This window comes from Clinocottus analis, unplaced genomic scaffold (assembly GCF_023055335.1).
Source record: "Clinocottus analis isolate CAN_PGR_092001 unplaced genomic scaffold, fCliAna1.0.p SCAF_8, whole genome shotgun sequence".
Classification (NCBI taxonomy): domain Eukaryota; kingdom Metazoa; phylum Chordata; class Actinopteri; order Perciformes; family Cottidae; genus Clinocottus; species Clinocottus analis.
The window spans coordinates 16668414-16799135 of NW_027176240.1; the positions used below are offsets into that span (position 1 = coordinate 16668414).

The 130722-nt window shown below is 42.1% G+C and overlaps 9 protein-coding genes across 17 annotated transcripts in view; 4 read left to right on the forward strand and 5 right to left on the reverse strand.

The window, feature by feature from the left end:
- The first annotated feature begins 1380 nt into the window (after positions 1-1380).
- Positions 1381-12907, forward strand: herc4 (HECT and RLD domain containing E3 ubiquitin protein ligase 4). The gene is made up of 24 exons (XM_068567406.1): positions 1381-1965; positions 2068-2338; positions 2456-2615; positions 2835-2911; positions 3002-3223; positions 3317-3412; positions 3785-3911; positions 4082-4227; positions 4787-4863; positions 5250-5365; positions 5528-5587; positions 7045-7156; positions 8219-8408; positions 8523-8695; positions 8819-8938; positions 9024-9122; positions 9200-9367; positions 9919-10062; positions 10276-10442; positions 10634-10700; positions 10784-10866; positions 11864-12047; positions 12262-12364; positions 12531-12907. The coding sequence occupies exons 2-24, from the start codon at positions 2113-2115 to the stop codon at positions 12737-12739; spliced, it is 3126 nt and encodes a 1041-aa protein (XP_068423507.1). The 5' UTR covers positions 1381-1965; positions 2068-2112; the 3' UTR covers positions 12740-12907.
- A 761-nt stretch (positions 12908-13668) lies between these two features.
- Positions 13669-14987, reverse strand: LOC137779534 (cytochrome c oxidase subunit 5B, mitochondrial-like). The gene is made up of 4 exons (XM_068567405.1): positions 14825-14987; positions 14311-14381; positions 14134-14233; positions 13669-14038 (listed from the first exon to the last, which is right to left on the reverse strand). Exons 1-4 carry the CDS (start codon positions 14922-14924, stop codon positions 13926-13928), a joined length of 384 nt encoding a protein of 127 aa, XP_068423506.1. The 5' UTR covers positions 14925-14987; the 3' UTR covers positions 13669-13925.
- Positions 14988-21072: 6085 nt separating this feature from the next.
- ttl (tubulin tyrosine ligase) lies at positions 21073-25599 on the reverse strand. The gene is made up of 7 exons (XM_068568658.1): positions 24847-25599; positions 24605-24683; positions 24262-24494; positions 23912-24047; positions 23552-23821; positions 22608-22751; positions 21073-22165 (listed from the first exon to the last, which is right to left on the reverse strand). Exons 1-7 carry the CDS (start codon positions 25013-25015, stop codon positions 21961-21963), a joined length of 1236 nt encoding a protein of 411 aa, XP_068424759.1. The 5' UTR covers positions 25016-25599; the 3' UTR covers positions 21073-21960.
- On the forward strand, positions 25187-29385 carry fignl1 (fidgetin-like 1). 4 transcript variants are annotated; one of them, XM_068568654.1, is made up of 2 exons: positions 25187-25376; positions 27099-29385. In XM_068568654.1, the coding sequence occupies exons 1-2, from the start codon at positions 25370-25372 to the stop codon at positions 29012-29014; spliced, it is 1923 nt and encodes a 640-aa protein (XP_068424755.1). In that variant the 5' UTR covers positions 25187-25369; the 3' UTR covers positions 29015-29385. The 4 variants fall into 4 exon arrangements, with proteins under 4 accessions (XP_068424755.1, XP_068424756.1, XP_068424754.1 ...); XM_068568655.1 differs by lacking the exon at positions 25187-25376 and adding an exon at positions 25905-26013; XM_068568653.1 differs by lacking the exon at positions 25187-25376 and adding an exon at positions 26193-26500.
- A 4553-nt stretch (positions 29386-33938) lies between these two features.
- ikzf1 (IKAROS family zinc finger 1 (Ikaros)) lies at positions 33939-50488 on the reverse strand. 4 transcript variants are annotated; one of them, XM_068567772.1, is made up of 8 exons: positions 50194-50342; positions 45565-45618; positions 45300-45413; positions 39544-39810; positions 37916-38083; positions 36682-36807; positions 36019-36150; positions 33939-35491 (listed from the first exon to the last, which is right to left on the reverse strand). In XM_068567772.1, the coding sequence occupies exons 1-8, from the start codon at positions 50336-50338 to the stop codon at positions 34785-34787; spliced, it is 1713 nt and encodes a 570-aa protein (XP_068423873.1). In that variant the 5' UTR covers positions 50339-50342; the 3' UTR covers positions 33939-34784. The 4 variants fall into 4 exon arrangements, with proteins under 4 accessions (XP_068423873.1, XP_068423872.1, XP_068423874.1 ...); XM_068567771.1 differs by having other exon boundaries at positions 36019-36153; XM_068567773.1 differs by lacking the exon at positions 39544-39810 and having other exon boundaries at positions 36019-36153.
- Positions 50489-76384: 25896 nt separating this feature from the next.
- On the reverse strand, positions 76385-100755 carry vwc2 (von Willebrand factor C domain containing 2). Its single transcript, XM_068568243.1, has 4 exons — positions 100685-100755; positions 91935-92649; positions 90397-90526; positions 76385-79013 (listed from the first exon to the last, which is right to left on the reverse strand). Exons 2-4 carry the CDS (start codon positions 92568-92570, stop codon positions 78862-78864), a joined length of 918 nt encoding a protein of 305 aa, XP_068424344.1. The 5' UTR covers positions 92571-92649; positions 100685-100755; the 3' UTR covers positions 76385-78861.
- A 3468-nt stretch (positions 100756-104223) lies between these two features.
- zgc:110045 (uncharacterized protein LOC664755 homolog) lies at positions 104224-114483 on the reverse strand. Its single transcript, XM_068567719.1, has 13 exons — positions 114396-114483; positions 110992-111098; positions 110794-110817; positions 110643-110675; positions 110409-110525; positions 110063-110194; positions 109478-109606; positions 108709-108798; positions 108004-108045; positions 107513-107588; positions 106501-106553; positions 105200-105369; positions 104224-104905 (listed from the first exon to the last, which is right to left on the reverse strand). The coding sequence occupies exons 2-13, from the start codon at positions 111067-111069 to the stop codon at positions 104572-104574; spliced, it is 1278 nt and encodes a 425-aa protein (XP_068423820.1). The 5' UTR covers positions 111070-111098; positions 114396-114483; the 3' UTR covers positions 104224-104571.
- A 2771-nt stretch (positions 114484-117254) lies between these two features.
- On the forward strand, positions 117255-125735 carry mocos (molybdenum cofactor sulfurase). 3 transcript variants are annotated; one of them, XM_068568290.1, is made up of 16 exons: positions 117297-117382; positions 117526-117598; positions 118408-118497; positions 118588-118654; positions 118767-119408; positions 119509-119585; positions 119742-119941; positions 120046-120162; positions 120252-120635; positions 120735-120897; positions 121042-121129; positions 121542-121666; positions 124253-124349; positions 124463-124604; positions 124702-124806; positions 124935-125735. In XM_068568290.1, the coding sequence occupies exons 1-16, from the start codon at positions 117380-117382 to the stop codon at positions 125040-125042; spliced, it is 2481 nt and encodes an 826-aa protein (XP_068424391.1). In that variant the 5' UTR covers positions 117297-117379; the 3' UTR covers positions 125043-125735. The 3 variants fall into 3 exon arrangements, with proteins under 3 accessions (XP_068424390.1, XP_068424392.1, XP_068424391.1); XM_068568289.1 differs by having other exon boundaries at positions 117255-117598; XM_068568291.1 differs by lacking the exon at positions 117526-117598 and having other exon boundaries at positions 117268-117382.
- A 437-nt stretch (positions 125736-126172) lies between these two features.
- Positions 126173-130722, forward strand: part of si:ch211-117n7.7 (Monoacylglycerol lipase ABHD12-like) — a 5632-nt gene continuing 1082 nt past the window's right edge. The window contains exons 1-12 of the mRNA XM_068568224.1: positions 126173-126336; positions 127872-127987; positions 128078-128183; positions 128314-128433; positions 128563-128593; positions 128700-128745; positions 129044-129173; positions 129584-129621; positions 129714-129793; positions 129900-129982; positions 130358-130436; positions 130555-130676. Of these exons, the coding sequence (XP_068424325.1) occupies positions 126245-126336; positions 127872-127987; positions 128078-128183; positions 128314-128433; positions 128563-128593; positions 128700-128745; positions 129044-129173; positions 129584-129621; positions 129714-129793; positions 129900-129982; positions 130358-130436; positions 130555-130676 (1043 nt within the window). The 5' untranslated portion in view covers positions 126173-126244. The remainder of the gene's footprint in view (positions 126337-127871; positions 127988-128077; positions 128184-128313; positions 128434-128562; positions 128594-128699; positions 128746-129043; positions 129174-129583; positions 129622-129713; positions 129794-129899; positions 129983-130357; positions 130437-130554; positions 130677-130722) is intronic.

Genomic DNA, 130722 nt, shown 5'->3' on the forward strand with positions numbered 1-130722 from the left:
TTCTTTACTCTGTATCCTGCTGTTTTACCAAAAATCTGGGGGGTTTCGAGCTAATTTATTCATCAAATACTGCAATCAAATAATCCTGATAACCCCTTTGTGTGGCGGTTGTCCACAAAGATTTTTTACACCAAGTCCTATAAGGAACATACATGTACAAGTACATATACTCATGTATGTAAAGTTGTTAATAAATATCTGTACTTTAAAGTACTTTTATTTCATTTCACTTTTGTACAATCATACTTATTTGCTTCAGTACATTTGTCTGAGTCCTGTAGTTTGTAAATTAGACTATAAAGTAAAATACATTCTTAGGAACCACCGAACAGTACCGAAGATATTTCAATTTAGCTCCCCTGGACTTGCTTCAACATGAACCTTAAGTGCAGTTTTGATGATATTTCTGCATATTTTCTATAATAGGATTATCAAGAATTGTACTTGTATTGGAATTGTTTTAATTAATTGTTGTATTGCTATACTATTAGTTAGTTTTATTTTTATTGTTTTTCTGTGGGACCACCAAAACTAATGAATTGTGCTTAAGACTAAATGATTTCTTTGTTCACAAAAACACGTGCACTGATGTAAAAAAGTCCAGCAGAGGAAGACAAATGAGGTCCAGATATATTCCTGATCCTAATAGACTCATGAGCATATGAAGTGAGCAAAGTTTGAACAGAATAAAAATAATTGGAATATTGTATACAGTACTACAATATATGTTTTTGATAAGTGTGATCTCATCTTTATTGAAATACAGATTGTTTTACTTTACTATTTTTCAGTTCTTTTATATAACACTCTTGGAATATATGTGTATGTTGCCTGTAGAATATTATTTTGTATAGAATGCTTTTATGGGCATTTATATCTTGTGTCTTTTAAAGACAGTTGATATGAAAATGAGCAGTAGAGTCTACACGTTCATTCACGTACGTGTGCAAGCGGCAAGAATACGCATGCGCAAGTGTGCCCTATCTCAAACACTGTGGATGAATCGTGACATTTCTTCCCCTTTAGAAAGTAAAGCGTATACTTCCGGTTACATGGGTTTGCCTTCAAATTAAAAGACAACACATTTACTGGAACACGCCTGTGCAGCTGTTACTTCAACAGGAGTTTACTTCTGAAAGAAGACACGAACATTCACAGTCGAGTGCAGATATGTTTGTGGGTTTATTTTCCAGCAGGGTAGAGCAGTTGTACAGGGACTGAAGACATTGGACAGGAATTACCACAACTCGCTCGCTGTCCTTTGACATCCAAGGTTGAAAGTGTGCTCATCGGTGTTTTTATCAGTCGAACCAGCTATCTTGCAAAACCCTGGACGACAACAATACTGTCCGATCTGGCGGGTTTGGTAATATGTGGTCTTTGACGTTGTAAAAAAATAGTATGTAACGTGAGACCTTGCGGTAACTTGTGTACTGCTTTCACAAGCCGTGAGGGATTCAGATTTCCGTTTACTTGCTAACATTACCGTTACAGTTATAGTGTGATGACAGCAATGATCTGCCTCGCGAGCTGTCTTTATTTAGCGGTCCTCCAGTCAGAACAATAATAATAACGTTACTTCCGCTTTTTGCAGTTGGTGTTTGTATCATTACTTAGACATTTTAGTTGTGGGTCACGTTATATTTCCCGATACAAGTAGCTACATTTTTCAAACACGTTTAAACTTTTAATTTGGAATTCCAGACGCCCAAACCGGAAGTTGTTCTTTGATAATTTAGCGAACCTAACGTAACCGTGAACGTACCCGTAGCTTTCTTGGCTAATCTGTTTACATGTTACCCGGCTAGCTCCGAGTTCGTTTGGACAGGGCGGGTTGTGTCGTTAAATCCTGAAGACAGCGAGCAGCTGGACAAAACGGCCAACTGCGCGCACGCGAGTATTTTACATGCGCTCGCGATAATGTCAGTTAGCCACAACGTTATTTGGCTAACGTTACTTCGCTAGGTGAGACCAGCTGAAGTGTATCTTGCAATCAAAATCATGGGCGTATCTGAACGCGCTCGGTGAGGTTGTTACTAACCGATGTGTCTGCCTCGCCCTCCGCAGAGACGGGGACCCTGCTGGCGCGCCTAGCCGAAGGGGAGAGCGACCATGCTGTGCTGGGGCAATGCCTCCTACGGACAGTTGGGCTTAGGTGGGATTGATGAGGAGATCGTGGTCGAGCCACGAAAATGTGAATTCTTTCACGGGAAGAAAGTGTGCGATTTGGGGTGTGGCCACAGACACACAGCCTTCCTGCTGGAGGATGGGACGGTGTACACCTGTGGGTGCAATGACCTGGGGCAGCTGGGGCATGAGAAGTCCAGAAAGAAGCCAGGTTGGTGGACTGTTTGTGTGTGTATATATATGTATATATAAATATTTATAGATGTGTGTGTGTGTGTATAAACACTCTATGAGATCACTAATCACGTTTCTCTTTGTCTTTAACTAGAACAAGTTGTGGCCTTGGATGCACAGATCATACTGGCGGTGTCATGTGGAGAGTCCCATACACTTGCCCTGAATGACAAAGGACAGGTGTTCTCATGGGGTCTGGGCTCAGATGGGCAGTTGGGCCTGCATAACTTTGAAGAATGTGTTCGTGTGCCTAGGTAAATTTAGACACGAATGTTTCATCATCTTTTTTGCTTGTTTTGAGTGACACACTATCTAGTCATGGTGTATTGTGCAATGACATATGTAATTAAATCATCCAAATGTATAAACATGTTTATCTAAATAGCAAAGTCATTTGCATTGTATGGTGAGATTTATTTAAACAAGTGAATTCATAAAAATTAAAAACACAAACAATGCATTTTTCTTTTTAGAAATATCAAGAGTTTGTCAGATGTACAAATTACTCAGGTAGCCTGTGGATATTGGCATTCCCATGCACTTTCAAAAGGTGAGGGTGGTTTGTCCTCACACAAATTTATCCATTCAGCTTATTATGTTTTCCATATTTAGACTGTGTTGTGTTTATTTCTTGTCATAGGGGGCCAAGTCTTCTCCTGGGGACAGAATCGATATGGACAACTTGGGCTGGGAATGAATGGACAGAGCATTTCCACGCCCCAAATAATTCAGTCTCTGCAGGGCATCCCTTTTGCTCAGATATCTGCAGGTGGTGCTCACAGCTTCGCTCTCACTCTCTCAGGAGCGTTGTTTGGTTGGGGGCGCAACAAGTTTGGTCAGCTGGGTCTCAATGACTGCAATGGTGATGACTGCAAATCCTAAACCACTACTATTACTACTACTTGTGAGCATTCAAGCCCTCAAGTCAGACTAACTGTCAGGAGGTCTTTTTCAGATCGTTTTTTCCCAGCCTTGCTGAAGTCCCTTAGATCCCAGAGAGTGATTTACATCTCCTGTGGAGAAGATCACACAGCAGCGCTGACTAAGTTAAGTTATAACATTTTTGGTTATTTAATAGACCAGTGCAGTGTTATGTATGGGAGACCTATTGGTAAACAAGATAGTTTACCAACTGAAACATTCTTCTTCTTTTAAATTCTCCATTGATGTTGGATGAACAGGTTAATGTCCTGTCTGGTTTCAGCAGGGGGCTGACTGCGTAACTTGCTGACCTTGTCTCCTGCCTTAAGACTGTTTCCTGATTAATAAACAACCAGCCACAAGTCACTGACACGATTGCATCCTACAAGCTTTCTCAGTCTCTCCAAACACTGTAATATTGTCCTGACTGAACATTTTGTCCTCGTCGTACTCCTGTTCTTGGGAGGAACCAAAACAACTTGTTTATTGATTTTACAGGAAGGAGGTGTGTTCACATTTGGAGCAGGAGGATACGGACAACTTGGACATAACTCTTTAAACCATGAGATCAACCCTAGGAAAGTGTTTGAGCTCATGGGAAATGTAGTCACCCAGATTTCATGTGGAAGGTACAATTTATGATTTAAACATGGAACTTGTATACTTGTGTGTCTCGCACATGCAATGCACATACTGTAATATTGAGTAATTAGTGAACAGAAGAAAGGGTATACATTTATTTTATTGAAACAGAACGTGAAAGAATAAACATTTTCCAAATCCCTGTGCCATTCAAAAGGCAGCACACACTGGCTTTCACACCCTCCTGTGGGAAGATGGACTCATTTGGGCTTGCTGGTAACGGGCAGCTTGGTACTCTCTCCACTTGCAACAGAAAAAGCCCCGCACCTGTCAAAGGCCCCTGGGCAGCCTCCAAAGATAAAGGTGAGACGCTGTGAACAATGCTGCAGAACCACACAGCAACTGTGACACAATTCAGCTTTAATTCAATTCATATACCACAAATATGACATTTTACTTGTACTTAACTGTATATACTAGCTAACTAGCTTATAAAGCTCTTATGACATTATTGTTTTTAAAGGTTATTCCTGATTTGATTCACAAGATCACTTTGTCATTCATTCATTTCGTGAAACGTTGTGTTGAGGCAGATCATGAATTGTATTATCAGCCCATGCCTGTAAAGGTTTTACCGAGTGAGACACACGGCACTGAGCCATATCGACTGGACAACTAAAACAATGATTCCAAGGCTGCTCAAGGCTTCAGGGTTGGTTGTTGATTCTTAGTAGAATCTGTAGCTGTAACAACACATTTTAAATCACGTTACTATCACAAGTATGAAGGATGAGACCTTGTACTTTTTATCTCTCTCTTTCATTTATTTTTGTGTGTGTGTGTGTGTGTATATACACATATTTGTCATGCCAGTCTACTCATCTATTCATACTTTTTTTGCTGCCATTACGTAACATTACAGACTCTGACCCGTGCTGTTATGTCAAGAGAATTTACGCCGGAGGAGACCAGAGCTTTGCTCATTATTGCACTACCAATGTAAGTTGTCATAAATAAAAGGGATTCTCAGAGATTCAGGTTTCTCAGAGATGCAAACAAATCTTTTGGATAAATTGCAGGAATTGTGTCTTAACATATGATAAAAGTACTTTTACTTTTTTTTTTTAAACAACCGTACTAGAAAATATTCAAATAAACATGTTGATCTTGTTTTTTAATCATGTAGCCTTAAAGTAGTGTAAAAAGGAGTTTCTCCATTTAATTTATTTAGAGTGGATAAAAGCACTTCTATTTTGTTATAAATATTAAAGACAAAATTGAATGCATACTACTTAACTTAACTTTGTTTCAGTTTATTTAAGTTCATACTTTTCATTGAATTCTTTTTTATTAACTTTTACCCTCTTTTTTTGTATAAACCCCAGAACATGGATGATGTGAGGAGACAAGATCCCCACGGAAAGATTTGCACCTTGACCGAGGATATCATACACAAGTGGTGTAACTACTTCCCAGGAAGACTCCCACTAGAGATCTCCAAGTAAAGTCCTCTCCTCACAACAACCATGTTTGCTCTTATTGTTACATTAAGTTCATTGTCGATGTATTTTTTTACAAGTTGTCACGATTCTGTAAGTTCTTTCTGGAGATTTTCTTGTGAAAAGTCGTCTCACTATTTACTTGTCTTTTATGATTCCTTTAGTGAGATTGACCTCGTGTTCTCCTCAGCAAGCTGCCTCAATGGATCTTTTCTGTCAACCAGGTAATCCTTTCCAAGACCAAGTGTGTTTTCTAGTCAGGTCTGAAAGTCTTAATTACTATCAAATCCAATGCTTTTTTTCTAAACTTGTTTGATTCTTCTTATTCAGATACTATTCATAACTGATGTACTGTATTCCAAAAATTAAAAAAATAAAACCTTTCCTTATGTTAGCAACTTGGAAGTATCAGACCTACTTCCAGGCTGGGCTGTGCTCATTTTATTGATTCTTTTTTTTTTTTTTTAACCCCCATTGTGGTTTATTGTTTTTTCACCAGTTTATATCCATATCATGTTTTATCTAAACTTGTCCGTTAAATCTTTTGAAGGTTGTATTAGCAACATGGATTTGGCCATTACGAAATAACAGCTAAATCATTTATCGGGCATAATTTTCCTGATAAGGCATTGTTGGAGAAATCTTGCTCGACACTGGGTTGTAAAATCATTCAATCAGGACGTGTATTCTTTAAAGAAAGAACAGAGTCAGGATTACAACATGATGGACAAAATACATGATAATAAACAATCAACAGAAGCCCTCATGGCGTCTTTGGCCTTATCGGGAACTTTCCTCCCTCTCACCCCGTAGATTGGCTTGCATCGGCCATGGTCAAAAGACAACAAGGTTTTGTATGTTCCTTCTCCAGAGGCATACAGATACTACCGGTCTCATGACTACCAAGATAGTTTGCAAACTATGTCAGCGTTCATATGCAAGTTAACAAGCCTTTACAACAGTATATATGATTAATAAACACAACATATGCTTCTGAATATAACAGTAAATCAATATAAAATAAAGCTCAAATATGTTTTTCCTCTAACATGAGTATTTTCTGATAATTCAATAAATACATCACATGAAATCTCCACGTTGTAGAGGTCATTTTTGTATACTCCTGTAGAAATTTAGTAACTTGAAAAGTATTTTCTCATTTTATAAAGAACTTGAGTGCAAAATATACATATGGGTCTCAAGTGAAATTATAAGAGGAAAAATAATTCCCAGTATAAATGGCTTGTTAATCGCATTGAGTGGTTAAAGCAAACTTCGAATTTTTTTTCCCCACAACATTAGTCGACATGTGCATGTCCATAATGATTTAGATGTCAAGATATATCGATAAGTAATATCATGATACGATTTTATTTAAACATGATAATGATAGTCAGCTGGTGTGTTTTGACTTTGTGCTTTCCAGTTTACTGAGTTACTAGGTATTAAGTACACAATCGAATGCAGTACAATCATTCTGCTATTAATTAATTTATATTTATAATATATATTTATATTATATATATTCTTAATTTGCATTGTTGATTCAGTTCTATGGATTGACGTCCTGTATGATGATATTATGTTTCTAATATTCAGTCTCTTGTAAGTAAGGAGGAGTATTTGACATTTAACTTTGGGTAATGATGCCGATACCAATGGGTCTGCTTCTCTTCCACAGTCATCCAGATCACTACAGTACCAGCAGCAAATGTTCTGGGGTGGATATGAACGCAGCTTGCCTCCTGTTGCACAAAGTGGTCCAACAAGATCACCACGAGCTCGCTCAGCAGGTCAGTGGTCTGAAAACCAAAAATATCCTGTTGCTGCTGCGACGACGTCGCTGTTTTTCAAGTTGTTCATTACATATAATTGTACTAATATTTGACAGTAATGATACTCGCTGTAGATGTACATAACCATTGCCCAAACCATTAAAAAAATGTATTGGATTTCTCGCACACTTTTCAACAGCTTGCATGATCTTTTCACTACTTCTATCATTTTGTTTGGGTGCTTGTATTTAGTTTACATAAGGTTTATATATATATATATATATATATATATATATATATATATATATATATATATATATATCTCAGTAGGGGTCCCTTTATTATTTATTTATTATTTGTAAGTGACAATTGCAGATGTAGAGTCCCATGTGCTGTAAATGAGTGTATATTTTTAGCCCTCTTTTCTCAACATTCTGTAATAACTCTGGAATGCTTTTACCATGAGGATTTACAACATCATTGAGCGTCATTCCCTTTATTACATCCTGGGCAGAGGTCAACAGTGAAGAGCTATATTACTCTGGCTCCCATACTTAGAAAGTGTTACTTTCATAATAAAAGACAACTGAATAAGACTTTATTGTCTTCTCACACAAGCGTTTGCCCAGTCTGTTGTAACATAATAGCATGATACAGTTTAAGAAACTTGGTTCCACTATTCTTCTCCCTACAGCCTCCCTGATATCCGTCTTCAATCAATCATTCTAACTGAGATTTAACCGACTCGTCCATTAGTACCCTTCGTCCCCCGAGTATGTCATCGTTGCACGCCTTAACAGTGTTTGATAAATAGTGTTTATGAATTGAGCTTAGAGTCAGGGCATTTTTCTTTTTATTGTTTTAAAATCAGCTTATTAACAGACTTCCTCATCTCCAAAACCAGTTTCTAATCGGACTCTGCACAAAAAGCAGCGCACAGAAAAAGAAGCCTTGGCCTGGATTTCTGACTACACTTGAACACCAGCAAATTAGCCCCTTGCCCCGAGAGGCAGATAGCTGATGGGTTCCAACACTGCATTAATCATAACATACCGATATACTTTCATCTGTCTCCCTCAGATTGCTGCCAGTCTAGAGAAGAACCTAATTCCCAGACTAAGCAACTCTCCTCCAGACATTGAAGCCCTGAGACTCTACCTCACTCTTCCAGAATGCGCTCTCTTCAGGGACCGAAATAATTACGTGACCATCGCGATCCCATTTGCCAAATCCCTCCTCAGTCTGAAAGAGACTCCACTGAAGGTGCTAGGTAGGATGAAGAATGTATTTTTTCTTTGTGTGCTTCATGCCACAGACGATCCAACAACTTCTGTTTGTCATTTACTTTTTCCTTACAACATGTTTGGTCTTGTATTTGCATCAGGAAACTGGTGGTCTACATTTGAGTCCCCAGTCTTCCAGCGGCTGGTTGAGTTGTACAAGGAAGTGGTGGTGTATCTGCTGCAGATGCACAAGATGGGTATTCCTTCAGTAGAGCAGAGGATTTTCACTTGTTTCCTCGACACGTCCCTCCGACTCCTGGAGCTCCTGCACACGGTGAGAAATGACCACAGAAAAAACACACACATAGATCAGTGTCACTACCGCAGTCGCGGTGACATCCGTCAGTACCCGGAGGAACTGATGATTACAAAAGTATTGTTTGGTCTGTGGTTTCAGGTGAGTGAGAGGGCAGGACACATCATTCAGTATGATAAGTTCTACATCCATGAGTTAGACAACCTGATAGACATCAGAAATGACTACGTCACATGGATTCAGAGGCAGATGTACCCATTGGTGAGCCTACTGCTGATGTCACTTAATTACATTAATATGTTCAGCCATTTGTATAAACCATTTGCTCCTGCCTCTGTATCCTCAGGGTCACGATGGTGTGGTGACTCTGTGCAGGTATCCCTTTGTGTTTGATGCACAAGCGAAGACCACACTGCTTCAGACTGATGCTGTCATACAGATGCAGGTAATACTTTCAAAGGATTTGACACATGCCAACTGCAATCATTTCAATCATGCATCATCCCCTTGTTATATTGACAGATGGCAGTGGACCAGGCACAGATGCAAAACTTCAGTTCCATGTTCCTGCCAGCGGTTGAATCCGTCAACCCGTGCCTCATTCTGATTGTGCGGAGAGAAAATATTGTTGGAGACACCATGGAAGCCCTCAGGAAGTCCAAAAATGTTGACTACAAGAAACCACTCAAGGTAAAAGCTGCTATATTTAAGATGTTCCATTGACCGTGGAGCAGAAGAGTGCGTGAAAGATGTTGCTCATAGTGATGGTTTTGGTGTTTTGGTTTGGTATGATGGCAACAGACTACTGTTTTCAGCAAAAGAATCCAGCTCAAAAAATCCACTGTACCCTGCCCAGCGCTAGCTAGCAAACAGAGACATTTAGCGACTAGCTGGTGAACAAAGTGGAGCATTTAGCCAGAAGAAGGTGCAGACCCAAGCTGAGCTAAACAAAGAGTAATTATCATTCTACCATTCTTCAGGTAGACACAAAGCTGACTCGTGCTGAAGGGGATTTCTTTTTTTGATTTTATGATTTTAAACAACTTGCCTAATTTAAGGCATTTTTAATAAAGTAATGCATTGTCTGACATCGATAGTTGGATGAGTTCTTAAAACATTAGCATACTGTAAAAGGGTTCCGCTTGTAAAATACATGCAGTGTATTTACAACACTGTGTTGCCATTTCCATCGAGGCATAAAAGGTGCTGCTGTTGCTCTAACGTTTGGTGAACTCATGCAGGTGATCTTCGTGGGTGAAGAGGCGGTCGATGCAGGAGGAGTGAGAAAGGAGTTCTTCCTCCTGATCATGAAAGAGCTGCTGGATCCAAAATACGGAATGTTTCGTTATTACGAGGAGTCCAGGCTCATCTGGTTTTCAAACAAGGTACTTCCTATTTAATTAACCTTTGTAGGCGCCGAATTATCCCAAGCTATATTCAAGTGCATCTAAGTGCAAAACAAATAGAGGGAGTATTGGCATACATGGGCATACACTTTTTTATAGGTACCTATTTAATTGTTTTACCTTTGTATATAAATGAATGTATAAGACACATTGAGTATGCCCTCTAATGAAAGGTCTGATGATCCTTTACAGACCTTTGAGGACATTGACTTGTTCAACCTCATCGGGGTAATCTGTGGTCTGGCCATCTACAATCTCACGATAGTGGAGCTCAACTTCCCTCTGGCTCTTTATAAGAAGCTTCTGAAAAAGAACCCGACACTAGATGACCTGAAAGAGATAATGCCAGATGTGGGAAGGTCAGATCAAGGAACAGTCATCTGAGGTTCCCATTTAACATGTTTATGAATGTCAGTTTACTATGGTAATTTATAAACTGCATCCAATGTTGCAATTGTATTACCACACAGAGTGTTGATTGAAAAAGTTCAATCTCTTCTCATACTTGAATACTGGAAAACATGTATACTTCTGTCTCCTCATAAACCAGGAGTCTGCAGCAGTTACTGGACTACACAGAAGACGACCTCGAGGAGGCCTTCTGCTTGAACTTCACAGTAAGAGGCTTGACAAATGGCAGTCTCTGTGGTGCACAGTGGAGTGGAAAATACATCGTTCCAAACACTGCCTCCATTTCCAGATCACGGAGGAGAACTATGGCGCCACAGAGGTCTTGGAGCTGGTGCGGAACGGCGAAGACATCAGTGTCAACAAATCAAACAGGTACAATTGTCTTGATTGTCAGAAATAGAATCACGAAGTTATAGCTATTTTTTTATTTCTTATAATTTAAAGAATTAATTAAGAAGTATTATATGGCCTGCATGACCATTAACATGCGCTGTGATTGGTCAGTGAAGCTAGCATCAAACCTAGAATCTCAGGACTTACTGATGACCCCTTTCCCACAGCGGGTTATGTGCATCTGGTGAGTGAAATGCTGATTATGTTACTGTTTTTAACATTTGCAGTCGTATTTAGTCATAAAGTGCTGCACTGGCTGCTGGTGGCTCTTCTTCTGAGAGGCACTGCGTAATTGTGCTCGGCGAGGCAAGGATGTCCGCTGGTGCCGCTTCCGTGGGTCGGTACACGCACCGGGCGCAACATTCAACATTACTAATTAACAACATTCCAGCATTTCATAACCTTCTTTTGAGTATAGTTGACACGTGTCTTTTTCTGTATGCATTACTTTTTACAGCCCTCTTTTTGTCCCCTATGTGCGGGGCGCGTGTACCAACCCACGGTTGCTCACAGCATCTCTTTTTATATTTTTCTCGTCATTTGGAGCGGCTCCGCAGGTGGTCCCCACGCCCCATCTGCCGTGTGGCGGAGTTGGTGGTGGACTGTATGAACGCGCCGTGTATTGAGTGGGTCGGTCTGTGACAGTAACTCCCGGGACACTTGTTTCCCCCAGTCCGCCCGTGATGTGGACTATACGGCATTCACAGAAGGCCTACGTCTGAAACACCACTGGAAAAAGGATAACGTGGCTCTCTCCAAACATAACAAAATCCACCAACTACCTTTACAGCCCACCAATTAAGATGTTGTTTGATTTAAAGACTGAAAACACACTTTTTTCCAGAATCAATCTTCTTCAGTGTTTTGCATTACATTTAGAAATGTGGTCGTATTGTTGTCACTCAACTGAACATGTAACATGTTCAAAATTACTTTATTTTTTATTTTTATGTGAATTTCTTTTTTCTTCCTGTAGGCAAGACTTTGTCTGTGCATACGTAGACTATGTTTTCAACACATCCGTGGCCCCGCTGTTTGAGTGCTTCTACGCAGGCTTCCACAAGGTGTGCGGTGGAAAAGTTCTCGAGCTGTTCCAGCCAAATGAACTGCAAGCCATGGTCATCGGCAACACCAACTACGACTGGACAGAGCTCGAAAAGGTCTCGCTTCTATTATCATGTCTCATTTTGTACGAAACCAGCATTACTGAAGATAATTACAAAATTAAGCCTTCTCTCTCACCTGTGTAAATGGTATTTTCTAATCTTTGAAAAACCCTGAATCTAGAAGTATAAACAGATGTTTAGTATCCCAAAACGTGTCATTTGCTGAGTAATTTTAAATAGTTGAAATATCTTGTTTCTTACCCTTCAGAGTACTGAGTACAAAGGAGAGTACTGGGCAGACCATCCCACCATCAGGCTCTTCTGGGAGGTGTTCCACCATCTTCCTTTAGAGAAGAAAAAGCAATTTCTCCGTAAGTGCTGACCCACCATGTGTAGAAAATATCACTGAAGCTGCCGTTTTGGCAACCTGAATGTACTTGTATGTTTTGTTGGAAACTAATCCGCCTGAATTCAGTAGTCTTGCACTTTGAAATACAGCTATGAATGTGAAACAATGTTGCAATCTTGCCTCAACAGTGTTCCTCACAGGAAGTGACCGCATACCCATTTTGGGCATGAAAAGCCTGAAGCTGGTGATCCAGCCCACCAGCGGAGGGGAGCAATACTTACCTGTGGCCCACACCTGCTTCAACCTGCTGGACCTACCCAAGTACAGGAGTTTGGAACCACTCCGTGAGAAGCTTCTACAAGCTATAGATTACAATCAAGGCTTTAATCTTGCCTGATAGTACACAGAAATGCCTAGAACTTCATGTCCAGACTGTTGACAGTATCCACATTCTCAAATAGTTTGTTTTTGCAGCCTGAATTCTGCTGTAAGAATTGGACACTGGGTGGAAAGAGGAGGCCACATGGCACTAAAACTGATTAAAAGTTGGATGTCTAGACTTTCACAGGTAATCTTGACTTTAATTTCCCAGCTTTTTGTCCCCATGCCATCACAGTATTTGATGCTACATTACAAATTGATTTGCATTTGATATTGCTCTTGTAGGTATGTTCTTGTTAGGATGTGACGAGTACGATGAAGCAAACTACTGGTCCATAGAGTACAGGGTATGCATACAGCAACATTAGCACCTGTAAAATATGATGCAATGCAGTAGCACTACCTTTCTGAAGCTTTTAATGTAACGTAATAGTGAGATGCTTCCGTGATGTCTACTCTGGTGTAAAAATACACCGTGGCCTAAAAATCAAAAGATTTTAAATCGACACCTCTGACCAGGTCTCAACAAAAATGTAACATTTTAAGCTCCCCTGTGGTGGTAGATGCTGCATGGCTACTGCAGTAAATCTTATGAAATTTTACAGGAGATTATGATGTTGTGTCCATCCCCGGTTTATTAAAATGGTTGAGTCCAGACAATGTACACCAACTTCCTTTATGTTTGACATAAGTTCTGTTGTGACGTTTGATTGAGAGCAGTGCAAAGCGCTTGCTTTTAGATCCTGAGAGGATTTTCTTGGCTGTCAGCCTTAACAATCCACAAATAAAAACAAAGTACAGCCACAGAAATAAATGTGAGTTACTTTGGGGATGAAATACTGTCTTCTTGTTTAATTTTCTTTTTTTAAGTGTAGTCTCCTGGATTACAGGGTTATTGCAACATTGTGCCTTTGGAAATTATGGTGAAATGTTAATGAACATGATCAATGGTATTCAAGTATTTCCAGTGTTTTATTAAATGACAGGTCAAGGACTAAAAGTAGTCCAGTTTAGTGCTGAAGGATATGTTCATTTATCAAAAACTTAACAGATTCATATCAAGACGATTCAGTTCAAGGTGACATTTTAATGAGAAATGATATGCACACATTTGCAGTATATGGCCAAGAAGTAGGCAGATATGGCTGTCTGCATTGTCCTGTTTGTACAGACAGAGCTTGTGTTAAATTAAGTTTTAAGTTTTAATGGGGCAACTCGTGGTGGACCAGTTTATAGTGGGAACCACAGGAAGGACAGCGCTGGGCATCTCCCTCGTGGAGCCAGAACCACACAATAGCTGTGTTGTCTTCCTCACCTGCAGAGAATTATATCACGGATCACCTGGTTTGTAATGTACCCATTGCAGTCACACAGATCACTGGACTTTGTCTGTAAATGTGCATCACTTACAAATACAGCCCACCAGTCTCTTGGTTCCAATGGATGGCACAATGTGAGGCTCCAGCTTTGTGCCAGCATACTGCCTGGGCTTTAGCATACTGTAGGGATCCTGTGTTGTGAATTTAAAAGACAATTAGCACATGTAAAATGAGAATTAAACACAGTATACTGCGTTAAGTGGCCCACCTTTCCCAGTTTAAGGGCCTGCAGAGCGCGTCGCTCTAATCCAGTCGCCTGTTCATCATCTGTTGGTATTCCTGACAAACACAAAATATATATGGGCCGGATTAGCTTTAAAATACATGATTTGGTCAGGTTGAGCTGTGTGCACATCACAGCTGGCCTGTACGTCTAACGTTACTTGAACTTGGTAAAAGTGCACGTCGGCACTCGCACGCCACCCACACCATCCTGCTGCTGTCCTCTATCGGGGGACTGGCATCGGACCAACAGGCGCGTGCCAGAAAGGGCGGGTCCATCAAAGGCCTTTCCTCGAGTCAAAAGTCCAAATGACCTTCATTGTTTGATTCAGACGTAGTAGTCACATTAAGGCGAAGGCGCAGCAGCACATGACCATAAAAAAAAAATTATTTCATGACGTGTCAAAGGTCAATGTTATTTTCTTTTCCATATAATAAAACACCAGCGAGCTTGAAGTCCCCATGCAGATATCCGTCTCCATGTCAGTAATAAGCACTACCTTTGCCTGTGGCCATGGCGCGGTGGAGCGGCCGAGCCACCGCATTGCTCCTCAGTTGTGTTGTTGTTGTCCAGACTCGAAGAAGTACACGTCCCGCCATTCTTGACGCGCAGCAGGTAGTCTGACCTGAAGCCACTCGGTTTGGACTGAAATGACCCCAGCGACAACTGTCTGAGTGACAGCTCGTCCAAACGAATAGGAGCAGCAGTATGGCTGTGCTATCCAATGAAATTTACCCTCAGATAAGCCCAGCTCCTCTAACTGGGACTGGCCAATCGTAGCTCAGCATCGGCCTGAGCAGTGGAAGTTATCAAGAAGGAGAGAAGTTTGAAGTTTAAGGTCATTTAAATGTCTTCAATGGCCAGTGAAATTGACAACCGTTTTGAGAAACCAGATTGTTGATATGCACTATGACGAAGAACAGCAAGGAGAGAGGGAGGAAAGACAGTATGTTGTGCAAGAGTTTGAAGGAGAGCTCCCAAAGAAAGTGATTGTGCTTGATCTGTTGGGAGTGTGTGTCATAAAGCAACACCTGTCAAAAGTTTGGCCATACAGCCAAACATGTAAAGGCGAAAGACAACGTGCCAGATGTTGAGAAGCTCGATAGGTATACGCTGCAATCAGAGATAACCAGAATGGTGTCGCTGTGCTAATCACAGTGCGACTGGATGCAAAGCGATGAAATAAAGCAGAAGTCAGACTTCAATCACATTTGTAGAGGCAGTGAAGAAGGTGAGTCAGAGAGGAAGAGGCCAACTATAGGACAGAATCGGCAAATTAGGGGAAATAATTGTTGAGTTAAAGAAGTCATTTTCACAGCAGGCAAAACAGAGATAATGCCAATAATCGTCATCCATTGCATCTAGGGTTGAAAGGAGGTTTTTGTGCTGGGTGATAGTGTGTTATGTGAGGATTTTTCATGCACAATTTGGGGAGGAGAAAGGACAGATGCAAACAGGTTTTATTGAAAAAATTTGGGAAGTGGGACCATCACCAAACGGATGATTGTAGAAAGCCTGGCACATGGAAAGCTGGGGGAAACTATCACTTCATGAGAGTGGACTGAGGTAAGGAGATAAGGTATGGACCCATGGACCCCGTTATGTCTCTGGAAACAGAGGTCGGGAAAGCACAACTCAACAAAGAATCTGTTTTGTTTTAGAAAACAGCCTAAAGATGATTTGGAAGGAAGGTTTGATGTTTCAATTAATATGATAGGAAAAAACAGGTAACATATCATTGGATTTAATACTTTATAATTGTATTAAAGTCAGAACAGGGCCCCTATCAGAGGATATAAGGTACATTGACTCATAAGAGCATCATTAGCCAAATACTCCATGGATTATGGATTATTAAGATATAGGTAGGATTGGATGTCATTGTTGGCTGATAATGAAACGGTATTGTAGAAAAGGGGAAGAAACGAAAATCATATTATGGGAGATATGATCATATTTGTGGAGATTTTGAGTTTTCAATCAAAATAAAAAACGGTAATGTTATCTAAGAGAGGGGTTGATGCAGATAAAGATGTATGCACCAAGCATCTTTCCATCGTTTCCATTCATAGCTGGAAGAATTATTATGGACATATTTTTGTTAATTGAACAGGAAAAACCAAGAGAAAAGTGTTTGTTTGTGACTATTCGCCTCTCCATCAAGTTTATTGAATGTTATAAAGAAAAACTGTTAGTTTTCTATATCTGTGCTGTTGCACTGACTGTGATGGTGGTCATTGCTTCTCTCCTCCAGGTGGAGGCGCTGTAGATTTTCTGATGGTTTCTGATTGTTTTCTTGTAAACTCGAATATACAGAAGCAGTGATGAAGGTGCTGCAACATATTCATCCATTGTTGTTGTCTTAGCTGCTTGTTGAACAGCAGAAAGAGTGTAAAAAGACTGGGTCCCACTGTGTTACTCAGGCTGCACTACAGTGACTATTCACAGGCGCGATCCCACTACTGAGCGGCGCGGGGGATTTGACCTGCTCCGTCTCCGACCTGGGTCGGTGCACCCCTCCTTAGACGACCTGGTGGTCCCGGGCTCCCCCAGGAGCACCATATCGACGCCGAACTTAGTGCGGACACCCGATCGGCATAGTGCACTGCAGCTCAGAGCTCCTGAGTTCAAGCGGTCCGCCACCCTCAGCCTCCCAGTGACGTGGATTACAGGCACGCGCCACCGCACCCGGCGGGTAAAGCTTTCATTTGGAGAGGTTTTGCACTTTTACAAACGTGAGGTCGTCAGGGTGATCAAGTGGCATCTCGTTAGGAAAACAAAACCTTCACTGCAATTCTGTTAAGCAATTGTGCAATTGATCTGTAAACATCTTTTTAAAAATAAATAAATAAAGAGATAAATCTTTACTTAACTAAACTAAACTCTCAGACTAAGTTATATGCTCTGACTTCAAGGTTCTTTGCTCTGATCTCAGGTTTATACCCTTTGATCTCAGGCTTAAATCCTTTGGGATAATGTAATCAAATTATAGGAGTTACTTGAGTAAGGTCAATCAATCTTGAGAAGAGCACAAGCAAAATGGACTCACAAAAAAACCCGTCCAGACCCAGGGGCCCGTGGTTTCTTAATCCGTCCATGCTTGTGCATCCTCCACATTTCTAAATTTAGAGATGTGTAGTTGATATGAGTGCAAACAGTTTCTGGCCGCGTTCCACAGATTCGTTAAGAAGCTTTTAAGCGCCAAGAGCTTCTCGGAGCGCTCTTAAGGGCGCTGTGGAAGAAGGATGTGTTTTCCAGAGTCGTTCTTAGCTTAAGAAGATCTTTCACTAAGAAGGAAATGTAAGAGCAGCCTCACCCACTCTTAACAGCAGAATGCACTTAAAAACGCGTCTGGGAAACACCCCTATCTTAGCGCTCCTTCTTAGCCGAACCCTTCTGAAGAGCTTTCTTAAGTTCTAAAGAACGATCGAATCTGGGGAACGCGGCTTCCGTCAGTTACCTGCAGCCGACGATCCTTCAAAGAGACCGCTGCAGCACACCTGCCTAAACCGACTGGCAGATGTGCTGCAGACAGCTGGAACCAGCAGAGGGCGGCACAATGGCTGCAGTGATTTAGCACAGTGATTAAACACAGTGGTTTAACGCTGCAGCCTCCGTGTGGAGTTTTACTGAGGAGAGGAGCAATGGCCACCATCACAGGCAGTGCAGCAGCACAGATACAGAAAGCTAACGGGTTTTGGTGCGTGCATTTTACGCACGCGACACAGCATCAGAAACTTTACTAATGAGGCTCATTTAAATATCATGATGATCCCACCTCCAGACTCCACTGGTGTGTTTGGGGTGATGCGCAGGGCCTTCGACCTCCTAACATGTATTATGACATCCAAAGAGTTCCATTGTGGTCTCATTTGACCGGACTATATTCTCCCAGCATTCCACGTTTGTCTAAATGTTATACAGCAAACTTTAAATGAGCTTCAGCGTGCTTTTTTCTTGAGCAATGAAGTCTTGGTGGTGGGCATTGCATACAGGCCATGAAGGTTGATACATTATTTATGGTTTTCTTTTAAACAATTGGACCTACAATGTCTTTCTGGAGCGATCCACAAGTGGTCCTTGGCTCCGGGACAACTCTTCTGATAATTATTTTCAATCCTTTGAAATTAATCTTATGAGGATCACCTGCTCGTGGTCGATTTATGATAAAATTATGTTCTTTCCACGTCCGGATTATGGCCCAACAGTTCTTACTGTACCATTCAGAAGTTTAGAAAGCTTTCCGAGACCAATGCATCAGCTTGGGTGCAACAATAAGGTTGAATCCAAGAGAAAAAGAGTTCCCACAGAAGCTTTTAGGATTTGAAGACAGTTTGTGTGGAAAAATGGGCTAAAATCTCACCAATGCATCAGGCTAGTTTCTCATACAGGAGGCGTTTTCAACTAACAAAGGCTTTTGTACCAAGTCAGTCGGCGTGTTCAATACTTTTTCCCTGTGTCATTCCATTTTATTACATGTAACCTAATTTCTGAACGTATTTGTTTTTCTTTGTATATATGAATTACTTGGGTTGTTATCAACAGTTGGTGAACATTTCTTGTCAATGGCACTTTTAGAAATATATTTATTAAGAATAATGACATGTTCAATACTTATTTTACCCACTGTATGTATATTAGAGTAATAGATCGTTTGGAAAATGAACCACATGAAGCAAAAATGTACACAGACTTGATAATAGTCATACTTTTTTTTCTAGTATTATCGTTTTATTCTATTGTGTCTGATGAAGACAAATGTTCATGCAAAAGTTTGGATAAAACGTCACCGAACAAAAACACAGCACAGACATCTCTCTGAAGATGATCTTTGATTTAGGATCCTGTTGACAAATGTAAGTCATAATGTCCAGATTACAGCAACTACAAAACATAGTTTGACACTGAAAATACAGCAGGAATTGTACTCTTTGGTAAAGATGAGGAAATCCAGGAGAAATATGAGGAAAACATTGAAAAACTGAGAAAAAATGACATCATTGAATTCAAGAGGTTATATATTGAATGAGGAAAAATCTCTTCAATACAAACAAAATGAAGGTGCATTTGAACGATGGAGGTCCGTTGCTGATTTTTCCCAATAAGGCACCTGTCCCTTAAAAATGAAATGAATATTGACAGTTTGCTTCAGATGATTCAAAAATCAGCAAACAATTGTGACCCATTTGCCAACATAATCATCACAAATACCAATTATCTGCTAACATTGATATTTTTCCAAAACTTTCACACATCATGCAGCTACATCAGGGCTCTGCAATACATCACAGAAATGTATGCATCATGTTATTACTCTCTGGGATTAATCCCAGAACATCCACATCTATTGACCTGCTCTGTAACTACTCCACCACTTTCATATCCTTCATTTACCCAGAGTCATTTTGTAAACACAAATACATCACGTTGAAAAACTTAAATAAATGCTTAAATGGTGTCCCTTCATGAATGTTCCTCACAAATGGGAAGTGAAGCCATACACATTTAAAATTAGCAACAACAGAGGTTCTACCATGATGAGACACGCCAACTAAAATTCCAATAATGACTTAGTCTGTTAAAAATAAGCGCCTGGCGTTCAACAGTTGGATCAACTTCCCCAAAGTGCAGCTGTCCCAAATTTTCATCCGACTCAAAGTTTCATTTCTGAAGTAATCTCGGACACGTCTCGTGTCTCATCTATTCACAAAGAGATTAATCAAAAGAAAAGTGGAGGAACTGAAACATTTCAAGGACCCCATGAAACTAAACAAAAAGAAATTCCAGACTGAAAAGCAACTCTAACACAGTAAGTGAAGAAGAGGCAGTGATGGGATGAAGATCCGTCTGTGACTTCCTTTCAGCCGCTGGCTGTCCTCTTGACTTCTCTTTGGTAATGGCACATGTGACGCGTTCACCCAGACCAGGGTGGGAAGCAGGAAGCGTTGTGTGTTCTCCGTCTCCTCGCTTGTCTTGCGTCCTGTCAGTTCGGAATCTTTAACACTCTTCATACAATCGACTCTACTTTCATAATGACAGTTAAAAAAATGTATATAAACCACACACTTTTTGACCATTTCACAAAGACAGTCTAACTTTTCATAAACAGGGAATAAAACAGACATTAGGGCAGCTCTTTTTACAAACTGGGCGATAAAGGTGCAGATGTTGGGGAGCTTGAATGAGGATGCATTCTAATCCAGGGGTGTCCAAACTACAGCCCATTTTTTATTGGCCTGCAGCAGATTCTAAAAATATAATAGAGAGAAAGTCATGCAAATGGCAGATAGCCTGCGAGCTCAACAATCTTATTTTTGCCATCCGAACAAAACACAAAAATAGGGCACACAAGCAGCTACGAGGTCGCTCGGCTCACAGTGCGACACGGAAACCTCTCAGACGCAACTTCGTAACACAGAGCACGAAGACTTGTCAGCTAACTTAAAGCATCAGGTGTTGCATGGAGCTTGTGATGAGAGCTCAGACACCACTCAGCTGTTAATGCTTTTGCGGAGAGTTGACGAGAGTTGCCTTCAAGGTAAAGACCAGGTAGTACCACAACCTCACGCACACATAAAAGCGTTCTGTGTGAAGCTCCGTCTCTTTGAGACACAACTACAAAACTTCAACGCTGCAAACTTTCCCATGCCGTCTGAAATCAAATCACATCCAAGATGTTTCTGCATTGAGAAAGAAATCCAGCCATATATATATATATATATATATATATATATATACTTTGTGGCCTTGGTAAAAAAAAAGTTTTTTCAAAACATGCTCTCTTAACATTACAAACACAACTTGAACTTAAATCTAAAAAACTATCTTCAGCTGGACTATGTTTTGTCAGGAATTCGGGGACACTTGTTCGGACGGACTTACACCAGGGTTCAGTATGACGGCTGGTCTCCCTGTTCAGTTACATCACCCAGCTGTGCGGAATGTAAATACAATGTTGTGTCTGTTGAGAGGAATGTTGCTCTTCAAAGAAAACCTTGATGGCTTAATTTGTTCAGCTCATCAGGCGTTTGGGTTAGTGTTTTAGTCTTTTTAAGTTTAAACTATAAATCACTGTTCACAATATTAAATTAAGCAAAGGGGTACAGATGGCTGCAGACAAGCTCCAATAAAAAAATGAAATCATGTCTGATGGGAAAAATAGCATTCAGAATTACACAAATTCTCTATGATCTCAAATACCAAGTCTTCAGTTTTAAGGTAATTCCTGTGGAGTGGTCATGACCGCATTGACTTTACTGGGCAACAGTGCAAAGGCTTATAGAACAAGTAGGAGTCACAGTAACAGAGCAAGCTAACTGGCAGTCTTTTTAAGGGAGCGTGGCTGGAAATGTAAGGCACTACAGTCTGGTGGCGAGACTGAGATGGAAGGACGTCTGTCCTCAATTCAGAAACTCCCCAGAATCCGCTCGTCGTCAATCTTCACATTGGTGATATTCATAATCATGAGAGCAGAGATCATTTCTGCAGCTCTGTGATTGCCGTAGAAGTAAAGACTCCCTCTCTAAATTAAAGGCTCGGCTTGCCGGCATGCGCTACTTCTCAGGTTGAGTTCAGGAGTGAGGACAGAGCAGGAAGAAGCTGTACGGAGGAGAAGACGGGAAGATTTGCATGTGCTTACAGCCGAGTGAAAGGGCCCACGTGGAGAGGCCCCCTCAGCTTAGGGGAGGAGCAGGAGTTGGTGGTGAAGGTGGAGGTGGAGGATGGGGAAGAAGAATAAGGTGATGAAGAAGCAGATGAGGAGTCACTGCTGCTGTTCAGGGTGAAGACACTGGAAATGGCCACGTCAACGATGCCTTGACACAGCTCTGGATACAGTTTCCTGGAGGGGGAGGAGGAAGAATTAATTGTTGTGACATGTTCGCTTTGACTCGCGTCAAGTTCACTGACGAGTCAAAGTTCCAAATAATTAAGATTCTTGAGCAAGGAGCGAAATTCTAAAGTTTATCTTTGAAACAATAACGATGTTTTCAAAGCTTTGCTATTTCTGCCTCTGACCCTCCAAGGAAGAGAAACAACAGACAAACACATATTCAAACGTTTCACCAAAGACATTCTTACACAACATAGATTCAAAGCTTGTTTGTTCCATATTGTAAACCGAGGCCAAGAGACGTCTAAATGCAGACAGCAGGAATAGATTGGGAGAGAGCGAACAAGGCAACAATAGAACAAAAACACAGGAACGAAAGACGAACTTAAAAAGAGAAGCGATAAGGAAAGAAACCTTTTTAAACATAAATGATCAGCTGAATGGTACTGACTGTGCACAGGCCGGAGCTCCGTTGATCTCAATGAGCCACACTTTGAAGCTCTCGTCCACCATGAAATCAAATCCGAAGAGTTGGAAGCTCTGGTAGGACAGATGCTTGGTGCTGATTGTCGGCTCAATACATGTCAAACAGCTCCTGTGAAAAGCAACGGCAATAATCATTTCTGGTCTTCTGGCTGCTCGACAAACACCTCAACAACTTTCTTCCATGTGCAAACACTTGATGCATGCATTTATTTATACACACACGCACATATTTGATTATATATAAATAAAGTTTTGGAGCTTTATGGGCAGAATTGTTTTTTTGCCACCAAAGTTAACCACGTTCATCGTGTTTTTAGCGGTTTTGTGTTCAAACGTTTGCTAATCGGCACAAAACACAGCTAATTTGATCCGTATTTGGTCATGAACCCAAGTGATGGACAACATGAAAGTTTCACCAAATGACTTCAAATGTCTGTGCGAAATTTGTGTTTCAGTCCTAACCAAAGCGGTGGACAGATCGATTTGAAAAGCTGAAGCACCCTGCAAACTAATTCAGTGCATTTTGTTTGAGTGAATAATCGTATCAAAGTCCCATAAATGTAATATGATTGTATGCTCTTTTACAAACTGAAATCATTTTGCCAAATGTTCTCATACAAAAACGTTGTCTCGTCTAATCGGTCTTGTTTCTATCCAGTTAAATATAAGAATAATATGTCACGGACTTATCAAGTAACTTGAACGAGGAAATGTTATTTACTCACACTGTCAACTAGGACAGATTTAAATGAATGTTTTTGTGTTTTTAGATACAGTACGAGACTGCTATGTGGACTAAGAACAGACATTATGTATTTCATGTTTCAACGTGACGTGTGATAGCTAAGCAATGCTTTCTATTGCATCAGATCTAACCATAAAAAAGCAGCAAAAGCCTGAAGGACCTACTTTATGATCTGCTTGATCTGAGGTAACACGGTGGTCTCCAGAGTGACGTTGTGAGTGTTCAGCAGGTACAGCCTGAACTCATCAAAGAACATCTCGTTACCCTCCTCGTATCGCCCGTAGTTGTGGGAGTGCTCCTTCTGGATGCAGTGGTTTGTCAGGTGGCTGGTCATGTCCTGGAGGTCAGAGCTGTTGTAGGGCTCGGAGGACGTCCGCAGCACACCCTCCCGGTATAAATAGATGTTGTACTGTTGGTCCACGAGCACCCAGCTCCTAGCAAAAAGCATTGCATAACAACAGCCTCAGTTATAAAGTCCAGACAGGCTAGCTCGTTCTCTGCAGGTTACAAATAAAAAAACTTGCCTGATGTCAAACTTCCGATGTCCCGGCTCCAGAAGCAGAGGTTTCTCCAGGTACTTCTGAATAACGTGAACCTGCCCCTGATTATCAATGTACTCCAGCAGCTGATTAGCATCATGGGATATCAATATACCAGCACCTGTTGCAAGACAAAACAAATATGTAAAGCTGCAACTGGTGCCATGTGCCGCAACTTAAAACTGTATATAAAAGAGGGTTTATCAGAGGAAAAGCTCAAAAAGAGTATGGTATCTATTTGATTGAAGTTAGTATCATTTAGGACAAAACTGTTTGACTAAGGTTTACTCCTATCTTGGATTTAAAACAATAATACATGGATACCAGATTTTTACCTTTAGCTCCGGCAGAAGACTTGGCTATCCACACTGTGCCCTCCCCACTTTCTTTTTTAGAGTGATAGGAGGCCAAGAAAACTTCCCGCTCATCCGTTTTGGGATTGCTCTTCAGATGGCTGATGCCATTTGTAGCTGGGGCCACCGGGGTCTTGAGGTTAGTGGGATAGATTATGTAGGATTCTGGGAACCAGTTGCAGGAGTCGGAAAGCTCCGGACTGGTCTTTATAAGCCTAACGGTAGAGAAAGGAGATGGTTAGCTAATGTAAACCCCCTTTAAATAATTAATGCACATATAAAGACAGCAAATACAGATGTGTCATTTAAAAAGACAAACACGCACTTAACCAGGGAGGCCTTTCTGCAAAGCTTATCTGCTCCTCTGTAGTAATTCACCACCTGCACCAGTCCTGGTTCATGACCTAGAGGATGACATGTTGACATGGAAATGTAAAATACATGTGTGTACACTCAGAGCTTCAACTGCACATCTAAATGAGACACAGACTATGGCACACAAGCAGACTTGTCTGTCTCGTGTCAGCGTCATATGAAATAAGACACAAGACGTAAAATAACACTTACCAAGACGTCCAAAGGGCAGTCTGTTCCGTTCACCGAGCATTAAGTTGAACCTGGGATTGTCTCTTTTCAGCCTCTTCCATTGTCCAGTCGAGAGGAGGATTTTTGAAACTTCTGCATAAACAGAGCTGTTGTCGTCGCGCGTGACAAACGTGAACATCGGGTTGTTCATGACGCCGCGCTGACTACGAGGGGACGTGTGTAATAGAAACAGTTATAATGTCTGAAAAACGTCTAGGTATGAGTCTGGTTGGCTCTGCAGCAGACAGACTGTTCGGGGTTATCTCCTCGGGCCGTGCCATGACAATGAGTCAGTCATATTCAGTCCACGCCGTTAACCGACAACTCCCAACACTGCTCTGAAGCTCCTATTCAGAAGTCTGGGGTTTTAACGTGTGTTTGAATAAAACACCGTCACAAGGGGAGGACAGCGGTTTGAGGTTGCTGCGCAGACAGGGCTCTCTCCCTCCAGACAAGGGTGTGACTGACTGCTGCAGCCGGGGCTCCCGGGGCTGGTCCCGTCTGGATGAACGGTAATTGAAATCCCGTTTCGAGGTTTAGCTTTGGCTAACGGACTGCGACCACTGCGAATAGCTCAGTAAACTTTTCCGGTCCCCCTCCTCAAATACGAGCTTTAAATACTAAATAGTACAACGTATTAACTAACTACCTGACGTCAGTTAGCTACACAATGTCACAAACGCATCTCTTTTTCCCCACCCGGCGGCGTATTCCTTGATACTCTTGAGCTCAGCAGTCGCTGTCATCGACTGTCGACCGCGTAAACAAAAAAGCTCCACGTTTGTGGTTAGTGTAGTTTACGCGTACACTAATAACAAGTGTAATATATATGTAAATAGTTCGTATGGACCATATGAGTAAGAAAAACACCATCTGGAATGCAATGTACGTAACAGTATCCTTTCTTTTAATATATTTACGTCGAAAGTCAGTGCCCTACTGAATTTCAACAAAGCTGGTACTACATTTCCCAGCATGCCACACGATAAAGCGACAGTCTAATCGTTAGAGTTAGCGCGTTGTGGCGTCGGCCGGAAGATGGCGTCGTAGATCTTTACTACAAGTCGTGTAGAACCCTATAAAGTATTTGGTAGATACCGGAGTCCGCAGAATACAGTTTAATACTCAAGAGAACGGTTCTCACTCTGGGTAAGAGTGTATCGTAGTATATAAGATATTGTCACGAATTAAGAAGCGTTGCGTGGAAATTGTTAAAGCGGCATAATAACACATTTAATAGATCGTGGCAGTACCTTGGGCGGACCTGGTGGATAAATGCAGCACTCCCAAGTTGTGACAAGTTATGGGCCCCGTTCCGACATTTTCCAAAAAGTTATTTGTCTCAGCGTAGATCTTTATTTTTCTCATATTTTCATCACGAGTCAATGTTTTGTTAATCCTATAAAGATACGAGTTATTACGTTTTGTCTGGGGGTTCCTACGTTAGCTGAAGACGATTCTGAAAGACACATTTAAGTTCTCCTGAGAACGAATTGGGACGTGACAGGAAGTCGTTTCGCTGAAGCAGAAACAAGTGGCGGGAACAACTGAACAGCAGCTTTAACGCAATGAAACCCGTGTATGTTGAGTCTAGCACCTATTTGTTTTGTCAGAGTACCACAGGATATCCCTAATAGTAAGTGTGGTCCGTCATCCTCAGTACTGTGGCCCGTGTCGCAGTGTGTTTCCTCTGAACACCTAATGCCTATAGTTTGAAAACAAGGGACTGTTTATAACTGCATGTCATGGGGACTAAAAGCTCGGTTCCCCTGTCGGTTGAATGACTGTTAAATGACACCGCATCAGTTTAGCTCGTGAACTTCCCCCCGAGTAACGTTACAACGAGCTCCGTACATGACATGAGATATCAAAAGTGTGCTTAGCACTTTGTCGTGCAACGTTGCTGTTCATCACGTGACTGCGGCTCTCTGGGGCTCCTGGAGAAGCTTGTGTTGTGACTGGGGGGGGAAAAAAAACATTTTATGTTCAGAGGTTAAATAAAAGAGAGAGAGGGCAAAGCATGTTCAGAATATGTAAAGTGTGGATTTGAAAAGACTTGGGCATGTGTGCAACACTAAATCAATAGGTGCCTGTATCATATGCCTGTACATATAACAGTATATCATTTAATCATATGGAACTTTTTTAGTGTGTATGGGTCAGTGATGATGTGTACCTTGGTTTTTACTGAGGGCATGCATTTTTAATAATTTTTGTCCCCTCTCCTTCGTCAGACTGGAGCAGGCCAGGCATGAGTGGAGCACACCTGGACGAATGGCAGAGGAGGTCCTTTGACATTTCTTCTGGCAACTGTACACCTGAACAGAAGGCCGATGCCTACCGGGCCCACATCCTGTCCATTCAGTATGCATGGGCAAGCTCCCAGCTCTCTCAGGCCGGCACGGCCAGCCTGCTTAGGACCTACTTGGAGCGCTACGCCTCGGTGCTGGACTCGGATGACCCTCGCACAGGGCTCAACAACTATGCAGAGAGCGCACTGCATCTGGCCCGTAGTCAGAGGAACTACAGTGACAAGTGGGAGTCGTCTCTCACCATGGAGAGTGTGCTGGAGCTGCCCTGTGTGCAGAGGATGTTTCAGGCAGGGACAGTGACGGGGGGAGGAGGCTCCCTTGTAGCACCAGGAGATGTTGACATAACTGTGGGACGAGAGGGCGGGTCAGAGGCTGCACTGTTCAAACCCATACGTTCACCTCAGCCTAAAGCTGAGGGAGGCAACACCACCTGTAATCCCGCGACTAATATGACATTAGAGAGGCCGAGAGGCTCTGAGGGGATGTCAGGTAATCCAAACTCATTCTCCCGACATCCAGCCCGACCGCAGTCTGTGTTTAATCAGTCTTCTTTAGTTCCTCCGCAGCGAAACCCTGGCCCTTCAGGGGCGACACAAATCTTCCCCATCTCCAACCCTTCTAAGCGGAAGAATTTTTACAGCTCAGATGGAGGGGATGGTGGCAGGGGGCAACACGGAGGTCAAGCAGCCATTGACCCACGAGCTGGAGGCAACTTTAAAACGGCTCACGAGCAGTTCATTGTTGATCAACATAAAAAACACTCCAATCAGACCCACAGGGGTCAAACCTCGGGCATGGCAGCAACTTTGAAGAAATCTCTAGGTGCCAACAGGCCCCGAGGTACATTTTCTAAATTTGTTTCACCCATCCCAAGACAGGAGGAAGACGGAGGGGCGAGTTGTAGTTCCAACCAGGAGCCTCAAGTCCTGGATGAGCGTCTGAAAAACTTTGAGCCAAAGATAATCGAGCTGATTATGAGTGAGATTATGGACCACGGGGCTCCCGTCTCCTGGGAGGACATAGCAGGCCTGGAGTTTGCAAAGAACACCATAAAGGAGATTGTGGTTTGGCCCATGCTGCGACCCGACATCTTTACTGGCCTCCGTGGTCCACCCAAAGGTATCCTGTTGTTTGGGCCCCCGGGGACCGGGAAAACTCTAATCGGAAAATGCATAGCTTGTCAAGCAGGTGCCACCTTCTTTAGCATCAGTGCCTCGTCGCTCACGTCCAAGTGGGTGGGCGAAGGAGAGAAAATGGTGCGAGCCCTGTTTGCCATTGCCCGCTGCCACCAGCCGTCCGTCATCTTTATTGACGAAATCGACTCGCTGTTGTCCCAGCGGACGGACGGGGAGCACGACTCGTCGCGTCGGATAAAGACCGAGTTCTTAGTGCAGCTAGACGGAGCGGCGACGGCCGCCGAGGAGCGCATCCTGGTGGTGGGCGCCACCAACCGGCCTCAAGAGATCGACGAGGCGGCCCGGCGACGCCTGGCAAAGAGGCTATACATCCCCCTCCCTGAGGCGGCCGCCCGTTGGCAAATTGTAACTAAGCTCATGACTCAGGAGAAGAACCAGCTGAAGGAGCAGGAGCTGCAGAGCGTGGTGGCAGCCACCGAGGGCTTCTCCGGGGCTGACATGACTCAGCTGTGTCGAGAGGCAGCCCTGGGGCCCATCCGCAGCATCCAGCTCAGTGACATCGCCACCATCACTGCGGATCAGGTGCGACCAATCCTCTCCATTGACTTCCAGGAGGCCCTGAAGGCGGTACGACCCAGTGTCTCATCCAAAGACCTGGAGCTGTATGAAGACTGGAATAAGACTTTTGGGTGTGGACGTTAAACAGTGATAGAGTGGAGATGCAAAAAATAAACTTTTCAACTCTAGAGGAATCTAGAGATTTCCAATATGTCCTTTGTTGCACACAATGCAGCTAGGCTGGGTGGATGTCATGGTTGAAGGACCAGACAATTCGCTGGAAACAAAGTGGATGAGAGATGTTTCTGCATGGGGAAATAACTGCTCATTATGCATTCAAATGATTTTCACAAGTTTGTAAGTTTGTTTTATTTGGGTGTTTACTTATTCACTTGACTGTTGTGGTTTGGTATAAGTGCAGCATGTTGTGTGCTTGAACTGTGTTTCAACTGCATCTGTTAAATTGCTTTAATTGCATTGCTAACGTTGTATGTTTTCCTAATGAATTAAAATGATCTCCCGTTTACTGTGGCATTTTCCCTCACTCGTTCCTCCACACTCCCCTTCTAATCCACAGAGGGATAGACCTTTATTGTCACATTTCTAAAATTATCCTTGAAATGTTCCTGGGTAGGGTTGCAAAATTCCGGGAATATTCAAAGTTGGAAACTTTCCACAGGAATAAACAGGAATATACGGGAATTAACAGGAATAAACTGGTATTTTTGGGGTAATTTAACTGTATTTACCTTGTATAAGCAGACATGCATGCAAATATTGATAATACAACTTTTAAAAATTACATTTTTGACCTTTTTAACATATTGTGAGTGGAACTTTATTCAAACAACGAAAACATGAACGGTGTATAAAAAAAAGGTGTATTCCGTATGATCACCACCCCCTAACACAAATTTCTTTCTTTAGTGTTTTTCCCCTGAATCCTTTCATGTCTAAACGCTTTCTTCCTAGACCTACATGAACTAGTTCAGTTCATAGTTCATAATTTAAAAAAATGAACTAAGTTCACAGCTCCAAAAAATGAACTAGTTCAGTTATTTTTTTCAATATGTTGCAACTATAATTGAAATTTCTATCTGTCTGCAATACCGCTCTCGGCCTCTACACAGCTCAGCGCTCTCACACTCTCCAGGCATCGGGCTGAAACATTCAGACGCAACACTGATGACAAAAACGTTAAAAACAACAGAATGTTTTATGTTTACGTTTCTGGTAAACAATGTTCCCAACCAGCTGCATTCAGGGTCCAGCTGAGCTCGGCGTGCATCGTCTTGTTCTCAACTACATTTAAGTTCCCTGTTAAAGGCTTTTGCAAAAAAACATAGGTACATTTTTTTTTCAAAATTCCCGAGCCAAAATTCCCGTGGAAACTTTCCGGAAATTTACCGGAAACTCTCCGCCCCTTTGTAACCCTATTCCTGAGGCTGCATGTGCTAATCATATCCACGGAAGTTGGGCAACTCGGAGCGCATCCTGGGTCTCATGGTGTTCACTTTTTTTTAAAGAGCCTAAAAGATTTGCCTCCCTTCCTGTTCGTGATAAGACAGCAGTGGAGTGAATAGGAACATCTGTTCCAGCAATACCTCCTTGTGATTAGAAAACATAATTCCATAGTGCTCGGACCTGGTCCACAGGGTTCACGGCCGGTGTGCATGGACATAATCTTAATCTCTCAGGCATAAAACGTCCGCTTGCTCTTTACGCGGCAGAAACCTGGTTAATCTGTCGCCAAGTGGTCACTCTTGTCAACAGAGATGCTTACCAGTGTTGATGTTTTGTCACCGGTCACACATACACTAACGAGGAGGACCATTATAGATTGTGCACACATGAAATGAAATTCTCATGTAAATTTAATGCAACGATCTTTGAAAATCTGGAAGCCCTTGAAAGAAGACTTTCATTTATTTTTCATCTTTTTGTCAGGTCCCTGATAAATATTTTAGATGTGTGTTTGGCCACTGTATTGAAACTTTGTTGAATTAGCCAGCAGCGAAAGTTGTCCCCCCCTCCCTCCCCCCTCTACAGCTGGACCGGGACAGATGCACAGAATTCCTCTGGTGCTGTCTGGATCCACAGAGTACAGACTGAAAACGATGCCATATGGTCTAAGTTTGTAGCTCAATTTGACTGTGGCTGTGCAGCAGTGGTCACATCAGAGGTTGCGTGGTCACAAACACACAGATCACATACAGAATAGAAGTGTTGGGGGTGGAGGGAAACCTGTAGTACTGACATTTTAAATCAAGGTAGAAATGGTATAAAATCAGTTGAGTATTTAAGCAACCCAGAGTGTCTTTCTTTGTGTGCTTCTGGTTGCCTATTTGGAATATTGTGTGTTGTTTAGTGATCAGGTAACGTGAAGTCAAACATTATGAAAGAAACATTCAGAACCTTTACTTAAGTAGTAAATACTTAAAAAATATAGTGTATTAAAATGTACCTGATTAAAAGTGTTTTATAGCAAAATGTATCAGAATTTAAACCCTGAAGACTCCCATGAAATCAAACCCTAGTTTATTGATATTATATGTGTATTCTTTCCAACATTAGTCATTGAACCCATCTATATTCTGTGATCGCTTCTCGATTCAGTAGCAAGGGTCCAATTCAAATTTTCAAACTGAATTTATTTTGGGAATTGAAAGGAAGCAATGCAGCGTGTAGTCCAGCGCTGCTCATTTTAGAAAACCATTTGGCTGTTGTGCAGCTTGAACTCAGATTGCATTTGCAATAATTATTGACAAACGTATTATGAAAACAACACAAGCTGCACAATGAACATTCACACCAATGGCAGTGATTTCTGACAAAGTAGTGGATCAGTCATTTTAAACAGCTGTTTCCATCAGTGAGCACAGGTGTCACCGAACCAACCCTGCCTAAAAACACATCCTTTAATGTTCTGGAAAGTTCTATATACAGCATTATCCTTGATTTTAACTCATGAAGTCCCAAAGCGACACCTACTGAATAACTTGGTGGGCCGTGTGATTTTGTGTTCCCATAACAACCTTTCCAAAAGGTCAGCTCCAGGTTGTGACAGACCTGAAGAAAGTGCTAAATTTAATAAAGCTTTTTTGTTGTTGTTGTTAAAGGTAAGATTCACCCGTTTAAGGATTCTAATGCTTACTAACCATGTCCTTTATATCGTAAACCTGCTGTGAGACCATGTCTTGAAAAAACTGATATAAAACAAAGCAGATCATTCTGACACATATGTCACATCTAAAAACTTCACAAAAAAACCTTGTGTGATATATATATGCACAATACAAATAATAATTATGATCTGGGCCGATTCAATGATATTTGGCTAACATATTTTATGTTAATCAATCCAAAGCATATTGAAACAAATGCAAACCAAAAAAACCATGTTGTATTAATTCAATTAGTAATACTTTAATTTGTTTGCTATTAACGCCAAATGTGACTTATATGTAACATTTTAAATATTTTAGATTATTTTTTAAAACAATGTGAGAAATGTCTTCTATATGGTCTATTTAATCTGTATCATGTCTCCCATAATTGTCCTTGAAAGAGAAATGGGTCCGGGGTTCTTATCCCCATGGTTCAATCAACACGGGTCACAAGTATATATATATATATATATATATATATATATATATATATATATATATATATGTATGTATGTATGTATGTATGTATGTATTGTGCTTGTTAGATATTGACTACTTCTACCTCTCTGGGCCTCGAGCAGTCCAAATGAAACCATGTCTAGAGAAGTCGAGAAGGGAAACGTGTCCTTGGTGGAACTGCTCACAACTCACAGACATCTGAAACGAGGCAAGAGGCCCGAAGTAGACGTTTGTTTGTAAAATCCCAAAAGCCAGACGGGTTGAGAACAGACGGTTTAAATCGTTAACCTAATCGTATTTCATGTTGAATATTAATCCCAAAAGAAACCGGTAACTAAAAACTATATTTATCCTACTGGAAAAGTATAATGCACACAGTACTGACATCTTGTCTGGACCTTTTGTTGAATTGGTTGGATCTGATTCTTAAAGGAGTGTTTGCATAGCTTGAAAGGGGAAGTGAGATTTGGGATTCTGGCAGAGCCGGAGTTGGTTGGCCAGATTATCCCTCTCATGCAAATGCTCTCCTTCGTCCGTTGGGTCCTAGTCAAGCGTGGGGTGTGGGGGCCTCAGCGCTGGCCACAGCTGCTTCCCGTTTCTGCTAAATCACACACAGAAGCCATCTGGGCGAGGCCGCCGCCGCCGCCGCCGCCACCGAGCTCCTCCTGCCGGGCCCCGACCGGCCCTCTGCGCCCCGGCCCCTGCCTTCTGCTCCAGTGCCCGATCCTGCGCTGCTCCTCAGAGGACCACAATCTTCAGGTCCTGGACACGGCACATGTCAACATGCTGGTGTGTGTGTGTGTGTGTGTGTGTGTGTGTGTGCTGCTTATGCTACAATGTACTCCCTTGATCTCACTATTTTAACACGAGGGTCTCCTCTGTGTGGACAACGCCACTGGGATGTTCCAGCCTTCTGTCTGGCCTCGTGTTAGAAAATATGGATGTATGATGGAAGTTAGCTATTTTGTACAACATCTAAATACTTTGAAAGCACTCACGGAGAGGTGTTTATTTATTCTGCTCTCTCAGTGTTTGTGTGTTTTGAACACAAATGCCAGTCATGCACTCTTTCGGGGCTCTTCCCTGACAGGCAGGAGAGAGCGGCTTCTTGAGCGACATCCAAACTTAATTATTTCAGAAGGTTTCAAAAGTGAGAAATTGAATCTCCATATTTCTTCAGAAGGTAAAAACTTTTCATTAACTCCGGGAATGATTTTCAGTTCAACGTGGACATTTTGACAGGTAGAATAATGAAAACGTCCGCATGAATATATAGAGAAGATCCCAAGTATAGCTGCAGGTCTGTTAGCAGTGGACCTCCAGTTATTAAACAACCTCCTCCTTATTACTACACTCATCCACAGTAACAGAAAACACGTTGTGCATATATAAAATATCCTTTATTGATATTTTGCAAGCATAAAGCTCCTTCGAACCTCAAATGGCTCGTTTTCTTTCTGTGAGTGAAATGGTTCTTAGCAATCAGGTGCAAAACAAAAAGGCCAGGATAACATTTCCTTCTGAAAAAAATTCAAAATCAAATGCAGCAGCGGCCCTGTTTTCACCTCAAACACATTAAGTACAGTTGGACAGAAAGAGACGCAGCTTTTATTAACTACTCTACAAACAAACATCGATCACTGTAATAAATACAAAAACAGACAGGCGTGTGTTATAAATGTGATATAAATAATATGTAGGTTCAGTTGTTACAAATACAAGAACAGGTTGAAACTTTGAAATGGACATGTGGGGTTATCTACACTGATTCTTGGACAAGAAATTTGGACAATTTCAGTCCACAGATTTGTAAATGTGAGGATGGAAATCTTTTATATTCTAAATCTAGAAAAAAAAAAGTTGCTGCGTGATTTTCCAAAATAAAATACATTTCATACATGTGGCAACCTGTAAATACACCATTTAAAAACCTATGTAGGATTGTGGCTCACTGAGCATCACTTTGTTTCTTAAAAAAAAAAGACAGGTGAACTTCTCGTCCTTTTGAACATGACATGAGGGAAAATAAAAAGTCTTGATTTATAGTTGTACATTAATCTGTGTTCAACAAACATGCATACCTTGTATAAAAAAAAACACAACTTTCAGACATCAACAGTGTATTTTACATCTTGTATTTCCTATGCACTTATTTCAGCTGCATGTCTGCATGAGTGAGTGTGTGTGTGTTGTGTGCGTGTGCGTGTGTGTGTGTGTTAGTGAGTGTGTGTGGTGTGTTGACCACACGCACGCATGTTTGTCTGTGTGTGTTCTCTGGTGGCCGCGACTCAGTAGCGATGCTCCCCCCGCGTTATGTGCGAGGAGAACTCGTAGCGGTCTTGACTCCGGTGACCACAGAGGTTGCATTCGAAGGGGTCTCTGAAGCCATGGCAGCCCATGTGAATGGTGTACATGACGTGGTCCAGGAAGAGAACGCGGCAGTGTTCGCACCGGTACGCCCTCACCTGCTCCCCGTCTGCCGTCACCACCTTGAAGCCCTCGGACGCCATCTCGATGCTGGCCCGGAGGGCCTCGTACTGCCTCTGCTGCTCCTCCTTCACCAGAGGCAGCATGCCGTTCCTCACCCCCGAGGTGATGTGGTTGGTCAGGTAGATGAGGCCGGACGCCGCCCCGCCGGGACGATCCTCATTGTTGCTCTCGGTGTCCGTGGAGTCCTGGCCGCTGTGGCTGGGCGAGCCGTCCTTCTCGCTGGAGGCCGACTTGGAGTTGGAGAGGAGCAGCAGGTTCTCGGCCGCGCTGTCCTTGGCCGAGCCGCCGAGGCCCATCCCCGCGTGGCCCTCGGGCGCCGGCTTGTGCAGGGGGTACAAGGAGCCGAGGCCCACGTCGGACGAGGAGGCCGGGGAGGTCTGGACCAGAGGCCGGAGCGACTCGGCCCCCAGGTAGCTGATGGCGCTGTTGATGGCCTGGTCGATGACGTGGGGCTGAATCATCTCTGCCCCGCCGTCGTAGGAGAGGTCCGACAGACGTTTGTCCCCTGAGAGAGACACAGGAGCAATGTTTTATACTTCACCGGCACCTTTGAACTCCTCCCTCCCGTCCTGTTATTACGCCACATTAATGCCGAGCCTGCTGTTCTCTCACTGCGTCAGAAAATGACTCATTGATTATTTTTTTCTTCTGTTATTGATATTTCTAGTCTCACACTAGCTTCTTCCTGAGCCTCTTCATTTTCAGTTTTTCTCTCTCTTATGTTAGAAGTTATGTTAACATTATCATCACCTTAATGTATTACTATTAGAAACATATACACACTATTTAAACATTCAAACACTGGCTTTTTCTAACACAGTTAAAGGCACAATTCCTGTTAAGGCTGAAGTGCAAAAATATCCTTTTTTTCTTTTCTGTTACACTGCACGCATTCTGCAAAGAAAAATGAATGAACACAAAACCCCTTGCAGCTTCAGCTATGCGGCTTTCAGAAGTGCAGCAGTTACACAAATTCATCAGCAAAAGCAACGATATTGTATTCACACAAAGGAAGCAGATTTCAGCCCTTACCCACAAACTTCTGTGGCATAGTGCTCTTACGCTTAGCTACGTTATTAGCTAGTCTGTCTAGCACCAAGGCTCTGTCAGATCCCGTCTGGCTTAAGTCTTCCCTCTGCTCATTCTGGTTGCTTTCTTCCTTTACTACTGGAAAGCAAGACAGAAAAGTAGATTTCAGAGTCAAAGTAACTTTATTTTGTCCTGTTTAAAGTGATGAGCTGACGCCTGACAACACATGGGGTGGTATGTTCTTGGTCTGATGGGAGTTTTTCTCAGAGCACAGAGTGGACTATTCTGACACATGCGAGGCACTTGGTCTATAAATATAGTATTTGTTAATGCTCGCGGATGAGGTATAGATTTGTTTCTAGGCTCCTTTGCGGAGCACCCTGTCATCTCTATTGTCAGTTCATTCAACATGTGACTGCTGGGCATGTACGGACAAATACAGCACTTTATACTGACAACTTGATGAAGTAGACCAAATTATCTCGACAATCATTGCAAAATAGCTGTAAAACTTCTGCATGGTATATTTGAATGGAAATGACTGTAGTTTGACCTGACCTGTTGGAGCGTTTAGTAACAGCTTCATGTTGCCCTGCTGCTAGCGAGTCCTAAAGTGGGCTATCAGACTTGGGTGAAAGGAAAGTGTGCGTCTCGTGAAGCACCAACCTGTGTAGATGCTGTTCTGCAGCCCCATGCACTGGAGGTAGTTGTGACACCGCTCCTTGTGCTCCTCGAGAGAGCTGCGCTGCTTGTAACTCCGCCCACAGTAAGCACACTTGTGGGGTTTTCCAACTGCAGAGACAAAAAAACAACAACATTCTGTCAGTGAACAACGCAGTGCTATATTGTACGTCATGGTCATCTTTTTTTTTTTGGCTTAGTGACATCTAGAGATTCCACCTGTAGTTAAGTTCATCTGCTGTTCTCACTGCTCTTTTTGGTGTCTCTTTTCCTCTAAAAATACAGAAAGTGACTTTACATTTCCATTTTTGACTGGAATAATTAGAAGATACTTGACACTGTTTGATTGACAGGTGATCTTTGCAATCCGCTGCCCTAAGATCACAGCAATTTGGGGAGGTTTACATTTTATAAATATATAAGTAAAGACTTGCTCATAGTGGGGTTTTTATGAGCTGAGTCTTGTGTTTAGTATATATTTTTTAGGATTGACTATTACTATTATTCCCGGTCTTTTAGAGGGGGATTTTAAAACTAGATAATATTAGACCCACAGTCGTGGAATATGATCTATTGAAATTGTAAATCAACAGTTAAAAGAATTAAATATTGAGAAAAGGGAACCATGACCTCAGTGTTTCTAAAAGTCTGGTTATGGCCCTTGTGTATTTTGGTGTTTAGTCAATCCCAAAATCCTGCTACTTAAATCGTACTCGGGTACCTAATCCGTGGCTAAACATGGTCCTCAACTATTATACTATTTACTGCCGTTGGAGCTTCGTGCCCTGCTGTTTGTAGGAAATTGATCAGCCTTTTTTAGAAGAGAAATGATATACATTAAGACCTGTTTTAAAGCTTGCCTTTGGTAAGAATGAACATCTTAGAAGTACGGAGAGACTAACACACTGTTGGTTCCACGCAAATTGTAGACAGTAAAATCAAATTGTTTTAAGTTGAAACTGCTGTGCAAGAATCATTTTGCAGTTCATCCCTTCACTTCTCTGAAGAGCTATTCAGAGCAGGCTTTGTACGTGTGGTGTTTACACTCAAATATTTCATTAACACATACTTCTGCAAAGCATTTGCAAAAAAAAAGTGACACCATATCGACACCCTGTCAACTTCCCCTTACATAGCACTAATCTCTCACCGTGCGCACTGGAAAACAGGAGTTACCACGAGTGCAGAAGTTTTCGGTGGGTGACCTTTGCGTACTCACCGGAGTGGGTGCGTAAATGGCCGGTGAGGGCATCCCTCCTGCGACAGGCGTAGCTGCACAGGTGGCACTTGAAGGGTTTCTCCCCTGAATGGAGCTTGATGTGACGCAGCAGGTTGCCCTTCTGGGTGAAGGAGGCCCCGCACTGGCTGCACTGGAACGGACGTTCTCCTGAGGACAAAAGCACAACCGGTGCACATCGTCGGAAAAGGGGCAGACGAAACGCAACTCGCGTGTTTGTATATTATCTTCTTTTTTTTTTAATGGTTGTCTCCCCTGAGCCCCTCTCCCTAACCTCCCTGTGTGTGATCCCTCCACCGACGACGATAAAAGCACAAAGTCTCTGTCTTTTATGCGCGGCTGAAGAAGTGCGCTGCCGGGGGAATGTGGGGTCGCTGCACTACAAGCGCGCCGGGCGCCAGAACAAGGCGGATGATGGAGCGTCTCCGGGGCTGAGAGCGCTCCAGCAGCCTGAGAGAGGGTTTCACAGCAAGTGACACCCTATCTCGCCGTGCTCCCCCCTGCCCCACCGGCTTCTGCCGCTCTGATCGAACAAGAGCCTTTCAGACTCAGCCTGCCAGTTCCGTAATGCACCATTGCCTGGGTCAATTTGATCTGAAAATCTCATTTTTTCCTCTTCTTCGTCTCTAAAATAAGAGCGGCACATCACAATGCAAATTCAGCCTCATTTGAATAAAGCGAAGGAAACACTTTGTGTTGAGAGCCAGTCTTCCTGATCAGCGCCTCTGGAATAAACCAATATCCAGCCTCTCCGAGTGTTGTGGCATTCTGTGAGAACGTTTTAATGTGGCTTTTTTTTCTCTTTTTTTCTCAAAGGCCCCCCATAAAATAAGAGTCACCAGTGAAGCAGCAAAAATATATAAAAAAGGAAATTCATTAAAAATGCATTTCAGGAGCAAAGACTCACCACAGTATTTTCTATTTAAATAGGAGGCACTTCATTATATCTTTTATTGTACTTTCTTTTGCATTTACATTAGTCTAGTGTTCCTTTCTTCCATTTTGAGTTTCATTAGTTTCTAAAGCTTGACAGTTAAGTGCCTTTTTCAAAAGTGTTCCCCACCACTGGTTTGGCTTCATTACAATAGAATATCAATTTTGAAATTTGAAAAAACTTTTAATAGCCTGATAATTGTCACTTCATAGATATTCCATTTAATTGCAGAAGATATATCCTGTTTCTCAACAGAGGGTATGTCTTTTTGGACCAAGTTCTTCTCTGCTACTTTATCGCTGTAATAATTGGATCTGTTAATGTTGCTTGTTATGTGGTAATTCAGAGTCATTTAGACGAACAATAATGAATGCTAATGGGACGCTTCAGAGTGTATTTCACGCACGACAGGAAGGCTTACATGCATACAGCCAAACTACTGAGTATAAGGGTGAACGCAAACATAGGAACAGGCTCTGAAGTTTATTTATGCACGGTGCTTGTGTTAGTAAGAGACAACGACTCTGAGCTTCATTTATGCCACTCAAAGTCTGAAGAAATGCTCCGCACGTGTGCGGGAGTCACAGCCGGCACCTTTCTACCCCTCATCCATCCTCTCATACTGACAGTGAACATAGGTGCAAAGGAAGGGCAAGAAGTGTTGCAGGTGGCTTACCAGTGTGGCTTCGCTTGTGCACCATCAACACATTGGGGCCAATGCAAACTATCCCACAGATATCGCACTTGAGCTTCCCGTTGGGCAGCCGGATACCGCCGGCTGAGGAGTAGGCCTTGGCTTCGAGGCTCGGCTGTGAGCCGTTCACCTTGGCCCCCGAGGCATCGATCACGCGCAAGTCTTCCGCGCACTCTTCCTCCACGCCATTCATGTCACAGGCCAGCCCATTCTCCTCATCACTGCGAGCCTCAACTTTAATGTTACAGGCTGGAAAAGAGGGCAGGGAGGGATAGGGGGGCCACGGTTTAGAATAAGAGCATGATTCTGTCATGATGTTATATACTAAAGATGGGAAACTATCAGTGTGATATTGATACTGTGATATGAGGATATATAGAGCTGCTTATTGTAACATTGTGAAGTAGCCTTGAAGATGCCTTTGCCTGGTCTGAATGGCTTTATAAAAGGAAAGTGAAACTATTTTGTGAACCTATTTGGCTGTCCTGACTGAAATAAAGGATATTTCTAATAAATATTTGGTTGTTATATTGACTTTATCTCACTGATTATTTTCTAAAGCATGCAATAGATCCATTTCATTTAGTTTGGTATGACTTAGTCATGAATATTTGTATTCTTTTTAAAATAATTTACCAATTATTAATTTCAAACTAACCCACCTCGTCATATATTTTGCTTTTTAAGTTGGTGAAATGCTTCACCAAATTATTGGTGAAACGCTTCCAAAGACATCGCAATATGTGTCACATTGTTTTCTTTGACAAATAAATGACATACTTTCTCCTTTAATAAAGACTAATTTGATAAACTCAAACTATGTTTTACTTGCAGACACAAAACTGAACTTTAATAAGACCTCGCTTTACTGTAGCCAATGTGTTTCTGTTCATCCCCTCGTTCCTCTGTCAGAATAGACACTGTGTTTAACGGCACTGCAACTGCACTATAAGATAACTAGGGCAACAACGGTTTTGCAAGGGAAAACCTCCTTTAGTGCACAATGCAACGTTTCCATGTTTACCAGAATGCTGCATAAAAACTTCAAAAGTTTCCTCTCTTACTTGAGATATTTTTGGTGAATAAAGCCTGTGAAAAATCAACACACATCAGATAAGATCAACCCGCAGCCTACTCATCTAAAGCGTAAACCTTGCTGCTAATTTATTTCCCAGCAGCATAGCTGCATTAGGATACACAGGTGGATAGCCTGCTCACTGTTTGAAGATGTCAGTAATGAAGAAACACTCATCTAGCCCCATCACACTTTGGTAAAACAAATGACAAGATAAACAGGAAACAGAGACACAGGAAGCAGTGTGAAACTAGGGACGACGGCGGTGTCTATCAGAGCAAAAGAGTGCGATGCACACACGCAGGCACGCATAAGACAGCCTTTCAGAGTGAAGAAAGTCAATGCTGCATGATTGACGAATGCCAAGATTGTAGTTTAACTATAATCTGTACTAAATGTCTGGTGTTCCCGAAGTGATCCGAACAGATACGTGGCCCTCTGTGCTGAACTGCTGCTCCTTCTTTTCCCACCACAGAACAGTTAAGAGAACTGACGGATCTTGCAAGTCCCACAGCTACACCAGCTTGTGGTTTGCATGTCACGGTGGCAGCCTGATTTCCCCATGCTTCTACCTCTGTTTGTACAACTGAAGAGGAAGAAGTGGAAATCATGAAATATAGGAATCCATGGAAAAGGGGAAGCTTCAGAAAGAGGGCCTGTCTAACTGAAATACCAAGAATTATGGAGAAGTGACAGAAAGGGAAGCACGGGAAAGAATTGTAAAACAGCCTGTAACTGAAACATGGTTGTTGGTTTTTTTCCTTTTTCTTTTGTAGGAGTTTTGTTTTCGACGAGAGCACATAAATCCCCACATGTACAGAATGTTAGAGAGGAGAAGATGGAGTAAACTAACAGCATCGGATCATGAGATGTTTACGATCGCTTTTCTGATCAAAGTAGCATAAACCATATATAAGTCCATCTCCATGCATTTTTTCAACAATTATCTGCTCATCTGTTCAACTGTTGAAATTCAGTCGACAAACTCTCTTGCCTTGTTGCTGAGCAGATGAGATAAGAGCGACACCAGCCGTGCACGCATAGGGAAGGAAAGGCTTCACTGTTTGTGAAAACAAAATGGTGCTTATGGTCTATTTAAGTGCAAAGCTGATGATGAGTTTTGGTACTCTCTATTTCATCTTTTCTAAATATACCATTTATCCATTACTCTTTACTATTTATCCATTGCATGTAACTATATAATTTTTAATGCACAACATTAACTACTTTGAGCTCTTCAAACGTTACCTATTTTAACTGTGTATATGTATCAGTTAGCTAACTATTTTAAATAGTACTTTTAGCCAATGTGGGCTAATTTAACTGTTTATGCATTTTAGCTAACATCATTTATCTACTTATGCAGTACTTTCAACTTTTTAACCTCTTTACCACACCATAACTATTTTATCAATTTGTCCTTTACTTTTAGCTGGCGTTAACTATTTCAACGGTTTACTTTCGGCTAACGGTAACTATTTCATCGGTATATCCATTACTTTTAGCTAACGTTAACCATTTCAACGATTTATACTTTTAGATAACGGTAACTATTTCATCGGTTTATCCGTTACTCGTCTCACTTGAACAACCACAGTGTTTCAGTCAGACATAAGCACTTAACAAGTTTTTTTTTTAAAGCGGTTTGTTCTATTTGCATATCACCGAGCTCAAAAGCAAAACGCTTCAAGTGGGTATAACACTTTAACCCTCCTAATTGATTTCATGGTTTTAGAAACATAACCTCCTGTTACTACAATTCTCTGTGTAACTGAAGTACTTCACTAAATGTCAACAGAGAGTTGTAAAATGATGTGCCAATAAAAAAAGGCCTAATCAAACTATTGCTCAGGATTGGCAGGAGAGGCATTTCTCTGCACATGGAAATGTAGCTACGGTTACAGGAATACCTTCAATATAAAAGGTGCATATAGTAGGCTACTTAAGGTATTGTGTTTCTTCTCACTTATCTCAATTGAATTATTTGAACAATGAACCTAATGTTTATCGGTGGGTGTCAGTTGCTGAGGCTGTCAGGTTTTCAGCCAACTAAAGCAGCCAGAAGGGAACCATGCATGCTGGGCTGACACCAACTTCTCATGGATATGGGGAAGTTGTGACTGAATTGGGAATAGGAAGAAGGCTTTTTACTTTTTATCTTGTTTGTCATGGTCACACATCCTGATTTGCTCGTTTTGGGAAGCAAGGGTCAGACAAAGAAAAAAGGTCTCAACATAACCTGATGTGGATTTAATCCTCAGGTTACAGGTGATGGGGAAGAATGAAAAAATGACAAATGAAATGCGAGGAAGTGACTTCCTAATATATACATATATCTGTATTAAAAAAAAAAGCCATTGTACTTGTGTAAAATCTTTTTTTTGTACGAAAACAATAAATAATTGGAAGATTGAAAGACACTTAGCGAGCGTGTTAGTTCTGCGGCTTAGAAACAGGGAGCCTGCTGTAGGTTCCTGGAACTGACTTGTGCTTCTCTCACTGCCTGAAAATAACCTTGTGTGCAAAAGAGTGGGACCACGTGTTTTAAACCACGGCAGTAACACTCTCGACGCCCAAAACAGCCTGCTTTTCCCCTCACACTCAGAAAGTTGCCTCCACGTTTTCGGGAACTACACAGCTCAGTCTCCCTCTTAGTCTCATGTCTCTGAAATAGCAACAGCTACGGTCTGAATCAGCGAAAGTGAAAGAAAAATCATTTCACTGGGATGTCGAGAAAGTCATTGTATGGCCTCGTCCCTTTAACCAAATATGTTTCCATTCAAATTTAAGTGACACAAGACAACTAAATGAATTTAGCTTGCATTTTTGGGACAATTTACTAAACACTTATATGGGCAACAAAAACCTTGCAGTGTTGTGAATACACAGCAACAGTGACGATCCCGAGCTATGAAGGCTTATTTGCAACAGGAAACAACCTGGGTTTTGAGGTTATGAGCTTTCGATACTTTGAGGTCCTTGTCCCACACATAGTCCCCCTGCTTTTTGTCTTTTTTTCACGATAGAGAACTGAGCAGCACATGATCCTGGGTGATAATTATAACTCATTCTGCCTTTTATCACAGAGGCAGCCATGCATAGATGTACCAGATACTTGCACTTCCCTTCTTTCTCTCTGCCCCTATATAGACACACGCACACACACGCACATGCACACACACACACGCACACACACACACACACACACACACACAAAGTGATCATACTCTGATAGGGAATGAACAGAAATTAACATGTAGTACATAAAGCCAGCTGTGCCCTACCGATGAAAGTCAGACATTTAAATCAGCTGCTTTCCGACTATTTTCCTTTTCCCCCACAGATTGTGCGACACGTCCGTCAGTCCACTGAGATGAGATGTACACAGTCGTATAAAACATGGCTCTGCGAAGGCTTCCTAACTCTATTTAATACGTGTTGGTTGTTGCCATCGCAGCACTTGTTCAGAACCGATATCTGCCTGCGTGAGCTTGGTGCCTGTGTGCGTGTGTGTGTGTGTGTGTGTGTGTGTGCGTGTGTGTGTGAGTGTGTGTGTGCAGGTGTGTGACCTATGTGGTGGAGTGACGCACTGATCTCTCTGAGCTTGGCCCTCTTCCTGAACTCTTTATCTCCAGGAGTGTTGAAACTGACTGATGGCAAGTTCTTCTTAGGAAACTCTTGCACATCCTATTTCAGTTGAGCCGAGCTGCAACTCTTTGTGCACAATTCTCATCTCAAACTTTTCCGAGTCTTAAAGTTTCTGCACCTTCCATATCTTCTTTCTTTGTATTTGGTGACGATTTAATAAATATAATAAATATATGACAATGGCTCTAATGGGAATTCACCTCATCCGATTGCATGTTGAAAGCGGTGACGTTCGATATGATTTTAGACATTCAGTGAACATATTAATGTTTATATTTTTATACATAAACAATGATAATACTTTACAATACATTACCTGTGCTATTGAAGTTATGAAAACTGAATTGTATGTGTGAATTATCTTGCTGCTGTGTTAAGCTGATTAGCTTTTAATGACCAATAATGATTCCCCCTGTTTTTTTTTTCTGCAGAAACGCCCCCATGTTAGGAGACTTGAGATAAATATACGGCGCCCTGATGAGAATCCCCCTCGCATACTTCATCCTAATTTTCACCATGATATTCCCTGGCTCGCTGTTCACAAACTCAAATCAAGGCCACATTAGCTATTCCTTAAGATTCGGCTTATTAATGACATGCCATGGATCAAAGGGATTTTTTTTTTTTTTTAACCTTTTCTGCCAATGACCTAAATGTATCTCTTTGCAGCTTTAAATTAATTTTTCCAAGGGATTTGGAACGTCAAATATGTCCCACTGGTTGTGTACGGGATTAAATTGTAAAAACATTTAAACATTTTTTTTCATAAATATACATGTTATGCTTTTGATACTGACATTACTTTGATTTAACCGTTTTCCACTGATTTGGATGCTTTGGGAGTAAACACATTACTGTTGGGAAAGGCACTGCGGCGGGTTTGGATTGCTGCTTCACGGATACCCTCAATTTAACGTCGCAATCACGCACTTGGATTACTTTGTTCCTAATTTGCACAAGCATCTGAGATGTTCTGTGGGGCTGTGGGTGCGTTTGGCGAGACGTTGCCTCGTACCTTTGTCCCCTCTGTTGTTCTGCTGGTGGGTGGAGCTGGCTGACAGGTCCTCGGGGACGGCCATGGGCTCCTCTGCCTCCTCGGACGCGTCGTTGATGGGCGGGCTGTCCCGGCCTGGGGAGACACACACCAGCAAACACACATCACTCACCACGCAGCCCCTCCACACGTCTCATTCAGGAGACGCAAAATTACCTCCGGCCCGTTTGTGGGGCCTATTGTATCTACTTTCTGCCCTCTACGGCTCAATCATGTAGTCTTTTACCTGGCATCTGGGCCATTTCCTGGGCCTCCTCTGTCTCCATGCGGTGCAAGTACTCTAATGGGAAAGAGATGGAGATGGAGATGTGCGTGAGTTTAATCAAGTGCAGGCGGAGAAAACAACATTATAAAAAGCCAGAGTGGATTAAAGGATGTACTTTTCGGCGTGACTTTGTCACCTCGGTGAGATCACTCTTGTCACCGCCGCAGACACACCACTGTCCCCCACATTACATTACAAAGAATCACAGACATTTTCATTACAAGTCTGGCAGAGAGACTGAGCTCGGAGAGTGGCTTGGCTCCAGCTGACGGGCCCGCTGGTAGCATCGGGTCACTGGGAACGGGCTTTCAGACCACATTTGTTATTTATTGTTAATTTACTGCCACGTAATCATCCAAAAATGCAAACTGACTGCCGCAAAATTAAGCAGAAAATTAACTGGCCCCCAGGTCACGAGGATGCGGGGGTTTGCCGTTCCCAGCTGATCGGCGCTCGTGTTCTCTCTAATTTACTGAGCATGCATGGCTGAGCCCGCGGCCCGGGCACAGACGCATGCGAGCCGCAATCAGAAACAAAGAGAGGGGAGGACAGAGAGGCAGAGTAATCGAGAGGAGAAGGGGACAGAAGTGCAACGAGAGAGCTATAGAGGCAGAGACGTAGACAGCGATGAGAGGGCAAGAAGTCAGGAGAGAAAACGCAACAGGACGGCGCGGAGAAAAAGAAAAGAGACAGAAAAGCAGGCCGAAGGACGAAGAACTTCTCTTTATTTCTGATTTTTTTTTCTGTTCTTTTTTTTTTTTTTTTTTTTTTTTAGAAGCAATCCTCCGGCCAGGGCTGAATATCTGAGGAGTCACCAGTGCTCGTGGCCCCATTAATAATGGATGGCCCTCAAGCCTGCAGCAGATGGGCCCGACAGTCTCAGCCCCAGCTCCGCCACTTCAAGAAGCCCTCGGTGGGGCCGCTGCCCAGTCCAAGCAGCCTCTCAGGGAGAAGTGAAGCTCCCGAAAATAGCGAAACAAGCCCAAGGGAGAAGGGGAACCTAGGCCTTCCTGTTTTACTGACAGATGGCTCCACACATTTGGAACAAATAGTGGGAAGCGACCGGGCCGCTCTTTCGAAACACACAACATTCTGCGGAGTCAAGTCAAGAACGCGGCGGCATGCAGACGCCCAGGATGCAAGTGTGAAGGGCGGGGGGCAAAGGTCACTGGTGCAGAAGAGTTGTTCAGCACAACACCGGGGTGTTGCGTGTTACTGGGTTGAGCGTCGCCTCTGCAGCGCTCTTCTTCAGCATCTGGAGTTTGGAGGTCGGGGGCAGAGGGCGGGTATATTCTCAAGTGCCATTTTTTTTTTTTTTTTTTTTTTTTTTTTGGGCAGATGGTGCGAGGGGAAAACACGGATGTGTCGGCAGGGGGGCTTCGGCAGAAATCAAAAGAGAGTTCCTACATTCAGCCACAACCCACTTGTGTAGGCGTGTGGAAAGTAAGGTGCACAGAGAATATTCAGGAAGTAGCTATTTTGTGATACTCTTTTCATGCGGTTTTAATTCTTCTAAAAAACTTATTCCATTTGGTTTTCAGTCGTGATTTAGATACGGTGCCTTAATCCTCCCCTGCCAACGTTTAAAGTCCTACTTTAGAGTCTTTTTTTTGACAAGAGATGGTATTGTGCTTGAATGTTTTCATCCAACTTAACAGTCATGGCTTATTTGACTTGACTTAATAAGGACATCACAGTGGCATTATAATTGTAAGATACATTTATGACACAAATTATATGCACTGTGCGAAGTGGATTTCTCATTTATTAAATCAAATCAAACTGAAATTATGAAAATAGCAGGATTTTCACAAAACGTGCGTGTGTGTGTGTGTGTGTGTGTGTGTGTGTGTGTGTGTGTGTGTGTGTGTGTTCACAGGGGGCAGGTGGAATCTTTCAACCAGTGAAATGGAAGTCACAGAAAATATTTTTGACACAGCGCACAGGGACTGGAAAAGTTTTGGTCTGAGTATATGTCAAGTGAGGAGAGGCAGGAAGAGGCTTGTGGGTTCACAGAATTCTCGGTCCTCCTCCTGTGTGTGTGTGTGTGTGTGCGTGTGTGTGCGTGTGTGCGTGTGTGTGTGTGTGTGTGTGTGTGTGTTTGTGTGTTTGGTGGGGGTTGGAGGGGGTTGCAAAAGCAGCACCAGGGAGCAGGGTGGAGATGAGAAACAACGAAACCGTTAACAGATACTGAGGACCACACCAGCAAAGTTTGGATACCCAGGAGGAAGCATGAGACACTGGCGTGTATGTTTAAATGAGCGCGCAGCTGGAATACACAAAGCAACACTCAAGCACTAAAATGGGGAAAAAATAAATTTCTTGAGGGTTTTCGTTAAATTGTTTTAAAAATAATTAGAAAATACATGTTTTATTATCAGCCAACAATATGAATAATTTGATGATACATCTGTGACCTTTAATTTCATGATTAAACATTTAAAAACCCAAATAAAAGTGTGATGCACGGCCCAGGAGGCTCATGTTAAAAATATGTTTCATGTTTCTCCTGTTGGCTGAAATAAAACACGTACATAATGTATACATCATATTTTGTCACTAAATGAACTCAGTTTCATCGCACATTAATGCTGACCTCACTCCGATTCAATACGCAAAATCATAATTCTCTATTCTCACACACTCTAAAAGTTTCCACTCCAGACAGTCACCAAACAGACACACTGAAACATCTGAATTAATCATTTTCACTCCTGCGCATGGATTGAATGAGTAGTAATGAAGATGTGGCCAATTTCTTATCAGATATTAGGATTAGAGATTAGCCTACACTGACAAGTAATGTGGCGCACAGTCACCTTTGTTCATATGCACATGGAGGCTCTCATCAGTAATTGATGAAATGTATGGGTGCGAATGGATAGATAGTGTTAGCAGTTGTGTTCTGGGAGCCCGTTGAGGGGTGAGGGGAGAGTAAAGGTGCGCTGAAGAGAAGTTTCCTTCATTTGCATCTGACACACTTCACTACTCTGCTATTCAGACAGTACAATCATTTTAATAACTGTCTGCCTTCCTCTGCTTCCCCTCCTCCTCCTCCTACTTCTGTTTCTACTGACAAGAAAGATGATGTATCTGCAGACAGATTTGCAGCACTTGCTGCACTTCTCTTTCCAACTGAGATATGAAAAAGTCCAATGCGTGCAGGTACCGGGGTTCCTTTCTGAGTTTTTAATCGTTCTAACATCTGAATCAAGTGTATCTGCTCTGCCTCCTTTGCCAAGTGTGTATTTGTGTTGGATATTTGTATTTAAGTGTGAGTTGAGTGGATTATCAACTTCCTTTAAATGTTTCAAACTCAGAGAAAAAATACATTTTACTTGAGAGCAAAATTCATATTTGCCAAGAAAAATTATAAATTCTATTACATAAAACAAAGATGCTCTCCGCCGATGGTTAAAGAAATAAAACTCATGGTAACGCAGTGACTTGTTTAAAGCAACACTTTAAAGTACAATTATAAAGTCACATTCATTCTTAATTTGATAAAAAAGCCCATATATATATATATATATATATATATATATATATATATATATATATATATATATATATATATATATATATATATTCAGTATATATATATATCCAAGAAAAACTTTATTTTTAGGTGTTGAAAATATGAAAACACTTTATTTCCTCAACACTTTGCACCTCTGTTTTTTCTGCCTGGGCGTTGATGAACTACTACCTCAGAGTAAAAAAGTTTTCATGTGTGTATTTTGGATTCTTCCCTTCACACAGACATTCAACAACTAACTGAGCCTGTGGTTCGAACAGCTATACAAATACAAAGATTAACAGAATGAGAAATTATCCGATTTATCGATTATTATTGTAAACGCGCGCTCAGATATGCGAAATGATTTCCTGTTCAGGCGCTGAAGTATTTTCACATACGTTTTTTTTTTTTACTCCGGATAAAAAAACGTTTCAATCAAAAATTGTTAATTTCCCCCCTTGAAAATGTGTATTTTAATATTTTCTCAAACTTCAGACCGGCCTACACAGGGATTATCTTAAATTCATGAGCGCGCGCATCTATTGCAACAGGTGCTACAACCGGAGTGCGACAACCGAGTAAACAGGTTCAAATGAGAGTGAAACCCCTCGATAATTAGCAGGAAACCTTAAACATTACATAAGTGTTTTATTTTAAATAAATCCAAGTAATTGTGAAATAATTCATCCATATGTTCCCAAAAGAAAAGGCGACAGGAAAAAAAAAGGGGAACATTCCACTACTTCCTTTTAATAGCTGCCAATTTTGTAACGAATGACACGGGAAAGTGACTACAGTTGTTTTATATTTAATAGCTAAAAAGGTGTTTTCTGATTTGTTCATTCCGTTACACGTCCTGCACCGGCGAACAAAACCGCGCACCCAACGGGATCAGATGCTGCGGCGCACCTGCACCGAAACTGCAAGGAGAGTCTCTGCTTTTTCCAGTCAGGTGCCAAATGTTTCCTACAACTCTTGAGAGGACACCCGTGTAATTTAGAGGCGTCGATGGAGCCCTCGATGTCAGCGTTGGAGCTGTGAAAAAGACGGCGCGGTGGAAGTCACTTTACCTGCTATTCCTTGAGTTTGCAGTATGAAGTTCTTCCAACTCTCCCCGGCTCCATGTGCAGAAGGTCGCAGCGCCGCCGCGGCCCCATGGAGCTGCGCCCTGAGTCCCTCCCCTCTCCACTGCACTTCCTCGTTCCAGCCCAACATGACTATGTCTCTGTGCTCGGCTGGGGCATTTTGCTCGCTTTTATCCACAGGCCGAGTGTGCGGCGGGGAGTCGAGCCTGCGAGCCCCTGGCACTTGCTTTGTGCCGTGCCAATAAAAGCTGACACCCAGTAGACCATTACTGGCAGCCATGCATGAGATGGGATGAGGCGCGCGAGGAGAGTGGACCGTTCATTGTTTATTTATTTCATTCTCACCGAGGAAGCTGACGCGGGGGTGGGAGGGGGTGGTGGGGTGCGGTGGTGGGGGGGGGGGGGGTCTCCTTACTTGCATATTGGACAGCTCCCCTTCTGTCACCTGTTCTGGCAGTCCATGAAATTAACACAACTGTTTCCTTTCCCATATAATGACTCTCGTTCTCTTTCATGTTTCATCCATTTATTTGACTTATGACTGCCCTCAGAGTCAAAGCATTCTGTCTAACCCGCAACACGTCACATCAGCGCGTGTCCAGCTGTCCCGACCTGGGCACATTGTCTCTTTACTATCTTATTATTATAGAATGTGTTTTTTTTCCTTCTCAACATTTCACTTTTTGCTACTTTCTTTTTCTGAGATGCTCTCTGGCTCCATCCTGCAGAAGGCCGACACGTAGGAGGAGTGCATTGGGTTTCCATCTGGTTTAGGGCGCAAACCATTGCGGTGCCCCCTGGTTCTGAGAGTCCAAACCCTTTGGGGGCGTTTCACTTTCAGATGAGCCCCGTGTGACACTTCACTTTAGAGAAGTCCTGCTGCAAAAAGTCACCCGAGATCCACAACACTGGATGTGAATTAGTAACCCGTTACTGCGTCCAGCAGCACTTCATCTTCCTCCATGAGAGGAGGATAGTCGTATCCTACAAGGCCAGGCCTTTAACCTTTTTAACCCCGGTTAAGCCCCAGCCATTTTTCTCCAAATTTCCCAATGGTTTTGCATACCCATACATAATACAGAATATCTCCTCTACCACAAAGGCTATTTGAATAATTTTAAAAGGTACAATATAAAGATAACACTCGGGAACACTTTATCCTACTGTAAAATAGCACTATGTGCAAGGTTTGACTTAGATTAAGTGAAGTTAAATATTTTTAGGAATTAATTTAGTGCACATTTTGTGTACCGTAGGTTTAGGTCCTAACTTTCTTCCTGGACCTCTGGTTCCACAACAGAGGGGCTCTGCTCAAGCAGATGCACCAATGCAAACCAAGCAAGGCCGTGTGGAATATCGTTTTATCCATAAGTAAGTCATATTTCAGTGTTTTGGCTGGAACGTGATCGATATCTTGCTGAGGCTTTGTCTGATAGTGAATTTGATGGATTCTGTAGGTCATAAGCTTTCCAGAAAGGAGTGCCAACATGTGTGGCATCACGCTAGGGATGTGAAAATGTATATTTCCCAACTCTCGAGTCACTTTCGAGTTTTCTGGAGTCATATTTATGGTTTATGTTATATTTATGGTTGAATTGTTATCATAAACCTGTCAAATTTACTCATATGCTCTTGTCAGTGGCTCTGGTATCGATTTATAGTACTAGAGGACTTGGAGAGTGAGAAAGACCTCCTGATGAAGAATTCAGTTTTGGGGGTGATAGGGCTCATTTAAACAATTTTAATAACTACTTTTCAATTTTTTCTCTCTCTCTCTCTCTCTCTCTCTCTCTCTCTCTCTCTCTCTCTCTCTCTCTCTCTCTCTCTCTCTCTCTCTTTATACACGTGTGTATGTGTGTGTGTGTGTGTGTGTGTGTGTGTGTGTGTGTGTATATATATACACACACATATATATACGTACATATATATACACACATACACACACATATATATATATATATATATATATATATATATATATATATATATATATATATATACACACACACGTGTATAATGGCAATCCAAATGTCCATCTCTTGCAATGTGGCATGGGTGATGGGTGCTGATGCACTGCCTGAAATCATTAAAATAAATATAAATTGTCGATTAATATTGATGGAAATTCTAAATAAATGATGAGTTACACCTCTAAAATAACTCATTATTGTCTATATCTGGCGGTTTGGATCTCTGCAGCAATTTCAAATTACTGATGCACTCAAAACTCATAGTTGCAATAGTTTGTACTCAATTTTCCAGCATAAATTGTGGTTATACTTTGTGAATTTGTCTTCCACTGTTTTCTGGGCTCGTGACTTCCCCCCCCCCTCCCCCTCCCTCTCCCTCCAGTATCCCACTGTCCACAGGCCCCGCAGAGCACCCTTATCTCAGGAGAGGCCGTGTGGTGCTGGATTGCTGAGTCACCTTTCGCGGGAGGCTGCCCTTATCTCCTCAGAAGCACAACATTCAGGCAGTTGGTTGCAAAAGGAGGAACTTTGGGCAGGAGCGCTGTGGCCTGCTGTGTCTTCACGGCCGCATTACGGATTGCAGCAACGCTCGCTGACTTCCTCACAGCTCATGGCCGGTGCTCCATTTCTCTGTGAAAAAGTTCAGAGGCCGGAGGTTTTTGGACGCACGCTGCACGTGCGAGGCAAAAGCTGCAGGTCGGGCAAATTTCTCCACACGGAGGGAGTCCTGGGACTGAAGTGTGATTTGCTCGAACGCAGGGCTGTCCAGTCGTGACTGTGTTTCTCCACGACCCGGAGGTGCTGTCCCGTCCCAGTGACTCAGCAGCTTCACTCGCAGTTCAACGACTCGTCAACGTCTAGATTTTAGAGAAGTTGCCGCAGAGGTGGGATCCACACTCACTGGCTCGCTGGCTGAGTTGAATTGTCATCCTAACGTCTGGTTTCTACCAACCACAGTCGGTATTATTCACGTGCATATGCTGACAAATTGATGCAAATTTTTGCAGAGGGCTTCAAGGTTTTATATGATTACTACATTCTGCAGCCGTTAAGGTTTTTACGACATGTAAATCAAACCAAACACAACCCTCTGCTCCTCCAGGTTAATCCACAACCTGAAGCAAGCCATGTTGCTGTAATTAATGTCATTACCTGGCAAGTCTCAAAACATCATCAGGCGATGGAGCCGCTCCACTACCGAACAATAGGCTCCGGCTGGTTCTTATTTCATGGATCTTTAAGCAGTATTCACTGTTTCACATTTGGAAGCACGGGCAGCATGTAACCCTTAATTGGTTTCAACACCTTAATAAGTCAAAGGCGTTCAAGACTGATAATCACATTAAATAGTCCAATTTATCTAAAAAGTCAATTGCAAAGTGAAAAACTCTCTTTCTTTAGGAATGCATTATGCTGCGAGGATGTCAGAGTAAATTAAATTCCCCTCTGCACACTAAAGCATCTATTTCCTTATGGTAATTATCTGCTGGAGTAGACGTGTCACTAGAAGGAGTCAGGCATGCTTGACATTTAGCCTTTTTATGGAGCGGCGATGAGTAAAAATTAAGATGAGGAAGAGGAAATTAATCTCCAGCCCAGGCAGGCATTGAGAGATCCTGGAGGATAGTGGCTGAATCAATCACGATGTTTGTGAGCCTGTTTTGAAAAGGAGCCAGTGATGAGATTCAGACCACAGGCTGGAAAATCTGAGAAGGTGGAGGAAGAGGAGGAGGAGGGCGGGGGGAGGAGGACGCTTTTAGCAAATAGAGTTGTGATTGCTATGTAGAGCTTTACGCTATTTTATTGGTTTTAAGTACAATAACAAACATATTAACTTGAATTAAAGGCCAATTAGTAAGAAACAATTTTACATTTTGAGAAATGAAGTTTTGAAATGCAAAACAAGGCATCAATAGTCTCAAATGTGTTTCATTTAAAGTAGTGAGAAATAGAAATGGGGAGCCTAGCATTTAGCATTTTGTGGTCATTAAGTGTTTCCAAGTAACTGCACTAAACCTCTTTGTACAGGATTTCCTTGGAAGAAAAGGAAATGTTTGGAACATGAATTTCAGGATTATAATCTGATAATTACCCTAATTTTGACGGTGTGATGCTGATAGTAGCATATCATATTGTGAAAACATCAGTCCAGAATACCTCCTTATTATCAGTCCTTTTAACCCATTCATGTCACTATATAATCATTTTATATCCATTTTTTTTTTACCACTGGCAAAAACGTTATATTGTTAGCAGGTTACCTTATTGTTACCTAACTCTAATCATTTTGTCTTGTTGTGACCCGTTTGTTTGGTTAAAACCAAGTAATTACCTGGTTATTTCATTGGTAATTACACGGCATTACATCATTTTTACCTAATTATGATCACACAGTTAACCCTCTATGACCATGTTATTAGAGAGCACTAATGTGAAGTACTACCGAATGTTTTTTATATCTGGAAAACAGCTAGTGAGGTGCCAAAATTATAATTTTGTTCCTTTGCTAGAGAACCAGTTTAGCTGTGGCCCTGTTTCCAGTTGTTGTTTTTTTCTCTCCCAAACTTTTTTCTGGCTGTAGCGTCATATATAGCATGCTGGTCCTGCTGTTACTGTCTAAAACATCTTCAAATGTCTTAAACATGTAAAATAAAGATCACTAATCAGTTTGTAAATGCTTAAGTTAAAAATAGCGGACTGTGGTCCCTCCATCCCTGAACAAAGTGGTTCATATTGAAGGCTGGCTCCCCAAGTCAAGTTTGTCCACCACATTAATTGGTGGTTACCAGACGTCAATCACCAACTGAGCGGTTTGCTGATATCAGGCCAAAAGGAAGAGTGCACGGCCTAGATTTACTGGATTCACTGCAATGCAAACAAAACCACCAAGTTTGACGGAGGGTTGATATCAGCTCTTAGCGGAGGGACGGCTGGTCCAGAACAAGTTAGCTCGACGCAGGGCCCGAAGGTGCGAGGAGGCAGCTGGCATTTACAAAAAGAGGGGAAACGGGGCTCTCAGTGACTCTAAAGTTTTTGTATTTAAATGTGTGTTCTTAGCTGGCTCGCTAACATTGCCCATGAGCTTTAGAAAACACCTGGGTTTGTTCAGAGGATGTGTGAGGCCCGCGGCCTCACTGTGAAGAGGAGACTACTGCAGTACTGCTGCATGCAGCCACTCAGCGGGCTGTTGGTTAGTTCATACTACAAAACAAAGGCAGATCGCTAAAAACTAAAAGCAATGTATTGTTTTCGATGACTACACCTGATAAGCACAGAGTATGTGTGGAGGATTTCTAGTTGTTTGATGGAAGTCACCTTTTTACACAGCTTTAATGAGGAATGAAACAGAAAAGGAACAAGTAATGTCACTCATCACTTGAATTGTTGAGTAATGTTTTTAATGCACAATATGTAATGAGTACTTTATTAATTTCATTAAAAAAAAAATACCCTGGTGATGTATAATAAAACAAGTGATCGGGCTGGTTTGTAGAAAATGTAGGATCCAACACTTTTGGAGTATTGACCATACTCTAGAGTAAAACCCTGGGTATTTCGACCGCTGCTGTTTCAAATCTGACCTGTTTCTTTTTATTAATGTTGCTTGGGAGTCTACAAACCGGTATGGAAGTGCAATACTTAATCATTGAAGTGCCCCTTTAATGACGAGACATGTAGGGTGAGACACGGTTTAGTATAGCAATCTTAACTCCTCACAAAATCCCAAGCGTGTTCAAGTAGAAATCCTTGCGCAATGTAAATCTAAATAAAGTATTGATGAAGATAAACAGGAAAACCAACTCATCCCTATTTCCTGTCGAAGCGTGAAGCTGCACAAACCACAGACATGAAGCTATTGCTGGCAGACACTTCATAATAATGTCAATTTGCATGACAGTCACATCTAGAGAAAAACAGCACAGATAATGTGTATAAACTGCAGACTGTCCAAATTAGGTCGGGTTGATACAAAAATGGGACTCATAATGGATCTCTTATACCTGCCATTGCTTTTTTTATACTGTTAAATATGTAACATTAGTGCATTAAATCCTTACTTCCCTCAATATTTTCAGTTTAGCCCTTCTCTTTGCCCTTCATAAAACACAAAGTGTGTGGGCTGACACACACACACACACACACACACACACACACACACACACACACACACACAGAGCGAGTCAGTGAAAGAGCGAATGTTTAAGAGGACAATGCGAGAGCTCACTACCCGGAGTTAGAAAACCACTCATCTAAATCAGGGAAATTATGATAATGGGGCATCTCATTATTCTCCAACTCACTCCGAATCAGCCACTGACATCACATCATTATAGACGTATTCATACAAACAGATTGGATGGCATAAAAAGGGAAGCTGACACCTTCAAAACTTTCTCATCTGCTTTGTCTACTGCCTCCTCGCGTGCTCGCGTGTGACAGGAAGTGCAGGTCTCAGGAAGGGGTTGCAGGGGGTCACGGTGGTCACCATCCGAGACAGGGGCCCCACACGGCCAAAAGTACGACTGTGAAGATACCAGAATTTTAAATCAGTAAATTATCATTTATTCTGGATCGAGTAAAACACCAAATGAAACACTCAATACTTAAAAAAAAATAAGAATACATATAAGTTCTTGTGTAATAACTTGAGCGAGCTTTGGTAAGCAAAAATCCAGAGGTCGTCTCACCGTTGCTGCAGATCGTTAATCAATCCAAGTGCTTGTCTTTTCTCTCTGTTTTGGGGGGAAAAATATGGGAGGCCAGCCTAATCAGCAGAGGAAACAGATCTCAGGGGCTGTCGGGCATCAGGAAAATGGATCTAGGTTGTGAAAAACCACGATTACCACGAGCTGCTCTGGATTCAGCCATCTGGAGATGCCTGCTCCAAAAGCCGGTAAAGTTCGCTCAACTGGGGCCCGGCTAGGAAACAGGTTTACGCCTCCTTAACAGACAGCAGCACTCCCAGAGCGGAGGGATGTCAGCTCTACACAGCGAGGTGCGTTGACAGTATTTAAGTTCCCTGTTGCACTGACATTTATTTTTTTGTACATTTTCTAAAAGGAAATATTTTCCATCGCTCTTGATGCCATTGAAGAAAATTGTAACTCTGCTGTGAAGTCTCCGCTGCACAAGAATGTTATTTTGCCCTCAAATTAACCTTCTTGTCATTTTCGCCCTAGTTTTCCAAGACTTCCAATTTCCTTCCTGTCTGTCTTCAGGAACGACATCCATTGTTTTTAATCACTGTCTGAACATTTCCAATTACTGTCGCCTTTATCAGCTGACCATTAACTTGTATCTCATCGGCCCACTCATCCAAAAAAAAGTAATGTAGCTGATGCAAACGGCAAAAGTGATGCCAGTCAAACACACACAGGCGCAAGCTTAACATCGAAGAATTCAGAGCAAAATGCAAAAATGGATCATTTATTATTCATGATATTAATTAAATGATTTGTTTTTGTTTTCATCGTTCATGGCCATTTGTAAATACAACTAGGCATGGCAAATATTTATAATTTTTCTCAATAAAAAAACATTTGACTGAATTTATTTAGTTATTGTGCCTCTCGAGATTCAGCCTTAAGATTTCTTGGTGAGGACTGCAATGATTGTCAAGAAGGTTTTACTCTTAATAAAATCACTACTTGGCTACAAAATAAGCGTAATCAGCCTGTTAAATGAAATACTGGCGGAAAAATTGACAAAACACTTTCAATTATTCATTTACTGAGTAAAACCCACAGTAGTCTTGGTATTAATGATGGTTAATCTGAGCTGAGCTTCATTCATAAATAAATAGCTGTAAAATATGAGCATATTTGTGTGGTGATGTGAGCCTATAACCCGAGGCATGGTGTCAGTGGAGTGCATTGGAGCGCCCTCCAGTGGACATTTGTGAGCATTCACGTCCAATGTATTTAAAATAAATTTAAGATATATGCTTAAGAGCTTAAGAGTCAAGCTGTAAAAGACAGACAAGAAATAAAAGTTTTCATTTCTGGGCAGCCACGTGACAGGTGAGTCATGAGTTGATGGATTGTTTCTCAGATTAAGAACAGGCGAGATTGTACTCTGCAATTGATCACACATATTAAAGCATTTCGGTCTCAAACTAAAAGCAGAGTGATTTAAAATGTATAATCCAGGCATCTGTAATTAATGAATTCACAACAAAGAATGAATGAATTGTGCAACAAAGGATACAAAAGAATATTAACAGAGAAGATGACGACAGATGTATCACATAATTGCAAGCGATGAATAAAGCAGTGTTTGCTCTGAGTCATTTGAGGCCATGGTTTATTTTGCTGCCTCAGGGGCCTTATAAAAGTTACTGTGAAGTCTCACCCGGAGGAGCCTGCAGGAGTGCAGACAGCTGGGACACAGACCGCAGCATCAGCAGCAGAGTTGGCATAAGCAGCCTTGCCTGTATATCCAGGGATGGTGGTTCGTCTGGCACGAAACACAAGTTTGCACATTATTTATCAGAATCTGTGACAGGAGAATGAACACCGCCATGAAAGAGGAATGCTAAAGGTATACATTGTTTCCGAATCTGCTTCAGTCACTCATGGTGTGAGAATGAAACGGAAATATGTCGAGTACAACATATGTTGCATGCTGAATGAGTGGAGCTCTTGAGATTCTCCGTAAATGTGTGTGTTTCTTACCGCGCTGTCGGCACGTACCGGGGCACGATGCTCCTCTTCAGGGTCAGCGGGCTGAAGTCTGCGTCCATGTCGTCAATGTGCTGCTTGTTCTCAGAGCCGATCGCACCACTGCGCACACATGAAAACGCACGGTCAGCTCCAGGGACACTGGGAATGAATACTGTGAGCTGGAAGGTGGAAGACATTTGCGGTGACCTTATACTCACGTGTACAGAGGGATTTGACCTGACCTCGGACATCCACTGCAGCTTGAAGGAGGAGAGAGACATGTTTCTTTGAAGCCATGATGACCATGATGTACGGCTCTTAAGACAGGAGGAACTGGTTGTTGGGAGCTTACAATGACACAGGTTTCCTGGCATCATTCCTCGATCGAAGCTGCTGCCTGCTCCACTCAGCTCCGATTGACTTGGAAAGGACAGAGACAGGAAATCTGTTAGCAGAATCTACCGGACACCTTTATGAAGACACCGATACACCCTCTATTCACGGTGTAAACACACACGACGCTGCATGGAGGATTTTATTAGTGAATTATTACCACACGGATTTGAAGACAGTTAAAGGTCGAGTCTATACATTTTTATTATTTTTTAACAAATAGTAAGACCAAAAAAAATCAAAGCTTTTCTCAATATTCGGGTACGTCTGGCTTTGTGGCTCTCAGCCCATTGTTCCCGCTCAACATGTAAATATTTAATAGATTCAATATAAAGTCACACATATATTGTTTTGCCTAAAATAGCTGGGCACTATGAGTTCGAGCACACTCAAACATTAGTAAATAAGGCACGTTGGAGACTACTTTCAACTGCGGATTAATACACATTTTCACATTGTGTGTTAGTGAGTAATGGCAGGAGGATGGTGGAAGGAGGATTGAATCAAAATGGCCTGAAAGAGTACGTCACTGAGTGCAACAGTTCAGCTCATTGAAGTGTTTGAACTGTTTTTGAACATCTATGAACGCCTATAGATGACTCATGATGCCTTATCTTGTCCTATACTATCTAATGGCATCGAGGAATGAGCTTCAACAAGGTTGGAGTGCCTTGCACAAAATGGCCAGATGCAGTGAAAAAAAAAAGAAAGAAAAAAAGACACACACACATACACGCACAACCCAGAGAGGGCTGTGTTGTGTCCCAGTTGAGTGGACCGATTGGCCCAGTGTGGTTCCTTTGTGGCTGTCAAGAAGAAGTTAAAATTGCGTAATATAACGACATCTTAGTCTATTAAAAATAATTAGTTGTACATTTGGAGCTGCTGGTGAAAGCAGCGCCGATGACTCAGAGAGGAAGACCGGAGTAAAAACGTGAATTCAGGACAGCAGCTCACTGGAAGCAGTGGAAACATGACGTCAAAAAATTATATTTGTGCTTTTTCTGCCTGCCTCAGTTTCTACTCTGCATTTTACATTGTGGGCCAACAGGTTAAGAACTGACCAGAAATGTGCTGCATTCTCTGAAAGGGACCGTGTGTAGCATTTCAGGAGCTCTATTAGGAGAAATTAAATAGAATATTCATATTTATGTTTAGTAAATAATGAAACTAAGAGTCGTTATTTTTTCCGTGAGCAGAGTGACATCTACAAAGTGGGCGGGGCCTCCCTGCAGAGTCCGTTCTACCCAGAACGGACAAACCAAGGGCCTTTTTCATTTCTCAACAACCAAAACAAGAAGAAAACATTGATTTATTTTTGTGAGAAAATAACAGGTTGTTTTTTTATTCTAAACATAATTACATTCAGGTAACACAATTAGACTGATTTGAGTGATTTCCTTGAAAACCACCCGCTTGCCTAATTACTTCAGCACAGCAGTTGTACTCTGTGGAGCATTTAGTCTCAGTCATGTTATATCTGCACCTCGAGTAATCAGCTAACACAAATCAATGTGGGTGAGTGTAAACCTCGAGGAGCCCACGGCTGCAGAGGAAGAAAACCACTGAGCTGCAGCCTTGGCAGTGATAGTCACCGCTTGTCCTCACCTGCCAGAGCTCAGGTCGGCTACCGTAGCGTCTCGATGAGGTAAACTCACTCACTGGGTCGGCCATTTTCTCCAGGGTTGTGTCTGGTGCCTTCAAGCTCCGAGGTAACTTTGAATCCCAGCAAACGTCTTCGTAACTCCTGCAAGGGAACGTTAAATTAAAACACAGACAGTAAACATCGGTGCCGAGTGCCAGTAAAACTGATTAACTTGATTCCCAAAAGTTATTAGCTTTTAATTTGAATTCGTAAACAGCCCCCTGCGTTGCAAAAGGTATATTAGACAGCCTATTAACTGAGAAGCTAAGTCTTCCCAGAGGCTTTGAGGGAAGCCTCAGTGTAGCTCCATGGTTTCATTAAGCACGAATTAACACAACAAGAGGACACACTCCTACCTGATGACATCACTGGAGCACAGTCAAACCTACTCACTCTCAATAGCCCTCAAAGCAAAAGGACACTGTGGGTGGACTGTACATAACAGTGGACATAACGATTTATGTGGGAGGGGAGCTTTGTTTGGCTTCACTACTATGGGAAGGAGAATACACAAGGTCAGTGCGTTCTGACCTCTGTGTTGCAGAAGTGTATCTGAAGCGCTGAACTGCCAGTGAGTTGTTTCCCCCCAGCCTCAGATCAGAAGAGAAGACATCCTTAAAAAATAATGACATGTATTATTTTGTTTTATCGTCAATAGTTTCATAGGTTGCAAGATGCTAATTGGTCACTAGTTAGTGTTGATATGTTTCTGTATTATATTCTGTATTATATACCATTATAAGTTGTACATAAACACTATTATTTGACATAACAATGATGTATTTTGATGATTAATGTGTATTTTTATTTTTGTTACCTGCACCATATTAAAAACCCATGTACAAATTAAACATCCCTCCACTAACTTAAAATCACATATAAATAGACTACCAGCTTTTAGTATAAACAGCCGAAAGATCCCTCACGGGACCTCAGAGTCGCACAAATGTGCCTTAATGAAAATCCCTGCAGTAACTGTAAATAAATAACAAGATCAAGATAGAAAACAACCAATGTCTAACAGATGTTAGGACATAAAACAAGGCTTATAGTCTACATGAATGTGCACCAAGTTTCATGGTAATCCAGATGTTGAGATGTTTACCTGAAAGACAACAACAAAGGATATTGAGCCATTAAATTAAGAGATCAGCAGTATCAAGTATTCAGGAATATTTGTATGAAATTGTACATATCTGGATCTTGTCGAAACAAAAGTAAAGACACAAATCATGACACACACACTTGATTGAGTCAATCAGACAATTTGATGCGTTTACGCATCAACAAACGTTCAACACTCTCCTTCCACGTCTTAAGTACAGAATCAAACCTCCATTCACCAACACTTCATCATCTTCTTTACAGCTGAGTGGTGCAAAGTTTCCACTAAACCATAATATTGTATGCCACAGAAATTTGTATTACATGAATAAGCGGACTCAGAAACCAAAAAAAAATACAGCCTGATTATGTTCTCAAAGTAAACACCTGCCTCCATGGCAGCGAGCTAATGTGATGCTTTATCATGTGTGGTGAGACCCAAAGTGTTTATGAAATACTCGGTCACACTTAATATGTTTGTGCTTCGACGGCTAAGTGACTAATTGACCAGGCAGCCGATAAAATTAAATAATAACTATTGTTTTACAGAAACCAAGCCAGCATTAGTTTTTTGCAAATTTGCCGCGTTGCCGCGGTCGATTGAATGTATAGGTGTTCATTTGCCCAAGAGGAAAAAATTTGTAAGATAAAAACAAGGATCGGTGGGAGTCCACGGAGGGAACGTATGCTGTTATGCAGAGCACTTGTACAAAAGCCAACTCAGTCATCACCCACCTGAGCTCCAGTGTGTTGATCAGAGAATCTGCTGTGCAAAGTTGCTTTAGGTGACGTCCTCGATGAGTGTGGTTGCACTTTACCAGCATCAGTGGAAGCTTAGGATGAAACAACAACTACTTAGTGTCTGGGACACATCTCACATTGTGAATATTATGCACAGAAGTAACTGCTCTCCAGGCCAGGCCCTGGGGCAATAATCAACCACAGGCCCTTATTGACCCTTCTTCCTCCCACTCTGTAATTGTGTATGAGGTCCGTCGCCTGAGGGTAACCACCGGGTGCAGAGAAACCAGCAGACTGCAAATGGCGGTTAAATAATACACTTTCTTTACACAAATACCAACTCTTATGCTTGTCATCCATTACAGGGTCATCCCAATGTTCTCCCAGGGTCCCAATTGCAAGAGATCAGTATCGGCTATCTTCTCAAAAGAACAAAGTGAGATGGACGTTTCAATTTTGAATGGTATGAATCCATTCATGTGGAGATGACTGCAGCTGCAAATTTGATGGTATAGGTCGCGAGGAGTAGAACATCGGGAGACTATAAGCTGTTGGTTGATGAAGGAGGTTGATTTTGACATATTGGAGAAGGGAAACCTACTTTTTTTCTCTTTGACAACCTCATGCTAAGAAGATTATCCGCCCCCTACCCAAGGTTAGCCGTTTGTCAACGTCCTCAGATTAGCTTTCTTTGGACAGTCATCTGTGAAACTGCAATGGCGAAAAAGCACAAATGTCCAACAGAAATCCAGAATCTAACCAAACACAGGACTAATAAACATCGATAGAAACTGAAGCTGCAGTCACGTGGCTGTCACTTAACTCACTTGCTAAAAGCCACTACTGCTGCTGTTGAATGACCAGGAGGGGGCGCTGCAGCCACCAAAGTCTTATTTAACAGACTGAAATGCACTCAAACAGACAGTACAACAATACAAATAAATACAACTATTATTGTTTTCATCGTTAGACATCAAAGGATGCATTTGTGGCATATGTCTTGTGGAGTTTTAACAGAATCAAAAAACTGTTTTTTTAGCATTGTGTTACTCCACTTCTATTTTGTATTTGCTACTTTTTCGTGTTCATTGCTCATTGCTGGACAAGAAATTTCCAAAGTGATCGATTGAGATAATATTAATTAATCTGCAACTTGTTTAATCGTTTGGGCCATCAAACAGGGAGAAGCGGCTCCAGAGAGGCGAAGGTGACCTTTTCATACATCTTGTAATGTTGCCATTTTTGCACGAAAAATTATTAAAATTAAATAGTTCCCAACCAATTTTCTGTCGATTGGCTCTAGTCTAGTTTCTACCAATTTTTCACTTCCTACAGTAGATACACCCTAAACCTGCACAGGCTTTGAGACACATTATGTTTGGCTATGTATACAAGTATTAATATCAATCTGGTTATTTCAAGCAAAAATTGACATAACCTCCGGTGTCTTTACCACTGAGTCTTGCTCTCAACACTGCATCAGGGATCCTCCTTGAGCTCCAGGCTTTATCTTTGCTCAGGTCGACCAATATACCCGAAGGGTTTGGAGCTGTTGGTGGCCTCTTCCGGACACCTGGAGGCACCCACAGAGCAGAGGCCACATGCTGAAAATCTATGAACCTCTGTCGACCGCTGAGCCCCAGGTCCACCTCCGCTCCGGCGCTCAGCTGACCGCAGCAAGGGTCCAGCAGCGGGACGTCGTCTCTTAAAGGAGCCAGGCTGACAGGTTGCTCAGCAGGGTGGCGATATCTAACCAAAGGTGAGTCGGCCTGTCCACTTTCCAGTCCACCACCGCCAGCACCGTACAGGCTGGAGTGCAGCCGTCTTATGGCATGCAGTTCTGCAGAAAACGGCTTGTAGGGATCCAACACTGCTGCCATTATTGCCAGGAGAGGTAACTGTGTGTGTGTGTGTGTGTGTGTGTGTGTGTGTGTGTGTGTGTGTGTGTGTGTGGGTGTGCGCGTGTGGTTGACACAGCACGTCATGGATGGGCTGTCAGGCATGATGATGCTGTAAGCATGGTTGCTCAGAGACCGTCATTGTTTGCTGCTCAGATCAAATTACTGATATGCAGAGAAGCAACATGACCTGCTGGCAGTGGAGGTGTGCAGCTCCACGTACCTGAGCACAGCATTTATTTGTGAACGTTCATTCTGTATTTGTTATAATAATGGAGAACAAGGATCTGATAAACATCCTTTGGGAACTATTTTGGATGCAATAGCCCAGTAATTCATGAGGAGCATTCGTGACAAATGATGTTTCCTCCAAGCTGGTGATTCCGGCAACTTAGAACCATTTATCACAGTGACCACATAAAAATGTTTTGTCAGTCGTCGGGGGAGACTATTGTCCCTTACTGCGCTCAAATGTGTTTTGGTGGCAAATAATAATGAGAAGTCTCGGCCCCGCCTTAGGGTTTACTGATCTGACCCTCCCTAGAGAATGCTACATCACTTCTTGGGATGCGTTATGAATTCTTTATTTTCCTGAAGAAAGTTGTCTCGAGAGAAGATAGCGGTTGTCTGCTGTTCCTCCAACAGACCACCAGATGGCAGAATAGAGCCTGTGATATCAGATGGCAACACCAAAACACAGGCCTGTGTAAGCTGTCCTGCCCCCCATTAATTAAATGAGTCCACAAATATCACAGCAAAAATATAAATCCCCGTTGCAATATTATGGTGATAAATTATGCATTTAAAAATACCATTATAGCACAACAAGGTGGCCATAAAGCCAATGCTGAAAACCTTAGGCACATTTCACGTCCCTGAAGAAATATTAAAATGTTTTTTGTGCATGCCGACGAAACAACAACCAGGAGTGGAGTTGGTCGACTTCAAATGCAAGCTGTGTTTTTAAAGTTGACGGTAAACTAAATGAAAATTATGTAAATCACAGGGATGTAAAAAAGGTTGTTTTTTTTTTACAAACGGTGTTATCTGGCGAATGCACTGGCTTGAAAGTGTTGTCTTGTATTAACTGGAGCAAAACAACCTCAGTGCCTATTAGTTTGCTTGAATTATCTGAAGTGTAATGTGCAAATGTAAATATACTGTTCAGGCGCACATACTAAAGATGGATATGCACGCTTTATATGAATAGTGAAAGCACCCCAGCTAGGTGGCGTTTTTCTTGGGAGAGGATCCATGTTAATGTGTCAGTGGCGATGATGGTGATGCTTGCTGATAGATGATTTTTACTCAGGCTGTCATTAGCAAACGTAAACACCCATGAGCGGTTTAAAAGGATGTTTTAAAAATAGCCTAATTAGAGTTATTCTGATAACTGAGTGTTGAATATGCCCGACTCCCACACAATGTTCCTTCACAAAAGGAGAGCACAAATGACACTTGTGAGATCTCATGTGAGCTCTCCAGATGAAAAGGGGGAGAGAAAAAATGACACCATTTGCATCAGTCTTATGTCTAATGAGCGCTGTGCTGATTGTACTGGCACACATGTCTAACGAATTAGGTTATATAGGTCCAGGGGTCTACATGATTTATTGCATTCAGAGTCCATTAATTATTCCCAAATCAGTAATTCCTCACTACACAATATTATATTCACACAATGCTTTGTATGCCAATTATTTCAAGTTTTTTTTTTTATGTTGCAGGAATTGAAATACCAGAGACGACTGTAGTTTTTTTTTTTGCTGGGAATCAGATATTTCCAGATTGAGGAGTCATTATCATCGAAGCAGCCCTTGTTACAGAATCCTCCGCTATTAGTCAGTGTGTCTGCCATTCTCTAGACTCCTCCACAGTCTCAGAAATTATTTAAATCACACATTTTGCCCATGGTGCTAAGTCCAGTGTTGCAATGCAGCACCCATTCAGTTTTACAGGCTGCATTCATCAGAGGGAAACTGTTGCTCTGGATTAAGAGGCATTGTTGCTGCCGGTGCTGCTGCTGCAGAGGGTCATCAAAGCAAAGTCGCATTTTGTAGTGTTGTGGCTGAAGACAATATGGGCTGATGTGCTCCAGGCAGGACATTATTTTTGGTAATCAGACAACGAGGTTGAGGGTGACCCGGGATGACACCTCGGGATCAGACAAGCAGGGCCGGGAGGAGATATAGCTGTGGGGCGCGGGGAACGGATCATCCGCGAGTGCAGAGGACGCTCCAAAATGTCGACAGACCGCATCCTTCATTACCAACTGTGTTCGGGAATCAGCACTTCAAGAAATTAAACAGATGACAGACCGATATTATTGTTTGCGCTTGTTCATGTCATTTCGGTTTACAGTTTTGATGCATTAGGTGTCTGCAGATATCTTTGGGGCTATAGCTCATGAAAGTCATGCAAAGCCGTCTCTTTGTATGCACGATGTAGCCTACAATCCAGTTCATAACAAAGAACCTAATGCCTGTATGACGCTTCGCCTAATGCATCCACTTCTGGGATTATGTCCGTATGTCTCGTAAACGGATGAAAATGCATGATCACATCTATAGCACAAGGGTCTTAAGCAATAGCTCATGGGTCATATTCCTCACACGGAAAAAGGCAGTGCATTGATTAGCACCCCGATGACCGTGCATGCTTCGGATTAGAGGACAAATTGGCCTAAGTGAACTCTGTCTCATGCTGTGTGCGGCACCCTCAACCGTTTGGATGAATCCAAACAGAGTGCAGGGATGAAGCCCCCCACGGGCGGCGGGGGTAGCCATGTCCTCAGAGAGTGGCCGAAGGCGTCATTGTAGTGCTGCTTCCCTGCCCTCGGTTGCTGCGGCTCTCCGCTTGTCACACTCACTTAGCTCAATGAAGTAATGAATATGCCGCTGTACATTTTTCATGAGGGTGGTGGGAGTGAAAAATCTGCTCCTTTTATAAAGCTTTTAATATGGAAGTTTTCACACACACTCTTCCCCCGCAAAGCAACCTCCTGGCTATCATGATGCTGCATGAGCATGATGTTTAATGTTAACTTTCCCCAGGGGAGAGTCAGCAATGAAATGTCACTTTCTGTGATAAATATGTTGACAACAGCAGCTATACAAGCGGCTGTAAATCACGAGGGAGTTTGGATGACAGTCCCTGTCTTCCTTGCAAAGAAGATAGGGACAGTACAATAGGAGATAACTGCTTACTGTACAGTGAGTCACCCATTCAGGTCTCACATCATTATAGTAATTAATTAGATTACAAGGAAGCACACCCATGAGCTTCCAGAAATGAAGGACTATTAAGTGTGAAAGGGAGAAATAATGATCCAAAGATAAATGCTAATGAACACAGGCGCTGTTTAAAAGACAAGCGAGTCACTGACAACGCTTTAGCATTGTAGTAACTATTTGAACATGTATGGACACACATGATCGTGTTTTAAATAGGTGATTCCCAACCAGGGGTTCCTCTGTAGTTTCAGGAGGTTTGTGAAGAAGTTTATAGTGTTGCTTATTAAAAATGTAAATGAGTTGAAATAGCTTAATCACCTAAAGGTAATAAATAAACTGAAACGTTAATCAAAAGTATTGGAAGAATAGATCAGGTCAGCTATAAGTAACGGACAAATTAATAGTTAGCTAAAACTAATTAGATGGTTTAAATGACACTTCATCAAACCGTTCTCAAAATAGAACATATATATACACACACACACACACACACACACACACACACACACACACACACACACAGGTTTAGCAGTTTGAGCTCATTTGGGGATCTTTTGCATTGGTCACGTGGTGTCAGGTGGCGTACACCACTCCACAATCGTGCTGTTGGATTAGTGCGCAATAACACACCTCAATTACAAGAAGACATTGCATTAGGTAAAGAAACAGGTAATGGACTTTCTCTGTTGCTCAGAAAGATGGACTTGTCCCCCGAGACCTTGTTTCCATTATTAAACCGCCACCGTGTTGCCCACCATGGCTGTTTCCATTCCCTTTGACCAAAGTGAAATTACTTGCTTTTGAGGCTAAAACAGTAAAGAAACCACAGAGTGGTTGCCAGTATGAACATCCATTCCCTTTCTGCCCATGAGACGTTTTATGTTCTTTGGGAGGGAGGAAAAAAAGCAAGAAAACTAATTCTGTTTGCATTGAGGTCTGTCTTCCCTATAGTTTTCACGAACAAAATATCCCATAGGAGTGTACAGCAGCGTGTGAGCCAGTGGCGAAGACATTCACGGGGCACTCGCACAGTGTGTATCAAGAATTACCATACAAGGGTAAGGCAAAAAAAAAAAGAAAAAGGGACACCAGGATGAATGTTGTGTTGAGAACACAGGCACTTGGTATTCCACAAGGCCAACACAAAAGCTGCTCCCCTTATGATAACCTAACAATCCACAATACTATCTCCCGCCTGACAGCAACTTATGCAGATGTGCGTGGCTCAGCAGCGCTCTGCTGAATTGAGCCCCACTTGAAAAGTGTTCAGCAAGCAGGTCACATTGGCGTAGGCTGTCGGTTGTGGATGAAATGCTGAAACGTTGTCCTCCAAGATGCTCTTAGCAGTATGACTCACCTACCTGGCCTTTAACTGCTTGTGATGGATAGGATAAGATTGAACCTGCTGTCACCTATCCAGCCCATGTCATTAAGAGAAAATACGGGATTTGCTTTCTCCCAGGCTTCGGTTACTTCGTAGCGCTAAAACAAAGCCCACTTAGGCGTTTGCCTTCCACATCCCGTCCTTCTAAGATCCTGTAATCTAAGCATATGTGTCAGTGTGGAAGATGCGCTCCCCAGATGTAGGAATGGGGGAGACGATTCAACAGCGCAGCAGTGTCACCCTCATCTGGAGGCAAGCACAAGGCAGAGAGGTGAAATTGAAAATGTGAATGTCTGGCTAATGGCAGAGGAGGAGTGCTGGAGATATAATACCAAATCTATAACGGACAATTTCAGGCCCGAGACTCTGGAGACTTCGGCGCTCAATCATGAAGTGATTCACTCAGATTGATCAAGGAGCATCCTAATCACATGGGAATGTTACATGTGGCTCAAAGGATGACTCGCAGAACTGTCAGGAGATTCAAAGCTGGATTTTATGGATTTGAGGTGATGTGCTTGGAAACCATTTCAGAAGGTACAAATAGAATCCTCAAAGCATTTTAGCAGCATTTAGCAGCTGTCCAGTGGAGTTAACGTTGAGAACACTCGAATTTGGAAGGATGGAGAAAGACAACAGTGGGCTGGAATTCACTCCGTCGTCTCGCGGCAGAAATTCAAAGGACCGGCTCTCTTACAGAAGAGTTTCAAATCTACTAATGAAACGCGGCGTTGATAACAGCCCTGTATTAAGTAGAAAGCCTAAATGCACTTACAGATAACAAGCCTTCTTTTATTTAAAGTGATTCCGGTTAAAAGCTCAGCGCTCCCTTTGAAATTGAAATAAATGCTGCAAATGTGACATTAAATATTCATAAGCCTCAGCTGTCATCTCGCTCGTCTTGTTAGTAGACACATGTGCGACAAAAAAACAAAGTAAAAGTTATTCGCCTCTAATAAGTGACAGGCCCGTGAAGGCAGATCATTGCAGCATTGTGAGAAAGGGAATTCTTCTTGCAGCCGTATTAGATGAGATTTACGAGCTGCGTGAGCTGCTTTCTGAAGACCTTTGCTTATTTCCCTTCCTCATGGGCTCATGGACCCTTTTCACTACCCGTCAAATCGTTGTCTCACAAAGCGTTTATTGCGTTTCAAAAGATTGCAGACAGATAGGGCCATTGACGCAAGATTACACTGTGAGACCGTGAAAATAAACCTGTGTTTTCAAAACTTCAGGCTCTCGTTTGCACTGAATGGTTTTGATCTAAAACTTCAATCAAATGGCATCTCTCCTCTGAACTTTGAAGACAAACCAAGCTGTGAAAACACTCATCTAAAGTCTTGACGTCCCACCGTGTTCTACATTTTGCACTGAAATATGACACAATAACCTATTATCATTTTAGAAGGCTCAATGGGGCTTTTCAAATTCCACTCACTGCAATAAAAGACTTTATCAGATTTTGGAGAAATTGGAAATATTCATCTCGGTATATTCCCTCAAGCATGTGTAGTTAACTAATTACATGGGTTTCAATAACTCACTGGCTGAGAAACGTATAAAAAAAAGGGACAAATGTGTGACAATCCAAAATGTCTTATATTGATAAAAATCATCTATGGACAAAAACGTCTCTTCTCAGTTATTATTCCTTTTCTAAATACTTTCTCGGTCATGTAATCTTACATCCTGAAGCTTCACAGAAAAATATGTGGTAACTCTCATAATTAATATATTAACTGACTTAAGTGTGTCTGTTGAGTTTAAGCCCTTAAACACATACCGAATGTTTAAGCAAGTAACACAGACAAAGCTACCAATGTAAATAACATTGCTTGTAACTTTTCAGAACATAACAAATGTGATTGAATCAACAGTGAAATGCTGCATCTACGTTGGTGTTTGACACTGGAACCAAATGTTTAATGTTAAATAAACATTGATTGTGCGATCATGACTGACATTGAATCCAACCTGATTCGTCCATATGAATCTAAAAGGATCCCTGGGATTATATTTTAGTGGACTTTGTTGTGTTGAAACATCACCCTAATTAACTACTGTACAATCAAGTTTTTACCTGCATGTATGTATGCTGCGAAATGTTTCTGAAACGAACAGATCGATATTTAAAGTACAATATCGCGACATGTTTTGCGAATCAAACGGCGAGTAAAATACTTATAGAACATGCAGTATCAATGCAATGTGATTTCACACGTGTAGAAATCCTCTTTAATGTGAAGTTGATCCTTCCTTTGTCTCCGCCTCTCTCTGTGGAGACCTTCTCTGAGTCACTTCAAATCAGCTTATAAGATAAATGACCTTGCGTTGATAATGCGCCTTTCTCGTCGTCTGACCACTCAAAGCGCTTAACACTTCACTGCACACACGGCTTATTAAATTGCACGAATCATAAAAGAAACCATAAAAGGTTGCCATTCAACGGAAAAGATGAAAATGTTTGAGAAGACTTCTGCTTGATGTCAAACTATCCTGATTGTTGTTGTGTTTGTTTTGATTGGCCTTTGGGTGGCAGATCAGTAGAACATGTCTAAAAACAGAGGGGTGTCATTTTTTTTCAATTTTAACATAGCAACAGTGACACATAGATAGTGCAGCTAAGAGTCCTGAGCTGTGTAGCCTCCATATTGCTCAGCATATGAACCTGGTATTTGCTGGCAGTCTATATGTATGAGAGCGAGACCCCATTTTAACATCAGACATGCTAATCGTTATAGTGCTAGCTGGCGTAATTTCTTAATCAACGAATACAACCATGTTACAAAAGTTATTTTCATTTTGGCTGGTTAGATAAGACTGTTGAGCATTTAAATAAAATAGCATTTCTCGAGCTGAGGGCTTTACCTTTTCTTCTATGTGCCATTTCCCTCTAAGAGCAACTTTTTTAATGTTTTCCCCGTTTTGATTATTTCGTATTCTTCGTCATCTAAACCCAGACAGGTTGAGAAAGTGCTTTGTTCTGTTATTCAAAAATAATCTGTGCTCCCCAGTGTTTATTTAAATGATAATATTTTGGTAAAATCTGCATTTACATTATTGATTACATGTTAGCATTTAAATGTTGAAAACATGCCTGTAGATTTAATATAATGTTCAACTTAAACCATATCAACAGTCTCATAGCTGTTTGTGAAATAGTCACAAAATGCAATGTATTGGTTTTGGTGTACAGGCTAACGAGTTTATTTTTGTGACGCTCGGAATGAATGATTTTTCGGGACATTGTGTTACAAAAGTTGGGTTCAGGCATCACTGAGGGTCACAAGGTGATCAAGTCCTGTTGTCCTCCCATGAGCGGTCATTGTAAATAGTAAATATTGTGTTATTAGATCTTACCGTTGCAGTCACACAAATGTGTTTCATTACCACCACAAAAGAAGGATCCTTATACGTTGTTTTCATGTTCATATTCTCAAAACTAATGGTTACATTTCACAGCTCATGATACTGTGCTTACCGTATGGCTGACTGCCACTGTGCCGAGTCCTATTTTAGCTTGTTATGTTCATGCCGCGATTCTGCTACTAAATTATTAGACTGATATGAAAATATATATTCCTCATCATCGTTTTAGCCGTGTCTTTATTTTCACAGTTACTGTCATCAATAGCCTGCAGAATCAAGGACAGTGCTGATGTGACAGTGTCAACACAAACAAACTTCCTCATCATTTTGTCTGTGATGATTTAATAATATGAGTGACACAAAATAAGGTCAAACAGGAAAACACATTACCGCTAACATACCGTGAAAAACAAAACAGGTTTCTAAAGCTTCGAGAGAAAACCCTTCAGCATCGCTTTTTCTAAGGAAATTGACATCAGAGATTGGTGTAACAAGGCTGAAGCCCCATTTCTACGAGATTCATTTCTCCAGGGAAGGTGAGGAGAATTTTACATCACCTGCGCTGGTCAGAGATGTTAATCCTGTCACGAGTGAATACATTCTCATTTTTCACTTTGCAATAATTACAGCCACATTTTCCTACTGTTTTATGGTAAAGTAGCTGGTCCTCCTGTAATTTAACACCCGTCCAGGGCCACATCCTTGTATTTTGAAGTGGACTCAGTTTTTTCCTTATACCTTTTTTCATATCTTTTAATCTGCTCATTGGGAAATGTGACTGAAGTATGAAGAGATGGGACATGTTTTGGCTCGTCATACAGAACGTCCATGTCTTTCACAGACCCCAGCGTATCATTTTTTTTTTGATGGTTAAAGTGATGTCTGGAATGATGAGTTAAATTACATAGTAGAGTGTACAGCCATGCCAGCATCTCTGAGGCTATGCTACTGTGAACACGCGCGCCCTGATAACGCTACCTCATCTTCAGCATGTCTGAAAACGCAGCAGCAAATTTCCAAACGGGGGTCTTTTGGTCAAACTGAGCACACATAATAATTATAATAAATACTATTTGTCTCTCGCTTTACAAGGTATTCAAGGCATTTTACATGGCAAAGACAAACAATAGAAGTAACAACAATATATATGGTATGAAACAAAACAAAAACATAATTAAACCGGCACAACAACAGCAGACAAGCACATAAGTGAGTTATACGAGTTGTTTTGAAAGGGGGGAGTGATGGTGAAGGTCTGAGGTGATGGGGGAGAGAGGTCCAGAGGGAGGGGTCTGATGCTTGGACAGAGTGAGGCGGGTGTGGAGGTTAGCGTCTGCAGATCTGAGGTTGCAGTGCAGGTTGTGAAGGGTTGTGTACGGGACGAGGAAACTCTTGAACTGATTCTTCGCCGTAAGGGGAGCTAGTGGAGGTGCTGAAGGACAGGGGTCACGATCTCTGGTGCGGGAGTGGGAGAGGAGACGGGCAGCTGAGTTCTGGATGTATTGTAGTTTGTTGAGGATTTTGGTGGTTGTGCCATACGGGAGGATGTTGCAGTGGTCCAGTCGAGAGGTGACGACGACGTGGATGAGTGTTCCAGCAGCTTAGCAGGAGAGGGAGGGGCGTAGACGGGCAATGCTTTCAAGATGAAAGATGGTTTTTGTGGTGTGCTTCATGTGACGTTCAAAAGATAGGTTGGATCAAAGATGACACCGAGGTTACAGATGTGTGTGTAGAAGCAGGAACAGAGGTGCCATTAATGGCGAGGGAGAAGTTGTAGTGGGATTTGTTGAGTGATTTGGAACCGATGATGTGAATTTCCAATTTGTCGCTGTTGAGTTTGAGGAAGTTGGCTTGCATCCAGGTCTTTATATATGTAAGGCAGTTGGTGATGGTGTAGCAGGTAGTGGGTGTGATGAATTTGGTGGAGATGTAGAGTTGTGTGTTGTCGGCGTAGCAGTGGAAATGGAGGCCGTTGTGGCCTATAATGTTGCTAAGGGGGAGCAAGTAGAGGATTAAGGAGGGGAAAGAGTACTGAACCTTGGGGACACCTTGAGGCTGTCAGATTTGGAATAAGGAATCCAAACACTCTGATCTGAAAAACATATTCAAATGTAATAAAGAGACATATTAAAAGTTTATTAGCCTGCCACCCAGATCCACGCAACGCAATGTTGGAAAGTTGAGTATGTGCAGTAAATCCAAGGGCCATAATAAATATACACTTTTCAAAAAAAGGAACACTTTGAAAAAAACATCAGATCTCAATGTTAAACAAAAAAACAAAAACATGTTGGATATCTATACTAATATGGACAGTTAAATGTCTTAGGAACGAAAGGATGCCACATCTTTCGATGGAAATTGAAGTTTTAGCCTACAGAAGGCTTAATTTTATAGACATCCCAAAAATCAAAGTGAAAAAATTACGTGGCAGGCCTGTCCATTTTGCCAAAATTCAATTTCTGCAACTCAAAATGCTTCTCAATGTCGTGTGTGGCCTCCACGTGCTTGTATGCATGCTTGACGACGGATTTCATCCCGGTACCTAATGGCAGTCTGACTGCCGTCCTCTAGCCTGTCTGCGTGTCCCTCCATGGATACGCCTCCCCACACCATCGCTGACCCACTACCAAACCGGTCATGCTGAACGATGTTGCAGGCAGCATAGCGTCCTCCTTGGCTTCTCCAGACCCTTTCACGTCTATCACAAGTGCTCAGGGTGAACTTGCTCTCATCTGTGAAAAGCACAGGGCGCCAGTGGCGGACATGCCAGTTCTGGTGTTCAATAGGAAATGCCAATCGAGCTCCACAATCAAAGCCCACTACAGGGCGTCACGCCCTGAGGCCACCCTCATGAAGTCTGTTTCTGATTGTTTGGGCAGAGACATTCACACCAGTGGCCTGCTGGAGGTCATTCTCTTGGGCTCAGGCAGTGCTCAACCTGCTCCTCCTTGCACAAAGCAGCAGACATCGAACCTGCTGCTGGGTTGAGGACCTTCTATGGCCCTGTCCAGCTCTTCTAAAGTAACTGCCGGTCTCCTGGAATCTCCTCCATGTCCTGGAGATTGTGCTGGGGAGACACATCAAATCTCCTTGCATCCTGGAGGAGGAAGACAACCTGTGCAACTTCTGTAAGGTAAAGAAATCGCCTCATGCTTGCAAGTAGTGAAAATGATTCTAGTTAAAGCCAATACTGGTGGAAAACCAGTCAAAGAGATCAAGAGGGAGACATTTAAATTGGCCCCCACATGCAAAACCATGTTTGGGGGTCGTCTCGTTGTTGCCCCTCTAGTGCACCTGTTGTTAATTCCATCAACACCAAAGCAGCCGAAACTGATTATCAACCCCCTCTGCTACGTACCTGACCAGATCATTATCAGAGAAGTGCAATAGAATCCATGCCGTACCTGAAGAAAAATGTTCCTTTAATTTGTGTGAGCAGTGTCATGTGCACTATACAGTGTGAATGCATTGCATACTGTTAGTATGTGATTTTGAACAAACGCGGAAACAGCTTCTCACTTTTAATGTTTTGGACAATGTGTTTGGGTAATGGAACTGCCAGTACACACACAGCGAAGTGCATTGCAGCCGCTAAGCATAAGTTGTTGTTATGTAAAAGTTCTTTACTGTGCATCTACTATTTCAGGGCTGAATATTCAGATGTCCACAATGTAACACGATCTTTCAGAACAAGACCCCTCTGAAGGAGCTACACATTAACAAACAGACCAGATCAAGCAAAAGGTTAATGAAGATGTTTTATTTCTCTTTCCATAATGTTATCAAGACACTTACAATCTTCACTGATCCATTTGGCCAGGTTACAACGTTTTACAATCCCCTATCAAGAGACTATGGTTCTGGAGGACATTTCATTTGGTGACTTGGTCAATGTAAGCCGTGTGCTGATGAAGCTGTCAACTTTCTTTTGTAGGCAAGAGTTGTGTGCTTCTCAAAATTTATGACGCTTTAATTTCAAATTACAGAGCTGGCCGGTTGCTGTAGATGAATAATGAATTTCATCATTTACTGTAATATGAGCACACATCTCCTCTCAGGGCAACAGCGTGCATTGTCCAGAACAAGGCCGGAGCCTAATTACGTAGTTTCAGCATTGGGGAGACTAAGCTAATCTCTGATGGGTTTCTCCAACAGATGTGTCCAATTAATGGCCCGTCTTTAAAGGCGTAAGATGCGTACCACTCTGGGATTTTTATTTCAAAGTAAAAGACCCAGCCTTGTTTCTGATGAGTAGACTCTATAGGCAGTTTTAATCACCACTTTCTTTTATCCAGTCATACACAGAATTGATCTTGAATAACTGCTGGAATATGAACTGATCTGAAGCCAATTGTGAATGTTAATGGCCTGGATAGAACAGATAGGGGTGATAGATAACGTGCCTGGTCAGAGCCATTACTTCACTGGCTGAGACACAGCAGGTAAGCTGCTTTGGGTAATCAGACGTAAGGGAATATTATCTTGTACAATGAAAGAATAGACACGACACTGCAGTAATTCCTCTAATTATGAAGAAATTAAGGGGCGCACACATGAAAAGAGCCCTTTGTATTGAGGAGTGGTAAATAGGAGGAAAAAAAAAATCCCCCAATTATTTACCGCTTGTATGCACAAGCACAAATCCGGTTTTCTTTGAATGAACGAGTTTGGTTTGAGAGGACTTTTACTGTTGTAGTAACAGAGGAGTTGAGGCTGGCCAGAGAACTTTAATAGATCCGTGCAGCTGCTCCCCTCCTGCTCTGAGAGAAAGAAGCCTGTTTCGTAGCATGTACATGCATTTAGGCTTATTTACCTCGATCCAGCGGGCTGGCTGCGAGGCACGTCTCACTGCTGGAGATGCCACATCGTTGTCTGGCAACCCCTCGATCAAAGAGTTTTGAAGAGTGGCCGGTACATTGCAAAGGGTGATACAGAGAAGGCCGCGCTGCAAATGCAAAAGATGACAGGCAGAAACACAACATCTGCATCCATTTCTTACAGCCCGCCCTTCAGGGTTCATAACCTAAACTTAAATTACTTATTGTCGTTTTGATCTGCTGGTCGATGGGCCCCTGTGGCTCTGCCAGACACTTCCATTTATTACTCTTCATCCTGAAACTGAAGATGAAGTCCTGGAAAATATGCTTCAAGTCTTATGACCTTTCAATTTCTAAATTTTGGAAGGAAATTTGGATCAATGACATTGGAGTGTCCAGTCTGGGTTTTATTAATGGGTTGAAAATCCAGAATATGAGTAGACTATTGAGACTACATATTCCAGCCTCTTTGTTGATATTGTGAGGCTTTTAGGTATTGAAAGTTAAACAGTTAAACTCATTAAATATTTACCTGAAGCGTTTACACAAACAGTTGTCATACCAGGGCTTAAAGAAAATGTTTTGAATATGCTTAGATCCAAAGAGGGGATTTGCTCCCGTTTGTCAGATGCAAAGGGTCCCTGTGATTTCTGCAACACAAAACCGTGTTGATCGTTCCATCTCGATGTCATTTGTTGATTCAAGTCAAATCACAAACATTTTATTCAGCTGGAAGTTTGTTGATGTAAAACGCCACCCTTCCAGCAAAAACATGAAGACTTACAGCTGACATGTACCATTTGAGCATGTACAGAGCCCAGATTGGCGTTTATTTGAAACATGAACACACGGTACCAAGAGAAATACAAAAAAGCACTTTCAAATTAAAACACTTTTGAACATCTAAAAAAAGATCAAATAAATCAGGAAACAGTCAAAAGTCCTCTTGAATTTCCTTCTGTTTGTAACTCGTCTACACAGCAAAGGGGTCACACATAGTCTAGTCTGCACTTTGGTGGGAGAGGGGCAGGTGTCTGTAGAGACACTGAGGTTTTCACCTCCAAAGACAGCTGTGTGTGTTCTATACATTCTGTTTTATTGACCTCTGGTCCAATACATCGCTTAATAAAAGACAGAGGCTATAAAAAATAGTTGTTCACTACTTCAGCATTAAAGAATCCTATATTGGTGGATATTCATAAATAATGTAATACATAGATAAATAGATATTCTTTGTGTGGATTATAAACTTTCATAAAAGCTTCTTTTTTTTTCTCTCTCTCTCTCAGTAATACAGGAGTGACTCTAAAAGCTGACATCTCGAGGGCTGCAGTCCGACCCCAGACGTCCTGTAGCCAGCGTTAAAGGCAGAGAGTTCACATGCGGATTGCCGCCGGTGTTTTGCGTCAATGTCCCCTCTCACCGCGCCAGTCTCTAGCTCCGCTGGCACTCGTTCTTACTGCAGGTGGCCTGGCGCTCAATCTGCCATGAGCCCTCCTCGTATGTGCAGTAGCAGATCGTACACTCGTCAATCTTCACCTCTCGGCCGGCCGGTATTACTGTCGTGTCCGCGTAGCAGTTCGGGCCTGCAGGTGGTACAAGAAGACAGGGAAGTTATGGAGCAACTCGGATAACAAGTCTTATAATAAAGTGGTGCACAGATGATGTATTTTTGGAGGCCAACCCCGAAGTTAGCGCCTCACTAGGCCAACGGGATTCTTCCATTGGATTTTGGATTATTGGCAAAAGTGAGATCTGTACCAAACAAACGTTTATGACACCTGCACGTTGAGCTTAGAAAGGGGGTCTTCACAAATGAACATCACGTTTATGAGTTTAAGCGTGATTGGGCAGAAAAACGCTATTGTTAGGCTATAACCCAACTAGACCACAGTTGAATGAGAGTCTACACAAAGAGACTCTAATGCTACGTTCACACCAAAAGCGTTACGAATTTGCGCGTTATTCACGCCGCCCGGTGGAAAAAACGCTCTGTTTTTGCGCAAATTAAAATTTCCAAACTCCGGCGACACAATTGCGTGAGTCATAGTCGCGTCAGCCAATCAGCGTTGAGATGTTCTGCTCGTCACCGCCATCCTGCCGGTGTTGAATCAAACTGCTGCCGGTCCCCCTCAAGTATCGCTGATAGAGGCCGTCATTCAGACGCTGTTGTGGGATTACGGATAATATTATGAGCCCAGACGCGATGGAGTTTCATGTTCTGACGTTTGTGGAATTTACACAACAAGTATAAAGCAGAACTAGTGGTTATTTCCATGGTGGATGACGGGAATGGTAACGTAACGACAAACCAGACGCGGTTCCTGGAGGAGTCGATGAAATTCATCGAGCTGTGTGTGGCTACGGGGAATGTTATGAACCCAAACATTTAGCCACTTGTTAGCAACCGACTTTTTTGAAAAAGGCATAATTCTAGAGAGGGGTATTTACTGACTGTTTCATATCATAAAACAAAATCACAAAACTTATTGCAGGCATTTAACCAAAAACCCATTAAAACAATCTGGGGAACAGGAATCACTAACTCGTTTCCGGGTGTTATGAGTCATTCTTGCATCACTCAATGTTTGAAAATGGAATCTTAAATTGGCCTTGTATATTTCAATGTGTATCTTTTACGTTATCAGAAAAATGTCACAATATTTATTTGTTTATTTTACAGGGACAATACACACTGATCAACAGTACAACTGTAAGTGAGCCAAAGTTAGTTAGTTAGCCTCAGAGTTAGACCTTACTTAGAGTTAGACCTTAGTTAGAGTTAGACCTTAGTTAGAGACTAATTTTCATCATGTATATTGAAGCAAAAAACACTTGATGTCTGATGTCTTATTGTTCAAAGTTGCAGACACTTATGGAGAAAAGAAAAATCATCCTTATGTTGGTGTACCTGTGTCATTGAGGTTGCACTCCTATGTTATTGTTCTGCTATTAAACTCACCAAGGACAGTGTTCAATGTGTGAAAATGCAATCTCAGGACCAAACACAACTCAAAGTCACATTTCTTTGTGCTGCTCGAAGGATCCCAATCATTTTAAAATCCATGAATTTACAGACAACCTTGTCAGTTTGGACGCAGGTAAAATATGAAATACAACAACCTGCAAATTCTGCAGCCCGTGTGAATAGAATATCTTGTTTCTTTTTTTGTCAATACACCTAGTGTACATCGGGATACATAGCCTGTGAATCAGTGTGTTGACCCAGACTAACAGTGTTATTGCAAATGTTTTATTTTACATGGGACACTTTTTCCTTTATGTGCACTTCATAACTTGTGCCACAATCAAATTATTGAGTGATAAAAGATATGAACAAATGACAGCTTGGAGGCTGCGAGTTCATAAACGTAAAACACACCCTCCAGCCCAAATATACACTCTTAGTTTTACGAGTCTGGAGTCGCCGTCTCTCAGTGAGCTTGTTATGCTGCATTAAGATGGAATAAGGCAGACAGCAGACTGACAACACCTTCTGGATGACACCGGAGACCAACAAAACAGTCACACGGAGTGGCAGGACGGCTAAATGAAACCAGCATGATATGCTGCTGTGGTGAAGGAATCAAATATATCAATTAAAATTAAGTATTCAAGTAATAAATGAAGCTCTAAAATGCTTATTTCTCTTAATATGACTTTGTAAACTTCAAAGAACTTTGTCTAATGTGAGGGAGCAACATAGCATCGGGTTGTAAATTACAACATTTAAAAAAAAAAAAGCATTCTCTCCAATAGACTCATCTGGTCATAAAAAGAAGTCTGATTTTATAGTAGTCTCTAAGAAAGTTATCATACCTCTCATTTGATATATTACCTCAGTAAACTTTGTAAACATACGTTTATGGTATCCATTGCTAGTTTTGAGTCTTCTGCATTACAGCATGATGTTCATTGAGTAAACGATGGTCCCGTTTAGAGTCCAATAGACCATAAAGCAGCACATGCTTTAGGGCAGGGCTACAAGGTGATTTAAAGGTCGCTAGCAAAGAAGGAGTCCAGAATCAAAAACGGTTTATTGCCAAATATGTTACACATACAAGGAATTTTGGTTGGTGCGTGACAATAAACATAGCTAGCTGTCCATGTTGTTGTCTGATAACTGTACACTCTCTGGTTTACATGTCTGTGTGTGTTTGGTTACACTTCTGGTTGCAAAAAAAACAAAAAAACAAGACCGTGACGACTAAAATGCACATTTTAAATTGCTATTTTGTAATAATTATTTACATTACAATAACATAATTAGGTTAGGTTTTCATATAGTAGAACACCATCAGAATTACCCGGCTGAATATTTCAGCATTCCCACAAAGACAACCAGAATACATTATGGAACGAAGGCCAATGGGACAAAAGCCAGTTGGAAAGTAGGACAGGACTTCAGTTATTGTTGCGCTGCTACTTTCAGTCACCATGTCTGTTGCAATGACCACATTCCCACACGGAGTTCAGTGCTGTTCATCATCTCATCTTGTTTCTTTAAGATGCGTTTCATGACATCCCGACAAACTTGTGTGCAGGTAGTCAAAGAGCAGAATGAACACAAGAGACCAAATGTGCTGCCTTTTATTTCATCTCAGTGGGAAATGGGCTCTCACGTCTTAGCATTCATTTTGTTTTCAAAAATAGTAAGAGACAGTGAAACAGCAGGAACAAAAAGACTTGAACATTCTTCTCCTTGTGTCAGTGGCCATTTCTGATATGATTTCATTCAGCATTAAACTAATGCTGATCATTTTTAACATAAATTGTACCAAAAACTGGACTTAATTGAAGTGTTTTTCGGGGAATTAGCAGTTTCTGATATCTGCCACGAGTAAGCACAATATATTCTTATCTGCTTATCAAAATTGCTTTTTCATTGCCCATCATTACCATGCCCTTCAGATCACCACTTGTGGTTTATTGGAGGAGAATTTTCATGCTGGAGAACGAGAACGAGATGCATACTGGGATTAGAGTCATTACGCTGAACTCTTCAGGTTTCGATTCACATGATTACATCCTCCACTGCCTTGTTCCAGGATTCAGACATTTAACTCAAGTTGTATTTTTTCTACACTCAAATTTGATTCCATATTGAGAGGTATTCAATGGCACTCTGTCCCACATTTCCTATATTGGCTGCACCACAAGTAAAGCAGAAATCTTGCTGAAGGCGGTCTTACATACATCACTTCAAGGCTGGAATGCACAGACTGGGAATTGTGCAAAAACTGAACAAATTAAGCACTCTTACGCAGAACTTTTTTATATAGTTCTGAAGTGCACCCCAAGGGATGTTTTTCTTTTGCAGTAAATTGGATCTCTCTAATGGAAATGTTGATGTGGAAGCAGAGTTTGTCAGTTTCCTGTATCTGTGTCACGTGGGTTTCGCCACTGCCATTTTGAAACTAGCATTTCTCTATTTTGGAGACGAGCAGCAGGTCCCGAGTCTATTAACTCTAGTCGTGTGAACACAGATAATGACCAATTATTTGAACACACCATGACTACCCCCACTTTGAGACAGTAAGTGTTTTCCATTTCAAACCAATGGCCGGAACTTATGGACATAATGCGGCGTCACCTTTTTAATAGAGCATCTTTGGGTTAAGGTGGTTGACAAGGACTAAGCAACTCAGTTATATGAGAAAAAAAATCTCCTCTCCTTTGAACCTGGCTTAGTTTGCTGCTTCTTTCTTTCTGACAACATTGCAAATACTAAAGATTCACTTGCCCAGCCAAGAATACTGAAACGTCAATGTTCACCTTGTATCACCTACACAGCATCCTTTGGTACATGGTGGGATGGGAAGACTTGTCTCGTGAGAGTGCCTCTGTCCTCAACCAGTGGCTGGAAAATATGAGCCAATAAATCATCCATTATCTCTCAAACCGCATTGCAAAATATAAACACTGTGGGAATTGCTTCCGCAACATCAGGTATAGCATAACAATGGTTATTTTCCTTCGACTAACAAGGCCTTGAGCCACTCTGTTGTATAATTAAGATGCTGAAAAATGGGTAGTCTTTCCGCTGCAGCCACCACACTTTATTGGACGGCAGCAAGCAGAGGGCGCGTGCAGGCACATCAATCAATATGAACAGTTTGCAGAGGCCTGTCAAAACGTCAACCCCGACGCATTTATAAGTCTTCAGATGATCACGCACACACCCTATCTGAATAACAACTCTGGTTGCTGTCGGTACTGATTCATCATCATTAGCGACATTTAGAATGCAGTGTCACAAAATACAAGACGCTTATATTGAGGATGCTAGGGGAGAAAAACGCGGAAAAAAACCAACAATTGCACTTTACAATATAAATCAAAAAGAGCTTCCCTCTGAAGCTGGGATTAAGCCACAGCCCATCACTCACGGTAGCTTGACACTCATTTGTGTTAATTAATTCATGGTTCGGAGCCACTGTGCTCGCTCATTGCTGTTGCCCTGGTGTCCTGCCATTCATATAACACCCGCCCTTTTGTCACCGCTTCTTAATATAATATATCCTAGTCCCTCTATCACTCTCTGTCTTTCTGTGCCTCTCGCTCTCTCGGCCAGAAAGAGGTTTTGCTCGGCACGTCAGGCTTCACGAGAGCTTTCAACAAGAGGCAAAGACAAATGGACTGTGCATGAACAGTTGGACCCAAACTGTCACTACGGCGCGTCAGAAGTTGGCATGGGCAATGTGTGAAAAACATGGCCATTAGCACCTGTGGCTTTTGGCTCTGTAGCAGCGCCAGATAATGGACGGGGAAAGGAAGACGCATCCGATCATCACACCCCTTCTTTCTGAAATGTTAAAAACATGCAGAGTGCCATTATAAGGTAATGGTAAGAGGAGAATAACAGAACTCACTCTTCTTAATGCACTTCTTGAGTACATTTGCATTATAAATGCAGAATAATAAGGGCCTTGCTTTGTGAAGACAGGAAGTGGGAGAACATTGCCGGCAGAAACTTCTTATTATAAGAATATGAATGATTTCTTTTGGAGATGCCGTGTGGAACGGGTTTGTGCTTTCAAATATGAACCGCCTCGCTTCAAAGCTGCAGTTTTTAATGAAGTGCTACCTTATGCAAGTGTTTGCATATGTTGTCTGCAGCATACTGGCATACTGCGCCCACTGGTAAACTTTGCTGCTGAACAACCCAGCTGCACAAGCACGACAGTCACGACTGATGTCCTTCACCAAGAGATTTGTTTCAACCTCATAAACAATATATATATATATATATATATATATATATATATATATATATATATATATATATATATATATGTATAGAAAGAGAGAGAGAGAGATAGAGAGATAAAGCTCTGATGTCCATCTGATAGATCTTTTTGTTTAGTTTTGTCAGTCGTCATATCTGTATTGTGACAAATGTATTTTGTCTGATTTAGCATTTACTTTTATTCAGAGTAAATTGGCTGACCCGGCAGTGCTCTAATTGTTAAGACATAATGTGACTTACTATTACCTTCATTACACTGACCTTTTTCTGTTGTGGCCAACACTCAGCCATGGAAAATTACTTTTGGATAATAGGATAAAGCTGTGTGATGAATTAAACCAAAAGGGAATTCTTTAAATGATGCAAAATGTCCTACTTTTCCTTTGTATAAAAAAAACTCAAAAAAGAGATTACGCTTTAGTTATTGTTCCTGATCGCATTATGACCAACGGTCAGCGTGTAACATGTTACAACACACGCGTCAGCTGAAGAGAAAAAATGACCAAATCGGTCTGTTTTTGCTTGACCCTTCCGTCCACGACGACGAACCATCTCTGCTGGGGCTTGAATTAGACTTTACACGGGCAGGCTTTCCAAACGTATTTCTGATAACATTAAAAGCAAAACATATTTCCCCCTAAAGGTAATTGACGAAGCAGTTTTATATTCTGGGAAACTCATCTTTGGGAGACCCTTTTTTGGAGCATCCCATTTTGTATGTAGCAGCTAAAAGCATTGGAGTCAGTTTCAGCATCACATCGGCGCATAGAGACATCTGAAGGAACCTCGCAGCGACATGCAAATTCAGCCAACGAAATCCACGCCGGTGTGAAATCGAAGATTAATTATTTAAAACTTGGCTGGGAATTCAATGGTAAATATTCCCTGCTGTTATCATTATCATCCCGCTGTTATCGGCGTAAACTGAGTGCCATGTGTGAACAGAAAGCGTGACGGTAACGAAGGGGAGCGGGGCTAAAACAGTCAATTAGAAAGAAGCCTCTTCTATGTTGTCAGGCTTCAAATCGACACGAGACACAATTACACATACACGTAAACAACGTCCCTTTCACTCAAGGTTTTATTTTGTGTCTGTATTCCTTCCTTAAAGGTGCTCTGCTCTGTGAGTCACGCCTCTCTTCATTTAAATGACTCTCCATCCCTCTTGGCAACCACCGTGTCTCGTGTTGCTCTATTTGAAGTGATTTTGGCTCGGGTTCAGGCTGTTTATCACATCCCTCCCAGATTAGTGTTGACCCTAATGTCTGAGGAGTCTTGAAGAGCGCCGCTTCTTTCCTCGCGCGTTGCCACGGCAATGCCCTGCTCGAGCATAGGACAAGAGGGAGGGAGCCGAGGAGAGAGGAGAGAGGAGAGAGGAGAGAGGAGAGAGGAGAGAGGATTCTCCCGTATAGATTTATTATTATTTTTGCTTCAAAAGCAGATGCTGAGAAAGACACAGGACACGCTCGGCTCAGAGTTGGCAACAAACACTTTAACCCCGACAGGATCCTGGATTGTAGAAAAAAAGATGGAAAAAACAGTGAAGTTTAGAGAGCGTGTTTCCCTCATTGACTTGTTTCAAAGTTCTTAACATGAATCAACATCGCCTGATGAAAGTTCTGGCGGCGAGCGAGTGACAGACCTAAACTTTAGGGAGTAGGAAACCATTTAATTGCAATGTGTTCCAGTGCTTTGAGATAATGAGTAAAATATGATGAGAACCTGCCTTCATTCACAGCTGTTCTTTGATATTCATGAACAACTGTCTGGGGTGGATGTTAGCGATACCTCTCACTTTCATCTTCCTCCCCTGGCTCTTCCCCAAGTGTCACCTCGCATACAGGCTGAATGACACATCTGAGACAGGGCGCTGTGCCCATAAGCATTGATTTTGCATGCCTGAAAAGGCCAAGATAATGCCGGCGCATATTCGACGGACTAATCAAACATCAAAAATACCTCATTGTGATTTATATCAATAAGGAGGAAAACGGTGACGACATGACTTGTTGAGTGAGAAACCAAATCTTTTTTTTTTATGATGAAAGCTGAATAAAATTTGTGTTTTTTTTCTGAGTGTTTTTTTTTTTAATACTCAACGCTCTCTCGTAAACTCCACACCAGTTTTTGGTGGCGTTTCGCATCTGGATGAGTGTTTAATTTCCCAGTAATGAGCTTGGCTTTGATGTAACATGCAGGTTGCATCGGGGAGGTCTCCACATCTGTCTACACGTCGAGCGACATCTGCGGACAAGACAAATAACCCCACCTGAGCGGGAATTCTCTGACGGGCTCCAGTAACCTTATTTCACATCATAAGTATTTCATCACGGCTGCGGCGCTGTCTCGTATTGAGCGCTGCTTGATCAACGGCAGCGAGATGGGAGTTGACAATCAATGCTCCTCATCCCTTAAATCAAGGAGTCTTTTAATACCTGGCAAAGACACATCATGAATAAAGGACAAAGTGTAATCCGATGTGTGATGCCCGTGATATTGATATGAGCTGACAGTAGATCTGTGATTTCGTTTAGATTTATGTCTCGTTTACTTCTTTCGCTTCCAATTACTTGATAAATGATCCTCTCTGTAGTTTATTTTAACATGTTGTTTGTTTAAGGTGTCAAGTCAAGTGTGAAATGAAGTGCATGCAAATGAAAGCATGTGGCAGCGAAGTCTTCAAAGCAAAATGTTGTTGATGGATTTTTTTTCTTTCTCCCAGACAGAGACCTTCATATTCTCCAGTAGACCAGCAGAGTCTGACACTCACAAAGATGTGTGTTGATTGCAGAGTGTGTTCACACTTCCTGTTTACACAGTGACAACCCCATCGGCCCTGGTGATCAAATCAGAGCCAGAAATATTCCCTGCCCAACGAGAGGTTGTTCAACACATTCTGCTACAACGCTACTCAACTCGGTGTAATTAACAGATCTGGTATTCACAGCTCTCCTGAATACACGGCAACAACAGCAGGAGACGTAGAGATGAGACGTCAAAAGGACTGGCACAAACCAGAAAATATGTTTATTTTCAACATACAATTCTCACCTGCTGCTGCTTTTTTTTTAAAAAGCACTGTAGGCTGACTGCTGTGTAAATGAGGCATAATTGCTGCCAAAGGCTATTTCTGCATCTTCATAAATACCACTGTGCCCCTGTAGTTTACTCCAAAAGCGCATGGGGCCGAGCTGACAGTTTGCATGATGATGTAGGACCAGAATTCTGTTTTAGCAAAGAGCCGTACATGTGTAGGTGTGTCAAGGAATAATACGACCATAGTGTTTTTCATTGAGTGGCATTTTGGGGTTGGAAATTCACATCATCGGTTCCAAACCACTCGAACACGGGGAGAAGAAAGCGCCTGCCCAGACCGGGAATCGAACCCTGTATTCTTGCCGTGACGTCATGCCGATAGATAAATACTCATCCGTAAGGTGAATATATTGACTTGGTGGGGGAAAAGGCAAATAACAAAAAAGCAATATAAAGTACATCACTTTACTGAAATGCAACCTCTAAAACCAGGAAGATATATCACTTTTGTCATATTGCAATATTACAATATCCAAAATCTAAGATGAAATCTCGTCTCAAGTCATGATATAATATGGATATATTGCCCAGCCTTAATCAGAAGCTCAAATTAATTTACTTTTAGATTCAAGGCCAATTTTTAATTAATTCATTTAATTAATTCAGCAACTACGTGTTTCGTTAACTAATACATTGACGAAGCCTCTGTCTGGCTTTTTCTCCACGGAGACGGCAGCCAAAGCTCATGGGTAATGTCGTATTTAGAGGTGTCCGCCACGCCAAACATGAGCAAATAAATGAAAAAGAGGGTGACATCTCCAACGTGTTCAATCATTCCTGAGACTCCTGGGTGTCTCCAATGAGCAACATTGACAATATCATGAAGAGAAAAATGTGAAATGGGATTTCACAATTACAATACTGTTTGTCCAGAACCAGCGGCTTCGCCCACTTCACAAGCGCATTAAAACGCTCCCTGCCTGGTTGAAGCTCATATTTCAAACGACACATGCACAGTTTATCGCGCCAGTTTAGAAAGAGACACAAAGGCAATCACGCAACTGTTTTCACAGGCGGAGCACAGGTCGTGATGAGCGAACCGGCCTCAACGTGTCACATCCGCGTTGTGCCACTTCAACCCCAAAGAGCGTTTCTCATTCACACTGCAACAGTGTTAGTTGTGGTTAAGTAACTTGGCGCCTTAAACGTATCGAGCTCTATTTATTGAATAGTAAAATGTGGTAATCTTATGGTAAGAGGGGACTGATGCCATCTCAGGACTGAAAAGCCTCATCGGCTGAATGGGTCCATGGATTTGGGGGGACTTTGTAAGACATCTATGCACATACTGTACTGTACCTACATCGGATGTGCCTGCGTCTGTAACCCCTCTAATCCACTGGGTATTTCACTGGGAAGGGGGGGGGAAGAGAGCGAGTGTGGAGCGCCGCCCAAACTCTGCACAAAGCACTTTCAGCATGATCAATATGTGCATTTCTAAAAAAAAAAAGGGGGCGAACAGCAAAAAAAAAAGGAACAGAGGACCAACATGTATTCCCCAAGATTACAGGAGTTAAATATTAATAGAGTGAGTAACGCGCCACGATTACCAATGTTTTTAACTCTTTGTCGCAAGGTTGTGCGACGGACTTTGAATTTTAGTCGGACAATTAGTCATTATATGCAAATTTCGGAAGTGGATGGCATATGCTGAATGAGGCCCTTTGTTTATTCCATCAAATGAGATTATCTTCTTAATATATTTATTTTTGTCTCTTTAGAGGATAAACCTTGTTTTTGTGAATCTGCCCACACATTTAGTTATTCTCCAAATCTCCAGTGTTCATGTGTTAAATGCTCGGTTCCAACAAACGGCATGGAAATCAAAGTGTCTCGCTTGCAGTTTTACTGAAAAATTATGTTAGCAGTCATGTCGTTCTAATAAGCGGCTCATACAAACAGAGCATTTTTAATGTGGAACGCGCTGTGCAGCTCCTCTCCAGTCGCATGGGATTTTGTCTCCATGCAGACAGCGTGCGCCACTTCAAGATCCCAAGTCGGAGATACATATCGCTCGTCGTCATTCTTTTTGCTGAAGGAAGCAATGTTGCTGACATTGCCATGTTGCATTAGAGTCACACCAAGAAAACAAGGGGACATAATCTAGGACATGCTGTCTGGAATCATTGGAAACAACTTCAGATAATCGACTCTGAGCCGCGGAGCTCGTTCTTCTCAGGCGGGCCGAAGCTTGAAAACCAAACATGATCCTGAACCTCCAAAAACTAGCAGCGAGCAGATCTAAAATCTCTGTGGCGACAGATTTGGAATTTACTCTGCCGCTCTCATCACGCAACCTGAGCAATAATGACATAGAAATTAAGATTGGAAATATCACGTGAGCGAAAATAACAAAACAGGCCAGGACTGATCATCCTCACTTTTCATTTAATACGATCTCATTACTTCAAACACGCAATCTCACTGCAAACACCGCAGTGCAGCATGCTGCGTGGCCCCGCGTCAGCAATATGAGCATCGCGCCACCTTGCCCTCATGACTCCTGTTGAGGGGCCCTTGAGCAGAAACATTTGATATTGGTCGGCTCTGAGTGGAGCTTAATCAGCAGCCGCCACTGGTGTGCGCCGCAGTGTTGCTCAAGAAGAAACGCTCGCTCCGCTCACCGGTCTTGCAGATGGGACAGCACTGATCCGGCTCGTACTCCGGGTCCACGCACTCCGTCTGAGGGCAGGCCGCCACGGAGCACAGCACCTCCCCACTCGGCTCACAGCGGCACTTCTCACATGGAGACACCTGTCGGTAGCAGAAAAGAAATAAGTAATTAAAAAACCCGAATAAACGGTTCACACATGGATACACACACACACACACACAACAAAGACTCTTCTCCTTTTCATTAATAACTTGTTATCTTTATGCCTGGCTCTTTGTTTGTCTCAGTGTCTGTCTCTCTATTGTCACTGCTTTGTCTCCCTGACATACACACACACACACATTGAGCGTCACACACTCTTTCTCGCTCGTACAGTGTAATTGAGTGTGCATCCAATGTTTCAAAGCTATATCTAAAAGGGAAGTCCCATCATTCTAAACTTCACTGTCAATGAAGGCCTCATTTTAAAGAGGGCAGGGTGGAAAATTGAACTCCACTTTCCAATCAGGGGACATGGAGAAATCGATAGCAATGGGAAGGGAAAGAGAAACGCTTCCAATTTTCTTGCTGCGTGAACAGAAACATTAGAAATGATGGGTTATCCGAGCCTTCCTGTCGGTCTGGAAATAGAACAAATGGGACAAAGGCTGGGACTGATAGTATACAGTTTGAATTACATCCAGCCCCTCCGCCCCCTGTGAAAGCTTCATTTAGCAGCCGCTTGTATAAAGCCATACACCTTTAATCCTAACAAGAGAGCAAAGGTTAATTCCGTCAGCGTTGCTGCAGATTGCAGAAGCTCGCGCCTCCGCACGGCACTCTGTGTGAGAAATAGAGCGAGGCAGCACTCAATGCCCAAGAACTTAGCAATCAAGCATAAAAACCTGCCTGTTGCTTGGTTTCAAAGCGACCCTCTTCCCCACTGCACGCCACAAAGGCTGACGTATTTCTCCTGCGGAAGTAGTGCATTCTTAAAATTTCCCTCAGCTGGATTCTACGTTGAGGCGTCAGTAACACTGTGAGTCAGAGGAGGATAATGCCATATTCGCTGTGACCTCCTGCTGAGACTCTCGGGAGCATGAAGAAAAGCTTGAGGTGCCGGTGAATGAAGACGTAAAACCAAGATCGTGGTGCGACCCTGAGGCAAACCTTTCAAAGAGGTGTCAGAAGATAAAACATTAAAGATCTTGCCGACGCGTCTCCTCACACCCACTAACAGCAGCTCGTCGGCGGAGGTTGTAGCGTTACTATAACTGGAACTCTATCGCGTGTATCAACAAACTGAATATGGAAACACTGCTGAAGGCAGGCATCGCTAAATTCAGCCCCCGGTAATACACAGGCGTTGTGCGAGGGAAAAAAAAGGCAAGTGCTGACCTTTGCCATTATAAATCTGCCTGCCTGCTCACTTGCACGCTGTGAGGCAAGGTAACTGGTTTCTGTGTAGTGCCTGTGATGAACTCAATCGAGCACCCAGGAGTGTTCCGTCAGCAATTCTTTCAAGTTTGAGCATGTCAAAAAATGAGTGAACGCGGTTAATGGGCTCACCTTAAACTCTTCCAGCGAGGCGTAAGTTTTGCCCCGGAACTCGCAGTAGTTCTTTTTCTCCTTGCAGATCGGGCAGCATTGGCTGGTGTCCACTTTAATGCAGCGATGGTGAACCTTGGGACAGTCTGGCTTGGTGCACAGGGGGCCCTCGTCTGTGCAGAGGCACGGGCAGGTCGAAGGGCCCGGGGTGAACTGCTCGCCGATGGCGAACACAAAACCGCTCTCATCCATGCAGCCTTTCCCCCTGTAGTCTGGGTAGGCGTACTCGTCAATGGCGTCCATGGAGAGGTTGACGTCACTCGTGGGGCCCTCGTCTATTTGGTTCAGGCGGTCCCGTACCGTCCACAGCTCCTGGGGCTTCTCGCCCTTAGATCCCTGTGTCTGGGAGCTGATGTTCGTCCTGCCGCGGCTCACAGCAGTCCTGTTGGGGCCCAAAGCATTGATTTGAGCGCCGTATCCCAGCGGCTCCTCGGGGGCCTGCTTGTCCTGATGTTTGTTCTCCCTGGCTTGGGTCAACACTCTTTCCAGGCGCTCGCGGCTGGCTGGTAAGGTCGCTATAGGGTTGCACTGAGCGCTGCTAATCAGAACCCCCAGAACAAAGAGAACTTCTGCTGTCATGGCAACGGAGTGCAGCATCTCTCCCCACCACCAGCGAGGTGGGAAAACACCTTGGCTCACATAACACACTTCACATCGCAGGTGTGAGCCAGTCCATCTGGAAAGAGAAAATTGAACTGGGGTTATGCACTCAGTATTTTGTCACTTTTCTCCCAGGTGTGTGGTTTGTTTCATTTAGTCTTAAGGGCAGTGCAAGAGATTCGGGCGACGTCTGAGCACTGCCCCGTCGTGTCAAGCAAGCATCCCGCGGAGAGTGACGCAAGTCTGTGAATTGGATCATCAGTACAGGGAGTATTCATTGGGCTGTGTGAGGAAATCAATACTGAAACACTTCCTTGCATCAATCCCTCCCAGCATTGATGGAGTAAGAAGAAAATATTCAAGGAAGAACCTGAATCTAACACTCTTAAACTCCTGCTCTTCTCATGGAACAAAGAATCAGGATCAATGTCTGCTTTTTTTTTTTTTAAATGAAATCGCAGTCAACTTCACAAAGCAGAAATTGATTTGAAAATAGGACATAATTTTAGTCTGGAAAGATGTATCTGCTATAGCTGACAGAAGTAGCAATATCAATTCTAAAATGAGGGCAGATCTTTTGCAAAGTGCCTTAATGTGCAGCAAAACTTTTTCTCTGACAGAGGCCCACTAAGTATCTCATTGGTTTGCTTTAATGAAAAGTAAAAGCACATCACTTTCACAGTAGTCAGAGGATTTAATACACAGCCGCTCGAGTCGAGCGAAATCTCAGGATCAACTGTCGACGTTGCAGAGACTGCACATTTTTGAAAATGTCTTTGTTTTTGTCCCTCGCTTAACTTGATATAATGCAGCATCTTGACGTTCCAATGCCTGCTATGATGCTCTGCTGCGTTCGGTGGCCTACTTCCCTTCGTTTCACTCTCACCAAATGTTCGCTGTCATCTCTCCGCTTAACGGGCTGCAGCCGTGTCAACATATATAGCTTATTTTGAAAGGTGAGATTACTCCGTATTGACTGACTCAACAATTAACTGTTCAGTCCTGTCTGCGCTTATTAAGAATAGTTCACCTTATTGATTCAATTGTCAAACTCAATGAACACCGCTTAATTTCCAAGAGAGCGATTTGGAGCCTCTGGCAGGAGGTGGTGAGCATCTAAGCATTCATAAACCACAAGCAAATGTTTGGTAATACACAGAGAGAGCAGCGATAATGCTGGAACAACCAGCTCAAGTCATTTCAACCAGCTCCAACTCCATAGCCGTACAATGTTTTAAGACACTCATTTTGATATTCATGAATTCTGATTCAGTCTGAGGGAAAGGAGCTCAAATTGACTGCTGCCACGGCAGTGGTATTTGTGCTGTGTTTTAGCTGAATTGCTATGTTTGAGGCAGAATCCTTGGAGTTGCTTTGGAACGGAGAGGAAGCAGAACGAGGTGCATACCGATAACGCTGCTGCAGCGGGGGGAGAGAGAGAGGGAGAGAGAGATGGAGAGAGAGAGAGAGAGAGAGAGAGAGAGAGAGAGAGAGAGAGAGAGAGAGAGAGAGAGAGAGAGAGAGAGAGCCCGGGACTCATTAGTAAAAGGACCTCATTTGGCTTTTTTCAGCCTCACCTCTCCACCTTAACAGCTGTTACTAGCTGTCGTACTGAGGCTGCTGCTGCTGCACTCTCCGTCCGGACGGAAGCCTTGGTGGCCCTCAGGCGGGTTGTCAACTGGGTACACACTAGCCACAGCAACACAGTATCTCAAATGTCCATGCTGCCAATAGATCATCCCATATTTGTGAACAAATACCATGAGAAAAGACCAAAACTAGCAACAAACTGTTCCTCCTAACAAAGTAGTTTGAGTGTACCCGAAGCCTGATTGTGCTTGTTCTCTCCTACCATATGAGCTCCACTGCTGTTCTTAATCAATCAGCCATTGTTTTTGCGTGCAGGCTACAATGGTTTGTTCCACTTGCCATCGGCTATATTCAGTAGTCTAGTAGTGGCTCAAGGACTCCCTGAGTAGGTAAAAGCTGCTGGTGGCTGTGTAACTTTTCCAGTTCATGATTTAGGTAGGTTGTTCAGCTCTGCGCTTCACACAAATGTAGCAAATCCATATCAAAATGTCCTCGTGTTAATGCGTAGGCTAACTTATTGAACTACTACGAGGGATGTAATGTAGCTTACAGAGATATTTTGGACATACAACATGGAATAGTGCCCTTGGAAAACAAGCTAGCTAGCCATTAGCTTGCTGAAATATATTTTTTTTTCTCACAAAGCTGATTTTACGTTCCTATCTAATAAGTTGGAACTTGCTGACTAGCCAGTTACATTCGTGTTGGCTAAGAGTACGCCGACGCACCGTTCTCCTGCTATAAATACTCAGCGTAGCACTGAATGTGTACATAGTCCCCAAAAGTGTAGTCTTAATTCAGTTTGAGTAACATTTGCTTTAAACTGCCCTGCTGCTTTGAGAATATACAAAGCCTCCCTGAAAGAAGAAACTACTATATGTGTGAACATTTTTTGAAATTCACATCTTCTGCTGGAAGTAATGGGTTCTGGGCTGAGTGCAACACACAGCGTACATAAATCAAAAAGTACTGAGAAGTAGACCTGCACATTGGTAGTTTGGGTCTTTTCTTGTTTTTTTGTTAAGAGTGAGACAAATATAGCTTTATCCTTTGATATTTACTCTTTTTTTAATCCCATAAAAACTCAATCTTAACAACCTCATGTAAATGATCTGGATCTTCAACTAAATGATTCATAACATTCGGATGCCATCTTTAATACAGATCTCCTCTTTTCTAAATGCCTAATTAATCCTCAGTCGCACGGCATAACGAGTGCCACATTCTACAATATAGCTTGAAACAGACATTTTTTTTTGCCGTAGCACCAATTGTTTGAACATTTTCCAGATGTCTTTGTGGATACGTTTTCTTACCGCTCCTAAAGTTCAAGCAAACATAAACCTTCGTACATTTATAGTGTTGCATATCAGCCACTTGGTGAAAGGTCATGGATTTATCTCTGCCCTACAGGCCTGCAGAGAATTCACTTTTTTTTTGTCTTGCTTCACTGCTCGATCTTGAATACTCGCAAAGGCATTCTGACTGAAAAAGGGAATACAGTCCCTACGCATCTCTGCAGCATCGGGTAGAAGCTTGTTTTACGGACTATTACACAGACAGATTATGAGTATTAATTTGAGCGTAACGAGCTCATACTATGAGATTAACTGCAACCATTGTTCTGTAAAGTCCCTTTTAAGATCAAAAGCTTATATAGAAACTCTCTCAGCTCAGGTGTGACCCGAGACAGCCCCATGCTCTGTAAAGCCTTATCCTGACAAATAGTTGCAGCCATTAATCATTCAGGAGCAGAGTTTATGTAAGTCAACATTACTGAGTTCATTCTCGCTTTGACGCATTTTAACGCCCACTTCTGAGCAAAAAAGTCAGCTTCATAAGTGGAAAAACAACTCACCAACATGTCAGCTACAAACAATTATCTCTGGAAAACAAACCCTTATTAATGCTGTAAAATTTAGTTGTATATCTATGTTTTGAAGAATAGTCAGCTTTTATTTTTTCGAAACCACATAGAGCTGAGCGGACGTGTGGTTTCCCACTTACCACATGTGTTCGGCAGCTGAAAGGACTTCCAAATACTGAAGTGGTCCAAGACATTATCAAGAGAACGAAATGAATAAAAGAAATGTGTCTATATATGTACAGTATATTCATCTATACTATATATATATATATATATATATATATATATATATATATATATATATATATATATATATATATATATATATATATATATATATATCTTCTTGTGAATTTTAAAATCCATTATTCAGTTTGTTTTGCACTGTAATGGCTTGTCCCGAAACTGTTTTAGGAACCAGGCAGAAAGCCTCCCGTGGCTAAACAAGTATTATAACTCCAATAAAACCAAGACCTCCACTTCGCTTTGCTCTTGTGCTACGTTGTACTCTAGTGTTGTTTCTGTAATAGATTTTTTCATTAATAAATAATGATGCAAGCACAGGCTGGGAGAAGCGATGTACTGTGGGTGTGTGATCTGGCAAACACCTGAAGTAAAATATAGATCTTGACTATATTGAACTATGTGCTCAAGTTGAGTGATCGAGGGGCATAAGAGTTTAAATGAACTGGCTTTCTAATCCTCCGCTGAGCCAGACAGCTCTACGCTCAGTCAGAGCTAGACCAGGGATGTGAGAGTCGGCAGTTCAAACCTCAGGCCTGACGGGTGGAACAGCAGGAAGACCGCCGCTGGAAACTTAATAGAGGAAGTTGCTTTTTTTTTCCAACATTAGGAGTCAGTATCATAAAAGAAAGCAATGCTGAAAAAGGGTAATACATAATCTAGTGATCGAATTACAGGCGGTTTTCATGAACTCTATTCTTTCCTTTTCATGCTGCACTCCCTTCCCGAATCACAAATAGGGGTGTTTGCATTTTTGGAGTATTGGAGTTTCATAGGTTTGTTCATAATACTGTTCATGTATTTGTCTGTGAATTACTTTGCAAATACCATTTGTTAAGCCATAGCCCATTTAACCACGGAAAACATGAAAAACATTTTTTTTTTGGTGTAATAACAATAATGTATGCTCATAACCTCACGTTGTCACTTCCATCAAGTGTGTGGGTGTATATGTATACAGTATATAGGAGTATGTATTTTAAATAATTGCAGGTTTTACATATTGCTTCTGTAGCTACAGGATCGTGCCCTATATTATATCTGAAATGAAAACATTGCCTGGCAAAGATCAGATTTGTTTACTTTACTTTCTTGTTGATTGTGGTGTATAAATATTAATAATAGCTGTTTTACCCATTCAAATATCTTTTTGAAATGTAATGTAGTAATGTATTGAAGGGGTAGATGGGGCTTGATGCAAGTGTCAATGTAAAGAAAATTGTTATTACACCTCTTTCATACTGAATGGGCTTTATATGAATAAATAGTATCTACATAAAAATCCTTCACAGACAAATAAATGTACAGTATGTCATCCTACATAATAAGAGACACACCTATTTGTGATTTGGGGAGGTGTCGACGCATGGAAAGAGCTGTCAACTCCCGTCACGAGAATACAGCTTATAAAAATCCATTTAAATCTATGTCAAATTTAAAGATGCTGAATGCTGGCACAAAATCCAGTTGCAGTGTATAAGTAGCCTAATGGTAATCACATCAGCTGCCAAAGAAGTGACAATACCATCAGAATAGGACCTAACTGCCAAACAAAAAAAAAATGTGTTCACCCTTTATTCAAATATTCCATCACTGGCTTCAGAAAGCGCTACAGCTGGATTATCTGCTCACAGTAAACAGCAATTATCACATATACAGAGGTTGTTACTTCGCAATTGCAACCGTGCATCAGCAGGAAATGCTAATTATTGTCCCCGTAAATGGCTAATTTCACAACAATAATGTTGCATTTAGTTATTCTGTTCCCCTATTGACATGCAAATCTAAATGCTGACAGCCCATGTGCTATTACTTTTTAGCACTGACGATATTTCCACTTTCAATTGACATTTAAATGGTGCAGTGGCTCCGAGCACTAGTGAGAATGAACTCCGCATTAGCCTCCGTGTTTGTCAGCAGGAGTGTTCAGTCATTACTGGGGCTGAAGATATAAATCCCTCTGTCAAAGGCCAAAGTTCTGTTTACATCCCAGGCTTTTTAAACCTAGCCGGTTTGACCACTGAAGTGCAGCAACAATGATTAATCAAGCAAGCAGAGCCTCAACCTGGCTGTTAGTTCACGGTTCAATGATGCTCCCCATTGCATTGATTTATGACTCATAAATTATTATCGTTTTCATTACCCAGCAGAGCGAATAAGGCCCATAAGTCTTGACACAACAACCTGAGCTCGGAGTGAAATTTTTAGCTCTACCTTGACTAATAAGAGACTGTTATTCATACAGATTGAATTGGCAAGGCTTCAATAACTCAGAGCGTGGCGGCTGAGACGTGTTAAGGTTGACCTGCCTCAGACAGACAGCTTTCTCCCAGAGAGGTTGATGGCTGTTCCACTCACAATACAGCTATAAATAGGGCCAAATGTGCCGAGGCTCTGCTCTCATCTCCAGGAATTTTCCACAACACCAGCTTGGATGTCTTTTATCTGTTTGTTCACTTCTTGTCACCGTTTGGTCTCGGTAAATGTGAGCAGGCTTAAAAAGAAACATTTGGAAATGTGCAAATTTGATCTGCCTGAAAAGCGTAATGGTGGCAGTTGATGAAAACAGAGAAAGTGATGCAGCAGTGGGGAGGCTCCCATAAGTGTGCACGGTTTAAGTCGAACAAAGAGCCTCCGAAAATGAGCAAACGTGACATCCGTGTTGTCTTGGAGAATAAGACTGTCCCTCTGTAAAATCAGACTGGATGTCATTGAGAGGAAAACCATCTCCTCGGGGCTGGAATTAACTGAGACAGACAATATGCGCCCGCCGTTGTGTGCACTTCATTTATTGCACATTACAGATTCTCCTACTTACACGACTCCATCATCCCAACATGCCGTCGATGGCACACGGGGAATGCAACAATTTACTTTGAGGTCTACTTCAATTTATGACAAAGCAGATCACGGGGTGGCGAGATGTGAGACGTTTAGACAGTGGTGGCTCGTGGGCTCGGATGTGACAGGGCTGAGAAAGCATTGAATTAATGATGCCACGTTTGAAAAACTCATTTTTGTACAAATAAACAGTGTGAAATGATGAAATCCAATTAGAGCAATGAGGGACACTGAAGCAAGATCCGAGAGTATTAAGCCATCTGCCAGTGAGTAAAGATTGCTGCAGGGCTGCCTAATTGAATTTTATCCTCTTGACTGTAAATCTTACGAGTGACCCAAATCAAAGGAAAGTTTGCATGAACGTGCGATGCAAAACTGGCAAGCCCTTGCAAAACTGTCATATAATCTTAAGGTTATATGCGGTGGAACAAGGTGAGAATTTGCTCATATACACAAAGCCCTGCCAGGAGAAGACTGAAGCAGGAGATGTATCAGGAGGCGTGTGGAGACACGTTTGCTTCTTTGTGTGTTACTCAGACAGAACAAGACAAGATGATGATGACAGAGTCAGAGATAGTGACATTTCAATAAAAAAATGAATGAATCCCAATATATACATACATACATACATATATATATATATACACACACACACACACACACACACACACACACACACACACACACACACACACACATATATATATATATATATATATATATATATATATATATATATATATATATATATATATATATATAACCGCAAAACAAATTGTAAAAACAAGCAGCTATATACATATATACATATATATGCATATATATATATATATATATATATATATACACACACATATATATGTATATATATATATATATATATATATATATATATATATATATATATATATATATATATATATATATATATAACCGCAAAACAAATTGTAAAAACAAGCAGCTACATTCTCAAGAAAATTACTCGCTGTCATCCTTCAACCACCTGTTTTTTAGTTGTTTTTTTTGCTGTGCACTGTGCATTTATACGGACATTGTGTTGTGTTTGGGCTCCTCTGCTGGAGGCTGTGTGTGGACTGGATGTTGCATCCCGGAGTGTGTAAGCAGCCAGAGTATTTGTGCAGCCACTGAAAACCCTTCTGATGCGTCTTTGGACAGCTCTCGGTCTCATTGACATGAAAATGCCTAAACAGTGCACCTACAGAGATGTACAGCCTCTACAGGTGCAGCAGCCTTTCTCCCGCAGGTTCGAACAATCTGCAACACCCCCAACACGCGTCAAGCTCATTTGCATACAACAGCTTTTGTGACAGACGCGGTTACATGTTCCACGCTGACACGGTGCCTCTGCTGCCTTCCGAGTCAGTGGAATCGTCATGAAATACCCCACTTCTCGGAGAACACACGGCAAAAGTAAAGTTGATGTGGGAAGGGAAAAACAAAAAAAAACAACCCCGGAGCGAGCGATCAAATCCGACTCAACACATGCACAAAAAGAAGAAACCCGCATCCACCCCTGAAGCTGACACACGCAACAGTGGTGCCGTTTCACCTGTGATCCGCGGAGTCGGTCCCTTTATCCGTCCTTGCGGGTCCGAGGGTCCAAGCGCAGCAGCAACTGGATGGTGCGGTGCGCAGCGGCGCTCCGACGCACGGCGTCCTCCCCCCCCCTCCTCTCCCCTCCTCCCCCACCCCAGGGAGATGCTCGCAGGTCGTCTCAACTTTCGCCGCCACTCGCGAGAGGAAGCGCTCCGTCTCCTGCGATGCGCCGCTGCGTGTGCCGCGCGCAGGCAGCTACTGACGTCCCCCGCTTGCACACTAGCACTTTATTTCTCACGGTGACAAAAAAAAAAAAAAAAAAAAAAAAAAAGAGAGAGAGAGGGAGAAATAATGTAATAAATGAGGTCGAGCGGCCGCTAGATGGGGCCGTTTGGAATGAGCGAGGAATTCAACGGGGGCAGTCAATTAGTGAGGTTCACGAGGTTCACGCGCTGCTGTGATTAACGACTTTACTTCATTATCTGGAATTAGGAAGTCGTTTCCTTGAGTTTGGTCACTAAGTAATTTGTTGCCGAATGAGAAAAGGACATTAGCCTCCTACACAAGGGGGCAGGCTATAGCCTGGAGGAGCAATAAGTACAGAGTTGAAATGGACAGAATGATCAGAAGGTGGGAGATCATCAATCAGAAGCCTTGCAATGGCCCTGCACGATTCAAGGTTTCAAAGTATCCTAATAATACAACTTGAATGTGATGGTTAACATAAATATATTACATTTAAAAGTAGACCAACTGAAATCCGCTTTTTCTGCGAGGCTACACTTTTAATGATGCTCGAGTTGGGTTTAAGGGGAAATGATGTCCTTTACTACATCTATCTGACGGCAGCAGCTACAAGTTACTTTTCAGAATAAAGACACAGAAAGCGTAGACAGTCCTGCCGCAGCGGCTTTCTGAAGCAGTCCTTGTCATTGAATACATCATCAAGATTATGAATGTCTTTACAAAATGTCATGGTAATCCATCCAACAGATGTTGATATGAATAGAGCAATACATTTGAGGAAATAATGTTACGGAGTGATTCAGTTTGAACAATTCAACATTAGGATATAAATGAGACCATGACCATGACCGTGGCTATTTGACTTTAGCTACATTTTGTGTATGAAGGTAACATTATGAATGCATGACTTTCACTTGTAATGTGGGGTATATCTTACATTGTGTCGATAGGCCTACTGCTTCCACCACTGGTTGAAGGTTAACTGCTAAAATCTTTAAATTCCCCCAACAAAATGACATGACCTCAGGTCTACAGACATGGCAATATAGAAGGGCAAACAAACTGCAACACATTTTATTTAGAACTTCACTGCTGGCGAAGAAACAAGCCCATACGATGACAATGAAATCAAGACTTCAAAACTATCCACAATCATTTATTCAAAAACAATAAACCACAATTTACCATAACAATCACTAAAACATTCTACATACTTACTCTCGATTATATTGAAAGTAGAAAATAATGCTAAAGTAGTACAGGGTCAAATTACTGAAGGAATGCCATATACAAAGTAACAAAAAACACAATTAACATCACACACATGCTCGTCTGTCATGTTCTCAGAGTACTGCAGGGATTTTTCTTCAGGGATTGAGGTTCAGCTTTGCCTTCCAATTTGCCACAAAATTTTCCAGCAACTTAAAAAAAACATTTATTTACTTATTTTCCTCAAAATTGCTTTTTCAAAACATCGTGATAGCAGCGAGCTGCACAAAAAAAAAAAAGCGTGCCTCTCACTCCCGCCTGTGTCAGGTCGAAAAAAGGAAATCATTAATATAGCATTAGAAGCTGGCTGTGAAGCCATAACTGCCCTGGGCACCCATCAGCATACATGCAGCACTGTTCTCTGCTGCTACACCTTCCCCCAGGTTCAAATGTCATCCTTCACTGTCATATTTTCTGCCCCCATTAACTATTGATTATCCCCACTTCAGCATTCAGAGCCCTCCTGTGGAAGTGGCCTCACATGGCATCGCAACCCGCACTCCGTGGATCGGGCAGAACGGAGGTGTTTCGGGAGGTGCCCACCTGCTTGTTGCTACTTCAAAAGAAGGGCGGGGGGGGGGGGGGGGGGTCCAATTCACAGAGGCACAGACCTACCCACCCATTAGCAGTGAGCTTGAGCGGGCAACTGGAGGTTAAGTTGTTCTCTCCCAGGACCCGTGAGAACAACTTGTGTTTAATATTTACTGTGAGGTCAGTCCAAGTTTGCTTCCGTTTTTTTTTTTAGGTCAGTGCAGGTGGTAAAGTTTGTTTGGGCCAAAGCCCTCTGCCATCAACAAAGTGCATCCATAACACCATGAAAGTTGCTCGGGCAGTTTTGTCTATGCACTTGCCAGGAACCTCGAAATGTCCTTGTGTTGCCAACTGCTAATGGCCGCTGTTACTGCTCTCTATTGTTTTCCATATTTCAGTATCATTGCTGTTAAATGTTTTACATGCCCAGGCTGTAGAGGCCCATTTCGTCCTCGTGGAAGAGTATCTGTTTGTTATACGAGTCATGTTATTGTGGCTGTCTGGTCTTTGGTTTTATAAGGGTCACGCAGAAACACGGGGGAAATATAACCTTATTTGTGTCGATTTGTTTTCAGGTTCGCTTATATGTCAAGGGTTTGCATCAATGAAATGTGAAAATCATATCCCAATAGGTTCCTCAAATATCTTATCCACTGCATGTATATGAAGTAGATATTTTATTTATACAAAAAGAAACATACAAAATGCTCTCTGAGTTGGTAAATGTAATTCCAGCTGAGTAGAAATGGCTGCCCTGATTTATATACAATTAAAGTTCGAAGCCACTTAAAAGTAAACAATACATAAATCATAGAACTAAATGTTTGTATTTAGGAGTCGGAGTAATCAACACAAATGCAAAAGGTTTTCTTCACTGACACATGAAGAACAAAACAACCAATCTGTATTCATAAAAAGTCACATTTATTTCAGAGTCATTTCAAATATTACACCTCTGCATTGTTTGGGGGCGGACCCACACCAGCAACACATGAGGACAGTCATCACAATAATTCAGCATAATTCAAAACTCAGCATTCATTTTCAGATGCTGGAAGTCGAAGCGTTCCAGTCGTTTAAGTTGGAAAATAAACAAGAGAGAAGCTGGCGTACAAATACAATAAATGAGTTAGTTCGGCCAGTCCAGCTCTACAGGATTACTGCGTAGAGTGAAATCCACTAGAATCCAATGTGGCTTTAGGATAATCCCATCAGAACTGCAACAGCGCAACGCTACTACAGAACACCCATGCCTGTTAGCACTGATGAGAGCCTATAGTGAAGGAAAGGTTAAGTTGACAATCCTGGTTGGAAAATACTTAACACACTGACTTCTACTGTACAAGACACACATTTCAACAGCCAGCTGCCAACAAAGCATCACGTCCTATGATGCTCGGTTGCATTATCTAACAAACAGACCAAAAAGATTGTAAACTAGTTACAGAGATAGAAAACTAAGTCAATATTTGCATCTTTTGCATTTGAAGATACCTCTCCCCTGAAGTAAGTATAAAGCTCTGTGACGTGAATCCATTTGGAAAAAAAATATTTTTTTCTAGGATACTAATGAAAGCCTGAGTTCCCCACATTAATTGTTAAGCAAGATACAACTGAGTTAAAATGCACCTCCGCTGCCTGTTTTAATTAACAAGGATATGTTTTGATACTACCATGCTCACCATTTGTTTCTAATATTCTCCCAATTTATGGAAGACGAGTGCGACACTGGACAAACTCACACACAGTGGTGTAACCTATGCCAGCCTATATATGCTCGATTGTATTTGTTATCTTATTATTGAACAAATGTTTGACCAGTCAGCTAGACTGACGTGACTTAAAAAGCAGACATCAATAGGGAGCGAACTTTTGCCGATCAGACTTTTTCATGCCAGACATTTTCGCGTTATAAGGGCATAAACCATGAGTTAGGCCGGAAGCGGCTGCTGGGTGGACGAGGAGAGGGAGAGTTTTCATGCCAAGCAGGCTGGAAACGGGGACGGCGTAATGTGGGCTTTGCATGTTTTGTAAGGTGGAGGGAGAGTGGACGTTAATGGTGGGGGCTTGGGTGGAGGCCGCCAGGACGGCCATAGAGGTAGCAGCGGTGGAGGGAGAGAAGCTCATGTTGAGATCAACTGGGTTCGCAGAGGAAGCGGCCTGCATGGTGTATTTAGCCATCTCTAAGCTGCAGGTGGTGACGATTGGAGGGGAGGGAGTTGAGATGGTGAAGGGGTTAGGAGAAGACAGTAGAAAATGAAAAAAGGGGAGAGTGGGTGAGACAAAGGAGAAGGGAGGTGAGAGAGAGGAGAAAACATAAGTATCAAAGAAGGAACGTGTTAAAAAGCAGAGTCAACAAGAGAACGGAGCAGTGAGATGGAATAAATCCAACCTCACTCGGAGAACAATAACTCTGGCTGTCTTATCATCAAGTCGCGATGTGATGCCCTACTGGACATGGGCGCCCTGCGTAATGTCTTACCTGGCGTTGATGAGGTACTGGGCGACGCTGATGCTGGCCGGCGAGCCCGTGATCGTGACTTGGCGCATGGCTGAGCCATCAGTGGCACTGGCAATTTTGATGTGAGCTCCAGAGACCTGGCGAATCTCATTGATCTTGCTGCCTTGTCTTCCAATTATGCAGCCAATAAACTAGAGTGGAAACATGTAAATGGGAGAATAGGTCATGTTTCCAATCTTTTCAGGAATTAGATTTCAGAACAGCATGTGGAAGCAACTGCCTTGGCGATAGCAGCGCCGCAGACTCCCAGTTGCTTCCCACGGACGACAACCACATTTCCAGCTGTGTTAATGTGACAGCAGGAAACCAATTATATCCATTTTACTGACACTCCATACTGTAATTGTGTGATTACACGAAATTTTAGCTAACAGTACAGGGACTCTTGTCACTATTACACTTGCAACTTTAACATTATGACATATTTTCATTTTGTTCAATATTGACACCCCTGCCAGGTCTATACGGTAAATACAAAGCTACCACCAGCTGCCCGTTAGCTTAGCTTAGCACAAAGACTGGAAACAGGGGGAAGAGCTAGCCTCGCTCTGTCCGGCCGTACCTGTGAAGCTTATTTATTAGCATGTTATACTCTGCTAGTAAAATCTATAAAACCAAAGTGCACAAATGACTATTCTGTGCACTGGAGTCTCCACTAGTTGCCTTCGGGTGTCAACAAAACTCCAGGAAGTCGCTGCTTCTACCCAACAAATTGTTTTTTTTCTTTTTATATATTTTTTTAACACTAATCAAACTAACATAATAGATATAACATGTTAGTTATCAGATGTTTCCAAGTCTACATTGTGCTCAGCTAACTTGCTCTAGGATTTTTTTCTTAACAACTCACTGTTTGCTGAAAGAAAATAAAAGGAACATTCCCACACACAACATTCACCTTTGCATCGCCTTTTGAGTATTTTATTGAGACATTTGTTGTGGTACACCTACACGTACACACAAATACAGAGCAACAAAAAAGGTGAATAAAGAGGAATCCTTTATTTCTGTTCTTTTTTATAGGAAAGCTCATATGAATCTCTCAGATATGAATCTCTCAGATTCATATGAGCAGGAACTCTAGTTTTGCATGTCCCACATTTCATCATACTAGTCTGGTCTTGGTCTCTACAGTCTTGGTCTTGACTTATTCTTGAATATAGGTGTTCCCGACTACACTCTCACTATAGCTGTCCTCCTAGAAAGCAATAACAAGCTAAGCAGCATGAGGATTATCTGTGTGAGAACAATGTGGCACTTACATCATTAGGTATTGCCAGCTCTTGTGAACTTGTGGGGGCAGATACATCCAATCCTGCAAAGTAGGACAAGAAATGTGAACAACAGTTTGGCACTAATGGCTTCCACACTTATTGCATGACAAGTTAACCTCCTTTACCACTGCTCAAATAGGACAATGGCATATGGCAAGATCATCTTTCCTGACAGACATATACTGTATATACATAGACATTCTATGCACATATTTAGCTTTGCTATAATACGATAAGCGTCTTTATTAAGAATATGAGTGTTACTCATAAGCTCTAACACACCAGTCCGGCGTACATAATCACAGTGTTGTAATGTTTTGTCCTCAGTTTAGTTGTGGCAGAGTATATGAGTACGTGGGGTGGGGGGAGTCTGAGGTTAGGGATGGACTGGCCAAGAGGACAGTGTTAGATTAGGAGGTGAAATGTTGCAAAGGTGGAGGATATGGGTCGAGAGATTAGGATTTGTATTTTCGGAGAAGGAAACTGGGCAAATGGAGCTGAAATTTTGGGAGGAGATGAGGAATCGTGAGAAATGATTAAATATTTATTAAACTGTAAATATTTCTGACATTTTTCATATTCCCCTGTCAGAGAACTCTGCTGTTTTACTTTTGTATTTCAGTCTGTCTGCTTCAATCCGTCACATACTGTAAATATTTCAGTGACTAACTTTCAAGATTGTTTATAATAAACCAGTTTGGTGGCTTAACCTTAAAATGTCACTGTCCTGCTCACTATTCTGTTCTTTTCATCTCATTTCTTCGACAAATTCATGCACACTGCAATGCAAAACCTAACGGCTCATTTCAGGAATATGCACGTCTCTGTAAAGCCCCCTTCCACAAACCAAAAAATAAAGCTGTGAGAGAGTCTGTAAACTCTGAGAGAATGGAGATAATCTTGTTTCTCTCAGAAGTGACGGGGGTGGTGATGATGTGATTCAAAGAGGAGTGAAGACAGAGGGATAGATGGACTTCCCCGGGGAGCCGTGGGTACGTACCAGGGAAGGTAGGGTTGCTCTGCCCAAGGGAAGGGAGGGGGATATGCTGCATAGCCAACTGGTGAAGCTTGGTCAACTGCAGGGTAGGAAGGAAGTTAGAGCTAACCAATCAAACTGGATTATCATCAGAGGAGCTGACAACTGCAGTACAGAGCCAATCTGAAGTTCACAAACATCACAGATAGTGAAGAGATCCATTCCCATCAGAGAGCTTGCCGGCTTCTCATGGCAGCCGTCAGCACGTACAGTCACATCTCTGGCTACGAAGCTATCACTGATCATGAACTCTTGAGATCTTCACTTTCATTTCAATCAATGCATGCTGCTACAACAACAACAACGTGTTAGCGTTAGTAATGTCAACAGATCAGGGTTATTGAATTTCATCTTTGCAGAGTAGGGCACACGGAGGGCAGAGTGGTGGCTTGGAAGGAGTGGGCAGGGGCAAGGTCAACGGGGCGCACGTCAGCAACTCAAATGGGCATACTTACATCTTGGTGCGTGTAAGCATACTGCCCTGGAATGGCGAAGGCCTGAGATGAGCAAGAGAGGAGATGCAGTTGTATGACTGGGGAGGTGCAGACGTGTTTGAAACGCGACACTTGAACACTTGAAATGTGAATTTGCCACAGAGTGTAACGTGTGAAACGCGGTGCAGTGAGTGCATTTCTGAAAATCCATTCTCTTCCACTTTTCCATAGCTCTAATGTGTATGGATCTGATGGAATTTCATCTAAATGTCATTTGCTGTTACCCTGCCCCTCCTTCTTTGACCATGATGGCCAGAAATCCAATAACATAAACAGATGTCTGATAGGTCAGAGCACACTGTGCCAAAATCAGGGCAGCAACCGGCCAGACCGGGGGAAAGCACAAGCTTTAGTCACGGCATCTTTCAGGTGTCACGCTGCAGGGGAATTATTTTATGTAAATGACTGTCGTTCATATGTCTGACACATTACAGCTTGCCTGAATACTTTCTAATGTGATCATTACCCTCATCCTACCGCCTAGAGTGTTAAAATGTGAAGAGCTTCCTGCTGTATAATTACACAGATGTGTCCCTCTAGTGGTACGATGTGTTTAATGATCAGCGTGACTCTAAGCTCCCACAAAATAAGGAGCCAATTCAATTGTTCTGCTTTTATCGGAGCGGTTTAAAACCCCAGTTAAATAACTCCCACGTTGCTACTTACTTGTGCAGAGTGTTGTGGTGCCAATACCGCATGTGCTCCAATAGGAATGGCCTTGGGTCGGTAGGGAATTGTCGCTCCTTTTGGGGGAGACTACAGACACAGAAATGCAACCAGAATTTATACACAGCCAGCGAAGGAGAGAGCGCTTACTGCCACTGGGGCGTTTTGTATCCCTTTTTTTGAATTGCCTGCTGAATATTTGTATTCCCCTTTCATCGGTTGAGAAAGTTACATGAGACCTTGGATCAAAACAACTTATGATACGACTGTGAATAGAACTGAAAATGTGGAGTTGGAGGATTTTTTTTCCCACAATACAACGAGACCAATTGGATGCTGAACTTCAAAATAAACAAATTTGACCTTTAGCTTCAAGCTAATTTTAAAAAGTGACAGGGTACTTCCCATCCTCTGTTGTAGTTCCAGTGGTAGGTGGAGAGCTTACCACAAATTATGATTTGATTGAGAAAATATAGAGCCACAATTTGTGTGTTAAGGAGGAGTGACATTCATTTGACAGGACTGACAAAAACAAATCATTATTTAATAAAAAGGCACAATAAATTGAACATCTTCATTAACTCATCGTCTCGTGAAGCCGATCAATCACTCCGACCCGAACACAAAGCTTTCAGCCTTTCGGAAAGGTAAAACATATTCAATATCCAGATTGTGCCATAACTTTTACCAGCTCCTAAACAAATGTGACATCGGACACCTAAATCGAGCTGCTGAACGTGAGGATCATCTGCTCTCAGACAGTGCTCACCTCCAGCATGACGGAGCAGATGTGTCGTACACACTGAGTGATGGCCTGTGGAGTGCCGGAAATTGTGACAGCCCTCTCTGTGGAGTCCGGCAGCATGTCTCCTGCCACCTGAACCTGAGCGCCTGTGGTCTTGACGTCGCCGGACAACAGAAGAAACAAAGGCTATTTATTGCTGAAAAGAGCACACTATCACCCAAATTGAAATGCTGGTTCAAGCACTCGCAAATTACCCCGAACCCATTTTGACATGCAGGGAGCAGCTGCAAGCCAAATAGCAATGTGTGCTCCAATATTTGAAGAGGCGGCAGACAAATATTGTCCATTCAGAACGAGTATTCATCCTCCGCCGATCTTTACAGGCATAATCAGAGGGATTTTCATGAGCAGCAGACGAAGAAGAAAGTAAATAAAAATACACACATTTTAAGGCAGAGAAAAACAAGCGAGATGGAACAAACAAGTTTGACTGGAGTGCTTGATACTTGATGTGTCGAAGCAGCCGAGAGGAAGCTGGATGCTGGTGCATTTTGGCTGCCGAGAAACGACTTTGAGATAGAAAAGAGAAAATAAAAAGTTCTGCCCTACCTCTCTGATCTCTTTAATCTTCGAGCCTCCTTTGCCAATCAGCGAGCCACACTGGCTCCCTGGGAAAACCAGGCGAAGTGTCACAGGTGGCTTGCTTGTCACGGTGCTGTTTGTCATCGCTGCGGTGATATCCTGAGGGGGGATTCAAAAATATATGTTAAGCAACCGACTGTGAGACCGTCAGTTTTATTTGACAAGTCTTTTTCTTTTTTTTTTTCGCCAAGGAAGATGTGCATTCACTGTGCCTCGGAGTCCTTCTTAAATTCTCGCTTTAAACAGAATTCTAATGAAGATGATGTGGAAAAAAAGGGAAAAGTTGCAGCGGAGTTTGTTCGCTAGACTGTACCTCCTCGAACTTCTGAGCGATCATGGAGAAAGCTTTGAAGATGCCCTCTGTCGGTCCTGTGATGGTGACGATCCTCTCAGGAGACGATCCCTCCGATATGTTGATACGAGCACCGCTCTGGAAAACACATAATCCCCATTTATTATTATTGCTTCAATTTGTTGTAATTGCTATGCCAGAACACTATAAATTATACATGTTTTCACATTATGGGTTGTCAGAGTGATTGCTCACCTCCTCCCTCATTTTCTTGACTGTTTCTCCTTTCTTGTGTCATGTCGGAGAATATAAAACAGTAGACATGATTAGTTTGATACAGAGAAAAACAAGGCAATCAGCAAGGAATCAGTGTGATGCTGATGGATTGTAAAAAGAAAAGATTTACCTTCCCGATTATGCTGCCAACTTCCTGTGAATAAAAAAAACAAAATTGCTTAACAAGTGGCAACACTCCAGATTTTCTTTCAACAGCTTCAAACATTTCAAGCAGGATGTCATTATTTTACCAACAATGGCCTGTTATTGGGATATGATGACATGAATACACGCAATCATTTGAACTATTCCCACATTTGTCTATTACCTTTCCGTGCATCAGCAGCCTCAGCGTCAGCGTTACATTCAGACTCCCTTCGGACGCCATTTCTTCGAGGTCTGACATTGTCTGTGTTTTCCTTTATTGTAAACCTTCTGCAAAAAGAGAGAAAGTGTTTTCAGAACGTTCCTGTGCATGACTAAAGAGCTCTGGAGTTTCAGATGGCCCAGTCGATTATCTGTTTAGATATAGAGGAAATCTGCAAGATCCTAATTTTATGACAAAGTCCAACTGTGTGGAGAGTATATTGAGTATTATATGAGCTTCCTGTTTCAATGAATTTCCAGCTGTCTTTGCCTGTTAAATCATAATGGTTGTTATCACTGCTAATGCTAACTGCCCCGTTCTTCTTCTATTTATTACTGTCAAACTGCTGCAGCTGCAGGAAATGTGAAATGTATCATTTCCTGTGCCCAACAGGATTTTTCCGGGGAAGAGCAACCAGTCACAGCGAATGCAACAGCTTCCATGAACTGTGTGTTAGCAGCATCATCAGTCCGCAGAGATGAAAAAGATCTCCGTTTGAGAATGCTATGGATCACTAGCTTAACTATGGGGGATGCAGAGTGACTGGGAAATGCTCCAAGTATGAACAGACCTTTTCATGCTTCTTTTTTTTTTTTTTTTTTAGGTTTCATCAAGGGACTTGTGCTCTCTGAAGAGTTGTGGATCATTGTTGTTTGTCTTCTGACTGTGTACTTGTGGGGGGGGGAGATAAGCCTATCACTGTGCAATCTTCACATGGGACCACATCTTTGGTTCCGGCTAAAAACAAGTTGTGTCCCTCGGATAAGATAAGATACAAAGGGAGCCACTTGGGCTGTGGAGGCCTGAGGATCAAGTGATGTGTGTGTGACCGGTTAGTCGCTTAATATCACACCACACACTGTCGGCTCTGTTATGGCCGCGTATCCAATTTGTTATATTTGCAGAGAAGAAAAAAAATGAATGTCTTGATGCAGTTATAGGAAGGGCAGCTTATTGCACCAAAACTGACAGAGAGAAGACGTCAAGTCCACCAAGGTCACTTTGCACTATGCACTGCTTTTGACATTTTTACTTTTCACACTGGGCTCAGTGTTTGAGAGACATTATGCATAAATAATTGACTCAGATAAAGAACTCATAACTAATAAACCACATAATCTCAATTTAAAAAGGGAACGTTGCGAACAGAGTAAGTGTGTTTTACATGTGAAACTTCGTCTAAAACTTCTTGGCTCACTGCAAACGATAGATCTAGCTTCTTTTCTGAAACCTTGATGATAAAGAGGAAGGAAACATGGTGTGACTGTGCATGTGATGTTCCCAGTTAATCCACAGTTTGATTCCATCCTACTCCACTGGTTTAACAGTGTGCACAATGCCCTTTTTGGAAAATACGCCGATGTGCTTAGATTTCTGCAGAAGTGAGGAGATCAATACAACTCATGTCTGTGTGGTACATGTTGAGCTGCAGCCAAAGGCCAGTTTGCGTAGCTTAGCATAAATACTGGAAACAGCTAGCCTGGCTCTGTCCGAAGGTTATTTGTCTACCAGCATGTCTAAAGCGCACTAATTACTAAGTTATATCTCACAAGTTTAATCCATTTAAGCAAATTGTATAAAACATGTTGACGGTGAGTTAGTCAGTCTCTTTTCTGACTCTGAACAGCATCCAAGCAAACAGCAGAGATTCCTGGAAGTTATTGCTCCCAGCTAAAATATAATCTGGCACAGAACCAACATGAAACTGCAAACTGTCATTGTTTTGCCTTTTATACTTAATCCCTGAACGGACTCGACAAACAAGCTAAAATGTGTTAATTGGTGAGCTCTAGAGGCTGGATTGTGTCACCAGCACCAGACTGAGTGTTGCTGTCTATGTGCTAAACTAAGCTAACCGGCTGCTGCCTGTAGCTTCATATTTAGGGGCAGACATGAGCGGTATCAACCTGCTCATCTAACTCTCTGCGGCTAAGCAAGTAAGCATATTTCCCAAAATATCAACCTATCTCTTCTCCCACAGACCCCTGCTTAGATGCTCACACAAACCAATAAATACAGAACTCTGACGCTGTTCCACACGTAGAGAAGAGACAAAAAATGAGAGTGGGTTTGATTCAACCACGCGAACTCTGAGGATATCACAGTTCGCAGTTGCTCCCCAACTCAAATTTTGGCAATATCAGTAACTAACAAAAATAGAGTTTTCCAGGAGCAGAGGCAGATTTACAATAACATTTTGTTCAAGCACATTGTATTGTTGATAATACCAGTCCTAGCTGAAGGACTTACTCCGATCGGCATCATGAATAAACGAAGAGTGCCTTACTGCTAACAAGACTCGCAGCAAATCTTCCCGCCGTGTGTCATTATAAAGTTAGACTGAATACATCAAATAAACAGCAACATCTCTGTCTAATCCTATAGGCCGGGATTTGTTTAGTTAATGCTAAGACCCCTTTGACCCATTTCTGTCACCTCTCGTACGTCAGCGCCCACTCAAGACTTACGAACAAAACACTGGTGCACAACAGCACCCTCCGAGTACACATGATAAAACAGATCATCTACAGGAACCCAGCTCCCCGAGCACTGCAGGCAGTGATGCTTCAGACAATAAAAAAGTTTAAAAAAAATATAAAACCAGGGCATTAATCCTTGAGGGAAATGGAGAACAATGTCTAAGTGGATTACTTGAGGGGTTTCATGTACGCCAAATTTGAGGGTAAAACAAAGCATATTTTTTCCATTCGGAAGATTGTAATGCAATGATTTTTGCATTTTATGATATTATTACATACAATAGTGCTCCAGTTTAGGGAGCAAAGCTCCTAAATAAACAATAATTCATAAACCATGTTCCATACATTTTGAAATAAGGTGTTCAGTTACATATCATTATCATGATAAAAGTAAGCCAGAACTAATTACTTCTTAACTATCTCAAGTCACATTCTATTTATAACAATCGCATATCAGACTATAAGCGTGGGGCCCAGCAGCATGGCATTCCTCTCTCAACACAAAGGTTACACTATCAGAGATTCATGTCTGGTTTAATGTGATAATCCATCTTGCCCAAACTATCTCTGCCATCAAGAGTGCAACAAAATGCATTCACAACACAGCAAAGTACTGAAAAACCACCAGCACAAATCAACTAATGGGAGTCAGGAGACGCGCATTAGACTGAAGACGCGCATTCTTAGCTTCCTGTAAGTGAAGAGAACAAAAAAGGAGAGCTGGATTAAAAGCCCCTTGAACTTCAAACTTAAATTTTGCATCTGATTAAACCTAGCGCGTTACTGTAGTCTGCAACACTGTTACCAGTAGAAACTGAATTGTGACAGAGTCTGACCCTTCAGTAAAGGGCCTGTCGTCAAGAATGATAAGTTTAAAGTACTGACCTTATGTACAAAATATTCCTCTTCTGTATTTCTGATATCTCCCAGAATGAGCGGCCTTTTGGTCTGCGGTCCGTGTTCAATGTTTGCCCCCTTTGTTGTCAGTTATCCACAGAGTGGACAGATGGTTCCCTGTGCCCTCAGACCGGCTGGAGCGGAGGCTGGCTTTGCTATTAGTCCCTCAGCTTAGCCCAAGATAAGCCCCTACGCAGGGCAAGTGAACCCGCATCTCTTGCCTAATTCTCCCTGTCACAGCCACCAAAGAGGCGTTCCTCCGCACGGAGATCCACAAGCTGAAGGGGCCTGAGGGCAGGGCAAAGAGGCTCTTCGGCTGGACACTATCCAGCCCCGATAGAGCAGGCTACAGTTACAGCCACCACAACAAACAAAAATCGGAGAGCTCTAGTCTTTTTCAGTCATCTAAAAACCCACATAGAGACGCTGAAGAGAGGCTTTGTTGGCCGGTGTTGCTCTGAGACTAACAACCCTGCATGACTGCTGTGTTCCTCATTAGATTTTCAGAGCGCTTCCTGCCTGCACAGGGCCGGATTTTCTCTAAAAATAAATCACCCTGTATGAAATCGGTGCTTTGTACAAGGACCCCACTAATTGAGGGCTAGAGAGGACAATGTGGTGTTTGAGGTATTTAGTGATGTTAAGCACAATGTCTTCATGGGGCGCTTCTCCACCCCCATCACTGCTTCTGCCCTCCCCCACACCAAGCCCTTCTGCCCTTGTAATGAGGCCATACTGGATACAATACAGCCCCGCACAGAAGAAAAAAAAAAATGTATTCAGCTGAGCTTCAAAATTGTGAAGGAAATGAATCAGTGAAGCATAAGTGGCATATTTAATTACTACTCACTGCGTTGCACGGGGACAATGATGGCTGCTGTGAGCCTCATGGCAGCCTGTCAGACAGCTAAGCAGGCCATGTTACATTCACTTCCCGACTAAGATTTCAAACTTCTACCAACTTATATCAATGAATCAATCAATGAGAAAACAAGCACAAGTTAGTTTTCACACCAGCCGTTGTAAAGCTCAGTAAAACACAACGGGAGGAAATAAAAACACAAAATAAAACACAACAGGGGTCAAAGCCAGGACGAACAGGAGCCCAGTAGACCGAGCAGAAAACTGAGTGGAGCTGCCGTTGCAATGCGTTACATTACAATTCATTTGAAAGGAGATCTATTAGCTTTATTTCTGATTAAGAGGATTCGTTGTCCTTATGAGATCACGAAGATGAATACAGTCCTTTAAAGCAAAGTTGTTTGGCCATTCTTCTCTTTTTAAGGTACATTCTTCTGGGTGAGACTCGGTAAGAGGTAAAGCAAAGGTCAATAAAAGTCCAGGACAGTAAAATACAACTTGTACAACAGTGTGTCTTTCTGTTTTCAGACTGCAAACTAAGTCAGAACCACAACAAAGCTATCAAAGCTGTCAAGGGCATGGCGTCTGACAAAGTGCATGACAGTTATTTCTATCCTTTCAGAGACCGTGAGATGATCGGGCATTTCATGCCAATCACTTGTAACTAATTTCCCCTCCTTCATGTACCTTGTGTGTCAATGAGATTAAGGAGTCGGGGATTATATGTAAAGGGATTGCTGTGAAGCGATTAATGGGACTTGTTGGTGTAATCAGTTACAGTTACTGACAACAGTGTATATATCAAATAAAGAATAGCTTGAAAAGATAAGGGGTTCATAGCTGCACGTTTACCTAAACTAAAGAAAATGGCAAAAGGATCAATATAATAGGAACATGGTTCTTTCATCATTAGCTTTAACACATAGCAGGTCCAGCAGTCAGACATTAAGTAATCATTACACTGAAATGATATGCACTTACAATGTTTTTTACATTTTTTATTTGAATACCAAACTTTGAACAAATGTATTCCACCACGTGCTGTGTGTGTCGATAAGACAAGAGTCAGGGGTTATATATATATATATATATAATGTGATTACTGAGACTTACTGGTGCAATCTATTACAAGATGTAAACACCAGTACAATTTTCATGATTAAAAATAATAATAAGATAATTACGATAACTGGAAGATGAGGTCATCTTTTAAGAGTGTTATCCTTCTTTTTTTTTTTATATTAAAAGAATATATATTTATTTATTTTCAGGCATCGTAACCTGACATAATGTAAACATCTGATGTATCACCATGAAAGAAGTTTATATAGCATATTTGTCAAAATATGTTCCATCAATATCTAAAGCATATACGTTATTTATGTGCACATGTGTGCAGATATAAAAAAAATATCTGGAAATGACAATTATTTGACAAAGTTTCATTTGTTTTATCATAAGGATACAAATATTCGAAATTATGGAAATCTTAAATGTTTGAAATTTATTTTCGGTTTATGGATATCTTAGTGTTTTGGACAAAACAAAGAAGTTCATGTGACGGAACATTTTTCTTCTCTCAGAGTTTGAACTGCTGCAACACCCTGTGCACACAACATTACCATATTACATATAGAAGAACAAACACAGCATATGCTTGTTGAGAGAGAAACGGTTAATATGCGTGTTAAGTGCATTTTATAATATATTCATTTCATATAACGTCACAATACCATCATGTGAAATAAGCAACAACTTTAAAGTTAGCAGCTGTTGGTAGTCCCAGTTGACGGCTAGCTGTACATTAGCTAACGTGAAAGCTAAATACTAATACTAAATACGTGTGCGTGCGTGTGTGTGTGTGTGTGTGTGTGTGTGGGGGGGGGGGGCAAATTCGCTTGTCACATGATTGCAAAGTGGTTATTAAAACTAGTGCCTCTTTCAACAACAACCAGTTCTGCCAAACTTCTTCTTTTTTCCCCACCAGCGATGTCTCTCACAGCGACTAGACAACTCACGTGCTCTTTCTGCAAGAGGAGTCTACATGAGCCTCGAGGTAGTTTGCTCGAGGGCAGCAAAAGGAGGAGGACTCTGGACTTCGACCCTGGAACATGGTAAAACTAAATATTGTCTAAACAAAAAAAACAAAAACGAGTGTGCATTTGAGTCGTCTGTCGCCACTGTGAGCCCACGCGCTCTCTGCAGCCCTCTGCGGTCCATGGATTTCCAAACACTCTGCACGTTTGACACTTTTAAGTCGGCGTGGAGCCACTACGGTTACGGAGGAGACTTCCGGGACGTGGTCGATAAGGAGTTCACGCGGATTAAAGGTAATGATGGCCACGACATTAGCAGTGACAAAGGCAAGGCGTCGCTTGTTTGACAGTTTACACCAGTGCCAGTAATTCTCAAACTGTGGGGCGCGACTCATATATATTTTTATTTTTTATTTTTTATATATAAAATATATATATAAAATATATATATATATATATATATATATATATATATATATATATATATATATATATATATATATATATATATATATATATATACATATTATTATTATTTTAATATATAGTCTCTGCATTTTACCATCCTTAGTAAGTAAGGAGCAGTGTGCTGCTGTGAAGCACTAGGGCTTCAGTGTCTTGCTCAAGGACACTCAACATGTAAACTGTGGAGAGAAGAGGGGTGAACCACCACCTTGTGGTTTTAGGACACTCTCCTTGAACATGATGACTTTACATCATGCAAAGTACACGGACATAAAACGTCAATAATAAATACATGGCAAAATGGCTGTACTTTTGTGGACAGATATAACTGTCTAATAATAAATTAAAAAGTGATTGCACATGTTATTAGTTTTTGTCTGATGGAGTGATCTGGTTTACTTGAAAAGGGATTTAAATTTTGTTTATTCTATTATTTGAAAAAGCACGGATGGAGGAGTCATAAAAAATTGGACCATTTCGTTACAGTCTAGTTGGGGTGGTGGGGCCCGAACATTCAAATTCATTCCTCCAAAGTTGGGCGTGACTAAAAAAGTCGAAGAACCACTGGTTTGCACGCATGCACACGCGCAAACAAACACGCACACTCACACAAAGACTCACTCTCTCGTTGTAAACAGGAATAACATATCTGGACCATGCAGCAACTACTCTGTACCCAGAGCTTCTGGTCAGGGACTACTTACAGGACGTTTCAAGGAACATGTACGGTGAGAAAAGTCCCATGAAACGTGTTTAAACGTGTTCTTTATTCAGTCATAAAACTCAGAGCGTTTATAGGTCATCATGTGTCCCAATAGGAAACCCTCACAGCCACCACTCCAGCAGCAGACTGACACAAGACACAGTGGACAGGGTCAGATACAGGTAAAGGCAATTCATGCCCTCAAAAGCCCCTGTGACTCCTTTGAATGGTACTTTCCTGGATGAGATAAATAAAAAATATATATATATAAAAAACGTAAAATATTTCTTACAGGGTATTGCAGCATTTTAACGCCACCCCCGAGGAGTACTCGGTGATTTTCACTTCTGGTTGTACAGCCGCACTCAAATTAGTGGCTGAGAGCTTTCCCTGGAGGTCGCCGACTGAGAATGAGGCCGGAAGCCACTTCTGCTACCTCACTGACAGCCACACCTCCGTGGTTGGCATAAGAGGGCTGGCGTGCGACCGTGGGGTGGTCGCCCTGCCCGTCTCCCTGCAGGAAGTAGAGGGCCGGGCGGAGCCTGCAAAAGGGGAAGGCGCTGCTTGCCAGACGCCGCACCTCTTCAGCTACCCGGCGCAGAGCAACTTCTCGGGGAGGAAGTATCCCCTCAGCCTCGTGAGGGGCATCCAGGCGAGGCGCCTTTACCCGGCATGTGACCACCCTGGTCGCTGGTTTGTGCTGCTTGACGCGGCCTGTCATGTAAGCTGCTCCCCTCTAAACCTGCAGGAGTGCCCCGCTGACTTCATCCCCATCTCCTTCCATAAGATGTTTGGCTTCCCCACGGGTCTGGGGGCCCTTCTCGTCCGTAATGACGCGGCCGGCATACTAAAGAAGACTTACTTCGGAGGAGGCACAGCGGCAGCTTACCTTTCTGGGGAAGATTATTATGTGCAGGCAGCCGACATTTCTGACAGGTAAAGAAAGCACTGTACGAGCCTGCCAAGAGCCCCCAGTTGTTCTGTGCTCCCTCCTTTCTTCTAAGATGCAATGTTTTTCCTTTTTCCCTGATAAAAGATTTGAAGATGGGACCATATCCTTCTTGGACGTCATTGCTGTAAATCATGGTTTTGAAGCTCTTTACAGGATCACAGGTACTGCAACAGAGCACGTTAATAGAAAAAAAAAACTAAACATGAAAGCACTTATTTCATAACAGAATAAATGCAAGCTACATATGCAAGTTAATTAGAATTGGCAAAAAGTTGCTGCGAACAGTCTTCCTGTCTTTATCCCCCTTTTATCTTCAGGGGGCATGCACAACATCCAACAGCACACCTATGGTTTGGCACGCTACACTTATATGCTGCTGTCGGGCCTTTGCCATGGCAACGGGCGACCGGTGGCTCAGATATACACGGAAAGCCAGTTTGAGAGTCCGAGCACACAGGGCGCAATCCTAAACTTCAACCTCAAGGATTGTCGTGGCCAGATAATTGGGTATTCTCAGGTGCATTCAATACGTTTCGGTTTTGCAACAGTTTAATTACCGCATGTTTTATGCATAGACAGTGTTGGCGCCCATTAAAACAGCTCCTCTGTTTTTTCCCTCAGGTTGACAGAATGGCCAGTCTGTACAATATCCATGTGCGCACAGGCTGCTTCTGCAACACCGGAGCCTGTCAATCCTTCCTTGGGATCACCAATCAGCAGATGCGAAGAAACCTGCAGGTGAGAGATTCAATAATAAGAAAAATGTCAAACGTCTGTGAAGGGCCTGTGCAGGGAGAATAAAAGGTGCTGTTTTTTCCCTCTCTGAGGCCGGCCACGTCTGCGGAGACAGCATCGACCTGGTGGACGGCCAGCCGACCGGATCTGTGCGCGTGTCCTTTGGCTACATGTCGACATTTGAAGACTGTCAAAAGTTCCTGAACTTTGTTGCCGAGTGCTTTGTGGAGAAGCCAGTCACGGTGGACCGCGTGAGACTGGAGAAGCTCATGGCCACCACAGCGGCATGCGAAGGCTCACCTGGGGAGCCTCCAATCGACATCACTCCCGGGGGTACAGTTGCAGTAGACGAGAGGACGAGGCATTTGGAAGCATCGCAGAGGGGATTTGGATGCAGAGAGTCAATCAGCCACAGCGAGGCGTGTACTCTGACCAACATCTACATATATCCCATCAAATCATGTGGCGCCCAAGAGGTTTGAGGATGACCCACACGATGGATCAACAATCTTTTTCCCTTTCACTTTTGTTCCTTCCCGTGTCCCTCATTCTGTTTTGTGCTGTTCTTCATGCAGGTCCACGACTGGCCGGTGGGACCGCTGGGTTTGCTGTATGACAGAGGCTGGATGGTGGTGAATGGAAACGGCGTGGGCCTGAGCCAGAAGAGAGAGCCGCGTTTGTGCCTCGTTCGCCCACAAGTCCACCTGCCTTCGAACAAATTGCTGTTGCAGGCATCAGGTCAGGCCGTCTGTCAGAGGATCACTGAGGGGAGAGAAAGAAAAGCAAACTGCCCAACAAAAATAAATTTCAATCGGTCGGATGTTCTGCGAAATATTATCTTTGTTTAAGGATTTATATATTTTTTTTCCCATTGCCCTGCAGGCATGGATACCATTTCAGTTCCCTTGGAAAACAACACTCAAACGCACGCAAGCTATCAAGTGTGTCAAAGTAAAGTTTGTGGTGACAGGTGAGCTGGCAATGTTAGAACATCTGAATGCAGCAGCTGCAGGAAATACTGTGACACATACCATTTGTGCCGTGCTTTTCTCCCCTCGTATCAGTGCCGTCTCTCACTCCATTGTTCTTGGCGCTATCTGTCGACACTGGATTGGCATTAGACGGTCTCCTTGCTCTCAATTTTAATATGAACGTCCACTTATTTACCACTTTTAATGGAAAAAGCTACTGCAATAATGAGCGTGAGATTATATTGATCTCCTTGGATCCCTTCATGACAAGTCATACATTTAAAAATATAAAATATATTTATCCACTGATTCTCGGATTAGTGTCGATGTTGCCCCAAATGATAAGCAGCATTCAACTCTGTAGATTTCTCTCGTGGGCTTTTAGAACATAATCCGCCTCCTTCTCCCCAGGGTGGAGGCTGTCGACTGTGGGGATGAGGCTGCATCGTGGCTCTCTGACTTCCTTGGACAGCCATGCCGCCTGATAAGACAAAGTCCTGATTTTACCCGTGACGCGAAGAAGAGGCCGAGCGGCGGTATCTATTTAAACATTCCACCTGTTCTGTCTGCTTCTTTTTATTTCTTTATGCTGGATTTAACTGCAAAGGTCTACATGTGCAATCTAGAGTCACAGATCCTGCTAACACCACCTGGTTGAAGCTGTGACCTTGTATTCCCTTCAGCTTTTCACTTGGATAAAAAAAATGCTGTTACTCCATTTAAAAGCATTAGTTTATCACGTAACACTTTTATGCGTTAATTAATAGCTAAATAGTATGCATTTTATTACATTCAGAACAACATATTGATGGGTGCTGTCCATGAAGGTTCATCTGATACCGCTATACATACATACATGCCATCAGACAATGAGGATTTATAAAAGGGGATTTTGATAACCTAATTCTAGCTATTGATACCTCATCAGTTTGATACGTCTGGTTCAGTTTTTGTGTGATGGTTTGTCGTATTCAGTCTGTGAAGGAGCTCTGTCAAGTCTGAGCAAATAACCCCGGTAATGTCTGAGCTGGCATCCGAAAGCCTGCTTTACAATCTGCACAGTAAATTTTGCAGTGTTAAAGGAACACTAAAAGAGTTCAATTTAACTTGAAATGGTGTTAAATTAACTCTTGCCCAAGTGTTGAAATTGTACAGTTAAATCAACTCTATAAAGAGTAAAAATGTACCACTCCCTAACACAGTATAGTGTTAATCAAATGTAACACTTCAGGTTCATAACTCTGGGGAGTGTAAATATCATTCTCATTAGTATCATTAGTGTTGATATTTTAACTCTAAAATTGACACTAGGAGGTCAAATAACTCTAGTAACTGTTGTTACACGCCACTGTGTTGATAATTTTATTACAGTGAAAACACTGCACAGTGTCTCTTAAACTTAACACCATTTATAATTTTCCAATTAATTTACTCATTTGTAGTGTCAAATTACATCAAATTAGTTTTAAATATAGCTTTTTTTTTTAGACATACCAATATTTGACCAGAAAAATCATCAGTTACCACAAAATAGTGCATCTCACATCTCTTTATTGTGCACACCAACAATCAAACCAATGATCTTAGATTTACATCAAATAGCAATAAGGGATAAAAGAAATAATTTGGTGAGGTCAAAAATCATGTTGCGGCAATAGACAAAATGTCAGTTTCATCTTCTTCGTGATGGTGTCCTCATCAGTGGGATGGCTTCTTTGCATTCATCGTCGCTCGGGGCCGTCTCTGGAACAAACTCAGACTCTCGTCTGACAGTTGTTCCTCCAGACATGCCATCACCAGATGGTTCTTTGGCTGATTTTACACAATAGAAAACATACTTTATTATCAATGCTGATCACAAGCATGTGCATTTTTAAAACACTTCAGGCAACTTAGATTTGACCTAAGTTTTAAGAAAAGCGTTTTGTTTATTATTGGCTGGAGAAACATGTGCCACAAAAGGCAATCGCTGATCTTGTGACTGCTTTCTTCTACATACATTCGTTCAGTATTACCGCAGAATTACCTCCAAATGATGATCGTCTGTCTTTAGCAGTGCATCATGAATAGTTTTAATCCTCCAGGCAAGGTATCCTGTCCCACTCTTGCTATCATAATAATACTCATTGGAGGATAACAAACAGACACTTCATTAGTAACATTTAAAATTGGAAAAACATGCTCAGGTTGAAGAAAAAAAGCATTTCACACAGCCAAAAGCATTACTGTGTTTAACTCACGCAGCCATTCTCAGAGTAAGCGTCTGGAAACCACCAAGTTTTGCTTTCAGCAGCAGAGTCCCACAATTATCAGTGAAAAGTCTCATTGGTTACTCACTAGTTAAACACACACGGCTCACACACAGTTGGGACAGTTACTGCTCTCCTTAAGCTCTCAAAGCGGTTTTCCCGATGTATCGACTTCAACAAACTGTTTTTGCGGTTCGCTTGTCTGTAAATATTAGCTAGGTGACTAAACACTTACCGCAGTCTGTTGACATAAGAAAATGGCACTGTGAAAAATCCAGACTGGCTAGAAATGAGGAGGGAGGGACTTTTCCAGAGTATTTCTGACACCACCTGTTAGGCAGTATTTTACTCAAACTGTTAAAACATTTTAGCCCGTTATGAATAAGCCCGTTTGACTTTTTATTTTAAAACAACTTCTCAATTGAATTTATTTTTTCATCACGATCTGTATTGCTGTTTGAACAAACTATCTTTTCACAAGGTCCATGTGGCGTCTGTGCTTAAGCTTTTGATCGTATCGCACAGTCTTTGTCAGCAGATGGAGTTTGCCTGGTTGTCATTGAATTGCGGATGTTAAAATTTACATTTTCAGAGTATTTCAAGGGCATCTTGTTGCCTTTAAAGTTGATATGGATGTTGCTGTATAAAATTACACTCGCAGGGATAGAACATTTTATAAAAATCGTCCAAATTAAATAGAGTGCACGTTTTAATTAGTGTTGTGAAATCTCCTCGCACCTCTTTCACTCTGAGTTGCAGCAGAAACCTCGGTCTTCTGGCTCTGAGAGGATGTGGGCCACACAAACCAGAGATCAGAATGTTTTCTCCATATTGAACAAGTCACTGGGCTGATATATAGTCTTTCCCTTCTAGCTGCCACCTCCACGTCCCTCTCGCTGGTGAATGAAGCGCAGTATCTCATGATCAACCGTGCCAGCGTGGAGCTCATTCAGAAGCTAATGAGCAGCAGGTTTGAGCATGTGATGTGAGCGACGTCAGGATCCGTCGACGCTTTGGACATTTACATGACAGTGGCGGATTTGACAAAATGACATGCAATTTCCACGTTTCCCTTTTTCGCAGGCAGAGCGACATTGATGGCAATCAGCTCCTTGACACACAAAACGTCATTAGCCGCTTCCGAGCCAATTTAGTCATCACTGGAGTAGAACCATTTGAGGAGGATAATTGGCCACACTTGATTATTGGCAACACTCGATTTGTGGTGAGCCGACACTTTGAGACGCAGGACGAAATGTTCAAATGTGTTGCAAACGGATCCCTTCTGAAACGAATATGCTCCCTTTGTGATTTACCCAAAGGTCGCAGGTCAGTGTGGTCGGTGCCAGATGATCGGAGTGGACCAGGAGACTGGGAACAAAACAAAAGAGCCGCTAATATCTCTGTCGGCCTACCGCAATGGCAAGGTCAGTCAAAAACGATTACTTTTCGTACATGTAGACGCTATCTGTGTGTGTGAGTTTTGTGGCAGTGACTGGTGGGTGAAACGCATGTGCATAAAAAGATTTCTTTCATGTTGGTAATACATTTTTAGGTAACTTTTGGAGTGTACCTGACCCATCAGCTACCAGAAGGCTCCAGTAACGCAGTCTGTGTCCTCTCTGCTGGGTCCCTGATACAGCCTGAGTCACACAGTTCCTGAAGTAATCATTTGCATCGTCCACTTTATTTATTTTGGTGACATCGAAGCAGTCCCCAAAGATCACATGTCAAACACGGCGGGGGAATTGCTTGATGCCGCTCTTTTATTTGTCTATCATAATGGTGCCTTTTGTCCTCTCAAGTGTCCATGTCATACCAGGGTATTCATATTGTATTCCATACAAGTCTCCTTTGATGGGAAATGCTTCAGCTTTCTGGATTTCTTCCCCTATGGTTACGTTCTGAAAATGTGAGCAATAAAGTGGATGTGAAATAATCATTGCATGACAACACTTTGAATGTATTACTTCCAATGGGACCAAAATATGTCAGGCTTGATGCACTAATCACTGCTCATCATGTTAACCTCCCAGACATCCCCAACAATGGAGAATTGGTATGTATTCCAAACACACCCCTTCTTTTACTGCTGCCACAAATCTATAACATATTGCTCCCTGAAATGGAAAAACCTATCAGACACTCTCAGTATATATGTTCTGAATTGAACATGAGATGTTATGCAAGATAAAGTAATAATGTATTGGACAGCAGAATTTATGTGCTCAGAGTAACATGGGTGTACATGCAGACGACATATTATGTTGAGGTTTGGCAGTAAAATTGCCCCTGTATATATCTCAATTATGGTGTGGCTATAAAGAGTGGTATGAGGGAGCTGCAAGGTTTTGAAATGTATATAATTGGATGATAATTAAAAAAAAGTACCTCTATAAAATGTCCAAGTATTTGTGTTTTAAACAAATAAGATGTATTTCACTTAACGCAGACCACAGCACCATACTTCGGGTATACATGATTTTATACGTAAAGTTATTTGTGTAATTAAGGCACTCTCTCACCTCTTGTCTGACCGGTCTATCAAAAAAGGCAAAATGCTGTGAGAATAAATTAAATCTGCTTTAGTGGTATAAAAAAAAAGAGTCCTTTTGGAAAATGACGGACCATATTAGTTGGTTTACTGGGTTGTTTTAAGGTGGCGTCATGTGTAATGTCATGTACTTTGTCATAAACTAATATTTAAAGCAGTGCTACCTTAACAAACCCGGGTTCCTCCCCTTCCGATTATGCTGTACTTTGGTCAAACTTTTTGATAGCCGATAACGAAAGAAGAACAAACAACTGTGCCAAAGGGGTTAGCATAGATATTACATATAATTGTACTCAGATAATACTGACGTCATGCCGAGAAAAAGGGTCGTCAAACAGGCTGGTTCTCCCACCGCTGCCGGAAAAGTCCAGGGCTTCGCCAAAGTCCAGAAGGTGGCGAAACCGTGAGTTCAGCTTCACTTTAGTAACAATGGGGTTGTGTTGTTGGCGTTGCATGAATGTGTTGTCATCGCGTGAAGGAAGCCAAAAGCTTTCTTTTCGATGGTTTTCTGATTGCATCTCTATTACAGCTTCCTCCTGTGGCGAGCCCTGCGTGTTACGGTTATATGGGTCAACGACATGACATGCATACCTTTGTGTCCGAATCCATTATTGCCTTTAAAAATGTTTTATCAATACATTACATATATCATTAAATTATATAAACCATTTTCAGTTTAAATATGTCTTCAGCACAGCTGTCCCAGCAAATGATCAGAGTATAACAACTATAAAATAATGCATTTTCATCATAATACATGCATAGACACTCCAAGGGAAAATTTCCCATACATACCAATACTGTTAAAAACTATTTAAAACACTATGAAAGTTAGGTAACAACTGAGACTTGTTAAAGCACAATGTTCCAGATACAAAAATATCCATTACATCAATTTTGAAAAAAAAAAAATTGAATCACTTTTTTTGAAGCCTTATTTGTTATTGACCCGGATACAGATGATTGACAGGTTGATGTTTACATTTCCAGCTGGGCTGTACACTTGAACCATGTGGCATAGTGAGATATAAAAGTAGCAGAACACCTAGAATAGTATGAAGTTCTGTGGGAGCAGGTGTGTTACATAATTAATAATACATAGCAAAGAAAATGTGTTAAACAGGTTGAAAGGACACTTCAAAGGACAGACAAGTTCCCACTGGAACGGCAAGAAGAGTTGAGGGATTTAAACATCGAAGGATCCCGAAGGATTTAAACATCTGTGGTCAAGGACTGGATTGTACATATCTCTCTCTACCTCAGTAAAACTTGTGATTTATTATTTTCATACCTAGAGTGTTGGTGGTAAACATATAAGGTTTTAGCAGAATACTACAAAACAGAGTAGGACAAATGTCCGTCCAGTAAAACAAAGGAGTCATTTTCATGGCATCAATATGGCATGTGGCTTTTGGACATCTTGGAGAAAGATTTTGAAGGTGAAAAGTAAAGTAAAGGCGTCAATTCAGGACACATAATGCGACAGCTTGATGGCTGTTGAAATAAATGGCCTCCTATATGTCCCCCTCAAGCAGTGTGGAGGCATCAGCCTTCGACTAAACTGGCTCTTCTGGCTGATTAGAGTGTTAATGGAGGGGGTGGAATGTCTTGTCCATTAATTGGCAATAGTCTGAATAGCATCCTCCTTTTTGCTGTTGCATCTAAGGAGTAAGGACCGACACCGATACAGCCTGTCCTCTTGATTAGACTATTCAGTTCTCTTCCATATTAATGCTGCAACCACCATATTATGGCTGCAACCACAGACTGGTGGGACATGTGTGGACCAGCTCTGCACGTGCCAACTGGCTTGGGTGTACATTGCCATGTACATCTGCTGTTTGGAACGACGATGCGTTCCCTCACTGGCTTGCACGCTGAGGCGCAACAGTGAAGAAAACAGTCAGTCAGCAACTATGACTCTCTCTCTGTTCTCAGGTCCCGATCGTGGCTGAAAAGAGGAGTGTTGGCCGTCTTTGTCATCGTCTTTTTGTCGTATTACTTGCGAAGAAAAGTTCCAGAATTAATCCAGCACCTTGTTTATTCTCACAGAAGTAAGTTATTTCAATGCCTCTGGAAAAGTCCCTAAATGTTCAAATTGCTGACGAATAAAGGGCCCGCCTCTTTTCTTTCCCTGTTGGTAGTCAGGGTGCCTTTCTTTGTTGACCTCAGCCAACCTGCTGATCACTCCCTTAATCACACCATCAACATGTACTTAACATCAGAGGAAGGAATCTCTCTTGGTGTATGGTGAGTAAGCCAAGTTAAATTTGTATATATATATATATTTGTATATATATAACAACTAAGATTATTATTAAATTCATCATCCAGTGATCGGTTTGTCTGTAAGCAGGTGTATTGTTCTAAACTGTTCAAGGCACACTGTTCCTGAAAGATATGGGAAAGAGGCTCCTGGGAAGGACTTGGCATGGTACCAGAACGCTTTCAGGGATGGGAGTCCAGTTTTCATATATCTTCATGGGAACACCGGCACAAGGTATGATAAATAATGCATTTGTATTGTAGTTGGCTCCCCGAAGAGGCACAGTGTAAAAGCTCCGCACTGCTTAACGTATCTGGGTTTGTTATTTTAAGACATTTGTGTGACCTTGAATCATTCCAACAGGGCAGAAACTCATCGGGTGGGAGTGGCAAAAGTGAGTGATCGCCCCCCCACAAACGTACTCATCTTTTGAAGGTCTAGTAAAGATATGCACATCTCAGTAGCCAGTCTGATGAAAAACAAGCGTTGTGTGTCAACAGGTACTGAGTGCGCTGGGTTACCACGTGCTGGTGCCCGACTACAGAGGTTGGTGAAGATGAATGACTCCTTTTTTGAAGCATATTTTCCCATCGTTGGCCTTCTTTGCCTTCTTACTGATTGTAATACACAACATTCTCGCATTGATTGAATATAATCTGGAGGCATAAGCTTCCTGTAGCGTAATGCACTTGTGCCTAATGAGGGGTTTGTTGAAAGGCAGTCAAAAGACCAGCAGTTCAATTTCAGGTCAGTGTCTAGTGCAGGTTTCCCTCTGAGTGGGTGCCACCTGGTGGCCACGAAGAGGCCTCTATAGGATGTGTTAGTAAGCAGTGCTTCATGACAGGGTTCGGCGATTCCACCGGGGAGCCGACTGAAGCCGGCCTGACAACCGATGCCCTCTACTTATACAACTGGGTCAAAGCACGCTGCGGAAACAGCCGGGTCATCATCTGGGGACATTCTCTTGGCACCGGGTCAGTAACGAAGGACTCTCGATCCACAGCATTTTCCTCAAGTAGAGTCACTCTTCACACAAGTCAAAATTATTCATGCCACTGTTGTAATATCTGTTTTGGATGTGCTTTGCGTGCTCCCCGGAAATATGAGACTTTTTTTTAACCTTGATGTAAGAGCCTGCAACACTTACACATTTTACCAGAGCAAGAGCTCCACACTCAGAAACACAAAATGCATCAACAGGAAGTCAGCGCAGTGCTAAATACATTGCTAATCATTTACTTCACATGGTAGGCCCGTGTTTATGACCGAGATGATTTTACTACAATAAACCTGTTTATGTCAGGAATAGTTAAAGAGGAAACCGTATTTTCAAATGTATGCAAAAAAATTCGGAAACTGAGGATGCTGCTGCTTTTCTGTGCAGAGTGGCCACCAACACTGCAGTGAAACTGAGGGAGCAAGGTAGGTTTCACTACCGGGGAGTTTTGGCAAATAGAAACGAGAGGAAATAAGTCCAACTCGTCGGTATTATGACTGTTTTCTCTTGTTTCCAGGGAAGGATATTGACGGTGTGATGCTGGAGGGCGCATTCAATAGTGCTAGACAGCCAATATCGGTCCATCCTTTTACCTGGGTAGACCGAGTTGTAATTTTTGAGTCAGTTTGCTTTTATTCACTTCATTCAGCTGCTGCTACATAACGCGGAACTTTTCCATGTTTTATTTTCTTTCTGTTGAAAGTATTACTGGAAATTTCCGGGCATTGGGTACTTTCTCCATGAGCCATGGGCCGAAAACAAGCTAGTCTTTCCGACTGAAGAAAAGTATGTTTTCACTAAACTCTAACCATGCTGCTCACACAAAACAGTTTATTATGAAAATGATTCATCGAACATTTGACCAGCTATTAATTTTGTTTTCACCCGACAAGAAGACAACTTTTGAAGTTAATCCACAGCTTCTTTATCGACAGACATTGTCACACTTAATGACACACTTAATGCGCCAGAACAATGCAACAGAAATATTTCCTGTTTCGTTCGCAATTAGAGCCCTCCTGCCTTCCAATGTGCACACTCATATAAATATATATTTGCACAGTTATATTTAGTGGCTTGAATATAATGCATCCAGTATGACAATTTAAGCATGTTAACCAGTAAAATGCATTAACTGGCGTGTATTTTCTTATTCTGCAGTTTGAAGAAGTTGAGATGTCCAATCCTGTTCCTTCATGCAGAGGATGACCACTTAGTGCCCATTCAGATTGCTCAGCAGGTACGATCGGCTTAGAAAGAAGCTTTTCTTCTGATACAATGGAAACCGAGGTGCTATTTTCCATATCAGTGTAACTGAATAAGTGTTTTCTCTTCATGTCTTTGCTTCCCTTTACCAGATGCACAAGGTTGCAGCGAGTGCCCAAAATTCAGAGCGGGTCAAGCTGGTGTCGTTTGACGGCTCTCTGGGGTATCTGCACAACGGTTTATACCGTGACCCGCTTCTGCCCGACATCGTAAAGTAAGAGAACATTTCACTTATCACGCTGAAAGTGATTATACTGGCT

Bases quoted from the DNA above. Each gene is read 5' to 3' on its own strand.
- herc4 (XM_068567406.1), top strand. From the start codon at position 2,113: ATGCTGTGCTGGGGCAATGCCTCCTACGGACAGTTGGGCTTAGGTGGG. The intron at 2,616-2,834 runs GTAAATTTAGAC...TTTTCTTTTTAG, and splicing joins GAATGTGTTCGTGTGCCTAG to AAATATCAAGAGTTTGTCAG. The intron at 12,365-12,530 runs GTAAGTGCTGAC...TTGCCTCAACAG, and splicing joins GAAGAAAAAGCAATTTCTCC to TGTTCCTCACAGGAAGTGAC.
- LOC137779534 (XM_068567405.1), bottom strand. From the start codon at position 14,924: ATGGCGGGACGTGTACTTCTTCGAGTCTGGACAACAACAACACAACTG. The intron at 14,382-14,824 runs GTAGTGCTTATT...TGTGTTTGTCAG, and splicing joins CGCCATGGCCACAGGCAAAG to GAATACCAACAGATGATGAA. The intron at 14,039-14,133 runs GTAAGTGATGCA...AATTCTCTGCAG, and splicing joins GAGACTGGTGGGCTGTATTT to GTGAGGAAGACAACACAGCT.
- ttl (XM_068568658.1), bottom strand. From the start codon at position 25,015: ATGAACAACCCGATGTTCACGTTTGTCACGCGCGACGACAACAGCTCT. The intron at 23,822-23,911 runs GCAAGTTTTTTT...GCTTTTTGCTAG, and splicing joins CATCGGAAGTTTGACATCAG to GAGCTGGGTGCTCGTGGACC. The intron at 22,752-23,551 runs GTAGGTCCTTCA...TGCTTTTCACAG, and splicing joins CAGATCAAGCAGATCATAAA to GAGCTGTTTGACATGTATTG.
- fignl1 (XM_068568653.1), top strand. From the start codon at position 26,446: ATGTTGAGTCTAGCACCTATTTGTTTTGTCAGAGTACCACAGGATATC. The intron at 26,501-27,098 runs GTAAGTGTGGTC...CTCCTTCGTCAG, and splicing joins ACCACAGGATATCCCTAATA to ACTGGAGCAGGCCAGGCATG.
- ikzf1 (XM_068567771.1), bottom strand. From the start codon at position 50,338: ATGTTGGGCTGGAACGAGGAAGTGCAGTGGAGAGGGGAGGGACTCAGG. The intron at 39,811-45,299 runs GTACGAGGCAAC...CCTCTTTTCCAG, and splicing joins GAACAACAGAGGGGACAAAG to CCTGTAACATTAAAGTTGAG. The intron at 36,154-36,681 runs GTTGGTGCTTCA...CTTGCTTTCCAG, and splicing joins GCAGAACAGCATCTACACAG to TAGTAAAGGAAGAAAGCAAC.
- vwc2 (XM_068568243.1), bottom strand. From the start codon at position 92,570: ATGCTGCACTCCGTTGCCATGACAGCAGAAGTTCTCTTTGTTCTGGGG. The intron at 90,527-91,934 runs GTGAGCCCATTA...TGCTACCGACAG, and splicing joins CCTCGCTGGAAGAGTTTAAG to GTGTCTCCATGTGAGAAGTG. The intron at 79,014-90,396 runs GTGAGCGGAGCG...TACCACCTGCAG, and splicing joins CTGTCCCATCTGCAAGACCG to GCCCGAACTGCTACGCGGAC.
- zgc:110045 (XM_068567719.1), bottom strand. From the start codon at position 111,069: ATGTCAGACCTCGAAGAAATGGCGTCCGAAGGGAGTCTGAATGTAACG. The intron at 107,589-108,003 runs GTAAGTATGCCC...CCTACCCTGCAG, and splicing joins ATGCTTACACGCACCAAGAT to TTGACCAAGCTTCACCAGTT. The intron at 106,554-107,512 runs GTACGTACCCAC...CCTACTTTGCAG, and splicing joins GAGCAACCCTACCTTCCCTG to GATTGGATGTATCTGCCCCC.
- mocos (XM_068568289.1), top strand. From the start codon at position 117,313: ATGAGCCTCGAGGTAGTTTGCTCGAGGGCAGCAAAAGGAGGAGGACTC. The intron at 119,942-120,045 runs GTGCATTCAATA...TTTTTCCCTCAG, and splicing joins AGATAATTGGGTATTCTCAG to GTTGACAGAATGGCCAGTCT. The intron at 120,898-121,041 runs GTCAGGCCGTCT...ATTGCCCTGCAG, and splicing joins ATTGCTGTTGCAGGCATCAG to GCATGGATACCATTTCAGTT.